The sequence below is a fragment of the Apodemus sylvaticus genome, chromosome 3, assembly GCF_947179515.1.
Source record: "Apodemus sylvaticus chromosome 3, mApoSyl1.1, whole genome shotgun sequence".
Classification (NCBI taxonomy): domain Eukaryota; kingdom Metazoa; phylum Chordata; class Mammalia; order Rodentia; family Muridae; genus Apodemus; species Apodemus sylvaticus.
In genome coordinates this window covers 45,612,147-45,756,325 of record NC_067474.1, presented here as the reverse complement: position 1 = coordinate 45,756,325, position 144,179 = coordinate 45,612,147, and the positions used below count along the sequence as shown (strand labels likewise).

The 144,179-nt window shown below is 42.1% G+C and overlaps 1 protein-coding gene and 1 pseudogene across 2 annotated transcripts; one reads left to right on the top strand and one right to left on the bottom strand.

The window, feature by feature from the left end:
• Positions 1 to 33,691: 33,691 nt before the first annotated feature.
• Positions 33,692 to 85,186, bottom strand: Map3k7 (mitogen-activated protein kinase kinase kinase 7). Of its 2 annotated transcripts, XM_052176175.1 has the most exons (17): positions 84,908 to 85,186; positions 74,465 to 74,575; positions 72,468 to 72,533; positions 71,392 to 71,437; positions 69,965 to 70,103; positions 68,321 to 68,445; positions 65,045 to 65,173; positions 63,009 to 63,139; positions 61,715 to 61,796; positions 59,912 to 60,042; positions 59,250 to 59,379; positions 56,855 to 56,935; positions 52,920 to 52,984; positions 44,351 to 44,456; positions 38,702 to 38,763; positions 37,558 to 37,673; positions 33,692 to 34,990 (listed from the first exon to the last, which is right to left on the bottom strand). In XM_052176175.1, exons 1-17 carry the CDS (start codon positions 85,025 to 85,027, stop codon positions 34,810 to 34,812), a joined length of 1,821 nt encoding a protein of 606 aa, XP_052032135.1. In that variant the 5' UTR covers positions 85,028 to 85,186; the 3' UTR covers positions 33,692 to 34,809. The 2 variants fall into 2 exon arrangements, with proteins under 2 accessions (XP_052032135.1, XP_052032136.1); XM_052176176.1 differs by lacking the exon at positions 56,855 to 56,935 and having other exon boundaries at positions 84,908 to 85,185.
• LOC127682011 (uncharacterized) lies at positions 56,277 to 56,405 on the top strand (annotated as a pseudogene).
• Positions 85,187 to 144,179: the final 58,993 nt, after the last annotated feature.

The following is a 144,179-nucleotide window of genomic DNA, read 5'->3' as shown; positions in this document are numbered from 1 at the left end:
GCTTCCCAGCTCCTATTTATCACTTGTTCCGTGAGCCTCCCTTTGGCACAGTAGTCTGCAGACAGTTGGAGTTTGGCTGTTGTGTGTGCTTCCTGTGCTGGAAGCTTGTTTTCCAGTGAGGTAGTGGGAGCTGTGGGACCTTTAAGTGGCAGGATCTAGAGGGAAAAAAATCCTAAAATCCCAGATCCACGCCCTCGGATCAGGTTAAAGCAGTTCATCGGGGGCCTGATTCAAGTTCTCTAGAGTTTTGTTATCCAGGACCATGGTGTTGCTCAGTGGTAGAGTCCTCGCCTGGCATGTAGCTAGGCCTTGCCTTCAACCCCAAGGACCGCAAAAATAACATTTAGGCAAAGTTGGGAGTGTTGGATTTAAAACCTGGAGGTGGACCACACTCAGCTCTTGAGCCTCAGGTGTGAGATCTGTTCTCTGAGGCGGGTGAAGGAGAAAGGCACTTTTTGCTCTGCACGTAGTCTGTGCCACACAGTTTGCATTCCAGCTTCAATGTGACGATATAATGGGCCTCTGGTCCATAGCTGTCTGTCTCAGGTGTTTCATTATAGCCCCCAAAGCCCCAAAAGTGACATGGGACCCGTTGTTTAGTCTGCCCAAATTACCAGCCTTGGAAACACCCTCTGCTGAAGGACTGAGGCTGATACCACTCTCTCTCCCTTGTAACCTTTCTCTTGGCAGTAATTCACACAGTGGACACACAGTGAGCTGGGAAAAGAGGTGCATCAGTGTGTTATGGGAGCCACACAGGAGCCAGGCCAGTGGAGAGGTGCTCACCTCAGAGCAAATCCCTGCCTTTATAAAGCAGTTGGGAACACTTGGGTCAGCCGTAAGTATAACAACGCCCATATGGCATCGCTCAGCAATTCATACTGGTGAGTCCAGAGCCCTGTGCACTTACAGAGGAACCTGAAAGGAATCTTTTCAAGGCACTTCAGGCTTAGAGACCAAGGGATTCCAAAGAGCCATCTCCAGGGCCTCTTTCTTCTAAGTGCCGAGCTGAGGAGGGACAAACAGAAAAGACACAGCTGGGGCGGATGGCACCCACTCTAGCTCTCCAGGGGCAGACGCGGGAAGACCACTACCAGTTTGGGCCATCCTGGTCTACATAGTGGTTCCAGGCTAGCCAGGGATACACAGAGAGACAAAAAGCCATAGTGTTCCCTGATACAGCAAGAAGGTGTTGGTTGCTTGTGTTAACATGCTTCTCAGGACTACGCAGCGGTTCACACAAATGCAGCACCAGGCCACGGAAAGCACGCTAACAAACTCCCAAGCCCACGAGGCACACAGCAGCTCCACATCCTAGCTGCTTCTGCCTACAATAGAGAATATTCCCAGTGTGGGCAACCATGGTGTTGCTTTAAGACATCCTGAAGGTTGGAGGTGGGAAAGCAACCGAAGTATCTGCACCCCCCTACTCATACACCCAGCTCGTGTTCCACCTGGTTCAGGGGTGGGGTTGGGGGTGGGGGTAGCACAAATTTGGAGGTGAGTAGTCTCTTTGGCCTGTATTTAGTTCTGCAGTGAGTTTATGGAATTTTTTTGGTTTTGGTTGGTTGTTGTGGGTTTGTAGACTTGGAGTTAAGTTTTGATTTTTTGGATTAAACTAGTTTTTTGTTTTGTTTTGTTTTTAGTTATTTTAGTTTTTTTCAAGACAGGGTTTCTCTGTATAGCCCTGGCCGTCCTGGAACTCACTCTGTAGACCAGGCTGGCCTCGAACTCAGAAATCCGCTTGCCTCTGCCTCCCAAGTGCTGGGATTAAAGGCGTGTGCCACCACGGCCTGGCTAGCATGTTTCAAAATAAAACTCATCCAGGTATTAAAATCTTGCCCATGTTTTAATTTTGGAAGGTGGGGGTAGCTCTCTGATCCCACAGGCTTTAACAAGTTTTCAGGACAGAATCCTGGAAGCTACTGAGTGGACTGTTGCCAGGAGACTGTGGCCTTGAGCAGGTAGGGGAGCTAGGAAACCATTCTGTGGATGTGCTGGTCTCACCCTTCCTTGTTCCTGTACAGAACCCCCGGTGTCTGTAGACATATGCCAAACAGTCAGGAAACCACAGCTCCGGGAATACTGGGTTCATTTCCTATTGCTGCTCTAAGGAGTTCTAACTCTGTGGCTCCAGGCACAACACAGTCCATTATGTAACTTCTAGAAGTTACAAGTCCGAGATAGCCATACTGGACAACACTAGTCTGTAAGGAGGGTGTACTCCTCCTAGGAGCTCTAGGGAGGCTGCTGCTTGCTGCTCTGGCATCCACAGCCCACCCGCATGCCCAGGCTTTGGCCTGGCTTTACTTTACCCACAGTCCTGCCTCCCTTTGGGATCACCGGGGCCCATTAGACAACACACAGAGTCTCCTGTTCTCGGAATCCAACTTAATTGCATTGGCAAAATCTCATTCTTTTTTAAAGGGTTTATTTGTTGTTTGTTTGTTTGTTTAATATGAGTACACTGTAGCTGTCTTCGGACACACCAGAAGAGGTCATTGGATCTCATTACAGATGGTTGTGAGCCACCATTTGGTTGCTGGGAATTGAACTCAGGATCTCTGGAAGAGCAGTCGGTACTCTTAACCGCTGACCCATCTCTCCAGCCTCGAAACCTGAATCCTTTAATGATAATACATGTCTGTGTTGGCAGCTGAGTACACACACGCATACCTTAAAATGTGCACGCACATGTGTGCACATACACACATACACTGGGACCTGCAGCTCCCCACACACACACCTTCACTTGTGTACACACACATACATTCCTCTACATGCACTTATAACACTTACACCGCCCCACCCCCACACAGTCACACACAGTCCAACAATTTGTAGTCTCAAAAAGTCAGTGACCATGAGCTATGATGACCACTAGATGGCAGTCTACAAGCCACTTGCAAAACTGCTTACCTGGTCAGAGACAATTTGGGAGTGACTTCTTAAATTAGAAAAGGGGGTGGGGGGAACTAAAAGTGGAGGAATGAATGGAAAAAAAGAAAAAAGGCAAGAAAGGAGACGGGAAATGTAGTACAGTTGGTCCAGTACTTGCCTAGCAGGCTCCCCGCCCTGGTTTGATGCCTAGGACCATAGGACCAGGTCATTGCTGCAATCCCAGCACTAAGGGGGTGGAGGCAAGAGATCAGGAGCCGGGAAGAGACTAGAAGGGAAGAGAAGAAAGGATCAAGCTACACTTGCCAAACGTATGCGTTTCCAGGGAATAACATTAACCATAAAATAAGCTCGCAAGAACCCCAGACCAGTATTTAACCCAGGAAAGGAAGAGTCTCAAAGGGAAGGGTTTCCTTCTAAACCCCACAGTGCTCTCTTCTCATTCTGATACAGACAGGTAAAAGCAAGTCGTGAACACGCACAGGGGAACCAACCCCAGAGGAAGATTTGCAGTTCTGGGATACGCTACCACGAGTGGAATTAACATCAGCAGGCTTGTGCTATCTGAGCTCCCAAAAGATTCTAGGGTCTAAGCAAGCAGGGCTCAACCCAGAGGCACTGAGGAGGAGGGCCACTCCCCTGATGAGAACCAGAGTCGTCAGAACTGAGTCCAGAGATCAGATTTCCCCAGCCTCCTCTGGTCATCTGGGACACAGCATCCCCACCTGCTCTCCACCCCACCCCACCCCACCCCAGCACACAGACACCTTCAGTTGGGATCAGAGCCCAACCATTACTGAATCCTTGGTCTTGAGGATCTGACCAAGTTTCCCCTGGGCCAGGCCACTGGAACGTCTAGAAGGCTCCAGTCTGATGGATGTGGCTAAAACTTACTTGCATTCTGAACTAGAACCCATGATAGGCAGGCACAAGGGACAGGACTCCGTCACAGGGTCCTGTGTTTTCAGTACATATGTGTTGAGACAAACAGCAGTTTTCAATCAGGCAGACCCGGAACAAGCTCTCGTTCTTATCGAATGAATGAGGTAATCTTCACGGCGAGTTCAGCACAGCACTTACTGTTTATCTAGTGTGTACTAATACTTACAATACTAACAATTATAACTCTGCTTGGGGCTTGAGACCGGCAGGCTCAGTTACCCTCAGAGATGTTCTCCTCTGGAACGAGACTCTTAGGATCCATTTGGGGGAAATTTTTGCTCAGAGAGAGGGGTGGGGAGAGAGATGGCTCGTGGCTGAGGAATGCTTGCTACTCCTCGGGAGAATCCCATTTCCCCAAGGGATTCTAATTTAGTTTCCAGCACCCGTGCCTTGCTGCTCAAAACCTCCTGTATCTTCAGTTTCGGAGGCGCTAACGTCCTTCTTGTATATCCACGGGCGCGCACACACATGGAACAAACACAAACATTTTAAAAATTGCTTCCAGCAAATTCCCTGATTCTGAATCTGGACTTTCCTTTGAACAGCTGGTCCCAATCGGGAAGTGATTTAGGATGCTGGTGACTGGATGGAGCTTGTCGACTGAACCCACTGATCCAGGGGACCGGAAGTCAAGCTTTTCTCTCAAGTCACTATATTATTCAGTTTACCAGAAGGCTCCATGGTGGTATCTCCCCAGCAAAACTATGAGGCCTCTGGAGAGGCTGGAAGTGCAGCGGAAAGTCCAAAAGGCCAGAAACATCGAATCAGACACCAGTAGTCTGAAGTTATGGAAGAGAAAAAAGAAACAAAAACAAAGCCAGCTAGCTTCCTTAGCAAAGCTGCCTGTCGCCACCCTGTCAATAAAAGGCCTTTGGAAGTCTGTGCGTGTACTGCCATCTAGTGGCTAGAGAAGGCATGGCTGGAGCCGGTACCGTCCCGGGCCGTACTGTGCAAATGGTTCATCTTCCTCTTCAAGAATTTATGGATAGGCATATTGTTGAAAGCTTTTAATGACTATTCTCTAATTTTGTTTCATAATATCCGCAAATCACTGATAAGTCTGTGATAATCATATAACAGTGACAACTTACGCATCTGGCGGCTCTTGTTGACAGTGTCTTTGGGGAAGAGTAAAAGTCCGGTTTTTCTTGGAGCAGAAGCAATGTGGTACCTCAGTAGCTCTGCTCTGGCTTACCGTGAAGGAGGCCACTCACTATCCCCAGGTAGCATCCTGTGTCCTCAGCCCTCTGGTCTCTGACTTCTAAATGCATGTCTCTTGCTTCCCTTTTAACTTTCGCTATCACGTTTAAAAGCCTTCATTTGATTTCTGAATTTCAGGAAAATATTCCGTATTTGCAGAGGCTCTCTGGGTTTTAGATGTGGACTCGTTCCCTTGAGTCACTGGCCCTAAGACTATCAAATAGCATTTTCCTTCTCCTCAACGGTCACACTCACAACGAGGGTTAGGCACCAGTGTCACAGAATTTGGGAGCTGTACCGAAGCAACAGGTTCAAAATCTCTTCCAAGTGTTAATAGCCTGAAACCTTTTTGGGCAATTTAAAACTTACTTATATTTACCGACTTAATGCTGAGACAGCTGAATGGCTCATTGGGTAAGCCTGACTCCTGAGCTTGATCCCTGGAAGGAGAGAACAAACTCAGAGTTGTCCCCTGACATGGTCACACACCACACCATACCACACACACACACACACACACACACACACACACACACACACACACACCTGATACATTATTTTTAAAAAGCGAAGTGTAGCACTATCGTGATCACTGTAGCCCCGGCGTTAGGGAGGCAGAGCTGTGAGGATCCTGAAGGCTTGCTGCCAGCCAGCCGGAGCTGGCACTCACCAGGTTTCACTGAGAGACCGAGTTTCAAAATGCAAGGTGGAGCTGGCGAGATGACTCATTGGGTAAAGGGCTTGCTGCAAAACCGTGAAGACCTGAGTTCAGATCCTCAGAACCCATATAAAGCCCGACTTCAGAGCTGCCTGGCCTGTCTAGCTGAAATGACAAGGGCCAAGTTCAAAAAATAAAATAAAAATAAAAAATAAAATAAAGTAGAGTGTGGTGTAAAGCGCTGGAGGACACCTGGCACTGGCTGTCGGGCTCCACACACAGCAGAGAACAAACCTACTCACAACCCACACCCTCACGCAAAAACGTGGGTGACTGTCTCTGAGGAATGCCTGAGGTGCACCTCTGGTCTTAAAAGGCACGTGCACACTTGCACACACGTGTGCATACAAACACAGTGCATACACAAAGTGAGGGTTTATAGTGAATTTAGTCTCCTGGAGTCTGGGGTCTTTCATATGATTGTACATGGGAACCATCACATTTTTTTAGAGGAATTTGTTTGTTTTGTGTAGCTGTAATAAATGCCATATAACCAAAAGCAACTTGGGAAGGAAAGATTCATCTTCCACCTCCAGATAACAGTCAATCACTGAGGAAAGTCTGAGTAGGAACTCAGGGGGGACAGGAACTCAAACACTGCAGAATTTCAAAAGCAAGAAAGAGCTTGGTGCCTCACCTAGTATCTGAGATAGAACTACAAAGGAAGCCCAGCCTCCTAAACATGAAGTCTGTTCCCCGTTTCCCCGCCAGCCCACCTCTCCTCCCCCACCCCTTACTGCGCTGGAAGACATGGAAGGCCCAGGCCCGGGCTTCCCAGTGACGTGCTAGCACGCGGTGTCACATGGAACCAGGCCACACAGTGCAGACAGCCAGGAGAAGGAGTTACAGAGGACAGGGCCCACCGCTCCAGAATCCAGACCAGTGAGCCCGGGAGAGTTGTGCACTCCACATTCTTATCCTTGTTCCCGGAGTCTGGACCAGACAGAGCTCAAACTCTGATCAGGGGAAACGCATGGAGCAGCAATCACACACGTTTCTGGGTGCCAAAAAATGAGCCACTGCACCTACTACAAAACCTTCAGTAGGGTGTCTGTCTCTTTATGCTCTACACTGGAAGGCTTGGCACCCTTCTGGAGGTGTCAAAACTCTACCTTAGTTTATTCGTTTGTTTTGGTCAATTTGACACAAGCTACAATCATCTGGAAAGAGGAAATCTGTTGACCTGTATGCAAGGCTGTGGGGTATTTTTCTGATTGATAATCCATGTGGGAGGGAGATCCAGGTCTTCGTGGAGGGTGCTGTCCCTGGGCAGGTGACCCAAAGCAGGCCTGAGCAAGCCATAGGAAGGAAGCCAATAAGCCCCGTTCCTGCATGGAACTTGGGTTCCTGCCTTAATCCTATCCTGACTTGGCTTCAATGGGTGATTGTTACCTGCAAGATGAAATAAAGTGTTTCTTTCTCCAGTTGCTTTTGGTCATGGGGTTTATCACAGCAACAGAAACCTAACTAGGACCGTTCCCATAGTAGCGGAATTGACTGTGAGCTTCAAACTAATGTGCAACATGGACTAAAACTCCATTTTGTTTCAGTTAGCTCTGGAGCTGTAGATGGAGTAGAACATAGAAAAGCAGCTCTGGGCCTTGGTAACCACCAGGGCCTTAGATCCTGGGTGCCCTGCTTGCCATCAGCACCGTCACTGTTATTGTGTGAGAAACAGGATTACCAGCATCAAGGGTTTACCAGGAAAGGATGCACCTTGCCCCAGGTTCATGGTGTTTAAACAGGTGATGGATCCAGCTAATATCCCTGTTTGAAGATGATATAGTCGCAGCCTCTGTGGTTTTGTAAGCCAGAAAAAAAAAAGTTTAATGGTTCAATTAGCTCCTTGAGGAGAGATGTGGTGCCTGAGATCTGCCAAATAAGCAGCATGTAGCCTCTGTGGGAGAAAAGGAGTCAGCGACTTCTGTAGAAGATGCTGCTTCCTGCACAGCCAGATGCAGTACGCATTTTCTTATTGCTTTTTCCCAATAGCGGTGCTCAGGGGGGATAAACTTTACTTAACCTAATTAATTTTAATCACAGCTTTCAAATCTCATACTGTGAAAAGAATTACAAATTGGAATACATTAATAGAAGCCATAGTTTATGCTGCAAGCTAATCATGAAATGTGCATTTACATTTTCTGCATGAGTTTGCAATTATCATTGAAATAAAAAAAATCTGTTATGTCCTTTTAAATTACCAAAATGTGAACAGCAGATTGAGCAGGCTTATTCTCTCTCTCTCTCTCTCTCTCTCTCTCTCTCTCTGTGTGTGTGTGTGTGTATCTATGTGTGTGCAAAATTACTAGAAGAATGTCTAAATTTCCAAGAAATCGATGACTACCTCCATTTGAGTTACCGTGAGACACGTTTGATAGTGCTCCAGTATGTCTTTGTTTTTGAAATAACCTTTAAAACTGATGCTGCAAAAGTCTCACCTGCTATAACAAGCAGTCCTCTGAATTCCATCCAGAGATATATATTCATATCTCTTCACTCTTCCCTCCCCTTCCCCAAAACATCATACACACATAACTTTGTCTTTGGGTTCTGTGTAGTTTTCTTTTTTCTTTTTCTTTTTTTCTTTTCTTTTCTTTTTTTTCTTCAAGACAGGGTTTCTCTGGGTAGCCCTGGCTGTCCTGGAACTCACTCTGTAGGCCAGGCTGGCCTTGAACTCAGAAATCCACCTGCGTCTGCTGGGATTAAAGGTGTGTGCCACCACTGCTCAGCCTGTGTAGATTTCCGCACTGTGAATATAAGAACATTCTAACTGGTTCCTCAAAGGATTAGAGATAGTTTAAAGAAAACACAGGAGGTATACTAATAAAATTTTAATAAAAAATAGTTTTGGGGCTGGGTGGTAGTGCCTGTCTTTAATCCCAGCACGTGGGAGGCAGAGGCAGGCCAATCTCTGTGAATTAGAGGCCAGCCTGGTCTACATAGCTAGTTACAAGACAGCCAGGGCTATACAGAGAAACCCTGTCTTGGAAAACAAAACAAAACAAAACAAAAAAGGCATTGGGCTGGAAGGACAGTTGCATTGGTAGGAGCTTGCCTAACACACACAAAGGGTTCAGTTTCCCACATCACATAAAACTGGTTGTGATGGCACACCTGTAATCTCAGCAGTAGGGTGGTAAGGGCAGGAGGTTCAGAGGTTCAAGATCATCCATATCTATATCTACCTATACCTATATACCTTTACCTTTACCTTTACCTTTACCTTTACCTTTACCTTTACCTTTACCTATACCTATACCTATACCTATACCTATACCTATACCTATACCTATACCTATACCTATACCTTTACCTTTACCTTTACCTTTACCGTTACCTTTACCTTTACCTATACCTATACCTAGCTATACATGATGTATGCACACACATGATATATGCACACACATATACATACATACATACATACATACATACATACATACATACATATTGTGAGTTGAAGGTCAGCCTGGGCTATAAGACACAAGCTTGGTGGAATGTTCTGGGATTACAGTGCAGGTGTGACTGTCCCCACCTCACAGACAGGAGACCTAGAGAATGACCACAGAGCTTGGGTCTAGAAATCTCACTGGGATGGTGAGGAAATACAGAAAGAACAGAACAGCTGGGTCAGGTAGGCTATGTGTGCTCTGATGGAGTGTCATAAACTATGACAGCAACTAGAAACCCAGCCTCTTGATTTCTGTACAGCCTAGGGGGAGGGGCTTGCTCCTCTCAGTAAGAGGTTTCTGTAGGGGAGCAGTTCGTACTGGGAAGGGAAAAGCTGTGGTTGCTGGCTTTTGCACACATTGATCAATCATAAACATTTGTGCTTGCACACACTGCTGACATTTGTGCTCAGGCCAGGGGAAGGCTTTGCCTGTTTCCCATGGGTCTGAGGCCTTGATCTTTGACATGGGTGCCCATATCAGACAGTTCATTCACTCAGGGCTTCCCCAGTGCCCATAGAGAGAATGGCTTTAAAGCAGTAGGATTTTCACCTACAGTTTTAGGTTTAGAGAGACCTGGATGGGGTTTTGTTTGTTTGTTTGCTTTGCTTTTTGTTTTTGTCAACTTGACTCAAGCAAAGATCATCTGAGAAGAGGAACTTCAATTGAGAAAATGCCTCCTCCATCTGATTGCCTGTAGATAAATCTGTGAAGCACTTTCTTGATTGGCGATTGATGTGGAAGAGAGGGCCCAGATCACTGTGGAGGATGCTACTCCTGGACGGGTGGTCCTATAAGAAAGCAGGCTGAGCAAACCATGGAGAACAAGTCAGTAAGCAGCATTTCTCCATAGCTTCATCTTTAGTTCCTGCCTCCCTCAACCCTGACTTCCTTCAAGGATGGACTGTGATATGGAAGTGTAAGAAAAACCTCTTTCCTCCCCGAGTTACTCTTGGTTGTAGTGTTTTATTATATGGCAACAGAAACCTCTGTAGCAAGGCTCCTGACACTTAGAAACACAATTTTAGAATTTGCTGAACAATATGGGCACTTTTTCTTCTTGGCGGGCAACGATTCTAACAAAATTTTTATCCAAGATGGCTTCAAGGTGCCCACTAGTCAGTTTATTTACCTCTGTACATACCAACTAATATTGTGCGTCTGGGTGGTCCTACCCAGGGGTAGATCCCCAACTGAACCGGGATGGTCAGGCCAATTGTACTAGGGGAGTCTAACATCATGTACCCCACTTTCAATCAGACACTGCTGTTTGGATCTATCACTTCCTGTCTGAGATTCTTGGCTTATGGGTAAGGATTCTTTCTCATTAGTTTTTAGAAGGGACAGCAGACAACCGGACACGTCTGAAGGAGCATGTGGATGTGTGGGTTAAGTGTGGCTCTACCCTGTGCCTGCTGGGAAGTCAGGCTGCTATAGAAGGGCTCCACACCTTAAGCATTTCCTGTCAGCTAGATTAAAGTCTGTTTGTAGGGTCGTTGACCCTGATTGCGATACTCTGAGTTTAATGTTGACTGGACACAAGTCAGACTCACCTGAGTGGGGGGTCCTGATTGAAGCGCTGTCCTGATTGCCTTGATGGGTGCAGGAAGACCCAGCCCAACTGTGGGCAGCCTTCTCTTTTAGTGGTCTACACAAAACGGCTGTGGCACAAGAGAGGTGACGTGCCTTTGCTCACTTGCTGTTAAAGTATTTTCCATGTCCAATCATATTTGGTCCATGGAAGGCCTGTGATTGGACAGGGAAAAGGGGCCAGAGCTAGAGTTGTGCGAGAGGGCACACTTTCGTGAGAGAGTCGCAGGTCGGAGAATCAGAAATATTGCTTTTACTGTATTGGCATCTTGTTATTATGTTTATAATACACATAAATCTAATTGGCTAACTAAGAAGCATTAAAAGTCACACCTCTATCTGGGGGTCGGGTGGTGAAAGGTGGCAGAATGTGGGATGAGTGGGGGGGGGGCTTTGCGTGGAAGCAAGATGAACTCGCGGGGACTCCCACCCTGTTGTGAACGTCTTGGCTCTTGTGTCCTGCCCTTGTGATCATGCTTAACCTCTGCTGGAGAGATCTAGGCCTGTTTTCTGAGTGCTAGCTCATTCCAGTTTCTACCACCTTTCTTTCTACTCTTCCAATCAGGTATCCCCAATCCTCCATGCAGGCCCCTGAGGGTCTGCCTAGGCTCCATAGATGAGCATAGGAGGAGATAGTGAGGGGGTAAGACCTGGCTCTTCACAGTGTGGCCAGCAGTGCTAGAAATACAGACAGTGGAGCTGGGGACTCGGTGTGCATCTCCACAAATCTACAGGTGAGCCCCGTGCACATGGGAGACAGGAAAGCATGGCTGGGGCTCCCAGGATGCAAGGGGTTCCCAGCCATTGCCTAGAACTTCAGAAGATCTGGCTTCCTCCCTCTCTAGGTGCCCACATACCATGCTGTTTTTCCCTAGCCCCAGCCTTAAGGGGTCTCTTCTGAGAGCTTCATGAGTTCTTGCCATGCTCCTTAAATGTCGCTAATCTACATAAACTGTCAGTCCAGCCTGAGCCTCCATCTTATTCCCACAAGCTTGAGGGAAATGGCATTATGACAACATTTCTACTCCTGCATGACATCACAAAGTTGTTGTGTGTATCATTTGCACTCTCAGTAACACTGCAGGCACACGGGAGTCAGGGGCTGGGTAGGCATAGTTATTCATCTTTTGGTTTCTGACACATCATAGATACCCTAAAAATGCGTATTGCATAAGACAGAACAAGCTGAGCCTGGTGTGAGGGGTTTCCCTTTGTCCATTGAAGTTTAATTAGGATGAAGTAAAATTACTGAAGATTCAAAGCATTTGGGGAATTTCTGTAAAACCTTACAACCAAAGTGGAAAAAGCAGATCAAAGGGAAATTAGATGGCAATTTGTGTGTGTGTGTGTGTTACTGACATTTTAATTAGAGAGTGTTTTCTCATAGAAATGAACTCCTAGGGAAATACTTGAGACCTTAGAGTGTCCTTCTTCACGGTTTCCCTCCAGCTAACACAGGACCTGCTGAGAAGCCTTTGTCAACACAGCCAAGGAGGCCCACAGCAGAGCATTTAGCTCTGTGCCTGCTAAAGCACACCTTTCTCCCCTCCTGGCCCTGCAGGAGTGAAAAGCTCATGTGGTGGTCAAGATTTGCTGCTGAGAGGTCAGAGGTGCTGGAAATAAACTTGCTGGGCTCCATCTGTGTGAACCTTCACATGGGAAAAATAATCTGTTTATCTCACATAACAGCAATGCTAAGAAGATTGAAAATTTATGACCAGAACTATGCCACAGCAAACAAATCTCTTGCACCAAAAATTAGGAATTGTCTCCGTTTAGGATTTGTTTGTTGTTTGGTTGCTATTGGTTTTTCTTTTTTTGAGATGAGTTCTCACCACACAGCCCTGGCTGCTGGGGCTAGAGGTTATCAGCCAGCACTCATGACCAAAACCTAGGCATTTCCAAACTTAAAAAAAAAATACTTTATGTGTATATTTTGTCTGCATGTATGTATGTACACCATGTGTGCCTGGTGCCCCCAAAGGTCAAAGAGTGCATTGGACACTGGAACTGGAGTTAGGGGTGATTGTGAATCACACATGGGTGTTAGGAGCTAAACCCTTGTCCTAGGAACTGAACCTTGGTCTTCAGTAAGAGAAACAAGTGATCCTTCCTACAAAGCCTGCTTTCTGTCTCTGAGATGTAGATTCTAAAAATAGAATACACTTCACTTTGTGGGATTCGAACTCTAATTTTGCTCATTTCTATATAGATTGATAAAAACCAGTTTGGATTTGTGTTTGGGAATGTCTCACTTTAATGACCCTTAATCCACTGGTAGATGTACTTAAGATGGTTGAGGAGTTAAACTAGCTTGCTTTGCTTCTTTTTCTTTGTTTCTTTGTCTCTCTTTTTTGTCTCTTCCTTTCCTTTCTTTTCTTTTTTCTTTGTTTCTGAGACAGGCTCTTGGCTGGCCTTGAAATCACAGAAATCCACCTCCCTCTTTTTCCCTGTGCTGGGTTTAGAGATGTGCCTGGCTTAGTTAACTAGACCCATGTATTCTGCTAAAACCTCAAAGCTTGGCTTGTAGAAAAGAGAGTTAACCTGTGTGTAGTGACCCTTGCAGGGTAATCTTGGCCCCTCCTTCCTAGCATACACAGCCACTTACTGTGGTGTAGGACTTGCTGAGACTCAGCCTTACAGCCCAGCCAGGCCAAGTTCTAAATACCAATCAAAATCAAAATCTGATCTGAGAAATCAGGAGAGAGAGAGAGAGAGACAGAGTAAACGTGGAAAGGAGGGAGAGAAGGGATAGAGATGGTGGTTTGTGGCTGGGGGAGAGAGAAAGAAAAGGATGTAGGGATAAGAGAAATAAGGGATACAGAGAGAAAGAGAGAAAGGATGCAGGGATGAGAGAAATGGGAGAGAAAGAGAGAAGTGTTAGCCACTGCTGTTTAGTCACCTCTAGTCTGAGTGTTCCAGAGGTATCCCTCAGGACCTGACCTGGGCCCCTCTTCCTTTATACTCAGATCAGTCTTCAGCCACAGGATCTAATTCTTACACCAAAATGGTGACAAAGGTTTGTGATTAGTTGTACCAGGATCTGTGGTCACTGGATGTCTCTTTTAGTAAAAGCAAGGAAGCAAATAAGAAGCAAGACCCAACGGTCCTGGGTTCATCTATGCTTACTTTACCTTTTTATTGTGTTAAAATACAGGCTTTGGCCAAGAGTGGTTGTACATACCTTTAAGCCTAGCACCAGGGAGACAGAGACAGGTGGATCTCTGTGATTTTTAGGCCAACCTGGCCAATATGCTAAGACCCTGTCTTTAAACTACCTAAATAAACAAATATAAAAATCATAAAGTTTAACTCTTCAACCACCTTAAGAGTATCCATCTAGAGATTAAGGAAGTCCTGTTCAGACATCTCCAGAATCTTTTCCCTCTCCAAATTGCAGCATGGAGACCATCAACTCCAGTTCCTTACCACGTATGGTGGGTTGAATATGCTTGGTCCATGGGGAGTGGCACTATTAGGAGGTAGCCTTGCTGGAATAGGAGTGGCCTTGTTAGAGGAAGTGTGTCACTGTGTGGACGGGTTTTGCGGTCTCCTAGTGCTCAAGCTCTGCCCAGTGCTGAAGTGACCCTCCTCTGGCTGCCTTCAGGAGACAGTCTCTATTTTCCTGGCTGCCTTCTGATCGAGATGTAGAACTCTTAAGCTCCTTCTCCAGCACCATGTCTTCCTGGACTCTGCCATGCTTTCCACCATGTTAATAATGGAATGAACCTCTGAAACTGTAAGCCATTCCCAATTAAATGTTTGTTTTTCTAAGAGTTGCCTTGGTCATGGTGTCTCTTCACAGCAATAAGCCTCTAACTAAGACCCCTAACTGATACACCTCCTCCAGCCTCTGATCTCTATAGTTCCCTCCTCTGAGGGGAGTCACACCATCTTCTCGTGACTGGCATGCCTTAGTACATGACTTCTTAGTGCTTTGTGGGGTTACCTACACAGCATGGGCCAGAGCGTCCTTCTTCTTAAAGGCTGGATAATATAATATGTCATGGTGTGCACCGACCATCTATTTTCATCCAGGGCTGCTGATACCTTCCAGCTAGCAGGAATGTGGGTATACAAATTGTTATTTGAGTCTGTTTTCATTCTTGTGTCTATATATCCGGAAGTAAAATTCTGAATTATACATTTATTGCCTTTAATTCTTTGAAGCAACTCTGGCTGTAGTTAAGGAACTTCATAGATATTTGTAGGAATTTTATCTGAACTTTGTCATTGGATTTGCGGTTTCTCTTTTCTTGTTTCTCACCTGCCTCCTCTCCCCCCCCCCCCTTTTCTTTTCCCACAGGATCTAATGTAGCCTGTGATGGCTTTGAACTCCTTATGAGTCGGAGGGCAACTCTGAACACATCTTCCTGCCTCCATCTCACCGTGCTCGGATTAGAGGCATGCACCAGTACCACACCCAGTAAGGTCTGTTTGTTTGTTGTTTGTTTGACTAACAAGGTAGAAATACAGAAGAGGCCATTTGTAAGCTCATCAGGTGAGTGTAGAGGTCAAAGACCAGGAACTGAGATTCTTTTTTGCCTCTGTGTCAGTAAACTAGGCAGTCTGACATGTCACTAATTAGATTTTAAAAATCAATAAAGTAGCATTTTTATCATATGGCAAAATAGCTACCTTGACATTTTATAACAAAACCAAGTGGCCTCCGCAAGTGGCCTCCGTCTGAGGCGAGCACAGACTTCTCTGGTGAGGTTTGAATGTTGGTGAGAAAATGTCATTGTTCACAGAGCTTGGCTTCCTTTGCCTGCATCACCCTCTGCCCTTCTGGAAAGAACTCAGACTATGGGAGGGGCCTGCCTCCCATTAAAAGACTGTTTCCATGGCAACTGGCCTTCATCTTTAGAGTAAACCAGGAAATTCTATTAAAGGATCAGCCAGGCAGTCAGCTGCTTCTGGAATAGGGTTTGATATCAGCTGTTGGCTTCACTCACCCATGCTGCCCAGTAAACTTTTGGATTTGGCAATCTTGCTTTTGTCCAATGTAGGAAATTAAATAAAAGTATGTGAAGCCGAGTATGCAGGCTGGGTCCTGTAGTGTGCCTTCGCTGTGACCGCAGGAGCTGTGCTCAAAGCTGGAGAGGAACTGTGAGGTCAGCTGGAGAGGACAGAAACCGACTGCTCTCAGGGGGACTCCATTGGAGATGGATTTCATCTTGGCTGTGAAAAAAACCGGCTCCAAACATGAGCAAATAAAAGGCAAATAATGGAATTACCTCACACGGAGGGCTTGCATTTTTCTAGAAGCAACTTTTAAAGCTTCCCCACTATTAGTCACTGGGCAGGAGGTTTGGGCAGCTTCAATGGACCAATGTGATAAGAATGTACGAAATCAATGTAATTTTCAGATTCTTCAGATCTTCAAATAACACATCTCAATTCCAGTGTACATCACAGGGAGTTTCTCAGAAGTTCAGAGAATTCAGCTAACCTTTTCCCCTTTGAGAGCAACAGCACCTGATCATATTGTAAATGGAACTTCCTATTGGCTTTCCTCTTTCTTTGTAAAAGCTAATCAATCACAAATCACTATATTCCCTTGACTTTCCAATACAGTTCCTAGGTAAAATACCAATATTCAATAACAGCTTGAGATGCAGTGACTGACATTCTGGAGGTGTGACTGGTAAGTTTCCGTAATGCTTTTGGACAGCGGACTTCAAAATGCTGTGAAGGGCGGAGAGTTGGTGCGGCAGTTAAGAGCACCAGCCGTTCTTCCAGAGGAACCAGGTCTAATTCCCTGCACCAACATGGCAACCCACAGGTATCTGTTACTCCAGTTCCAAGGGATGTGATGGCCTTTTCTGGCTTCTGCAGGTACTGAGTACACAGGCACAGACATGCAGGGAAAACACCCTTTAAGAAAGATTATCAGTCTTTCTTAAAATAGAAAAAGACCTCAGAGGAGGCCAGTTTCATAGTATGCAATTCATTTTACTGCAGTAGAAGAAAGCACAAAAGAATCTGCAGCTCACTGGTGGCCAGAGTCAGGGTCAGGGTCAGGGTCTGACGAAGTTGGATGTTTCCAGATTCTTGGGCCTTTATTCAAGGAACTGAAATGAAGATTCCCCCAGAATCACAAGAATAGCAAGATTTTTTTTTTTAAAACTAAAAACAAAGCAATGGTACAAATTAGCAAGAAATGCACAATCAAGACTGACAGCAAGACATTGGTGAGAAAGGGTAACCATAGGCTGTGACTGTTGTTTACAGCTTCCTTTTATGGGGTTCAATAGGAGGAGGGCAGTTACTGATGGTGTAATTTGGGTGGGTATCTGTTTTGACTGACAGGCATGGATTATATAAGTCCTCGTTCCCTGTACATGTCCCTTCCCTTAATACAGGAATTTCAATAATCTGCATGCCTGCTTATGCAGCCTTACTGGTCTCTGTCCCATCTGATCCTCAACTCTGTAAATCTATCTAGAATGTCCTGTACAAAATGTAAACTCCAGCCACGATCACTCATTTCTTCAATTATTGAATGTTTTTCTTTCTTGTTTTTTCTTTCTTTTCTTTTTTTTGTTTCTTTCTCCCTTCCTTTCTTGTTTGTTTTCTTCCTTTCTCTTTTCTTTCTTTTTTCTGTGACAGGGTCTTGCTAGGAAGCTGTGGCTAGTCTGGAACTAGACCTTGAACTCCCAGAGATACACACACCTATTATCTCTGCTTCCTGAGAGTACTGGGTTAAAGGCATGTGCTGCCACGCCCAGTTGGATAACTAGTTTTGAGTACCTGCTTTGGGGGGATACGGTGCAGAAAGAAGTCAGACAAAATTTCTGCATGGTTTACAAACTAAGGAAGAAACAGGGAGCGGAGAGGATTGGAGGAATAAGTGCATGCACTTACTATGGAGAAGGAAGGACACAATTACCTAATGAGTGAGCACCAAGCCACCAGCATAGCAGCTGCTTGCCCTTCACTCCTCTTTCAGGGAGTGAACGAAAAGGTAAATAAATGCTTTACATTTTTCAACAGGGTGGTCCTGAGGCAGTAAGGAAGTAGTATGTGTCAGGAGATCTGAAAATACTGTGCTGAGTGAAAGTGAGAGGCCAAACCTACTCCATCTTGGAACCAGCCTCCATCTTAAAAGAAAAAAAAGAAAGAAAGAAAAAAGACCTGAGAACTTGGCCCACAGCTGAACCCAAGCTGCACCCAAATACCAAGGAAGGACCCCACGGCTTGTCCTCGGCCAGAGTCATCCCTAGCTACTTTCTAGCAAGAGCTAATCAAAGATTAGTTTGATTGTTTCAGATTTACTTTCAGACTGTTCGTGATTGTGGTCTTGCTTCAGAGCACCCACCTGTAGGCTTAAATAGTCATTCAGTTAGATGCTTGACAGGCAAGACCTCACGTCACGTATTTCCATTTCCTATAAAACCTTGTTCCCATGAAAGTTCGGGGCTGCCTCACCAAAAACTGTCCTGTGTGCCGGTGGCGAGTAAGCCCAAGATAAGTTTGTAATAAAGAGACCCTAATGTGATCACATTGGAAATGATTCCTTGGTGGACCTTTGGGAGTTCATGAATGCTTCCTGGCACAACAGAAGGAGCTAGACATAAAAGAAGCTTCCTTTAATAAGAAATATCCTGAGTAGGTAACCTATAGACCCAGAAAGAGTAGTGTGTGCTCCACAGGCTGCAGAGGAGAGATGAGAGTTTAAATGGGGGAGAATGTTCTGTTGAGGGGTGTAAAATGTTTTGGAATTAGAAAGTGCTAGTGGTTGCCCGAGCCCATGAAGACAGGAAATGCTACTCAAAGGTGCATATTAAGATAGTTATGTTAAAAAATAGCATAGCAGGGAGGACTTATTTAGATAAGACAGTAGGGAAGATTCCTCTGAGAAAGTGACATTTAAGTTTAGACTTAAAGACCAAGTACAGGTTAGCTGGGAAGGACGGTCATGGCCACTGGCAAGAAGGGAGTGATCCTCTGTGGCCATTCAGTAGTGTCTCCATCTCACCCCGGATATCAAAGCTAGTGAAGAGATGGAGGCAGGGGACAGTCACAGTGCAATCTACTTGCCAGCAAGGTCCCATAGTAAGGAGGGCTGAGTTCACCTTCTCCCTCCCTTCACCCTAGAATCACATTCCTGTATAGAAGGTGTCTAAAAGAAAAGGAAGAATGTGACCGCAAGGCAGTGAGGACTTTCATTACAAACACAGATACAATTGTTGCCTTGTGTGGGTTGTTCTAGGCCTCTGTGTGCTGGGTGGCGGGGAGTGGAAACCAGCTTCTCACAGCCTGGGCAGCCTTCTGGTTCTGAGATATAGCCTTTGACACAGCTGCTATGTAGGCAGCACAGGGGTGAGGCAGCTCTCCGGGGTCTCCGTATAAAACCACTAATCACATTGATGAAGGCTCCAAGCTCTCCATCCACAAGACCTGGAAAGAGACTTAAACATTGTCATGCTTGCTGAGGACTTCAGCAGAGACACGGAAGATGGCATATTCATACCACAGCAGTCACAGTGACACATTCGTACTTGGATGAACAGTGGGTACTATACAGTTATGCCAGTGTGCAGTGTTACGATTTAGTCAGAATTGCTATCTATTAGGACAAAATGGTCAAGGAAACGGGGTCTCCTCCACTGTGACAGTAAAAAGCTTACCTATACAAAACTGATAGAGCAAGAAACAGAATAGGCACAATATTTACAAATATGAGGTAGAACAACCCAGTTGAGAGTTAGAGCGCAGCAGTCGCAAATCATTTTCTAAAGAGTCATTTTGACTTAAAAGTGTACGAATAACCCTAAAAGCCAAAACTTATCATTAAAATGTTCTAAAAAGCAAATGGATCGACTTGCTGAGGTAAATGAAGAGCGCTTTGTGGCAGTGCTGGCCAGGGCACACTGGACGCAAGCAAGAAGATGTGCAGGTGTGAGCTGGTCTATCAGGCTGAAGCGTAGGAGTGAGTCAGCATCTGCCCTCTTGTTAAACACAGAGCTTTGAGGAGGTTTCATTACTGTCAGGCTGAGAAGAATGGGGGTGAGGTGAGGACGTGATGAGAGCCCCTCCCCTATTACAACACTCATACTTCGCTTAAAGGGTGGTGGTCAGCCCTACCATGCAGCCAAGGAGAAATTGCCATATGCAAATATGAGAATTACCATATGCAAATATGAGGTGACCATATGTAAATATGAAACAGGTTCACAGAAAGACCTTGGGCTGCCTGATTGGTGTTCGTCTGAATGCTGGGGACGAGGACTCACAAAGAGGACGTTTTGAAACGCAGTGTAGAGATAGGGCTTTGCACAGTTCACCGCTGGAATTGGACGTGACTGGAGCATGCCACTCAGCTCTCACTGGGCTGGGGAGCTTGACCCTCAGGCTTGGTGGAGGCTGTGTGCAGGGGGACTGCTGCTCTGTGCTTTGCCACTGTGCTGGTCATCCTGGCCCAGAGAAGCAGTAATATAGCTTTGCAGCGCTAGCTTCTCCATGCTTTGACTTTTGGTTGCGTGAAAGGCTCTTAGTCACGACAGGATTTTTCAAAAGGACCATGGAGCACTTACACTGACATAATTGTGTCTGTGGGAGGTTTTAGCTTTTTTGAAAAGGAGGAATCAACAAATTCACTCTGAATCTACTCCCCACTTCAATGAGTTTTATCACCAAGACTTGACAGCAGAGTACGAAACTAATACAAGCAATATCAGGGAACTAAACGCTTTATAACTGGTGAGGTTTGTTTGCTGTTGTCTAGGGATTGTTTGTTTTTGAGCTCTTATACAACCCAGGCTGGAACTCATTTTGTGGATGAAGATGATGCTGAACTTTGTGTTCTCCAGGCCCCTTCCCTCTGAATGCTGGGATTAGAGCCGGAGCACCACAATGCCTGGTTTATACATGATGGGGATTGAAACCCAGGGACTCAAAGCGTATCCACGTACAACTGGGTTCCATCCCCACCCCCCAGACATCAGCACTGGATCTAAGCCAGTCCTGAGCTTACTTTCTGCGTATGGGCTGGGCTTATGACGAGATCAGACTGTGAGGTGACTGCAGCTTACTAGGACGAGGGCAAGTCTGCTTCCACCTGTGCGTCTTCTCAGTCACCTGCTGCCCTTTCGACTTCAAAGCAAGCTTCATCTGGGACCAGATATTACCAAGCACCCTGGAGTGATTTTACGACAGCAGACATAAGGCAAACCTGCAGGACTGTGGCAAACCTTTCTGGTACCAATTGTGAACCCCGAGGTTGTGACTGTGACATTGTGACCCCCTGTCTCGGTTTCTTTCCCTTTTCAATGTTTTTTTTTTTTTTTCTGAACACATACTCACAAATCACTAACAAGACAATTATTATTTAGTAAGGAAAAACAGCAACAACAGACACTTATGTGCTCGAAAGGCCTGCTCAAGCAGGACATCCCTGAGAGGAAAGATACCACGCTTCAATGGCTGACCTTTCTAACCACCATAAAAATAAGGCAATTTGGAACAAAGGTGATACAAGAAATCTTTTAAGTAACAAATCTTTCTAGATTCCATTGGGCTTTTAAAATATGAAAAGAAGACAACCCTCACACGTGCAAGTAAGCAGTGTTGTGTTTAAGCTGTGGCAGCTTCATGTTGATGAATCCGCCTCTTGCTCACACATGAAGTCAGGAAAATACAGCCTGCCTGAAAATTCTTCGCACCTCGGACCAGCTTCCTCTGCACTTGTCACTGTGACAGGTTGCTATTTATAGCACGGCACCCTGCTCAGTGCCTCAAGTAAGCTCTAAGGAAGAATGGCGGCCACAATACATCATAGGGAGCCACGCTGACTCAGGTGTTGGTTGACTTAGGCAAGAAAAAGAAATGTGTGCCTTGCTTTATAGGCCTCCCCAAAGTGCTTGTGATTTATTGGTCGGAAGTCACAAAGGCAGCACACAGCTTGAACTGCAAGCTGACCAGGCTAGTCCTGGAAAAATGAGACTCACCCGATATCCTGTTATTGTGGATATTGTGGGATGAGTGAAGCCAGCTTCCAAACTAACCCATCCTTCTGTCCTGTTCTCAGTGTTCTGACGCCAGCCCCTAGCTGCTCGCTCATAATCTACACCCTGGCCAGCATCTCATAACCTACTTGAGTGAGCAGCGAGCAAAGCAGAAGGCAGAGCAAGGTGAGCTTGAAGGAGGCTCCCTGCGGCATCTAGTCCTGGTGTCCGTTCTACACGGAGGTGCATTTCCCTGCGGCATCTAGTCCTGGTGTCCGTTCTCTGAGGAGGTGCATTTCCCTGTGGCATCTAGTTCTGGTCCATTCTACGCGGAGGTGTATTTGGTGACAAGTCTTGCTAGCATTCTGTTGCTGAGTCTGTGCACACATTTATAAGTTTTGTGTCTTCAGAGAAGAAACTAGGATTCGTTGCTCAGAGACGGATGACTATCCCTCCATTTGTTTCCCTCAGAAGACAATACAGTTCCTGACGACTTTCCTCTAATGCTTACAGTGATCAAAACTTTTCCGGGGATCCAGAGAGTTTATAACTCATCTTTGCAGAAGCTCTTTGCTCATGTGTGAGTCTACAACAGATTTGACATTTCCCTCTAAAACCATAAAATCCACCCAGTCCAGTTTAAGGGAAAACATAGAATCCATTGTAGACTCACACACGAGCATTCAATGTCTGCGAAGGGGATCAGGTATATGTCATCTATAGCATCCCTGGAACACAACTTCACAGCTGTTGAGTGAAAAGCCCAAAAAATCAAAACCGAAAAACTATTGATTGTTGCTTCACCACAAATACGACAATAACTCCGAGTACATCTAAATTTAAAAGCTAAACCAGATAATTTCTAAAAAATAAGGGTAGGGAAATCTTTGGTATCTTGGGTTAGGTAAATCTTTTTTTTTTTTTTTTTTGGTTGTGAGCCTAGCATATAACAGGGGAGCCATCTCTCAATCTCTATGCAGCACATCAAAGCATATACATCATATACATTTAAAAGTGGATAAACCATATATACATATATACATATACATCATATACATTTAAAAGTGGATAAACCAGCTCCACCTTTTTCATATCCAGACCTGTGCATTGCCCCAGCCCCCCCCCCCCCCCCAGGTAAAAGACTATGCCTCTGGTCCCAGGTATGGGGCACCTCTGCAGAAGTTGATCACGGAGGCCCCAGAGGATCTTCCCCTCCTCCAACAATATGGGCTCGTGCCAGTCCTTTTGGTTGACCAGAGCCAGAGAAGAACCCCTAACACACACACCTTGTTGCAAAATAGAGAGAAACCAAACTGATACTGAGTGATAAAATTCCTCCATGTTGGCTAGCTTTCAAAGTGCTGGAAATTATATATGCTTTCTGCTGGTCACCAGTGGTCTTACTCAGCCGTGAACCCTATGAACCAAACTGATTCAACAGTGTGTTCCCACCTATACTATAACAACTGGTGTGTGTGTGTGTGTGACTGCCCTTTGATTTGACTGGAGACCTCCGTGAGAGGTAGTACATGCCTGGCATCATAAGCTTGGCTAACCACCAGTACCTGGAAGTCCAGACCCAAATATGGAACTACAAATGTTGTTTAACCAAATTGACACACCATCTGTGAGAGTTTGTATATGCTTGGCCCAGGGAGTGGCACTACTAAAAGGTGTAGCCCTGTTGGAGTAGGTGTGTCCCTGTGGGTGTGTGCTTTAAGACCCTCATCCTAGCTCTCTGAAAGCAATATTCTGCTAGCAACCTTCAAATGAAGATGTAGAACTCTCAACTCCTCCTGCACCATGCCTGCCTGTATGCTGCCATATTCCTACCTTGATGATAATAGGCTGAACCTCTGAACCTGTAAGCCAGCCCCAATGAAATGTTGTCCTTATAAGAGTTGTCTTGGTCATGATGTCCCTTCACAGCAGTAAAACCCTAAGACAGCATCTAACTGCCTTTTTGTCGTGACCACCCTCGCCAGCAAGGAATGACGCAACACAGGAAGATCTTCTCCAAGCAGTTTACTCAGGATCCCTGTACAAGCTTCTTCTGACCCCGGAGAGAATCAGCCCAGCCCTTAAATACTAATAGCCAGCCAATCAGGCTTAGCCACGTGGGCATTGCTGATAGGCTGTATCCACGTGGAAGGCGCAAGACTCAACAGGCTCCACCCAAATAAGGACTTGTTTACGACAGGGAGCAATTGAAAGTACTATCAAAAGGATGGCAAGGGCATACTTTTCATTTATGCTTCCCTCCTCTTTATCTAAAGGTGAATAAGGTATATCAAGAGACTTGTTAGAACTAAAAAGACAAGGAAACAACTTAGCATCATGGCATATCAGCATGGGTCTCGGGAACACCAACAAGATCGCCCATCTTGGCTCCATCTACACCAGCATCAATGTCTCACCGAGAATAGGTAACAGCAGGAAGATCTTCATTTTTATTGCAGCGTCTGGTCAGCCGCTCAGGCACCCACAGTGAATCTTGTTGAGTCTGAGGAAACACACAGAATCTCTCGCCCACGCTAACACTGGATCAGGGCCATGCCATAATCCAGTAAGCACATCCTTCCATTTAACATAACCCTTCAAGGTATTATTAGGGCATTGGTGCCGATCAGCTGCAGCACCAGATTTTGAATCATTATCCAGATTCAAAAAATGTAAAGTAAATAATGCCAATGAAAGTCATTCTTTGGGTGTTCTACCATACCCAATTCCCTCTTTTTTGTTAAACATTCCTTAAGGGTACTATGATTATGTTCAACAATGCCTTGGCCCTGAGGATTATAGGGTAGACCATAATTCAAGATTATATTCATTTGCTTGCAAAAGGATTGAAAAGACTGAGCTGTATAGGCAGGGCCATTGTCTGTCTTAAGCTGTTGAGGTTGCCCCCAAGCCGCCCATGCTTCAAGGCAATGTGTAATAACGTTACGTGTCTTCTCTCCACTCAAGGCTGTAGCATGAATGATGCCAGAACAAGTATCCACAGAAACATGAACATATTTTAAAGTTCCAAATTCAGAAATATGAGTAACATCCATTCGCCAAATTTTTAAAGGTAGCAAACCTCTTGGATTAATTCCTAAACTAGGGGGATGATTATAAACAGCACATTGTTGACATTCGAGCACAATTTGCCTGGCATCTGCTCAGGATAATCCAAACCTTCGTTGCAAGGTCTTTGAAGGAACATGAAATTGCTTATAAAAAATTCAGGCATTTTCCAAAACAGAACTCAAAAAGGCATATTCCATTCTAGTGCAACGATCAACCAGATCATTTCCTTCACTTAATGGGCCAGGCAAGCCTGTATAAGCTCGAATATGTTGTATAAAAAATTTTGACTCTCTCAGCCAAATGATCTTTTGTAACTCTCTCAGTAATTGACAAACAGTACTGCTTTGTTTTATAGGTCCGGTCACCTCTAGAATTTTTACAGCATTTACCACATATGCCTAATTGGAAAGCAAATTGAAGGGAAAAAGGCACTTTTTAAAGACTTCTAAGACAATTTGCAGCTCAACCACCTGTGGAGAATTTGGCTGGAATTGATACAGGACTGGTTTCTGATGTTCTACCATATACACCCCACATCCAGTTTTTGATCCATCTGTAAATATATTGGGAGCATCTGGCAAAGGATTTTGTGCAGTTACTTTTGGAAACACAACAGGATGTTCTTTAAAAAAGAAAAGCAAAGGATGCTTGGGATAATGATTATCTATAATACCATGGAAACTACAGCGCAATATGGCCCAGTCATCAATTGCTCCACATAATATTTGCACTTGAAAAGTAGTATATGGAATAATCAGGGAGGTTGGATATCTCCCAAAAACCTGCACGCACTGTTGTATTCCATTAAGGGCCAATTTTGCAACAGCTCTATGTAATGCTCTATGGATTTTGCTGGCGAGGCTTTAGGATGAATCCATAATAAGGGTCCTGCCTGCCATAACAGCCCTGTAGGCTGCAAAAAGGTAGGCAGAATGCACAGGATGATATCCAAGTCCTCTGTGCAACGATATAGTACTGCATCCTGTAGTCCTTGTTCTACCTTCCTCAAGGCCACTCGAGCCTCCTTAGTTAATTGTCTAGGAGAATCCAGGGCTGAATCACCGGCCAAAAGATTGAAAAATGGCCTTAATTCATAATTAGGTATTTTCAAATAGCTTCGGATCCAGTTTATATCACCCAACAACTTCTGAAAGTCATTAAGTGTCTTGAGATTATCCTTTCTAATTTCAATATTTTGTGGAACTACTGTAAGAGGATCCAATCTTGCTCCCAAATAAGAGACTACACTGGTTTTTTGAACCTTATCAGGGGCAACAAACAATTGCTTTCTTCTCAATAATCTTGTTAGCTCTTCATAACCCTGATCCAAAACCTTCTCATCTTTATTACTCAGAAGGATATCATCCATGTAGTGGATGCATCTTACTCTGGAATATTGCTCCCTTAGCGGAGTGATGACAGCACTCACAAATACTTGACACATAGTGGGGCTATTAGCCATGCCCTGAGGTAACACTTTCCATTCATACCTCTTATCAGGTTCCTCGTGATTACAGGAAGGGATGGTAAATGCAAACCGCTCCCTGTCTTTAATGCAGAGGGGGATTGAAAAGAAACAGTCTTTTATATCAATTACTATGACTGGCCAATGGCTAGGTAAGGCAGGCAACAGGGGAAGGCCTCGCTGCACTGGGCCCATCACTTGCATTTGTTGATTAATAGCACGGAGGTCATGAAGCAGCCTCCATTTTCCTGTTTTCTTTTTTATAACGAAAATGGGTGTGTTCCAAGGAGATACTGAGGTTTGAATGTGCCCAAGGGAGAGCTGTTCACTTACTAAGGAATGAGCTGCTGCAAGCTTTTCAGAGGGAAGGGGCCATTGAGGAACCCACACCGGTTCCTCTGTCTTCCATGTGATGGGAATACCCTCCTCAATGGCCCCTAGGAAAAACCCAGACCTTGCCAATCGGGTCTTTGTTGAGCAACAACTGGGCTAGTCCTTCCTTGTAAAAATTTCCCAATGCCCCTTTTTCTTTTAACACTCTCTGCCTTTTCTGATCTTTTCTCTTGTAAGATTTCTAAAGCAGTTTGTCCATCCTCTACAGCCTTACAGCATTTTTGATCTACTAAACAGCCCCTAACAAGCTTCCAAATAGGTCTTACTCCTCCTTTGAGTGTGCCCCAATCCCAGGCAAAGTCCAGATCCTTCCCTAACCTATCCCAGCAGGCGACCGTTAGGCTGCCATAAACAGTGAACCAGGGTGCCACGGGATCACATTCATTAAGAAATCTCTCTAAGGTCGATTTCTTGATCTTTAAATTCTTTGATAAAAGCAGCTCCTGAAGAGCCAGAAAAATTGGATGAGACTGTGAGGTCCCCATTTTAAAAATTAAGGCTCTAAGTCCTTTTACTTGTGATCACCGGGGGTGCACATCGGTCAGCAAAACCAGAACACGACTCCCCAAAAAAGAATGCAGGCAAAAATGTAGGACACTGCTATCAGAGTTTATTAACCTTTTAATTTTCCCCTTAAAGGTAAATTAACCCTTTAATTTTCACTAGGTCGCTAATCCGTGAACTTAAACCTCGGTCCGCAAGACCGCTGACTTTACTTTTGGATTGCTTTCCTCAAACTTTTCACTCCCTCTTTGTCTACAGAGAGGAGCAGGCTACTCGCTTTTCACGGTCCCTTATGTCCCAACTTACCTTGGGAACTTACCAGTGCACTACCCTGACTTCGAGAAGTTCTGATCGTTGAACCGCCCCCCCTCCCCCCCAACGAGGAGAGTTCCTGGGTTTCGGCACCACCAGTTGTCGCGACCACCCTCGCCAGCAAGGAATGATGCAACACAGGAAGATCTTCTCCAAGCAGTTTACTCAGGATCCCTGTACAAGCTTCTTCTGACCCCCGAGGGAATCAGCCCAGCCCTTAAATACTAATAGCCAGCCAATCAGGCTTAGCCACGTGGGCATTGCTGATAGGCTGTATCCACGTGGAAGGCGCAAGACTCAACAGGCTCCACCCAAATAAGGACTTGTTTATGACAGGGAGCCCGCCAGTGGGAAGGCGGAAAGCTGAAACCCGCGCCATTTTAAGGGCGCGGGAGCAAGCAGCTCCCTACACCTTTTAAATAACAAGTTTATACTCACAGACTAAAGATTCATCTAGCCCTAAAGAAATGCAAGCCAAAAACCACAGTAAATGAGGAGTTAGGGATCGGGAAGAAGTTGGGAAGATAGTTGATCAAAATATATTGCATGAAATTCTCAAAAGGCAAAAACATAATCCAAGCCACAATAAGACACAATAACACCCATTTGAATGGCTATGGTTAAAAAGACGGGGGCTGGAGTGATGACTAAGAGCACTGGTTGCCTACTCAGAGGATCTAGGGTCAACACCCACACCGCATCTCACAAAGGTCTGTACCTCCATTTCTGGGGGATCCCACACCCTCTTTTGGCCTCTGTGGACACCAGGAACACACATGATGCATAGACATACATATAGGCTATGTACCAATACACATAAAATAAAATGAAAGATCCCACCATATGTTGGCAAGGTGATGGAGGAACCAACTAGGATTACCATTTTCTGTTAAATTATGAAATTGTACAAGTACTTTGGGAAGACTTGTGAATTTTCTGAGCACTTAAAGACATACTTATATGCCTATAAAGTGATTTGAAGTCTAGAGAAAACATGTCTATGTGAAGACAAATGTGTCATAAATGTGTGATCTGGTCCAGCAGGTTGTTCTTTGGTGACAGGGTCCTCCTGATGGGGAGGTGCCAGGAAATGAGATAGAGTCCTACAGTAGAGGAATCATTACCAACTCATGTGGCATAACTTTGATTTAAATTATGTGTATATATGTGTACACACACACATACACACACGTATTTCAAACTTAAGTTTCCCTATAGCTTTTTCAAACATCCTTAGTATTAGCTTTCCTTCTTCTGCTTCTAACCTCTCCCCAAGATTTCCAATTTCTTCCTTCATAGCACCTGTTCTATCATGCCCTCTTGAGCTCCTTTTTCCACGTGGTCCTTTTTACCTTTTTGGCTCCTGAGGGTTACTTTTGGTTATCTGGATCTACAAACAAGAGGGAACACCTGGCATTTGTCTCTCTGGGTTGCCTCACTCAGTTCATTTACCTGCAAACCTTATTTCATTTTGTTACAGCTAAATAGTACTACATAGTATGTGTATTTCATTATACACATTCGTCAGTTGAATACCATTTAGGATGTTTCCATTTTTTAGCTTTGTGAATAGAGAGGCAATGAAGCCAGCCAAGCAACTATCTCTGTGGTAAGAAACTGAAAGGTAGGATATACCTTTGAGTATATCCTAAGGAGTAGTATATGTCTCCCAAATCTTTTATTGATCTATTGGCTTGAGGCAAGGCCTCACTTATAGCTTAAGATAACCCCCAAACTCACAGTAATTGTCCTGTTTCCAGAGTGCTCAAACTATTGGCACGTGTCTACACTTACCACTGATTATTATGATTTTCCTTGCTGTTGCCGTGATAAAACGCCCCAACAAAAGCTACTTAGGGAAGAAAACATTTACTTTGGTTTCATAGCTCCAGGTGGCAGTTCAGCACAGCAGGGAATTCACAGCGGCTGGAGTGGGAGGCAACTGGTTAAACTGGACCCATACAGAAAGGCAGAGTTCTCCATTCTGGTGACTGCAGACTCACCTTTAGTCCTGTTGCAGTGTGCCCACAGGAGCCCCTCTTCTCAGTGCACCACTATTCCCAAGGGAGTGTCTTGGTGCACAACTAGGCTCCCCTTCTTTGCCACTATTACCCCTTTGAGCTTTTCCTTAAAGGCCATCTCAAGTCCTTTGTGACACCTGCCCACCCACAGGTGGGAAGATTCTTTTTCTATTCCTATGAAGAATGTTTGAACTGAAAATAAGGCATATACATACAATTTTAAAAATGAACACATCCTGTCAATTCCTTTGCTTTCCAGAAGATAGATACTCAGCACTTAGTAATGTATGATGCTTCTAAAGCAACCGTGTGACTACTTTCTGGCGTATGGAGGTTATCATTAATCACTGAATTAGGACAAAAGAATGAAGTTCCTCACTTGAAAATTTAAAATCACCAGGAATCATTTACTCATTTCTCGGAGAAGCTTCCTAGAAAGTGGCCTTTGGAATCTTAGAAGACTCAGATTATTCCATGGAAGCTGATTTCAAAGACTGCCACAAATGATTGATAAGGCCAGTTCCCTTAAACAGAAACTTGGTGCTGGCAGGGCTGCATGGCCCGGTCATGGCAGAAACAGCAGAGCTGGGCATGAATGCAGACTAGGGCCAGCCCTACATGCGCTAAGAACTCTGTACTTTTGTGTATGACTATGTCATGAATCACAGATGGCACTTGTATGAGATATGTCAAATACCCTAAGGCTCTCTGCATAGCCACTGAACAGTTCTAAACATTGTTTTATAATACAGTAAGTCTTTCCTAGGTAAAGTTTTTTTTAATTATAGTTTCTTTGTATGAATGCTTTTGTTTGCCTGTATATATATGTACCATGTGCATGCTTGGTACCCATGGAGGTCAGGAGAGGGTGCCGTATCTCCTTGGAACTAGAATTATGGAGTTGTGAGCCACCATGTAGGTGCTGGGAATTGAACCTGGGTCCTCGGTAAAAGCAACAAGTGCTCTTAACTGCTGAGCTCTCTCTCTAGCCCTTTTTCTTAGGAATTTTAGCAATCAGGGGGTATTTAAAATTCAACCAAACATTCTTAAACGTTACACCATCTAACAGTAATATACTAGAGGGTAACGTGGACCTACCTACATGCTGCTTCCTATGACTGAATACAGTTAAAAAATACATACTCCATACAATAGAGTGACATTTTGTAAGCAAAGGCTTGAGATTATATAAAAAAAATATAAAATGATCTAAAGTGTTTCCAGACTATGACCCTGTGCAGTGAAACAGGACACACCCATCACATTCACATTCTCGAAAATTAAAAGTTTCTTTTAAAATTTAACACTGACTTTAAAGTATTACCAGAAATTAATTAGAAAATACTCTCAAAGGAATTAAAAAGAAGCCATTGAGATCAAGGGTTAGAGCTTAAAAGAGGAAATCCACAGGACAGGACTTCATTTAAGACTAGACACTGTATGTTCTCTCTACAGCGAGCAGAGACCAGGGGTTGTCTACAGATGGAGTCTTAAAGGGGGGCAACTGACCTTGAAACGGCCATGGCGGAGATTATGTGGTAGACATATTTAGGATGTCGACTGCTAGAATGGTTTCATAAGTGTATGTATATGCCAAAACTGAGGAAAACTATACTTTGAAACAGATGTAGTTTATTGTACATAAATTATGCCTTAATTAAATTATAAGACTTCCTAATAGAAAAATAGCATCACTACAAAGATGACAAGGCTCAGACCACAGCTCACTCGCTTCCTGCGTGCTGAGTGGATCTTCTTTCAGTTGGCCCAGTAGGCTTTCCTTATCCTTCCATTTTGGGCATTTTGTCTCTCAGGTGGGAGAGGGAGTGAGTCAGCGCTGACACCGAAGCACCCTCCCAGTCCCAGGTGCTTCAAAGCATGGCAGTCATCCAGAACAGATATCTGGGTTGAGGAGGTGTGGACATGTTTCCTCTGCTGATCGGTGGCCAGTCCACACCAGTGACTCCACCTACACAGATGGAGCTGGTAGAGGAGCAAATCCAGGGACAAATGCTCACCTCAGGAACACCAGCCCTCAGCTTCTTACAGGGGCTGCTTCTACAGTGGGCACAGTCTTGACATTAGGATCTGGGCATTAATAATAGTAGCTTAGCTTATCAATACTGAAGAAACAAGGCAACTAATGGATAGATATCATTAAAAATGTGTGTCCTTATCTATAAGCTGGAGGGTTACTTGATATAAATGCTTATTGTAGCTTAGAAAAAACATTAAGAAGTTAGCAATGAGAAGTCAATTGCTTTTATGCTGTACTCCATAAAAATGAAGAACTATGAAAAAATGAAGAGGATTTTTTTCTCACTTAAATAATGTGTGTGTACATGAGTATATACACACCATGTGTGTGCAGGAACCCTCGGGAACCTAAGGAGTCAGCTCCCCTGGAATAGGAGCTGCAGAGTTGTGAGCCTCCGTGTGGGCGCTAGGAACAGAACCCTAGTCTGAGTTAAGAGTAGTGAGTGCTCGTAACTGCTGAGCCTCCGACTCTCTAGCCCAATGACTCAGCCTCTGGCCCGATTATGGTACATCATGCTGAGTATGCTAGGAAACGGTGATTCAGCTCTTTGTCTGCATGAGGAAAACAGCACTGGACAAACACACAGCTCAGTCACGCAGAGAAGCCAGCTACCAATCCTACATACCAGCCTGACATAACAATCTGAATTTTATTAAAAACAAAAATAAATCAAACAAGCCTCCTTCAGTTACACAGTATGCACAAGAATTTCTGCATTATATCTTACAGAAAATACTTGAACAGGAGTAAAAGTAGAGAGAACTTACTAACTTGTTAAGAGGAGTGTTAAACACATGTGGTAGCTCGTGCACACACACACACACACACACACAAGGGAGGGGGAACAAAACCACCTGTAACCTCTGACTGCAGGAGGAGGCTTGGGAGACTTGGGAGCATGACAGAAATCTGAAGGAAAAAGACATTCCCTACTTAAAAAATACTTCAGCAAAAAATTACCAACCATTTTGCAAAGAATTTTAAGCAGCTGTTTTCAGTATGGCAGTATGGTGTTCTTAACTGACTTTTACTCAACCCAGTTTTACTGCTGAGGACTCCACATTATACAACCTTGCTTCCTTTCCTGGAAATGAGAACAAACGGCCACTAGTGTCTGTGCAGGACTGTCTGGTTCTTGGACATCAATTTATAAACCTGTCAGGCTGCCTGTTTTGAGGACTGAATAAACTGTAGAACAAGAATTCGTGACGTCTGGCTCCTTGGTATGTTGGTTATTTGAAGGTTTTATAGGAAGAGACACTGAGGAAACTGGTACGGATTTCAAGTACGGACGCATGCTCACTGTCAGGGACAGCTGGCGCTGTGACAATGCATGTGAGTGTGGCAGTGCACTTAAGGCTGTAAGGAGCACAGCAGGAAACCCAAAGGAACTGAGCATACATACACAGGCAACCAACTGGGCAACACTCTTTCAGCGTTGGTACCATGAGTAAATCCAACATTTTTTTCCATTTGCTTGTTTGAATACTTTTGAGTGACTACAGATGACGATGACAAGATTTCCTTTTAGCTGTAGAACATACATCTTGCACAACAACTGGCTAGAACTGAGCTTGCATCCATGTAATATGGAATCTACTGGGAAGTCCGGATGCTTTCACCATGTGGTGTAACAGACCATGGCCCTCCTGCGGAGCGCCACACGGACGCACAGGCAGCAGCAGCAGCAGGCGGTGTTGGACCTGGTCTCAGTCTACAGCTCTCTGTGTCAGTTTTATTTCACTACTAACACTGAGCTGGACATTGAGTTTGGGAATATAATCTTTTATTTCAGTGAAAGAAGACACTTAGCTCACAGGCGCTTTCTACTAACAGGTTTTGAGGAAGGCACATGCTGCTGTAAACTGTCCTTTACCTTTACTGTATACAGAAGGGATTCACTATAAAACTCAGAGGAAAAAAGGTGATCTGTTTTAGCCTTAAAGAACACCATCGCTAGCTTCCCGTGCTCATGGGGAACCGAGCAGGAGCTAGATGTATGTCTAAGGACCACAGCGACCATCCTTCCATTCCAAATGTTCTCTTTACAAGTATGGCATCTGATTTAAAAGACATCCATTTAAAAGACTGGTATCAAAATGCGTTAACATGGACTGAAAAAATAGATCTTAGGGAATTTATTTTTAATGGCATTTTATTATTACCTTTAAGTTATTTTGAAGGTTGGCGGTAAACTTATTGTTAACAATATAAATATTCTCTTTCTAAGTGTTCAAATTCTCTTAAAGGCATGGGAAGGCAACAGGCATTCCAGAAATGACCTCAGAGGAATCAAATCCTCCAAATATCTATGAAAAGTGGGTTTAGTTTTACTTCTTTCTCTTCCTTATTCAGGTCTCCTGATCTGCCTGCTTCATCCCTTATTTGGTATAACAGATATCTAAGCTCAAGCCTTTTTTAGCTGGGCCAATTATTTGTGTTTCCATTATTTTTCAATTTTCTTCAAATATATCATAAAACAATTCAGTAATGGTTACAAGAAGGATCATTTAAGCTACATCATGATCTTTCAATTTCATCTGCTACTAATATTAAAAGTCAGAAAAGCTTCTGTCTTCACACAGATGTGAAAACCCTTAGGGAGTAAAAGAGCATGTTCTTCAGCCTCTCATGGACCATGCTCACCTTATAAAAATCCGGAAATGGGCGTTCCTACGCACAGCTGCCACCACTTACCTTTAATAAACAGTGGGACTACACTTAGTAGTGATCCAGGATGTGTCGGCACAAAACCCTGTCTTTGAACTCAGCCTCCACATTCTGTCCCTCTGTAATGTACCACCAGTTACTTTAGTACCCTGTCTTTACATTGGAGCATACCATGTATTGGGAAAAAAATACCAGATTTTTGAGATGAGCGCTATGAAGAAACTTCTTGAGGTCCCACCTTTACTACAGAGAAAGGACAATGCTTGCACACAGTAGCCAGTGCGATACCCCACCTGTTGGGTAGCTCACACCAGGAGCATGCATATACGGCCAAGTTCACTTCATGTGCTCTGAAGCTGAGAACGCTTTCCTTCCCAAGCCACAGGTGCTATCATCTGATGCAACAGGACAGTAGATTTTGTATCCACCATAAGAAGAAAAGTAACTGACATAACAAATGCAGCAAATAGAGGCATTTGGCATTCAGAACACGCCAAAAAGCTCACACTCACGAACTGCTATAATGGTTTGTCTTCTCTTAAAAAAAGGTCTTTGCATATTTTAAAGTTTAAAGGTCCCAGAGAATCATGAAGTGCCTTGTCGTTTCTGCTGCTGGCTTCTGATGACCTCTAGTTGTTTTTTGCACTGCTGGTAATAGGTAGAAAGGCTTTTGTTTTCATCTAAGAGCTTCTTATGTTCCTGTACCAGACGAGATGTATTTTGCTGGTCCTTTTCATCCTGGTCCAATTCAGCAACTAGTTCTTGCCTATAAACAAATTACACGATAAACGTTACATATGATGGGAAGATGGGAAGACCCACATTTGAGCTGATGAAGGAAGCTAGATAATTCTGCAGCTTAAGTATATTACTCCAATATGATCCCAGGACCGAAAGGAACCCATCTCCTACTCATCTACTTTAGACAGAGAAGAACCATAGCCCTTTCAGCAAGTACTTAAGCAACCAGCGATCAGAGAAGTACTGCTCTAAGGTTCAGAAGATTTTATTAGGTAGGCTTCTTTTTTGGTAGGAAGGAAGCAACAGGGGCTCAGTTCCAGACGACAGCACTGTGTCACAGTTCATGCTTCACTTCTACAGGCCAATACCCTCCAATCCAGACTCTGACGACAGTCCTACTTAACTATAGCTCTAGTGGCACAGCAGAAACCGCATCTGCAAACATTTTTGGAAGATCCTCATTCTTAAAGGCAAGTAAGCTTCAAGTCCCTTTACTCTGAGGACATTAAATATTAGCCCTAAAGTGAGAGTACTGGGTGCAAATGAATAATAACATCTTCTAATCAAAAGTAATTTCTTAATAGTTACCATTTCAAGTATGTATTCGGACTAGTGAGATGATTAGTGGGTAAAGGCTTTGTCACCATGCCTGGTGATTAGTTCAGTCTTAGGAACTCACACAGTGGAAGGAGAGAACAGATTCCCACCAGTAGCTGTTTTTGTTTTACACACACACACACACACACACACACACACACACACACACACACACACACACACTGTCCACAGCCACTGCCCACACAATAACTACTAAAAAAATTAAAGCAAGTACTCTGAACAAGTGTTATGTCCACCTGTATCTAACATTTCTATTTTGTTAGCAGAGTTCTCTTCGCTCACGCAATTAAAGTATGACAAGGAAAATTAAATACGGAAATATCATAGCAGGCCTCCTCTCCAAATACAAAGTGCCAGGAAGTCCGCAGCTGCTTCTCCAGCTCTGAGACCATAATATTCAACTTCCTCTGCATGGTATCTTTAAGATACAGTCATTTAAATTACTATACTATTTTCCTCTTTTCCAAACTTATTCTTTCATCATTACATTTCTATTATTTATTTATTGACCGTGCATGCACGTGTGCATGTGTGCTCATGCATGCTACGGTATGTGGAGGGAAGCGGACAAATGGGGTGAGGGGAGGAGAGGGTCCTCTTCTCCCATCAGTGAGTTCTAGAGATGTCAGCTTGGTTGCAAGTGCCTCCACCCACTGAACCACCTCACTATCCTAGTCTCCTTTTCTAAAGCACAGTACAAGTTACTCTGGAAAACAAGAAATTTTACTTCAGTGCCAGTTACTGTAAGAATTCTACTTCCATATATACATTTATTTATCATATTTTCCCCTACAACATTTTAGTTGTCATTCTTCACAAGTCTAAAATTTTACAAGGGTCATGCTTAAGAAAAGTGAATGCCAACCTCTTACACAAAACAAAACAAACCACCTATTTAAAAACAAGACAGGAGCTTTTAAAAACAGAAGGCAGGCAGTTTCGATGGTTCTCTGAAAAACAAACACAGGTGACTATAACATTATCCCCAAAACAGTCACAGAGACAAAACAAGAGCCCTGTCACAAGTAACCTTGCTTTATTCAACATACAAGACCATGGCAGACAAAATGTCTCCAAGAGCAAACTCAACTGAGTGCTAAAAAAACACATTACCTTACCTTTAGTGGAGAACCAATAAACCTTTGTAGTCGTAACTCTAAATAGCCTCTGACAGCATAAATGTGGGTAAGCGACCAGCTTATTTTCCTTAGCACTGTATGATGTTGCTATCAAAAGGATGAGTTCTAGATGAAACCAGCTAAAGGGTGCTTATAGTTTAACATAAACCTACATGGAAATACTTTTCTCTTTTTTTTTGTTTTTTTGTTTTTTGGATTTGTTTTTTTTGAGACAGGGTTTCTCTGTATAGCCCTGGCTGTCCTGGAACTCACTCTGTAGACAAGGCTGGCCTCGAACTCAGAAATCTGCCTGCCTCTGCCTCCCAAGTGCTGGGATTACAGGCGTGTGCCACCACCGCCCGGCTATGAAAATACTTTTAAAGTTTTGGACTTATTCATTAACTTTATTTTTGTGAAAAGGGTCTTACTGTGTAGCTCAGGAGGGCCTCAAACTTACAAAGTTCTGCCAGCCTCTACCTCCCAAGTGTTAAAACTAAAGGCATGTGCCACCACAATAGCCTAATTTTGTGCATATGTGTGTGAGTGTGTGTGTGTGCATAATGAGCTCAGTGCCCTAGAGGCTGGAAGAAGGATGGATGCCCAGGAGCAGTAGTTACAGGTGACTGCGAGCTCGGTCAGGGTGGGTGTGGTCCTCTGGAAGAGCAACATGTATGCTTAGTTTGCTGAGACATCCTCCAGCCCCTAGAATTATGTTTAATAACTAATTTTAGGACTTTTAAGACAAAAATTTCTAAAAGTCTTTAAAAATAATGCTCCTATCTCAATACATTTTAAATCCAAAATACCAGTACTTTAATTTCTTCTTCCTTTATTTGTTTAAAAAAGGGGGACTTACTTTCTCTGTAGCAATAAGGCGATTTCGGTCTGAACTTTCATATACTCCTGTGCCATTTTACAATGCTGTTCGAACACTGCCATGGATTCTTTGGAGTTTGGGCATGGTGCTAGAGGCTGGAAAGGAAGCAGAAGTGTTAAGGTTAAACCTTAGTGTCTGCCTAAGGTGCCGGCCAAGGCAGAGACTATGAAGCATTCTTTTAGTTCTAAAGCAAAGTGAGCGAAATAAGGGAGCTGGGGAGCCCACCAGGCCAGTGAACGGTGCCAAACCCTCAGTCACATAGTGAGCCAGGTTAGACCGTGTGACACAATGAAATAAGACATGTGGGTGTCAGAAAGGGACTGATGGGGGAGTGGTAGCAGGGTGACGAGGTAGGCGTGTGACCAGAGGTGAGCGGGTTAGGGTAATCAGAATGCGCTTCATCCATTCACAAACTGCCCTAGAACAAATGCACTGAAAGTTGTTCTCTGTGTTGCTCGGTACCCTGGTGACCCCTGTGCTCCTGCCAGCCAGCTCCAAATGGCCGAGGGGGCAGAAGGACGCTCTGGCATGGTGTTCCCTGCACAGAGTAGAACATACTAAAGGGCGTTCTCTTAAGGGACTGGGCTGGGCTGTCTGGGACAGCTCTGCGATTGTCTCTCTTTCCATGTGGCCTGGCTCCCAAGATGCTTACAATTCTCTACTCAAAAAAATTGTTAAAACACATTACTTACTTATACTTTCAGTCATCATGAACCTAAGGATGTCTTAAATAGAAAGGAGCTCGTGAACTTTACATCGTAATACACTGAAAATCAGGGAGTGCAAATGCTGTATGTGGCAGTCTGACAACAGAGAGGGAACGATTTTAAAAGGACTGTTAGGATAACAACATAAAATTATATCAGTCCTAAGCCAGTAAACTTTAAAATAAAGAAAAAGAAAGATTCTCAGATCAGCGTTCTTGTGGTTCAGGGTGATCTTGTTTTGTAGCTGAAGTTGACTTTGAAACCCTGAAGCTCTTGATTCTCCTTCCCAAGTACTAGGATTAGAGATGTGAGCACCTTGTCGGGCAAGATTTTAAAGCTGAAGGTGGGCAACTAAAAGTAGAACTAGTGAATGCCATTAACTCCTTCTGGAGGAAAAGCAGAGAGTGCTTCTTTACCTGTAGCTGGTGATCCAGTGTAAGATACGCCATTGGGATGGAGTTATCAGAGCCATTGGTATCTGGAATGAAAGCACTCCTTTCATTTACTAATTCATGAGGATTATTCATTCACTTGCTGATACCAAGTAGGAAAAAAGGATGAGATGTTATCCCTCTCCCTGAGTATTATTAAATAAAAGTTACTGTTATTGGTAATGAACAGAGTCTGGTTCTGAATTCTGAAGGACAGAAGGGGAACACGTGATCTTGTATATTAAAACACAAGCATGGGCTACAATTAACTTGGGTATAAACTGAGTAGGACACTCTATATTAAAGATCACAGGCCCGAGTTTAGTTAAAAACAAAAAGACACGACAGGACACACAGCCTGTCTTAAATTCAGTCCCAGCTGATCCTATGCCACTCAGGCCCACATTCCTTCCTGGTGTTCAGTTTCCCAGGAGGCTGGCTCAACTGTCGGCATGTGTACACAAGAAAGGCAAGAGTGAGGGTTCTAGACTGCTCAGAGGTTCTCTACAGTTGATGCTGATGTAGATGCAGACCACCCCCCTCCCCCAGCCTGAGGGCTACACAAACAACAGAGCACAAAGGGCATTTAGAACTCTGGATTATCACCACATTCCAAACAGTTATACTAGAGAATTACACCAGCCAATCTTTTTTTTTTTTTTTTTTTGAGACAGGGTTTCTCTGTATAGCCCTGGCTGTCCTGGAACTCACTCTGTAGACCAGGCTGGCCTCGAACTCAGAAATCCGCCTGCCTCTGCCTCCCAGAGTGCTGGGATTACAGGCCTGCAGAGGACAGACAAGTGCCCTCTCACTGACAGCCTGGGGTGGATTACAGCAAGGTCACGTGTGCTGACCATGGAGAAGCTGCACTGGGTCCACTGAAGACCCACTCCAACCTTGCTTTCCACTAGACAAGACAAATGATTAGACCTCTAACTACAGGGTGACTGAGCAGTCTTGAAGTTTCCTCAAACTCAAACACTCCCCTCCCTTGCTCTTCCTCTCAAGCCCTCAAGCACTACCCCCCACTGTGCCAGCACATAGTCTCTCACAAGCACCTCAGAAGAAAGTAGAACTTGCTCATATTTCAATAGCACTGAGCTGGCTCATTAATTAAGGTTCTTCGTTGGATTTCATCATTTTTCTAAAAATCAACAAGTGGCATTTCACTTTCTCTTTTCTGCCAAAGTTGGAATACAGCTTCTAGTTTCAACTGGTCACAAGACAGCATAGTTACTGCATAAAAGTTTATTTTTATACTTACTAGTTAAACATGACCTCTTCGTGAAACACTAAAACTCACACTTGTTTTGGTTAATTTAAGTGAGGCAAAATTTCTGTGTTTTCCAAACCCAACAGAGGTTAGCATCAACATTTCTTTATAGGTGTAATCCCTTAGTGGTGGTTTGAATGTGGCTCATACTTTTGACTACTTGGTACAGTGAACTGTTTGGGAAGAATTAGGAGATGCGGCCTGGTTAGAGGAGGTATGTCACTGGGGGGGGGGGGGGGGGGGTGGACTCTGAGGTTTCAAAAGACTTGTGCTATTTCCAGGGTCTGTCTCTCTCTGGCTATTTGTGGATCAGATTATGAGCTGTCAACTGCTGTTTTAGCGCCTGCCACCGTGTGTTCTCCACCATGATGGTGATGGTCTCTAATATTCTGAAACTGTAAGCTCCCAATAAGATGCTTTGGTTATGCAAGGATCTCCTATTGTTTATTACGGCAGCAGGAAAGTAACTATGACATACTTCTTGAGGATGTTTTCTTTTCCCTGATGTGTGACTGAAGAGTATGGAAAGCCACAGAGATCCTCAGGTCTTATTTAACTAATCTGTGTCTTAACTACTAAACATTTAGCATATACTATAAAGTTAGCAGCTCACCACGCCACATGACAAGCTCAGGTACTGTGCATCACAACTCTAAGCCTGCTCACCAGGAATGGGCTATGTCTATATGTATCACTGCAAAGTTCTAGGCACAGAAGAAAGTGAGACTGTCTCTGTAAATTCTAAGTTGTGTCTAGATATTGCAGTTTCTAGGCCCTGGGGGAATATATCTCACTTTACAGCCATAAGAGTGTAAACTGAAACAGAAGAGTACTCATCTGATAAGATTTTAAATTGTTATGTCCTTTAGTTTTTCTCTGGAAGCATACAGAACAATTTAAAAATGAAAAGTCTTAATATTTATGCTATTTTATCTTATGTTTACACTATGGTTACTTCCTGGATCTAGGAAAGGGAAAAGGCTTTACTCATCTGTTCTTTATAACCTATCCTATGTAGAAGCACAGCTGCAACTATTTCAAAGCAAAGAAAATATTCAGTGGGTACTGCAGCCTGGGCCCAGGCAAAACATCTAGTGATTAGTAGGCTGCAGTATAACTTGTACCACATGGGTTGTGGAGAAGGATATCTGTATTTACATGTGTAGACAACAGCAGATAGCAACATTTAAAGAGATCTGATTTCCTCCTATGAACAGATGATGTGCCAAATTTTTGATTCACATGTACAAGTCTAGGCTGAAATTAGGAAATCTTGCCAAGACAATGCTAGGGAGAATAGTCTCTTAGTTTAGGGGGATCACCACCACCACCACTACCACCACCACCACCACCACCACCACCACCACCACCACCACCACTGTCATTATCATCAACAGTTCAATAATAGCCCAACAACAACAACAACAACAGTCCAACAACAGCAGCTGGTGTCACCCCAATGACCAGAGTACTTCATTATGTACCACTACACAGGAATCTTGGGGAGTTTTTGTTTAACTTACCCAAAGGAGAGAACCCCCCCCCCCTTGCTAAACATAGTTCTATACTATATGATATGGGGGGGGGGGAAGCTGCTCCTTTAACTTTTAAAATGAAACTATAAACTTGACTAAGCCACACAAGGTATCTATAAATACTGAAACCATATTTTAGTTTGTGAAGACAGAAAACTAATTTCAAAATTCAGTTTAATTGGTACTTTTTTTTTTCTTTTGGTTTTTGAGACCGGTTTCTGTGTAGCCTTGGCTACCTTGGAACTCTCTCTGTAGACCAGTCTGGCCCTGACCTCACAGAGATCTGCCTGACTCTGCCTCCTGAGTGCTGAGATTAACAGTGTGTGCCATCACCACCTGCCTAACTTCCAGTGACTTCTTCTTCCATGGTTTAAGAGAGCACCTTCCCGTCTGATGTACTGATACGCAGAACAAGCTCTTCCTTCGATGCAGTGCTAGGTGTGTGCTAAGGCATTACTGTACTTCTGTGAACTTATAATGAAACTCTATCCCTCCCTCTGGACAGGTACTTTTAATTTGCCATCATGACAAATTCAGCTATTCACTCTGGAGTTTTAATAAATTAAAAGGCTTTCAAATGTCTATGCATTTGAAATGAAGTTTCTCATGAGCTACGAAAAGTTGCCAAATAGATTTTTTTCTTCACTTAGGCATATATTTTGTGTTCTTAAAAACCAGAGGCTGACCCTTGGGAAATAACACAAACAGTGGACAAGAGAGGTCTATTCCAAAGCTTCTTCACAGCAAAAGAAATAGTTAAGCTGGATGTGGTGGCCTTTAATCCCATCACTTGTGAGGCAGAGACAGGCAAATCTGTGAGTTTGAAGCCCACAGCATCTACCATAGACCCTGTTTGGAGGGCAGACAGTAACATAAACACTGTGAGATCCTGCTCCTCCTTCCAACCAACCAACTAACCAACCAACTAACCAACCAACCAACCAACCAACCAACCAAGCAACCAGCACTAACAAGTTAAATACAGTCTACGGAGTGTGTGTGTGTGTGTGAATCTTTCATGCCTGTATATCTGTATACTTAGAATGAAAATAATAAAACAAAAAATAAAAAACTCTGAGGAATCCAAGCAGCCAATCAAATCAGTACACAGACTAATGATTAGACAGTTCTCAAGAGAAGTAATACAAATGGTATGTATTTGTATAATGAGAAATGACCTGGTCAAAATCAGCATTGATTAGGTCAGGTCCTGGAGGGGAGCCTAATTTTATCCTGCTAAATTAACATATTGTCATTCTGCTTCTAAATAGTGATATTTATTCCTATAGATGGGGGGGGGAGGGGGAAGCGAGCACGTGCTGGTTAAAGTGTTAAAAATCAGTAAGTGTGAGCGCTCAGTCCTAAGTGGGACAGCTGTGCTGACAACCTGTGAGGCTCAGGAAGTATCACGGAAGAGGAAAGAATGCAAGAACCAGAGGGTCTCCAGGAGGCTGTACAATGCTGTCTGACGGACAGGGTCTAGGCATTACACTCATGAGTCCATTGCAGCTGTGGCTACCCACACAGGTTCAAGCCAGTCTACAAACCAGCACAGATGTGGAGTCTCATGAGGGCCCACCCTAGCTGAACAACCGACAGCTGGAGGACGGGGACTTACAAGCATTCTCCTTGGAGGGTCTGGCTGTTGTTAGCTTGGCCATGCTTGGTGACTGACCCAAACCCTTGGGTATTTGGGAAACAGTAACTGGATTCAGTGGGTCATAAAAAAGAAGACAAAAGGAGGAAGGGACATTGGGGAGTGGATCCAAAAGGAATAGGATAATGTGCTGGGGATGTTCAAGATACACTGTATACATGCACGAAACTGTGAAGATACTCTTATGGGGAAACATGAAGTGCTCAGCCTCACTAGTCAATGGGGTCTCGGCCACCAGAAAAGCACCCTGACGGGCACTGCTGGCAGAAATGTGAACTCGTCCACCAGCACCAAATCAACACAGAAGTTCCTCAAAACATTACAAACACTAAAAAGCACTCCTGGGTATCTACCCGAAGCTCACTGCATCACAGCAATACTTACACGTCCATGTTTACTGCAGCACTATTCATAACAGCTGAGCTACAGAATTCACCAGCATAGCCAGCAAGAGAGGGTAAAGAAGAGGAGGCATGCATACACAATAGTTTCCAGTGTGTCCTTTGTAGGAAAATGGATGCAACTGGAAACAAGTTAAACTAGTCTTAGAAAAGTATTGTTTTCTCTCCTTTGTGGTTCCTTAACTTTACACAGATACATAGAATCAATTCTGTATAAAAGACATCAAAGTAGAAGTGAAATTGTCTAAGAGGAACAACTAGGGCTAAAGGAAGGAGGGTGGGTGAAAAGAAAGGTGCAAGGTATGTTCATTATCATGAGATACTTTTGTGAAAATGTCCTCACACAACAGTCACAAACAGGAATACACACAATGGAAAGTAAACAAAGCTGAGAAGGTATTTGGTAGGAGTTGGAATAGGGTTGGATATGGTCTAAATATACCATATTCATGTATAAAACATTAAGTAATAATAAAAAGTAGAAAGTGAAATAAAGATGATGATGGCTATTGTTACCGATATGGGAACTGTAGTCACTGTAAAGGTCCAACAGGAACAGGAACGATCATGATACAAAAATCACAGAGAACACGTATCTGAACTGGAAAAAAATCTGACTACTTTTAATATATACTTTTAATATACGTGCTTATTTCATATTGATTTTATAGACACGAAAATTGAAACAATGACATCATGCTTGTCTTTGTAAAGATTAATGCCTCTCAAGTCACTTAATTTTGTATTACAAGGAACTAGACTGGTCACCTGTGGAATCATCAGGGGTCCAAGGATGACTGCGAGCTGGCTTCTCTGAGGTTGGTCCTGAGGTAGTGATCATTCTGACACTGGGACTGGATGACCTACTGCTCACCTGTGAAGAAATGGCAGGAGAAAAGGGTGTCACTTTTCTCTCTCTTTTTTTTAAAGAATTACAAGGCACATCTTCACATACAATAAGGCAAAAAATGTCCACTTTTCCTAGTAGATGCCCAAGACTCCTGAAAACAGCACTCTAAGTACATACAATCAATGTATATCAAATTCACTATTCATGTGTACACCGCATCGCTTCAAAACTTATAGCTTGGCTGAGAGTAAGGAGAGAAACAAAGCCCACAGAGCAAAAGCGGACGCGAGTCCTTAAGCTGCCAGCGCCAAGACGTCACAACCCTGGACTGTCTGTTCTGCTGAGAGGAAGTAATAATAGAGCCCCCGATGCTTTGTACGATGAGAAGGACTGCTTACATCCCTGCCTAAAGCCAAGGCTTAGGAAAGAGAAAACGAGCAAAAAATGTAAAACCTTCCAACAAAAGCAGTTGGCAAGCCCAGCACAGTGGCAGCCGGCTGTAACCAGCGCTTGGAGGCAGAAGCAGGAGGATCATGAAAGTCCCTTGTACAGGGACACTAAATGAAGGGGAGACAGAACTGAGCATACACGGAGAGTATGAGAAATGAGACAAAGCCACGTCCCATGTTCCACATGGTCAGATACGGCCAAATTCCAGAAAATAGACAAGCAAAAAATAGAAGTGGCCTCCAGAGGGAAATGGCAGCTACAGGTGAAGTGTCCCTAAGTCAACAGATCTGAAATTAGAAATGCTTTGAAACCTGAAACTTAGTGCTCACAAGATGCCCCAAGTAGAAACTGTGTACCTCATGTGACAGGCCATAGTCAAAACACAAGCACACTGAAGCCATCAGTGACCTGCAGGGGATGCCCACTGTACAGGAAAACAAATGCTTGTCAAGTGCAGGTCTGGGCCTCGGGACCCAGGTGACCCATCACATATATGCATATATTTCAAAATCTGGAAGAAAACCCCTCAAATTCAGAAACACACACACTCACAAACCATGAACTACAGCCACCACGGAAGCTAGAAAATGCTGGCAGAGAGCTGCCAGCCAGCCTTCGCATAAGTGAAGCGTGGGTTCAGAACGCACCTGCAATGATAACGCCCACCTTACACCCAAACTCCATGACAGCAATGTCTACACAGGAACTTTACTTAACAAGAATTTTTCTTGGACCAAAGGGTCAAAATACAATTATCTTAAGGAAAATCCTGTTAAAAATGGGTGCTAGTCATCTACATACTGAAAACTGTAGGTAAGAAAACAGTAATGAACTTACGAAACTACCAAACAACACAGAAATTTAATCTATGGCATAACAAAACCAGAATAAGCAAGAACATTGTTTTTAAAATGCATGTGCTCTTCGGGGAAAGCAGGCTGGGCACAAACATTAAAATCTCAAAGGTATTCGGTAGCCTGACCTAACTCTTAACCTAGAAAGACAACCATGATGAGAAATGTATCCCACTTCAAAGATGGTAAGAAGATAGAGACTAAAATAAGTCCAGTTTTACTAGGAAAAGGAACAAATACAAACTACAAATTAAAACACAAAACGAAACAAAGCAAAATCCCCAACCATAGGGGGTGGAGATGGCATGGTGGTTAAAAGTGATTCCTGTCTCCTAAGGACTTACTTTCCAGAGGGCTGAGGAGGTTCACAGCCCCAGGGGATCTGATGTACTATTCTGGCCTTTTTTGGGGACCCACACACACGTAGCATGCATAATGCACATACACAGAGACAAACACATAAGTGAAAAAAAAATTAAAGCCCCAATCAATCAGTAAGGATGAATTAAATGTGATCATGAGACAAATCTAATTTACAGAAGTTAAAAACCAGAGGCTGGAAAGATGACTCAGTTGCTAAGAGCACGCTCTCCCTGCTCTTCTGCAGAGCCCAGGTCAGGATCTCAGAACCTACATCAGGTGATTCACATGTGCCTGAAACTCCAGCCTCAGATCTAAAACGCCTTGCCTCCTCAAGCACCTGCACGTTCCTCACACCCACACCTCCCATTTAAAACAACAATGAAAATGTGAAAAGTTAGAAAACACTGACGTTAAATGGAAAAGATAAAGCATGTAACAAAGCACTCTAAGTATATTAACAGGTTATTAATAATAGAGAATATATTTTCAAAGCAGACAAATTAAGAAGCAGCACTGGTGTGAGGTGTTCTGTGGCAGGGAACATCTTGGGGATGGAAGAAGGAAGGGGAGTTCTAACCCTCAAGTCCAGCAGGAAGGAGCCTCTCCACAGCAGAGATGCAGCAATGGACACCCTTCTCCCTTCCCTGCCGTAAGGTTCCTAGGCATTTTGCCTGAAACTTCACTTACAGAAAAAGATATATACCAATCTCCTTTTATACATCAGGAGCTTGGGGTTCATCTAAGGCGCCTCTAATTCTATCCTATAATCTTGCTTATCCAAAGAGAAACAAAGAAACAGAAAGGATTGTTACTAACCTTGAGCTCTAACTTGAGAGTAACCATATGTCCATATGGCTAGTGCTAAGACAACTGTAACTGCCCCTGCAGGAGCCCCATCCACACTTGGGGATGTCTTACTCTGCAGCATTCTTAAAAGAATGTGAGCTTTTTTCCTGAGAGCTAGGCCTACAATTTTTCCAGCATCAAAACTACAATTCCTGGTTTGGCCCAAGCTGATGTCCCTAAAGTCTAGAGGAGCTAATTCTTCAGGCTGTGGAGGGTGGCAGTAAGGCCTGGGTCTCTGCCCACTCAGAGTCTCAGCTTCTGCTCCACCATTTATTAGTACCACAGTTTTAAGTAAGTTCCAAGACATAACAGTCAAATGAGGGCACATTAAAGGCCTTGAGAAAGAACACTGTTCTTTAAGCTGTGGCTAGAAGCGAAATGACTAGTAAACAAGCTGAGAGCATGCAGGGCTGCACAGCACTAACCTGTCCCTCCCCAGTTCAAAACCAGGCCTATAAGGTATCACAAGGATGTTTCCCAAGGAAAATTCCTTGGAATATTAGTTATACTCAGTTCCTACAAAACCTTGGGCCTGATATGCTCTGTATTATTATCAAAGATTCCTCTACAAATTAACTTCTCAAAGGCAGAGAAAAAAAAAACTAGTATGAAAATTTAAAGTTCTCGAAAACAACATTAACTGTAATTCTTAAAAGTATCTGAAAAAATCTAAGGCATAACTAAGAAATTTGAGTAACATTTGACATTAAAAATTAGTTTGTGGCTCACTTACATCACAGCTCCCAAACAATCATGGACAAACTTTATAGAACCGCTCTTCACATTTTGCTGGAAGAGTTCTCATGGCCCTAAATGCTCTCCAACTGTGACAGCTTTTCAAGTGGCTTCTTCCTGAAGACATTCCCAGTCTACCCTCGTCTTACATAAACTAGAGTTCATAGATACAGAGCAACAACTGACAGAAATGCCACATGGGAACTTGGGGCAGCAAAAGAATGTAAGTCAAATATAAACTCCTGGGGTGGCCTGCCAGCAGGACACAGACCGTGACTGGCCTTTGGCTGGAATCTTATCTCTGTGTTTATGAACCGAGGTGGAAAGTGATTTTATAGACAAAAATAAAGCTTATGCTTTTATGTCTCATCTGGAAGACCAGAAAATAATTCCATTAAATCAAGAACTTCCATGCTCGACGCTATCACACACATCTGAGAGCCTTTCATTCATACCTTTTAGAATCTTAATCACTGAAGTCACAGAAGCACAAAACAGGGACTAGGGCTGCTGTTTGTCTTACAATCTTTACAGCCCAGACACAGTGGATGTAAATGGGTACTTCCTCTAGGGCAGTCCCAGGCACACACAGCGGTTCCTGAAATGCTCTTAAATCCAAACATAGACAATTTCAGTCTGAGATTTGCACCATTCTAGCTAGCTTTGTGTTTTATGAGTCTAGACCTCTCTATATAGCACACACTAGCCTTGAGCTCACAAGGGCATCAGGAGCTCTTATCCACAGAGCTCGACCCTCCCATCCGACCTCACCCGACAGAACAGAATGTAAGATTTAACTGCTTCCCCAGTGCAATTTTCATTTCATATCTGGGCGGCAAGGATACTATCACGAAGACGAAGGAGTATCACCCAGAGCTCTGGCAGGCATGTTCACCTTTGTGGTGGAAGGCCTGTAACACATCAGCACCTACGGTGTGCCTGTGCTCTTATATTCTAGTGCCTAGCTGCATAAAGGTTGCTGAAGCTCAGGTGATTACGGAGCATGCTGGGTTCATACCGTGAGTGGGAGTCTCTAGGTAACAGGAACTGCGTCACTGTGGAATGTAGATGTATATCGGATGGAATCCCAAAAGGGATATGAGGCCTACTTTACAGGGCATCATTTCAGTGAAACAGGACGGTTCACCTCCAGGTTTAACAAGTAAATGCATCTAGTCAACCGTCTAGATTCACTATTATGGTATTTATTACAGGTTAGTCTGGCTCAGTGATGTAATAGTTAATCATCACTGGGAAACTATTTAAATAATGAAATTAGACAGTTAGAAACCATAGCACTCAGCATTCACTAGGATCACTTCAGTACAAAGAACATGTAGTTTTGATTATTTTGTTTGTTTTTTGAGATGTTGGTCTCAAATTCATCATGCAGAACAAAGGATGAGCTTGAACATATAATCCTCCTGCCACCTCCACCTCCCAAGCACTGGATTATCCCCACATCTAGTTCTCCAGGTGCTGAGGACAGAGCCCAGGCAAGCACTCTACCATCTAAGCTAATCGGCACTCCTGTGACATAAGACAGAACGATAGTTTATAGTGTGCCACTGAAGCTGACTTGCATTCAAACTCCCTTAACAGGAACTGAAAGCATAGTGGAAGACAGAAACTCAAGTGACCCATCTGCAAAACAGGTGTTCAATGTCTAGGGTAGAGACACGAAGTGTCCATTAAGGGTCTGCCCGGAACCAAAGCAAGTGCTTAACAAACAGCAGTACTATTAGTTGTGGTTCTCCAACTGTAAGAAAAATTATCAATTAAGTATGGTCTGATTGAAAAAGACTTGGTACTGGGTGGGGGTTGGTGTTTGCCTAGCACAAAGAAAGGCCTGGCTCTGGTCCCACCACACGTAGACAGGATGTGGTGGTAAACACCTATAAGCCCTTGGGGGATAGGGGCAGGAGAATCAGGAGGTCAAGATCATCTTTTGCTACATGGTTTGAGGGCAGTCAGAGATACATTAGAACTTGCCTGCAGTCTGGGTGCAGAAAAAGCTCTACCAAGACGGGGCATTTCTGGTACTGTCAGTCTCCAGCCAATGGCTGCCAGCAAAACACTGGTAGAAGAAAGCTGGGTTTACTATTGTTATGGTGCTAAAGGCTCTCTACAGAGCACCACAGAACATCTCTATAAGAGTGCTGTACTGGCCGGTTGTGTGTGTCAACTTGACACAGGCTGGAGTTATCACAGAGAAAAGAGCTTCAGTTGGGGAAGGGCCTCCATGAGATCCAGCTGTGGTGCATTTTCTCAATTAGTGATCAAGGCGGGAGGGCCCTTTGTGGGTGGTACCATCTCTGGGCTGTAGCAAGCCAGAGGAAGCAAGCCAGTAAGGAACATCCCTCCATGGCCTCTGCATCAGCTCCTGCTTCCTGACCTGCTTGAGTTCCAGTCCTGACTTCCTTTTGTGATGAACAGCAATGCAGATCTGTAAGCTGAATAAACCCTTTCCTCCCCAACTTGCTTCTTGGTCATGATGTTTGTACAGGAATAGAAACCTTGACTAAAAGTGCTTTAGAAAGAAATTCACAGACTTTGGATGGATGATTTGGGGGAGGACAGAGGTTCACTCTCATTTGTTTGCTGCCAACAGGGGCAATTCTACTGAGAGGCAGGCAGGCAGAGAGAGCCGTGTTTGGTAAGGCTGCCCTTCTCATTTGTAGGGAAGGACAATGATTTTTATATTTGGGGTGGCAGTGACCCTCATACATTAAGTGGACTTGGTTTGTCTTATTTTTCCAGGGTCTGAGCACAATCATTTTTGATACAGCTAGTAAATAGGGTTGTTTCCCCCCCCCCAAAGATTCTAAAAGGCCAGATAGATTTTGAGTGCTTCCTAAATGTCCCAGATTAACTGTAAACCATGTAAACTGTAATGGTGAAGAAAGTCTTTCACGTATTTACATTGTTATGTGTAATTAAGTTTGCTTTGCTTTCAACAGAAAGGGAAGTACCAAAAAAGGTCTACATTTTTAATTTATAGGTAAAAGTAATTTTATTGAGATTATTTTTCAAGTCACAAGCCCAAGTGCACACAAATGGTCAGTTCATTTTTTCCTTTGAAATTTAATGCTAAGCTTCATTAATAACCTTGTCCTTTTCATGACAACTGTACTACTACCTGGGTTTGATTTTTTTGGTCAGGCTCTTTCCCAATCTCAATGCTGGGGGATGGGGTGTTGGGAAGGTGTTGAGCAGGGGAGACTCAAAATAAAATTAAAACCAGAAGCAATCTCCCCTGAGCATCTGCTAATCACTTCAGCCATTTTGGAAAGAAGTGCAGTATAAAGCTATGGAAACTCATGCTGTGGGCATGCTCCCTCCCACAGAATGAAAGCTATCTTCATGAGTAATCACCTGGATCCAACCCAATGGTCACCCAGGCACTTTCCTGGTGAAATGCTTTCATAGTATACTATGATTATTCTCTGTCACCCTTATCCTAAAGCAGACACATGGTACTTTGAGGTTATAATACTTCAATAATCTTGAAATAGGATGCAATTTAAACACTGGTTATTTCATCTATTTTACAGCATTGTTACTGCCAAATTAAACCTTCTCTTTCCCCCCTTATCTTCTAGAATGCTGAATGGCAGAAAGTTCATGCCAATAACTGTCCCAAAGCCACAGTCTGCTTCAATCCCCAGGTTTTCCTACTTTCTAGGCATTGTACATTAAAGTTAATAGCCACATCTAAGCTGAATATGTTCAGTGGGGAAAAGCAAGGCCTGGTATGTGAGTATTCAGAGGGAAGCTCTTACACTAGCTGCTACTCGTGTCCTAGAGGAAAGGCTCAGTGTCGGAGAGCACAGGCTTAGAGCTCAAATAACTGGAAATAAAGATGGCAATAGCAAACAGCTGAAAAGCTTGTGTTCTTATCTGACTATAGACTCAAAGCAAATACCAAATGTTAATTAAATAAACTGACTAAAAGCCTTTAAATATTAGTCAAATAGAAAGTTCTGGGGTATACCAATACACTGGAAAAAACATTACTGAATAAGTCTGAAAAGGTTTAAATTTATTCATGACTATAAAACACACTCACACACACACACACACACACACACACACACACACACACACACACACACAGTATAGATGTATAAGGTATGACCTGTCATAAAATATTACCAGATGTAAATAAAGTCAAAGCATTATTTTTCATTTCTTCACACAGGGTGTCTCTACGTAATACTAACTGTCCTGGAATTTGCTATGCAGATCAGGCTGGCCTCGAACTCACAGATATCTATCTGCCTCTCAGGTGCTGGGATTAAAGGCGTGCAACATCATGCCCAGCCTATAAAGATATTTTTATGTTTATATGTTATAGAGAACTATAATACATTCCTTTATTAGAAACTACAAAGATTTTCATAAATTCTTATAAAGATGAAATAATAAAACGTTGATGAAAATATATATTTTCTCCAAGTAATTACACTGATGTTTTATATGTATACGTGAACCATTTATTACATATGAATACCGTACTTATGAAAACAAAAGTGCTCAGTCCTAATTCATGTTAGAAAACATAATAAAAATGTATGTCACATGCATTCATTTGAACTAGATAACAAAAAAAATAAAACAACCCTTAATGACTCAGCTACTTTTACATCCTGATTGATCAGAACTCTACTATAGAGTTCTATGGCTTATATTACAGCATTATCTGGACTATTTACAAAGAAGCTATAATAAATTAGAGAAGGGGGAATTTACAAGAGCATTGAAAATCTATAATAACCAGAAGTTTTCTTGAGTTTAGCCATCAGCTTAGTACATATTTTCAAAGGATATTTAAGAAATATATAATGCCAATTGGATATATCATATTAAAAGATGTTAACATTCTCCAGGTGGCCCCAGGAGAGCATCTTATTAGGGAGGTATTCTTTCATTAGTAAGAGGTATTCATACTAATTATTCACTTTAGAAGACAATGATGCTTTATTAAGCTACAGAACAGAATATTTTCTTAGAGCATGAGAAATATATGATGTACTGGTGACCATGCTTTTCCAGGCAGATCAAACTGAATTAGGAACATCAGTGCTTTTCCATCTTCCTTATGGACTGATGGTCTCAGCAGCAATAAACTCTTGACCACATTTTCAGGTTTACCACTTTTGCAGAGAACATTACGGTTCATTCTTGATTTCTGTCTGTCCTAGTTATCCAGACAGACTATTTGAATGTTACGTCTTACCTGACCAGGTTCTGTCCCAGTAACAGTCAAGTCTTGGATGGATCTACGCCTTGGTTGCCCGTTACCTTAAAACAAAACAATAACAACAAACAGTAAAACTTCCGATCTAGCCAAACAAGCAAGAAGGTGTAACTGCTGCAGTGGAAGTGCAATCTGATGCTCCTGAGATCTATGCAACTCACTGCAGAAAAAAGAATGAGTAAATTTCATATGTAAACCCACCAACCCCAAAACAGAGAAAGAAAGAGAACTCTAATGCATTAACTCAAAAGCTGCTGATCCACAACAGAGTCCAACCTATACAACGACACTCCTACTGCACAAACAGCAGCTCAACTGTCTTCCACCATCTTCTGCCATGTGTTTAAACAGGTGCCTGCCTGGGGCTGGGGCTGATGACGGCATCTATTTCAAGGCCCTTGTGTTACAGCTGCTAGCAGGTTGTAAGACACATCTGACTTTAGCTCGCAGCAGTGCCTAAGAGGATGCTTAGGTTTAAATTATTGCACAGAGTCACATTTAATCCCATTAGTGTCTGTCAGAATGCAGTAATTCATCATTAGTAACAGCTCAGTTTCCCCTTGGAGACAATGTTCATTCTATACTCAAATATATACAGCTTGTTGAGATAGGCTATTTACGAACAACTTTGTTAGCAACAATTTTTAACTCAAAAAAAAAAAAAATTCTATAAGCAAGTTTTTAGCAGAACAGAATGACCTAAACAACAGCTTCCTGCAGCGCCTTTCCTTGGGAGTAGGTTTGTTTATGCAGTATCTTTTACACGAGACTTCAGCTGTTAAAAAGGAAACACTATGAGAAACAGCTGGTACAACAGTCACAACCCCTTTGACCTCGAGAGTGGTACCATGCAATTCTGCAATGGCAGGCAGCACTTAGTCCCCACACCCGAGCAGCTGTATTCAGATGAGCTATAAATCATTTACATTTTTCACACTTCATGATCTTGGATATAAAAAATTGTATCTTAAACCAATTAGTCTTATTTAATATCTTAATTCATGAGAGCTTGTTATTGTTTTACATATAAACTATAAGAACTTTAATTCTATTTAGATAGAATTAAGAATGTTTCATGAAATAATTCATGCAGTGAATATTAAACTCAAATTTAAAGTCACTCTTGAAAGTATAGCTCTTAACTTTGCCTGTTTTAAACTGCCTTAAAATTCTTTGCATACTTTGAATTCAAATCTACTTCAAATTTCAATTTATTCTATAATGTCCCAAATTTTCATTACAAAGTAAAACAACAAACTGCATTTACTGAATCAGATAGTTTCATGAGTACTTTAACTATTTCCATTTCCCCCAAACAAAAAGGATACTACTATGACTAATGAGCAATTTTAGGCACATTTCATTCAATACCCTCATTATAAAATTAGCACAGATGGGTCAGACTATAAAAGTGTCTGGAACTCTCTTTTCAGATCAGCAACACCTGTGAATCTGAGGAACAACCCAGCATGTGCCTATATGCCATCAGTTTCCCCAAATATGAGTTTAAGTCTCGCTGGGGGACAGAGAGAAGGGGGAGGGAAACTGAGGAGACAGGATAAGGAAGAGCTGACAGTTAACAAATGCCACAGCATGAGTGGAGGCGAGCAGTATTAGGCAATACGTTTTAATGAGCACGACCACGGCAGAAACCACCTGGCAAACAGCTCAGACAAAAGCAAAAGAGGATTGCAATCAACAAATACTTGTTGCTCCAATATTAAGTTTAAAAGCCATAATTTAGAAATGTGAATATGAAATAACTCAAGCTCCTAGTGGTGCAGATGAAAATTACTGGGTGTATACTTAGAAAACTGAATTCTCAATTTTTGCACTGAATACTAATTTAGAAATGTACTCATTTTATATTTCAAATATGTTGTTCGTGTGTGTGTGTGTGTGTGTGTGTGTGTGTGTGTGAGTGAGTGTGTGTTTTCCTGCTCCAGCACAGGTGTGGAGGTCAGAGGACACCTTGTGAGAGGCAGTCCTCTTCCTCCACCCTGACCCTGTCAGTTTTCGAGATCGGGCTCACACCTAGGCATCTGTCAGGCATGGCAGCAAGTCCCCATCTGTATCTGCTGGGCCATCTCAGTGTTCCTCATTTGTAAAGTTATTTGATATGTGCACACCTGCATTACATGTTCTCTAGTAAACACAAAGGCAGAAAACCCTCAGGCAGCATGATAGAAGCAGTAACCAGCATCTGCACATGACACCCAGGACACTGCCACTGTAAAAATCCTCAATTTCTGTTGGACTTGGTGGCATATGCCTTTAATCCCAGCACTTGGTTGGCAGAGGCAGGCAGAGGCATATCTGTGAGTTCATGTCCAGCCTGGTTTACATAGGGAGTTTCAGGATAGCGATGGCTCTGTAGAGAGACCCTGTCTTAAAAAAGGAACAACAACAAAAAAGTGCTAAACATCTATGATTTGTAAGAGAAAAACGACAATTTTAAGAATGTTTTTTAAAGATCTCATTGCCAGCTCATGCTATGCACCCTCCTCCAGGCGTAAGGTGAAAAGGAAGGCAGAAAACCAGAGAGCTGCTGTCAGCTCAGTTCTTCAAGGCTGTCAGAGATACAATCCAACTCTTTAAAGGCTGCTCTTCTAACTATGGTGAGTTCCTAAGCAAGTGTTCCAGTCATTTCGGAACAGGGTCAGAGATTCCTGCCTGAGGTCTCACACAGCCCACCCTTCGGTTTCTTATGGCCTACATCGGCCCACAGCTTTCACTACTGATACACTAGCTTTCAAAGCTCATGCAGACTCTTGTAGACTCTTCACTTCAAAGCAAACTATTAGCTAGGAGATTTCTCTTGCCCAACTTATTGGAAAATGTGACATTTTTAAGTTCAAAATAATAAAAACTACTCATACATAAAACAGGATTGAAAACATTGTATAACATTATACACATAAGTATTCAATTACTGCTTAGTGGTAAACTGATGGCATAATTAAAAAATGTGTGTTCATTAGGTTGCCACGAATCTGTCACTAATTTCTACAAATTATGCCCATTTCCTTAGAAGAACACGAGATAGGTTTTTTTAAAGCCAAAGCAATTACTAGAGACTGTTGATTTCTGCTTTGGAATTATAAGTTTTATTAGATTAAAATTTGAAGCTCAACCCATTTTTCTTTTTCTTAAAAAAGAATTAAATCTTATTTCTTTTAGACATGGTTTCACTTTGCACTCCCATGTCTGGCTTTGAACTCAGAGATCCACCAGCTTCTGTCTTCTGAGTGCTGGGACTGAGGACATGTGCGACTAGACCTCAATATTAGTTTCTAGATTATAAAATGTAACCCTGGACATTTAAAATATGATGGAAGCTTTGTGCAGTGGCAGTGTAGTAGCCAACGAGGCTTATCCCAGGTGCGATTATTGCTAATTGAAAACTTAAACTATGATGCAGGGAACCCCTGAGTATTTATAGTTATATTAACTCTATTTAATTAGTCACAGATACAAAATTCTACTGGACGGGAACAGGAATATCTGTTCCCCTCCCCATTATTCATCAAAGGCTTAAGATTGTTAACAGGATTATCTGTGCCAGGTAGGGGCCTTTTAACTGTAGAAAAACTCAAATCCTATTACTCTGTTTTTTCACATGGGAAATATTTAATAATTTATATAATTCTATCTCTCCTGGCCAACAGTGTGGGGGCGGTGTTCTCTCTTCTGTTATTTTCCTTTCACCTGACTCTTATTGCTGAAGGTGTGAAGTTATGTTTGCAAATTGGTTTTAGTGTGGCAATATACAGTTTCTATCCATCTCCCTGGGTACTGCACGAGAGGTATCTATGTCCATACCCTATGAAAATTGGAGCAAGAAGCATTTACAAGTACCAGGATCATTAATCCAGTTCCACAGCTGTTACACCAACACAGGTGGTCTATGATACCTGATATGACGATCTCAGGGACATCCAGAATGTTGCCAAATGAAGCGGTTTTACGGTGGCCCCGTTTAGGCTTGGAATAGGCTGAAAAAACACACATGTACAGTATACATGCAAACAACCACACACAGTAACACAGGAAATGACTGCACAACAGAACAGTTCTGAAACAGTCGTGTGAATTACATCTCATGCAGAATGGCATGCACAACTATCTAACTCTTCATCCATGCTTAGGGAGGCAACGTTAAACAGCAAAAACAGTTTCAGAAGTTTTACACACTGGTTTTAATTAGTAGGAAAAAAACAAGAACAAATAAAGATAGACAAAGCAGCAGGACAATGAAGAAGCTAAATTCCCAGTGTGTTCTTAGAAATAGTCTACCTAAGTACAATCAATGGTATGAGGTGAAGGGAGGGAGGGCAGGAAAGGAGGTGCAGGAGTTAGTGAGACAAGCTGCCGTGTTTGTGCTTATGACACAAACAGGAGCAGGAAGATCCTAAGTTAGGTGCTTCCTAAAGTGTGCTATAAATCAAATTGCGTGATTATCAACAGTTATCATATCAAAGCATAAAACGTATTTCCCTAAGTACGTCTATAGTGTTTCTATTAATCTGAATATTTATTACAGTTTTAAAAGTTTAGAGTATAACATGAAGGCTGTTTAAAGCTGGGATAGGAGCCTTTCAAAGTAAGACAATTTGTTAAAAACTCAAATTATTTAGAATTCAAAGGATGTATTGTCCTGCATTTAGATAGAGAGGACTAAGTAATTTATTTATGTATGATTATCCTTAAACTGGAAAAATGTCATTCCTATAATATGTGATTACAAATCTGTATCTGATTAGAAAACCAGACTTAGCAAAATAATAAGCTATTATCATAACATTACTTTCCCCTTTGGGGCAGAATCAATCTTGTGTCTGTTCTGAATGATATCTGTGAACTGAGGTGGAACCCCAACAATGTTGGGAGTATGGTTCTGTCTACAAAGACATCGTGCTTCACAGAGACCAGAAGACCACATGGCCCCTGACCTCTCCTAACCCTGGCATTTTCTGAGGCTCTGCCTGAGGCGGACAGCTATTTCCCTGCGGTTGTCTAGTCTTCTCTGCTCCTAGCATGGCCTCTGGCTTTACTAATGCAGCACCGGCAGTTGCGGCTCAGCCCTGGTGGCTAACTTAACGGCACAAGGTGAGAGCAGCAGAAGCTGGCCCCAAAGGCTTCCTTCTGCCCTTCTGCTCCCTCTGCTTTCCTGCTACCCGAGCAGTGAAGTGACTGGCTTGAGCCCGCACAAGGTAACCTTGAGGACAAAAGTTAAACAATAGATTGTGACACAGACACAGAAAACCAGCACCTAAAGACCACGAGGCGTATCTAGACCTGTCAGTGTGGGATCAATAGCTTATGTGTTTAGACACTGTTATCTTCAGATATTCCTTCCTATCTAAAGGCTTTTAGTGCAGGTTGATAAAAATCAGTGATTATGATTAGTTTAGACAAATACAGTACAGTTCATCTGGATGCCACTTTCTACAAAGAGAACACACATAATCAGAATATTTTACTTAGAAGACAACTAAGTTTAATTCTTTTTAAAGTCTGTATATATAATTAAAAGATATGCAGATAGATCAAAATTTATAAACTTTAAATTGTTATTTGTTTACACTTTCACATGCTCTGATACAATGTTCATTTTTACAATTCATTCTTGTCTAACCTTGGAAGATCAGAAATAACAAAACAGGACCCAAATTAATTTGGCACTACTAAAATGAAACCCAATTTAGAAAAGGTATTGGGGTTTACCAGGTAACAAAACGCCATTCTTGTTTATTCTGGCTACTTTGTCTGTTGTACATTTGAAGAGCTGACAAAATGAAATTTAAACACTATCAAAACCAATGTCTGATGAAACTACTACTGTTTTATTTTATCATCAAATAAGCAAACACCTAGCTGGGTTATTCTTGCTGCTGGCAGGAGAGAAGAAGGAAACACAGCTCCTGGAGCACAAGTTTCTGCCAATGATTTTCTGTTTCTCAGGCTCAGCATAAAACACTGGAATTACTCAGTTATAGAAAATACTTTGATATTAGTGGAATTTTCATTTCTGAAGAGAGTTTATACTTGAGGAGAATATATTTGTTATATTTGATAAATTCTATAACTAGAAAGGTATATTTTATAATCCAAATAAAATTTAAGCCATACTTCTCTTATTTAAAAATGGAACCAAACAAATTACTGCTGGAAGCTTAGAAAACACTGAAAACTCACCATCTGTTTAAGAAAGCAGATATAAGACACAACCCCAAGCCCTATTGAAAACAACCTCGAATACCATGTAAAACCATAGGCATTTTCTCGTTGGGCATACAGCCCCTTTACCTGCAGTCGCCACGATCCTGGCTTCTATCTCAGACATGTCAGCACTCATCCTCTTGCCCTCAGAAGTGGGGGGCAAGCTCTCCACACTGCTGCCACGAGAGGCTCCCAAGCTCAGGCGTCCAGATTCACTCTGTTAGGATTACAGGTCAATCTCAATTACTGAGGATTTTTTCATGTAGAGACCCTGGGCAGTCCAGGAAGAAGATGGCAAGTGGCTTTTTAAGACGATGGTACTGTTCTGAAAGAGGGAAACCTTGTAACGGAGGAAGCTATATGCCGCTCAGAGTAACCAATCATAACCAACAGCAGCCATAATATAACCAACCTGAACAGGATGAGACGGCAGCCCTGAGAGAGGGAACTGTTTAACTGCTCCACAGAACCAAATGTATGCCACAGTGTTTAGGCCCCTTAGATAGGGATGGATGGATCACAGGAGGAAGGGGCAGGGTTGACAACAGCAACAGACGGGAGAAAGGAAAACAACTAGCTTGGTAAGAAAGGACAGCAAAATCTAATGTCTCTCATCATAAGCTTATTTGTATAGTATGGAAAGAAAACTCAGGATTGTTACATGAGAAGATGGCAAATAATCTATACCTTTAGTATAATATTATCACTACTAGTAAAGAAAGCATGCAATTTTACTTTTAATAACAAACCTGTTGCTTTGCCTGGTTTTTCAACAGCTTTGACTCCAAGCGTTTAATAGTGTCATTTGTGGCAGGAACTTGTTCCATGTTTGTGTCACTTTTATTACTGGTATTTGTAGAAGCAATGTCCATGAATGAGCCTAGAAAAGCAGATATGTTTATGACTACAGGTTAAGAATAATATGAATGCCTTATTCAATAACTGACAAGATATAAGTAAAAATAAGACTTCCAGACCAGTGAAAACATCCTGAACAAACCCATTTTAAATCAAAGTTACAGACAGCACATTAAAGAATCAACCAGTCTTCTACTTAGCCGTGAATAACAATAACGCAAAGGGTTCAACCCTGAAGCAGGACCATTAGCTGAGATTGCAAGACCGGGCGATGAGTGAGTTCGAAAGTACCCGGAACTCAGTTTGGAAAGCATTGTGTCAGTCCCTACCAGACAGCAGGCTCTGGAGCTCTGAGGATGGAATTCAGGTATAAGATGAAAACAGATACTTTCTCTTCCAGTCCCAGTCACTCAGGTGCTGCGGGTTACCATGCAGACACAGCCAAGTCCAAGAACCACACCACACATAACCAATCCCCAAAATGGCACAAGAATAGCATCAAGAAACCCAGTTACAAAGATACAAATCTCTTAAGGAGTTGGCCCAAGTTCCTGAGGAACACACTCTTTGCCAAGAAGCACAACAGCAAGGCCTGAGGGAGATGCAGACGAACACTGCAAGCACGACGAGTGGACGAGCAGAGGCCGTCAAGGCCTGTGAAGCCTAAGGCGGTTAAGCCCGGTGTACCAAAGGGCCCGGACCACAGCCTTAGCTGTCCCGCTTTCTCTGCTCCTTCGGAACTAGATTTGAAGCCGGCTACATAGCCAAGGACCATAGGCGCTGCCAACAAAAACCCAATGTTCAAACCAAGGCAGAGGCCCAGCTTCAGCTCCAGCTCAGGCTCCCCAAGGTGCCCAGGCCCCTGCGAAGGTCCCATAGAATAGGCTTCTATCCCCAATGTGAAGTCAGATGGGTTGCTGGGACACACCTAACTACACACGATCTGCAGATGACCAGTGACCTGTGCTGTGTTTACAGATGAACTTGAGGCCAGATCTGTTTAAAACAATAGAGATGAAAACAAATGGAGCCCTGGTATTTGAAGAGGTAACCAAGAACCTGGAAATTAATGGCTCTGCAAAGAAGCCCATGGCCAAAGCCTTGGCATTCCAGTACTTATAGCTGAGAAACAACAGCAAAAACAAAAACAAGAATAAACCAAGAACAAGTGGGGGATAGTCTCGAGACACATCAGCTTCTTGCATAAGTCTCTTTAGAAAAAAAACCAAACCAAACCAAACACCAAAAAGCAGAATAGCGCTAGTAAAGAAATCCAGTGTTCACATTAATCTGCAGTAGTCTGAGCCAACAGAGTCCACAGAGAAACAGGCAGGTATGGCGGCATGTATCTTTAGTGAAAGCACTCGAGGTTCCTGAGGCAGGACTATGAATTTGAAGCTAGCATGAATCAGAAGTGAGACCTTATCATAAAAAGATGAAATTGAGAAACAATGTAAGACTAGCATTCCCAGCAATATAATATTCAATCCTTTAGATTTAACCAAGCTGTAACCCCAGCCACGGAAACTTAATCTCAAGACCTTCATAGAGAGCAAGCCTCCTGGAAACTTAAACTGCATTGAGCCCTGAGAAATGAGGAACTAAAATGCAAACACAGACATCACCCCTTTCTTCATGACGAACGTCACGGGATGGAGGGGAATCCCGAGGCTTCTCTGCCTCCGTCTGCTTACCGGTGCTGGTGGCTGAGTTGCTCTGCCCTTCATCAGAGTACTGACAAGGATACTGTAACGGCTCGTCCGCTCCTGGGAAGTACTGTATAAAAGCAATGCACAATTTAAAATGCCTTTAGTACAGAGTAGAGCCTGTACATGACATGAATTCAAGAGCATCGTTGTCACTGCTACAGCTGAGGGTGCACCTGAGGTGGATGCAGCTCAGTCCCCCTCAGGCGTGGACTGATGTTTCCTGATCAGATGAAGAAGATGATCTGTGCTCCTTTGGGAAATTTAGCTGTAGACAATGCCTTGTGCCCACACAAGCACTAAGCTAACAGAAAAGAGAGGCTCTCTAGGGGAATAGTGGCATCACTGTGCATAGTGCCCTGGACTTAGAAGAGTGACACATACTGTTGAATTGTTGCAAAGACTATTAGTCTGACAACTGGGAATGAACACTTCTGAGTCAGCTTTAGAACCGAAATTTTAACCATTAAGAACATAGCTTATGGAAGCCCTCTTAGGAACTGGGGACATAATGCTAAAATATTTACTGAACAATCAAAGTAAAATTTAAGGGAGGATTTTTTTCAAAGATGGAACAGTTATAATTTTACTTATATAGCTTAAAGTTTTAAGTGTATGAACTTAAGTCAAAGCTATGAAAAATGCTGGGAAAAAATCTATTTTCAATAAAAGAAAAAAGAAATCTAAAATATTTGAAATAATTCTAAGTGTTCAGATTTGTAGAGTAGGAAATTTGAGTATCTTTCTAAAAGGGTTTTTTCCCCTAAATTAGGATTCTATAAGGCCTAGAAAAAAAAGTGTAGTTTTTATTGGCACCTGAAAACACGCAACAAAAAAGCCTAGTAAACATAACACTATTCAGATACATGTCTCTTAAGATAATCCCCAGCACACTGTAGAAATGAATGTATTCTGATGAAATCTGACAACTGACTTTAGTTCAGCATGTTATCAATCACATATATTTGTAGGCACTGCAAAGCTTTAGACACCCTCTGCCAGCATCTCTCATAGACTCTGATCCCTGGAACAAAATATTTACCTATAAACATTAGCATAGGACAGCAGGCCCAGAAACTTAGTCTAATTATCTTGCCATTATCTTGCTAAATATTTTTCTATAGTAATGTTTTCTCTTCTAATTATATGAGTAATAATTGCCTATTCTAACTTGAGTAATACAGGAAATGCAGAAAACAGTTACCATTCTTTTAAATGCCCATTAAAAGTTGGCATATATTAAAGTCCCCCTACCCAAAACCCCTCAAAAGAAGGATTATACCCGCATCAAGTGAGTCATTATTTTCACAATTTCCTCCATCGAAGGGCGCTGAGAAGGGTCTTTGGACCAACAGCGGGTCATTAAGCTCTCAATGGGCTTAGGAAGATTTTTGATCAGTGGTGGTCGAGTGCCTATAATTGAAAATCAGAGAGAAAAAATTAGCTACCCCAAGGGCAGTGTAAGAATTTTTAAAGTTTATTTCTAACAATATTGGGATTAGCATTTTTATCTTTTAGTTTACCATTTGCTGTTTGTTGTAATGCATGCATCTCTCTCCCTTTCTCTCTCTCAACATTATATATATATATATATATATATATATATATAGTATCTATAATTTTTTCCACAAAGGGCAAACTACAGGAAAACTTACATTGAAGTCTGTAACACGTGGTGATAACAACAGAGAGAACTAAGACTTGTTTTTCTTGGGCTAGCTGCACACCTTTAATCCCAGAACTTATGAAGCAGAGGCTGGTGAACCCATAGGTCTTGTCCAGCCAGGACTGACAGTGAGACTGCTCAAACATTCTTCCAACAAGCAGCAAATGTTAAATGCATTGAGAAAAATGAGTAGCTAACTTGAGGAAAGATGAATTTTTAGAGTACAAAATTTTCAAATGTGTTTGGAAAAAAACCCTTACATTTACACAAAGTGGCCAACTGACTTCCCCAGCTGTGGTGTCACACTGACTTCCCCAGCTGTGGTGTCACACTCACTGACTTCCCCCAGCTGTGGTGTCACACTCACTGACTTCCCCCAGCTGTGGTGTCACACTCACTGACTTCCCCCAGCTGTGGTGTCACACTCACTGACTTCCCCAGCTGTGGTGTCACACTCACTGACTTCCCCCAGCTGTGGTGTCACACTCACTGACTTCCCCCAGCTGTGGTGTCACACTCACTGACTTCCCCAGCTGTGGTGTCACACTCACTAGTTGCAGTTAACCTTACAGGCTGTGAGCTGCCAACTGTCTTATAGTTTTAAAGCCTGTGATGATATTCTTAGTAAGCCTCCTCACTCCAGGGTAGCTTCAGACACATTAGGATCTTGGTAGTTTACTCAATCAACACGTTAGCTCCTTTACTCTGTGCTTCCCTGACAACCCTTTACTGAAAGGTGAGAGAGGAAGTACACTGTCTTGGTCAAGGCTCCTATAGTTTCCACACCAACATTACAGGTTGTTAACATTACAGTTGGTAGAGGAAACTGACAAGGTAGCTAAGATTACTTTGAAGATGGTTTGGTTTGGTCAGTCTACAAATGCTCTGAAGAGTTAGTGTTTGTTCTCTGATCACTTGAGGACTAATATACAAACACATTCTCATCGGAGTGATTAGAGGCCCGTGAAATAACAGTGGCGCTCAGTTCCTTCACTGAGACTTCCTCAGAGAAACTGTGAAGTGCCTGTTAGTGAAGAAGACCTCCAAAGACTTGAGGTATGTGACCAGAGAGTAAGAACTGGGCCCATGAAGTCACTGTGATGACGTAAGAGCACTGACTTGAGTCAGAAGGACCTGGGTTTGGGCCCAGCTCCGTCACTGTCTACGGTGCTATGAACTATGTGCTTACGGCTGCGAAGGCTGAGAACATACAATACCACACGTGGAGCACTGGGTGTGCACCTTTGGGAGCGTAAGGAGCAGCCCTCAGCGCAGCTTTGCTTTCTCTGATGAGGCTGGTTTCCGAGGAGAGACACTCCTGACTACAGACAGCTGGGAAGCAGTATGGGCCGCTTTCTTCCTGTACTTTTCCCCAGTGTTTCTCTATCTCTGAGAGAGACTGTGACACTGGCCAAGCACTGCTGTGTCTCTCTCATCAGTGCAGCTGGCAGTCTCGCCCTGTGTGGAGGAGTCTAACTTCCCCCATAGGAGCCAGAGACAAAGGTGCAGAGAGTGGTAAAGGAAGGAGGTCTGGTAACAAATAACTCTATATTTCAATGTCAGACACACACGGTCTCTGAGCAAGAGGACGGGGATAGTTTCCCAAAGATGAAATACACAAAATATGTTAAAGAAAAATTTCCTTGACAAACCATTATGAACAGCCCACATGATTCTGAAAGCTGGGCCACCGATCTCATCAAAGGGCTTCCGGCGTGTAATCACTTCCCAAAGGATAATACCCCAGCTGAAGACATCACACTTTTCACTGTAATTGCTACCTACAAAAAAGGCAGGGTAAAATTGAGACCGGTTCCACAGGAATTACAGAACAAGCAGTTTTATAAAGTTTAAAAGAATGGGAATTTTGGACAAGAGACTGCCACACACACAGTTAAACAATTACTTCCTTAAATATTGTCAACAAATATTCTTTACTAAACTAAGTAAACATAAATAATATACTCAAAATCTACGTGAGAAAGCCAGTTATTGCCTACTTTTTCAACAAGATGCACTGGCGGTTCTGCTACTAATTCCTTTCATGGGTACAGTTTGAAACACCCATACATTTCTTTCTGTAATTTTTCACCTTGTTTTTTAGAAGAAGGCTTATTTTCTTTTTCTTTTTGCGTATAAATGATGTTTTTTTCCTACGTATGTCTCTGTGCCATGTGTAGCAATGTCCATGGAGGTCAGAAGAAGTTATCAGGCACCAGGGATCTGGAGTTACAGACCTTTGTGAGCCTCCAGGTGGGTGCTGGGCTTTGAACCTGGATCCTCTCTAAGAGAAGCAAGTACTCTTTACACCCCCCCACCCTCACCCCGAGCCACTGCTCCTGTCGCTCAATTTCTATTAAGATTGCTCACTTGGGGATGGAATTCAGGGACTTTTTCATACAAAGCATATGTTCTATAACTGAGCTAAATCCTCAGCTCCTGTAATTTGTTACTTTAACAGGTTTCCTGCTCTGTGGCAGAAAGCGTTCTTTGCTATCAGAATAAAGCACTGTTTTAATTTAGTGGCTTAATATATAGTTAAAATTCTTAATTTAGCTGGGCAGTGGTGGAGCACGCCTGTAATCCCAGCACTTGGGAGGCAGAGGCAGGTGAATTTCTGAGTTTGAGGCCAGCCTGGTCTACAAAGTGAGTTCCAGGACAGCCAGGGCTACACAGAGAAACCCTGTCTTGAAACAAACAAACAAACAAACAAACAAACAAACAAAATCTTAATTTAAAAACTATAAAGAAAATTTAAGTGATTAAAATTATGAGAAACAAATAAAAACAAAGCAGATTATGAATAAAATTGCATTAGTAAGACAAAGAACACACCAACATAATATATATTGTATACCACCAATACTGTATACCAAAGTACTACCACCAATAAAAAAGAAGGCTTATTTTCTTTTTCTTTTTATGTACGAATGACTTTTTTTCCTGTGTGTCTCTGTACCATGTGTAGCGTCCCTGAGTTCCATCCCAAGTGAGCACTCTTAATAGAGACCGAGCAACAGCAGCAGTGGCTCGGACGGAGGGAAAGAGCACTTGCTGCTCTTACAGAGGATCCAGGTCCAAGACAGTGCCACAGTCTATCTCAGATAGAGAAGCACTGGGGGGAACGATGGAAAGAAAGCAGCCCTAATTATTGTAATGATAGATTCCTAAGCAAGACAACACACAATATAGAACTGCATCACATAGCAATCTGATTTAGGCTGCCTGACAATACTTTTCAGAAATTTAGAAATTTATATAACCTAATAGTCTGGGTTTTATTGCCCTCAAAACAGAAATGATTGATTACTCTTTCTAACAAACAAACCCCTTTGATTTATTTAAGTACAACAATATTGCACCACTGTAATGTACAAACAGTGACATAAAATAAGTGACTGAATTATTAGAATTATTAGAAAAGGCACCTCTATTATCCAGATGAAGAGAAGACATTATTTAACTTTATGTAAAATAGCTTTAGTCTAACATTTTGTTTTCATATTTTTTTCTTTTCTTTTTTTTCTTTTTTTCTGCATAGCCCTGGCTGTCCTAGAACTTATTATGATATAGATGAGGCTGGCCTCGAACTCAAAGGAATCTGCCTGTCTCTAGCCCAACACTTTGTCATTAGACTTCAGGGAACAATATTCTTTAACTCAAGTGACAAGCTGCAGAGCATTTCCCCTTTCTCTGGGATGTCTAAACGCAAAACAATAAAAATGTTTAAAATTCACCAAAAACTGGGCTGGTTAACAGCACTGACTGCTCTTCCAGTGGTCCTGAGTTCAATTCCTGGCAACCTCAATGGTAACTCACAACCATCTGTAATGAGATCTGATGCCCTCTTCTGGTGTGTCCAAAGACAGCTACAGTGTACTTACATATATTAAGAAAAAGAAAAGAAAAGAAACAAAGAAAAGAAAAGAAAAGGAAAGAAAAAACCCACAAAGCTTGATTGCTGAATGCATTCTGATACTATGGCCTCTCACACAGGGCATTCATACAAAGCCCATTTCTTTAGCTCAGTGTCTCTTACTTAAAAAAGAATCTGACATTTTCATATTGAAACTTAAATATATAGTGGATCCTATCACAGATCCTATTACAGATGGCTGTAAGCCACCATGCAGTAAAAGAAAGCAGTTAGCTTACCCTTTACTGGTAGAATTCAGCACCTTATCTGTACCCAGTGATATGTAGTCTTTAAAGATGTGCTGATTTAAGCCTTAGCGTGCTTTTTAACTGATAGCAAATCGGAGCAAAGGCACAGCTTTCTCCTGATTTTGGGCGCACAGTTTAAGAAGTCTCCATAATCTCTGAAGCAGTGCTCCATGGGGAGATGCAGGGCTGGCTCCCTTTGTGCCTTTGTTCAGGGTCATGTGTCAGCTGTCAGCATCTTCACCTGGTTCTCTGTGGGTTTAAGGACTCTTCGCCTCACACTTACTGGTTAATTAGATCCCCCTCACGGCAGTCTAAAGTGAGCTGAGAGAAGACTCTAACACTTCTCCCATGTTCAAAGCCTTCTTGTACTTAGGCAGCTCTACTAAAGCAGCAAAACCACCATGGCCACCAATAAAAAGGGAAAGTATGGCTCTGAGTAAGTTGTTTACCTTACAAAATGTGTATTGCTGTGCATGAGTTCCTTGTTTCTGAACAGTTCTGAAAGCATCTCGACCAAAGCCATCAGGTGGAGACAGGTTCTCAATTATGCAACCTGTGAATAGTGAGGATCGGCTAGACTTGTGTGTGAATCTGCACAGAGGATGCCAATTTAAATTCTGCCATAAAATTTGGGATCTTAGGCTATACTTGCTGAGACTCTGCTGTGCTCTTCAGAGTGGCACTGTGTGCAGTGTTATGAGCACATCCTGGATTTACAAGCACTAGGGCACATTACCGACCATACCATGCTTCTGTGATTGTACCTTCAAACACTTCGGGCGCCATCCAAGCAGCACTCCCTTTATTATTGGTCATGTGTGTCTGGATGTCACAAGCTGTACCAAAATCGCAGATTTTTAGAACTGTCCCTCCTGCAACCAGCAGCAAGCTATTATAAAAAGTTCAAAATTCAGTCAGTATTTGATTTTATAAGAAAATAAAAAATAATTATGGAACTGGAAAAAAGCTAAATTAAAGAAACACTATTATTAAAATTTTATAAAACATTACTTGGTCACTGTAATAGACTAACATCTGGAGGAATATAAGCAAAAATTAAAAGGCCATAAGCTAGAGAACTTGGGGAGAACATCATATTCCTATTTTTATGTCTTCATCTCTAGTTCCTTGACAGAACCTGACCAAACATCCTTTGGCTGAGCTCTGTGGTTTCTGCAGTGTGCTACAGGGTACTGAAGTGAGAGCCTGATCACAAACATTTATCACTAAAAGAACAGCACCATTCAATGGGACAAATAATCTAACTGATGACAAAGTAAAATACATCAATACAAAAGGAAACCAATAGTACTGGTTTGTTTTTGCAGTATAGGAAATTGAATCATGGGTCTTGTGTGTGCCAGACAAATGGTCCATCACTGAGTTATAGCTACGGACCAATGCTTCTTATTTTATGTCTTTATTTTGAAGATATAAATGTTTAATCTCAAAACTGTTTCTGAATTTAGAATGTGTGTGTATGTGGGGAGGGTATGAATCTCCTATAGTTAATTCAGTCTAATAAATGCTAAGAATGTTTCAGAACTTCAGCTGTCTAGGTGCTATGACTCAAATACAAAAGTTAAATAGCAACCTTTTACTTACAAAGTTTTACTTTTGATAATAAACAGAAATGGAGATGGGTTATAAAATGTGCATAACCACACTGTAGTAACACTCAAAAGTAAATAAAATCACATCATAATTAGATATCTTATTAACTTCTTGTATGTAAGGTTCTAGTTAAACTCTAACTAGAGCTCTAGGAAATTAAATTCTCTTTTAATTCAATGTAATTACAATAAGCAGATAAGCTCCTGTTCATAATGCTACACCAACAAACACTCCTGTCATATTCCAACTCTTGCATGTATGTAATTCAACAACAAAATTCCCATCATCTCACTGTTCCTGTTCAGACTCTTATTACTCAACCTTTTTAAAGATTCTTTTGAAAGTCAGGATTCTTAGTGACTATGGAGAAATCTGGGCTGTTTACACCTGTACTCAGATTCAGAAATGCCCATATTCCCTCTCTAAGAACAAGCACCCACTGGCACAGTTCTCCACCATGTCTACCACATGCAGACCCTGTTCCTGTTAGGAATGCCGCAGGAACAGTCGTCAGACTTGCCTCTGCTCTCAGGAAACTATAAAGAAACAATTTTACGTACTGAAGGTACAAAATGGGCTAACAGAGTCTAATTATTACAATGTAAAATTGGCATTAATAAAAACATCTCCCACAGACAATATTCTAAAATAGTTAGTTAGATAAACAGCTAGATGATAAAAGTAAAAATTAATAACGTAAGCAAGAAGGGAAGAGAACAGGGAAAGTCAAGAGCGACAATCACCTTGGACCAGCAAGAGAGGGAGAGAGGCCAGGGTCACCCTGCTGGACTTACTTTGGAGGCTTGAGGTCCCTGTGAATTAGTGCTTTGGGCTGCATGCTGTGCAGGTAAGCCACTCCTTGGGAACACTGTAAACACCAGCTCATGGCATGAGCAGCAGTGTAGTAAGGCAATGGTTCAGCACCATGCAGCACTGCAAGAGAAAGGCACGACAAACTAAAAAAACTTTATTGCTCATCATATGAAACAATATAAATGCAAGCACCATCAAAACACCCAAATGAGTATTTTACAAATATTCCAGTCCCACTTTTAAACCTTTTCAAGATTAAAAAAATATATATAATATTTAAGAAATTTTAGTAGATAACTCCATATGGTCATTCAAATAAAATTAGTACATTTATCACACTTTTTAAAATTATTATTACCTTTCACACAATCACATAAATTATAAGCAATCCTGTTCATTATGAGGGTGGAACAGAGAACAGTATTGAGACAAGATGGCCAGATCAGATGCTTACCACTGCCCTGTCTATTGTAGCTAAGAAAGTAGTGGATCTCTCAAATAAAATGAGAGTACTAGACACAAATCAACAAAAAAAAGAATATATAGCAGTGCGTATAAATAAATCTGTATGTAAAATAATGATAACTTAAAAGTAAATGCTATTGATTTTATAAAGCTTTAAGGGACAACTCACACATACATGAAGTTGGTATTTTTAAGGTGAGAGCTTTGTTCCACAAGGGTAAGCCAGTACTAAAGTTTTTTTTGTGTTAACACTGGTAGTTTGAAAATTTGGCCTCCATGTGATGGAACTGTTTGGGAAGGATTGGGCGGTGTGGCCTTGCTAGAGAGAGCATGTCAGTGGAGGTGGGCCCTGAGATTTCAAGACTCAGCCATGCCAGTGTGCTCTCTGCCTCCTGCTTTTGGATAGAGAAGTAAGCTGTCAATTGCTGCAGCTAACATGCTTGCTGCTACAAAGCCCCTCTGAAACTGTAAACCTAATTCAAGCCTTTCTTATTAACTTGCCTTGGTCATGGTCACAACAGGAAAGTACCTAAGATAGTAAAAATCTAAAATGTTCTGTGGAGTTTGTTTCCACCATTTTATGTTTTGAAAAGGAAGCACCATAAAGCATAGTGATAAGAAGTATAGTCAGAGTTCTAAAATGAAGGCTTGAAACGAAAAAGACAGGCGGGGAAAAAGCCTATATACAAGTATATAAAAATCTATTTTAAAAAGAACTGTTACTTCACAAACTTTGAACATAATATATTGTTAACTCAAAAATTTATATAAATGTCATACGTCTTTCTTGCCCTAAGTCCTTAGCAGTGAAACAAACAAACAACCCCAAAAAAACAAAATGACTGAAGGCAAATTGTGACTCACAATAGGTAATTTAGCTCTTCTTAAAAGCTTTCCAATTGCTTCAATCTACTAGGTAAAAGCAGGTTTAGCTGATACTCACCATTATACAACGAGCCCCCCTCAGCATATTCCATCACAAGACATACCTAAAGAAAATATATGCCAGAATTTACTGGAGCAGCAAAATTGTTGGGCCCTCCCTGATGATAACTTAGTTCAACTGCCTTATTGTTCTGAAAATTATTCTTTTGGCTTCTACTCTGTGAATGATACTAACAGAAGGAAGAGGTAGGTATCTGTGACCAAAGAACTTGCCTTCTAGGTGCCTGCTAAGACTAGCATAATATTACTATACATTACATAGTATCACTAAATTAATATCGATTATAATATATAATATGTAGTAAAATACAAAAATGTTATATATTATTATAATTACATAAAATCATTATAATGTAATAATATATAATTATATATGAAATAGCAATATTATAATGTATATTAATATATAAAATAGATCACAAAATTTTGGGGAAAAATTTTATTATAAGACCTTTTGAGGACCAGTGCTAATATAATAAAGCCATGTTCTAGGATATCAAGTCTTATAACAAGGTGAGTTATGGGTTTACCTAGGTTAGTGATGAGGATGGACTACTCCAGGACAGCACAGGCTTTTACTCAGATGGGCTCTAGTAAAAGAAGCAGAACCCACTGACTGCTTACAGGTGAGTAGTGACAGGGCAGAAAGGAGGAAAGGGAAAGGACTGAGAAGTTCCCCTTTGCTGGCCTCTCACTGGCCACTGCCTTAGGTTAGCTAAGGCAGTCAGATGAGTGCAGCACAGGAATGTCAGGTAGTCTGTCCTGGCCAGCAATTACACAGTGCATTGATGGGGAAGGTAAAAACAAATTATGTTTTTTCTGGAAATTAAATTAATTTTGAGAATTGTTGTTTACTCAAGATGAAGGAGCATTAAAAATTGGTATGGCCAAGGCTAACAGGTACCTCAGGTGACACCTCCAACATACTGTTTTGTTAGGACTAAAAACAAACAAAATGCAAGAAATATTTTCAGAAATAAAACTACAATGGAACAGATCAAAACAGCTTCATAAATTATATAACCTGATACACTTGCCACTGTTTCCTATAGGGAGATGGAGTGGGACACTTACTGGATTCAAGCAGGCTCCATACAACTTTACAATATTAGGATGGTTCACACGTGACAACTGCCGGAGCTGTAACAAATTATAGATCCTTAAAAAGTGCTAGTTTTTGAGGCATTTATGTTACCATGCTGTTCAAATCTTATTGTCATATAGAACACTTGTTTAAATCAGTCAGTAACTTCTGTTACCAGGTAGCAAGCACTATGGCCACAGGCACTGGCACTCCCCAGTGCCTGTCAGGGATCCCTTTCCTACAGTTCAAGTGGGGACAACCAAATAGATGAAGACAGAGATCATTAAACCATCACAAAGCGCTGCCAGGAGGAAAAGAGGAAACTAGCTGCCAAGCGTCAAGGCACCATCTCAGCTGGTGCTGCCTGAGTCCCCCACACCAGAAGCTGTGGTACTTTCCCACAGGTATCAATTTACCTATTCTGTATGTATTCCTGATGTGTTCAGACTCTGAAAGATAGGTTCTATTACTTTCATTATAAATGTGAGACCTTGAAGTTAAGTTTTAGAGAGGATAAAGCAGCTGTTAAAGATTCTACAGGAACTTCTGTTTATCTGACGAGAGTAGCTGCCTCTAACTCCTCAGCATTTTCTGTCTTGCAGCTACTGCAGAGAGCTTGGTGTGGTTGTGGAGGGGTTCGGGGGGCGGGGGGAATCATACAGTTGTAGAATATTTGACTAGTATGCCTTAGGCTCTAGCTTCAGTCCACTGTTTATCCCAAGTCAATCCCTAGTACAAAAAAGTAGAGAGGAGCTTTCCGGGGCAGAAGAGACAGACTGATACCCCAACTCCCTGAGCTGGTAATTACACTGAGGAGGCCCCAGCTCCTCGGTCAATCTTCTGCACTGTGTCTTCCCATAAAACTTCATGTTGCTTTTTGCTCTGCCTTGTACTGTCTTTCCCCTGCTTTCTCCTTCCTTTCTCCACAGTCACATGCTACTGGCTCATGTAAAGTTCACTAGGGCCTCTTAACCTTTTTTATCATATGCCACTTGACAGTTTTCTTTACAGTTGATATTCATGATTTTTTTTTGTCCTTAATAGAAAATTAACTGACTCTTTTTTAAAAAATGTTATTTCATGTAACTTTTTACTCTTATATATTATATATAAACATTCCATCTTGGTAAAACTCAGCATTAACTTCTCATATCACAGTATTCAAGCATGTATTTCTGTTTTCGCTGAGTCTCATAAATAGGTGAGGTTTTTGTTGTTTGTAAGGCATAAACTCAGAAAGACGAAGAGACTTCTGCAATGAGATAACAGTATACCATATAGAAGTTGCAAAGCTAGTAATTAGTAATAACTAATCCAGCAGACCTAGAACCAAGCAGTAAAACAAGAGAAGGAATATGATTAGCTTCATAAAACTCATTATGTAGAAGAAACTCAAGAGTAATAAAGCTGATGTTATAAAGGGTTTACTAACAGATTTTCCTTGGAGACAGTAATCATCAGGAAAATGTAAACTAAGGCATTCCTGCCTCTGAAGTACCCCAGAGCTAAGTAGTATGCTAACTAGACAGTAAGTGATAAGCTAAGTTACTTTGCTGTCATGTAAATGTTTGCTCACCAGGACTCACTGGCCATTAGGCCCATCCCCACAGAAAAGTCTCTACCTGGTCAGAGGCCACTCAAGGGGCAGTGCAAGGTCACAACTAATGTTATATTAGGTCCTGGGCTGCCATAAAGCCCCCAGTTCTCTTCTTGAGAAAAACATAATTCTGCCAGATGGGCAAGAAGACCCTAGATAACAACCATTTGAAAAGAAAAACACTGTTATAATAATTCTGGTGCTATGAAAAACTCTCGTCTGTGTAAGTGGCCAGACTTGCGATCTCCTGTCTCTGGTATATTTTTCAAAGTGTAACCTGGGGCCAGGACCAAGAAGAGATTTAAGGCTGACAGAATATGTGTTTTATCATCTTAAGCTCAGAGTATCTCTGGTGAAGAAGTGCTGGAAGGAAGTGGCACCTCGGCTTACCTCCACAATGAACGCCTTCCTCTCAGACTCACTCTCTATCTGTTTAATGGCAACGTCTTTCGCTCTCCACTTAGCTTTGCAAACGACTCCAAAAGCTCCTCTTCCGACAACCTGAGTTAACAAACAATCAGAAACCCAAAAATATCAGAAGCAGACCAAGTTCAATATGACATAGGCAGTTTTTAAGTCTCATCAAAGGTTTAGAAATCACCATTATCTGAATTTGCTAAGAATGAGTTTTTCATTAAACTGAGGATAAAATGCAGTTTGAATCTCTGAAATGAACCTCTTAATTCTAAAGCAAAACCACAAAATATACACGAAAACATAAGGCAATTTTTAATTACAGTTGAAACTTAAAGGCAAGATGATTGAGAAGCGGTTCAAAAAAATGAAAAAGAAATATAATATTTTAAGAAATTTTAAAATCAGTTTTCAAATAACCAATTAGGGATAGAAAATGGAGGTAAAAGGACTAAAGATATATATGCTAAAAGGCCCACTATGAAGGACACCAAAATGTGTTACTATCTGTACAATGACCCCTGATACCTCATATGACCATTTATAAAATGCCTAGGAGAAAATCTAGGGACAGCAAGCAGGTCAGTGGTTGCCTTGGGATAAGGATAAAAATTGAATTAATGTAAATGGAATCCTGCCAAGGTTTGAAAGTTGACTGTGATGGTTGACAACTGGGTAAATTCACAAAAATAATAAGTCATACTTCACATGAGTAAGTTTTATGGTAGGTAATTAGCTTATTACTTTTGAAAAGTTATAAAAATACGGACCAACCACATGCCACATTATTGCTAAAACTAATGGCTATCACATGGGTACACTGGTCTGTCAAGTTCCTCTATTTTTAAATTTGGAAAAATCCAAGTATTTTTAAAAGCAATAAAAAACAAAAATGAAAATTAGCTTGGTATTTGTCAGATCAAAACCACGACACTGTTACTGTGAAGGGCACTAGGTAAGCACCTTTGTCTCCAATCTCCCACATTCTAAGTGCTACGGCAAGGCCGGCAAGGCCCTTTTCTTAAGCAAAAGTCCACCGCCCACTCATTACATTTTTATATACTAGTGGACATTGAGAGTGCTCTGCCCAATCCCTCATAGCACAGTCTAAGGAGGAGATGCTAATGTTCTCCTCATGTTCCACATAGAGCACATGGTTTTAAACAAGCAAGCTCAGTCTCTCAGCTCTACAGGTAACAAACAGTACAGTACAGTTATGGGAGGCAGCCCAGCACTAGAATGCCAGTGGTTCTAACATGGACGGCACACTTCATATACCAGGAATCAGTCATGTGCTCCCTTGGTGTGAGTCCACTGAAGACAAACTTATATAAAACTCAACAACAAAGTTGGGCATAGCTAGAATGTTCAAATAGTTGTTCTTCAAAATCTACACTGGATCAGTTCACAAAGGGAAAAGGAGAATACACTAGGGCAGGAGCTGTAACCTGGGTACGGGAACTAGCTAGCCATGGCTCCAATTCTACTTCTTAAGTTGTATAAAGCAGTATGACTACTTCTCATATTCAATGGTCACCATAAGATAGGCACAGTTTGGTGTGTTTTTCACAGATTTGCACAAGTAATCCTTTTCCATTTTAAAGGTAAGCAGTCATAAAGGTTGCGATTTACTCACATTACAAGTCAGAAAGTATTTGGAGGCAGGATCCAAAGCCACAGCTTAGACTTATCAACACATGCTATGCTCTATACTCAGCTAAAGGTAACAAAGTATATGCAAAGACCCAAGTAAGCTGGCTCTTTTAGAGACTTTTCCCATTTCCTGGTCTTGGCCATTCAGAGACCATCTTCTTCTTCAAGCCTCAACAAGAAACCAACACTGGTGATTCACACTCAGCATCCAGTTACCTTAAGAAGACTGAGGAACTGGCTTTAGTTTGAATGTGTCTGTCTTTATATCATGCTTCCTGCTGGCGCCCTGCTCACTGTTAGGCAGACTGACACCTGAGCCTTTTTCCTGACAGTAAAGCAGACATGCTTACATTTCCCTTAGTGAGTGTCTATAGAGCTCCTAAGCAATATTCCTTCATATTTATGGAGATAAGTGGATCTATAGGGGTTACAGAATCAGGCCCTTCCATAAACATTATAAAACAATGCTCAGAGTTGGGTTTGAATAATAAGGAGACAGAGCACTCATTTTTCTCACAGGAAATTTGCAGCAAACAGGTCCTACAAGGTTTCAATGTCATGGTCATAATAAACCTAGATGATACACGCATCTAGATCAGTCTACCTATAGACATTATCATTAACTATGAATCAATGATTATAAAGCAGATCAATACACTTCAATCACGTGCCCACAGATTAATCAGGATGACTAGGACTTAGCATTCTAAAGAATGTCTGATCGCAGTGTTATTTCTATTTGTGGATTCTGTACTTGTCATAACTGTGTTGAGTAAGCATGACCGTCTGTGATCCACAGGTGCCACCTAGTGATGAAATGACGACTCACTCTGAGCTTTCATCTTAAAACCAGGGGAACTAAATGTGAGCAAGTAAATACATGATAAACTCTCTTTTGCTGTAAGAAATCAATTTCACAAAAGAATCTCAAATAAAAATGGCCACATTCCCATCTGAGAACCCACGGCCTCAAGAATTCTCCATTCTCATTCGAGTCATGAATTACTTCATAAACACAGTGAAGTTGACAGATCCTAAGTGAGCACACAGGGAGGCAGGCTGTCAGAGCTGCTGAAATGGCTGAGACAACTGTCATAGTTTACAGGAGTCAGTTTAAGGGCATGGAGCCAGTGCTTAAAGAACCCTATTTCTTCAGATCATAAAGATCTTTTTTTCCATATGGCATTATTAGGAGTAAAATATTAGCTACTAGAAGTAAAAAGCAAAAAAAAAAAAAAAAAGTAAGAACTGACATTTTTTGTGAGATGAAAATGAGGCAGGGAAGGAATCCAAAGCTATACAACACGACTACTTAGATTTCTTTTTTCTAACATTCTTTTTAACACTTAAGAATGCCAAAGGCAAGCACTCACAATATGTTAAAGACCCCAGTAGCCTCTCCTTCCTCAACAGGCTTGGAGAGTCAATGGTAGAAAGGAGCTCCAACTCTCCCCACCCGCACTCGTTCCTTAGGTTAGCGGGGCAGGCAGCCTCACAGAATGTGCTCTATAAACACGGGCAGCTCCAGAGGCTGAGAACACAGAGGAGGCTTTACCCCAGGCTACTTTGGACCCAGCTGAACATAATGATGATTCAGAAAAAAATCTTGCAAAAGGAGCAAGATAAGTGAAATTAAAGTCTGACCACAGGGAGAAGGCTACCGTGGGGAGGGTTGAGACCTGAAATGGAGTCATAGCTGCTTAAACCCAGTACTTAATGCAAAGTGCAGCTGACTCTCTGAGGATCGATGACAGCCAAGGGGACGCCAAGCCAGGACGCATGAAGACAGGTTGGAACCTTGGAGTACCTAGCGTCTCAGCTGCTGTCTTGGTGGAACTGAATGTTCTTTAGCTGAATTGACAGTATCAAACCGGAGGAAGCCTAGGAAGTAGAAAACAAGCTACGACTCACAACCATCTATTTTTCAAAGCATCACATTCAACAGGTTAGCTGCTGGAGAAGGGACTTATAAAAGGCTTCCACCCTTTCAGAAACAGGAGTGACTGGGATGAGAGAAGCTTGCACACAAAGGGGCGGAGTCTCCAAACACAGCTGCCCTCAATCTTTTCCATCCTTGTGTCTTTACCATTGCTCTACTGAGCAATTCATAGTTTCTTTCCTTGAGTCAAGTTGGCCAAGAACTGCTTTTATCAGTAGTATAGTGGACTTTCTGGAACGTCAAAACCAGGGCTCAAAGAAACTTTAGCAATTTCCATTTCCTTCCTCTTAGAACTCAACATCATGAGATAAAGGCCCACATGCCTTTGATACAGAAAGGGCACATGGAGGATGGTTGGCCATTGGCTGAGAGTATAACTGATGACCAAGCAGACAGAGACACTACTCTGGCAGGCATGAAGAAGCAACATTGGATACCTCTGTTCTACAGGACAGTAATATGTCTCAAGGCCCTAGTTGGTTTCTACCCAGGGGCAAGGGACTGAAGTGCATACTTTACATATCAAAGCAGATCTGGCCTCCAGGTTCTCCCAGCTTCCCCCAGTCCCTACTTAGCATACTCTGCCCTCAACCCTGAAGGGCAGGACTGCCCTCCTCCTTGAGGCTCTTCCTGCTACCCTCCTTCTCTCTTCCCAGGGTGATTTCCCTGGTCTAGGCAGTGAACTTGTCAGAGAGCAGCTTCCCAATAAACCTGCCTATATATAATCTAATCTGGCTTGAGTTGGCTCATTTCACCAGTGGAGAAATACTCTATCACTACATGAAAACAAGTGTGACATTTTGACACAACAATTGGACTTCTGGGATGAATTCAAAGAAACAATCAGACAGGTATGAAAAGAAATGTTTCTCTATAGTAATCAAGAATTAGAAACCAGTGTTAATCATTAGAAGACAAATTAATAATTCCATCTTGGTCTTCTTCACCAACTAATAAATGTTAAACACCAACTTGAGGCTTACATGGCTAGCGCTTTTACCCAACAGGCCATCTCTCTGGCCAGCCCAAGTCCAATCCTGGAACCCATGCAGTGGCATGTACGTACTGTAACCCAGCACTACCCTTTCAGTGAAGTGGGAAGCAGAAAGAAGATAACTGCCTACAAGTGTGCAATAGAGCAACAGAGGAAGAAATAGAGACAGTCTCAAATAAAATGAAAAGCAAAAACTGATTCCTGAAAGTTGTTTCCTAATCTCTACATGCGTTTGTGGTAAAAATGTGTATACTTGTAAATAAAATTTAAATAAAAATTTAAACACTAACTCTATTTCCCTTACTTTAAGCGGATCACATTTCCCTTGATCGTATTAAGATTTGCAAATTATGTTATTTTTCTAATTAATCCAATCCCCACATTCTGGAGAAACTGTATTTGGAGAAAGCCTATTCCAACCTGAACCATAATCATATGCTAGTAAAGAACTGTAAGTCAACCTCAGGTGTTACTGTATCTTTCACTGTATTAACACACTGTATCTTCACATGTTCTCTGGTGGACCACACATCCCACAGTATATGCACAACAGAATGAGTTTTATTTCATTCCTATGAGATGACCAAATCATGTAGACTACTGCCATTACAGTACTCATTGGTTAAGAAAGTCTATTTCCAGGGATGGAGAGTGGTTCAGCAGTTAACAGTACTGGCTGCTTTTTCAAAGAACTTAGCTTTGTTCCCTGTACCTCCACAGAGGCTCACAACCATCTGATAACTCCAGTCTCAGGAACTGATGTCCTCATCTCACCTCTGTGGGCAACAGACACCTATGTGGTGCAGAGACATACATGCAGGCAAAACACTCATACTCATAAAATGGTATAAAAGTAACAACAAAAAGTACGTCTTGTCTCTCAGGCACATAATGTAGAACACTTTCCTGATGGAAGTAAGCATTTATGAACTGGCAGAGACAATTACAAAATAATAAAGTCATACTTTATTTGCCACCTCATTTCTAGTTCAAGTTGGTAATGTGTTAGCTCCACAAGCAAGAGGACTCAAGTTCAAACCCAGAAGCTAAATATCGAACATTTGGTGTAGTGGAGCACATTTATAATTCCAGCACTGGGGAGGCAGAGATGGGCAGATCCCTGGGGTTCACTCATCAGCTAGGCTAGCCCACTTGGGGTGTTTCAAGTCAGCAAGAGGGCTGATGGCACTCGAGGAAGAACACAGTAGGTTATCTGACTTCTGGATTCCACAAACGTATGGACAGGTGCACTTACACAGATGGTAACATGCACACCGGCAGTCTAATTCCTTAAGTATTAAATATTATTCCTTTCCTTCATGCAAATAAGAATTTAAAAAAAACAGCAACTAACATATGGAAACATCTGTATTGAGAGTTTTCTTAATTTACTATTAAATGATTCATGTTAATTGTCTCCAATTCATTTATTTAGTTCAGTGACTCTGGCTGTCGACTTGGTGTAGCTGTTCTATGCACTGTTTGAATGAACCAACTATACTGCCATCATAGACATCTGGAGCATGACAGAAAAGCGTAGACCCTAAAGTCCTTAGTTAGGATGTGGTGTCTCCAACTATTCAGAGCTTCAATATCTATTAATAAACTGTCAGAGTAGAACTGCTGACACGACAGACTTGATAACACACAAGAGAAGTTCTGGGTTTTTGCTTTAGTACAGTCTTTTAAGTCTTCCACAAAATGTCTTTCACCACTGACAGCTAACTCTCTAGAACTGTAAGACACAATAAATTCCTCCTTCAGTTGTTTTTGGTTATATTTTATCAGTTGTAAAAACATCTAATACCACACCTGACCCACTTAACTAGCCTTTCCTTTAAATGATATGTCAGATTATGTGTTAACTTACATGTATATGACGCACAAATATTCTGTAGCCATATCTTTTCTGTAACCATTCCAGATGTTTATTGAGATTAGTGGCCCTCTAGGTCGCATAGAAGAACTTACTGCTTATTTTTGTATATCCCAACTAACAAATCCACAGATTCATTAATAAGATAATAAATAAGATTCATTTATTCAGGCTCTATAATTTCAGGCCCTCTTCTAGTATCATCTAACTAACAGTTTATAGTCACTGTTAAACGTCTTTCTACCAAGTCCCATCCTAGTGTATTTTAGTTTTAAAAACACAATCTTTTCCATGCCTCTTCAATAAAACATAAGTGAATGTGTAGAGAGTAGCTGTACATGCCAATATGCTTAGCTGTGGTGGATTCTGGGACTCTTTTACAATTCACAATTTACTATGAAGACTATGCACTTAAGTGGCAGTCCACCAATGACCGACTTACTGGCTCTTTATAGTATCTTTTACTCCTGCTAAACATAAAATATTTGTTAAATATAGTGGAATAGAAGGAATCAAGACTGGGAAGAGTCAGATCTCATTTCCAGTGTAAATTTCAGCTTAGCCAAATTATGTAAAATAACCCTACATATTAGAAAATCAGACATGAATCCAATTCTCATAATTATGCTGTGATAATCTTATTTGCAGTTCAACAAATTCTTAGAGAACTTTTAGGTGCTATGCACTTTGGTTAGAAATGTAAATAAAATACTTTACATCTGTCTGAGATGGGTACACAATTCAGAGCTAGGTGCCAGGAAGGACAGTAGAAATACAATGTTTCAAGTTGTCCTTGGGGAAAGCCTTAGGAAGGGACATCCGTGAAGGGACTTGCAAGGTGAGAGAAGGAACCAGTCACGTGATATGTTAGAGGAAGAGCACAAAGGCAGACGAACAAGTGCAAAGACAATTATTCACTGGAGATATTTTGAGCCAATGAGAATGAATTTCTTCAGTATGTAGAATACTGAATTTCTTCAGTATGTAGCTTCAAGCCTGTCTCCACTTCCTGGAGCTGATGAGGCCGATATGGCTTATGTGCTTGGTTTATACCAGATCCACATGTTTAACACTGACTCGGAGAAAGTCACTAATCTTAGGATTCTTCCATCGAGCCTCAGCTGTACTGTACAGAGACGAAAATGTTAGTGTGAAGGACCAACTTCTATGAAGGGAAGCAGTATTTTGAGTCTTCATTCCTTCAATTAGGTCCCACTATGGACTACTACAGTAACACTGCAAATCTACTAAAAGGGACAAAGGGCTCAATGAGTGTGATCAAATCCCAGCTCTACCACTGACGAAGACAAGAGGCTTTTGGCAAACCAAACTCCATGACCAGTTGTCAGTATTGTAAAATGGGGATATCATTTGTCTGTCTACCCAGCTACACTTCCCAGGAGATTATGACTACTGTCTAAGAGTGTCTAAACTTACTGTGGAGAACAAAATGGTACATGTTGGAAACAAGGTATTTTATTTTTACAACTGGAATAGATTTTAATAATTTTGTCTATCAATTCAAGACAGAAATCACAGGTCTCCAAAACGAATGACCTGCCTACATATATTCTGGCATAACCAATACAGTGTCTGATTTTCTAAATCCGAGTACATTTTCCACCAAACCATCTCATCCTCAAGGCATCTAGCCTATGTTCTGACTCTTTTCACTCAAGTACAGGAAAATTAAAAACTGAATGACTTCAAAAAATTAAGTACCCATGTAGATTTTTTAGGCAGAAAACTGATAGAATTTGACATGAAAGTGAAGCGCCACAGGACTCTAATATTGCAATGACGAAAACCATCTGCTGTCTTAGAAGTGTGTATCTACTAAATGATTTTACATTTGTCCGTAGCTAGATGTCCCCCGCCCCCAGCTTCTAATTATCTTTGCATAATGCTGATTCCATTATATTATTGTGTGAGAAATAAGTAATGTGGTTCTCTTACTGTTTTACTTTCTGTGGTGCTAGGATTGAAGACAGAGCCTCAAGCACAGAGGGCAAGAACTCCAATACCGAGTTACACACCAAGCCATTATTTTCTTAATTTACGAGGTGATATACTTGTCCATATAAAACACTGAAGGCATGTAAGATAGTTTTCATGTTGGGTCATCTTTCTGTTTTCCCATTTGTGATTTCAACTAGAGCTGGAATGTAAGCTGAAATAGCTCGAGTGCCCATGATGCACCACTGTCTGTATAATCTGTTTAATGTGCTCACATGAAGACTATAATGGACATTATGTAATGGTTTTGACATCAGAAAGGCCTGAAGTAAATTGAGACTATAAAAATAAACTAGGTTGTAAGATGAAACAAATTTCAAAAATGCAGCAGCTTTGGATTGAGTGCATCAAGTTGATTACTGTCTCCCTTAACAACCTGAGGACCCAAAGAGGTACGAATGTCAACACTTTAAAAAGCAGTGTGTAAAAATCTAAGGTTGCAAAAATCAAACAAAGTAAGTTCGTGGAAACATGTGGTAAACCATGAAGTACAAGTTATTATTATATAACGATTTGTAGTCTACAAGGACAGCAATTCACAAGAGTACACGTAAATGCTTATTTAAAAACTGTGATTCTTGTATACTGACTCACTGGAGTTTTAGTCTTAAAAAAGAATGTTATCCATGAAAGCTGGATCAACTATCTGCTTCTGAAAAAAGGAATTTGTCTTAGCTTCAATGAGCATGGGGGGTATATAAAATATTTTCCTCTTCAAAACCAGGCCTTCTTTTAGCATGTGACCTTAAAGCAGGTCACCCTTCCCGTCTGGAACTTTGTTTGCTTCCTAACAAGATGTCAGGCACTAAGTTGGGTTTTCTACACACACTGCTTAACTGGATTTGTCACACTGATAAAGTAGCAATTACTCCTGTCTTACAGTTAAATGAGGAAACCAAGTCACACACTGCTCTATCTCATGCTGAACCTTCCTCTGCCTCAAGCCTTCCTCTTCCTGGCACACTTCTTAGAAAACAATCTTGTTCTCAATGAACACACCGATCTGATTAGTTTTTGTGATTCAAAGATGACTTAGCAGTCCTTGAAGGTAAAGATGTATTTACTGACTCTTAATTGACTTGCAACTTTTTAACACCTTACTATATAATACTTTAAAAATGAAGAAAAGACAACTCAGTCTAGATATCAAAAAACAAACAAACAAACAAAAAAAACCCAAAAAACAGCAAGTTCTGGTACAGGAAATGCAAAGTGCTCTTAAAAAAGGGTTAAACTCATAGTGAGTTCATGAAAGCATTTCTAACCAAAGCTTTAATGAGTTCTAAACTGCATTTTGAATATATGTACACAGTTGTTTTTTCCTTTGTATTAAGACTCTTAGAAGTCACTGACCCCACTGTTAATCTGAAAATAGGTGATGAACTGGAGACACTCTTCCAACAGAAGATTTAATTTATTCGGTTTTTCTAACAGCGATTTCTGGTGTAGTGTTATATTCTGATGTTACCATAATCACTACTTGCCTCTTCAGAATACACTACTTGAAACATGTTTTCATAACAGACTTATGTTAGTAAAGAGTGAAATCCATCTACATTAGCCAATAGAAGGCAGAACTACCTACAGTATCAGAGAAAGAAGAATCAGGGACCAGGGAAAGCACCGGGAGACATTCGACATTCTCTTTACCAGCCTGTCCCGAGCATCCTTTCCTGTCACACACCACTTTCGATGTCACACACACACACACACACACACACACACACACACAAAATCTTGGACTCTAGCACCACTACCAGCGAGCTAAATTCCCATGGCCACCAAACTCTGCTTAATCTGTTTACGGATAAATGAACCGCTGACCACTTATGAATCAGGTAGAGAATCACAGATTCAAACTCCACCATGAAGCCCATCGGGAAGCCGCCTCCAGCCCGGGATCCGAGGCGGCGCGGGGCAGCAGGGCTCGGCCTCGCTCACCTCTTCCACCTCGATCTCCTTGTAGTCGATCTCTTCGAAGTTAAGGACCTGCGATGGCGCTTCGATCATCTCACTGGCAGAAGACGAGGAGGAGGACGAGGCTGCGGATGCTGTCGACATGATACCCCGCGGCGTCCGGGGGGCCGCGCCCGCCCTCCGGCCCGCGCACCGCCCTTCAGCCCGGAGCCCCGCAGCCCCGCCGCCCGGCGCTCCGTGGCGCGGGACCGACCCGGGCCACCGCCGAGTCCCGGCTTCGGCTCCTCAGCGCTTTCCGTCGCCGGGCCCCGCCCACTACACTTCCAGTTCCGGTTTGAACTCGGAACTGGGAGGGAGGAGGCGCACTTGAGGGACCGAAGGGGGTAATTCTGTGACTTGGGAAGAGAGAGGGAAGCCAGGTTAGGAGTGGAGTGGAAGAGGGCGAGTGGAGCCGTGGGCCTGAGGGACAGGCTTCGCGAGACTTTTGTGAAAGAGCCTCAGCTGAGGGACGATACCGCGATACCTGGCGCCGTGACGTCATGAGAGTGCGCGATCGGAACTGGCGCGGAACAAGACCGAGGCTGTTCGGTTGGTCCCGCAAGATCCAGCGGGAAAGATAAAATCTGTAGCTTTTTGCCTCTTTCTCTTGAGCCGCGTCTTGCCTTTCCCTCCTCTGTTCTGGGCGATCTGCGAACAGTCAGGGCAGAGTTTGGGTTGTGCTCTTTGGGCGCATCTTCGTGTTCAGTCTCACCCGTGAGGTGTTGACGTTGTAAGCTTGGCAACACGTTTTCGCTCCTTGAGTCTGTTACTCGAAGCGAATTCTTGAGCTTGTGAGGGATTCGAAACTAGTGAGTGCTCACCGATATAAGTTAACACATTGTGGTGGAACACCAATAGTGTTTACACAATTAATCAGGCAATTCAGATCGCCTCGCTGATCAAGTTCCCGAGGTTGTCCACATCAGCCCCAAGAGTTTGTTTTGAGAATCCTTGGACACACCAAGGAAACACATTTTAAGAGGAGCCAGTATGGAGCAAAGCTGGAAGAAGAGTCACACTTCATTGTCCTTACAATGTTTATGAACAGCATTTTGGTGACCTTTGGAGGCATTCATTGCTTTTGAAGGATTGCTGAGGAGTTTAAGTGAGGTCATAGGGTGGTGGTTCCTGAAAACTACCCAACAAGATTACGATTGGTTTGGCAAAACTTCACATTCCAAGGTTACTTGAGTTAAGACATCTTAATTGGAAACAAAGTTAATAGTTTAATATCTGGGAAAAGAGGAAGGGCATAGAGGCTTGAACCAAAAGCAAAGATTGACTGCTAATTCAACCTAAGATATCTGTATATGAAGGAATGTCGTCTTTGTGTTGGCTATATTCATAGCAAGTGTTCGTTGTACTGGGATTATGTATTTTAACCTAATAAGGAGTTTCAACTTCTGAACAAGGAGCTCCTTTCCCCTTTTTGTGTTCCCATAATTTTTCCTTTCCTGCCTGTAATGCTAGTGCTGTATGTTTATAAAGTACTCAGCAATACACGGCAATTCGAGTTTGAGTGTGGAAAGTTAGGTCAGAGAACCTAAGATCGAGAGTATTATCCATATTGTATGACCAACACATTTTAAATTTAAGCTGGATGTTGAGTTTTAGTTGATTTGACTCAAAACCAATGGAACCATTGGAGTTACATTTAGTGACCAAGGATGTGCTCTTGAGAATGTCAAGTCCTAAAATTACTAACAGAGACTTAAAGTAGAGGAAAGTGTAGGGAATCCCAATTTTACTACATGGGAGCTTTTTAATAGAAGAACAACCTAAGATAATATATTAAAAAGAAGTTACTTAAACAAGCTTGGAGTTTCAAGTAGATCGTTGTATTTGACAGGAAGCCACTGTGAGTTACCAGTCTCATAAGTCATAGTAACAACGACAATTTGTCAAATGGAGGATAAAGGGTAGTTTCTTCCTGCTGCACACATTTTCTAGGCAATTTTATCCAGGGTCTTGGCCTTCAGTATCACTGTTATGACAATTTCTGATGTATTCTGAATACTAAATTTTACTGAGTTTTGGACCTGTTAGGCACCTGTATCTACCAAAAGATGTAATATAAATGCCTAAGCTTGATTATCAGAGTGGTAATTTACCATGAGGCTGATGAATGCTTGGGATGAAGCTTTCTGGGTTGGCTGAGTGGATATAGGTTGGGATTCCGGATTAACATATTTGAATCTGCTATTTCACAGGTGATAAAGTTTCTGGTGAAATTCTGATCTGGTTTATGATTTTGAGACAAAGAAAGATAGGTCTTTGGAACTGAGAATCTCGGAATTAAGGCATATTGATAGGTCGTTATTCATTTATTCTGTTTCTTTTATCTAGTTATAAATACTGCTGAGATGAACATCATGTACTTAAATCTAAAGTTAGGATATTGTTGGGCAAAAGCTATTCTGGTTTTCTAATAATTTTACTTTTTCTGGGACATTTTTAGTTTGCCTATGTTTTGAAAAAAAATGTTATGTCTTTTAAAAGCACAGGTTTTAGAGTTCTGTTATAATTTCCTATTTCAGTTCTGCCACAATCTCTTGAATAAATTAAACTCTCAACTTTAATGTCTCCCTAATACTAACCTCAATAGATTATGAGAAAATTTAGATGAATGACTGATATATAAAATTAATTAACCCTAGTTTACTGTTTTCCTTCCTGGGTGTGAGACTAGAGGAGACAGTGATCCACGGTGGGGTTGGGGAGCTGTAGGGAGCAGGTCAGGAACATGAGTGGGCCAAGGCGGGTCCAGACTCCACAAATATCATCCTGCGATTGGTGGGAATGGGGTTGTTTCCCATCTGCCCCAGGCCTCCGTACCTCTGTGCACATAGCCCTGTGCCCCCACCTTTCCCCCCACCAGAGAAGATCATGGAACTCTGTAGCTAGGTTAAATTTCCTCTTTTCTTATAAGGTCATGTCCAGCAGCACCTGGAATAATTCCTTATGCAAATGAGGTACTTCCTGCACCCTGGCCCTGGCCAAGTATGTACACTCACCCCAAAGGTTTAAATAGCCTTTGTTCCTCCCATTAAAAGACCTTTCTCCCTAAAGCCAGTCTCCAGAGAGTCTATTCTCTTCATGCTGGTTGTGACCACAGGGGCCAGGTCCTTATGAGTAAGGCAATGGTGGGTATCGAAGTGTTGTCACAATAACTTACCTGCTGACTGGCTTACACTTGAAAGGCTTAGGTTGATAAGTGGTTGAAGAAGAATGTGTATGAATGAACTCGAATGAACAGTTTGGGGTACTTGCATACGAGGATGTCCCTTGTGGTGTAGTTTAAACCCAGAGGAGGAGGACAAGGGTTAGACGCTAGCTTAGCTCAGACCATCACATTCTGTTGAAGACAATGTTATTAAGATAGGATGGAATACATGTAATACATTTCTTTAACACTTTGTTATCTTGATTTGGAATGTATGTTTAGACATTTAGTGTATTGGGCTCTGCTTGTACTTTGGGCCCCTCAAATGTTAGGTCTGGTTTTTGTTTAGTGTGAGTTTGTGTATGTGTGTGTGTGTGGGGGGAGGGATCGAGGAGGGAAGGAGAGAGAGAGGGGGGGGAGATTTCTGTTCCTATGTGCTGGCAGGTTTAAGTCATTCATAACTTGGATTTCCTGTTTTGTGAATTCCCAGGAATGTCTGTCTTATTCCTCGGAGCTCTGCCCAATCACTGCTTCAGTATTCAGTGTAATGATGCTGTATTTCCTCACTTCCCTACCCTTTCACTTTCCATCCATTACTGTTTTATTTCTACATATTTAGCTATCTGCCATCTTTAATTATTTCGTTCCTGGTTTATTTTCTCAACCTTACTGTCCTAGTTAGAATTAACTGTCAACTGGACATTCTATAATCACGTGGGAAATGTCTCCATTGAGTAAATGCCTTCACCAAATTGTCTTGATTGACATGAGCGCCCAGCCTGCTGTGGGTAGTGCCTCTGCCTAGGCAGGTGGGCCTGAGCTGCCAAGGAGGAAAGCTAAATCTGAGCCAGATCCCAAAGCTAACCAGAAGCAGTATCTCTGTTTCCTATCTGGATTCCTGCCCTGACTTCCCTCAGTGGTGCATTGTGACCTGGAAGTAAAGGCTAAATAAAAACTCTTTCCTCCCCTAAATTGCTTTTGATCCAAGTGTCCTATCACAGCAACCAACACTAGAACCAAGACCAGAACACCTGCTGGTCAGGATTTAGAGCAGCACCTGAAGTGCAGTAAACAGTTTGTAGAAACTGAATGAGTATAATTCCTAAAAATACTGTGTTAATTTATTTCACATATAAAAGCTGACCATCATTTCCTAAAACGTCATTGGGAGAAGACTTATTAAGCACATAAAATTGCTTTTAATCTGTTTGAGAGTTTAAAATGCTTCCTCTACTAGCATCCAGTAGCCAGGTTAGGGGATTCTCTCTGGAGCTTCCAAAGTTAAACTAGATCTTCTTTCCAAACACTAATACTCTTTAGTCTGATTTGATAGATTATTGTGACATTACTGATTGTTTTCAGAAATAACTGGTATTTTAACTAACATTTTAAGTTTCTGACTCTCAGACAAGTTTCCCATCATCCTGTTGCTCAACATCTTTTTTTGTTGTTGTTGTTGTTTTTGTTGTTTTTTTTTTTAACGGTAGAAAGCTATACAGATAAGAACTTGATTTTTAAAAGGAAAATAATCTTCATGGAAATAGTATTCTTGTTAAAAAAAAAACACCCCATATTCGTTAAATGTCTTATCTCACAGGCTAATATACCAGGTAAAATGTTTTAGATATCTTTCTCGGAAGAGATTCCAGAAGCAAGTTGGCTGTTTCCAGGGATAAATAAGGGAGTTTCATCTCCCACAGCCTCGGGCAGTCACAAATTAAAACTCTCCACTTTAACCTTGCCATTTATTATGAAAAATTTATTATGCATTGTTTCAACAAACAACACCTCCCCCCATCCAGCCCAAGTCCCAGTCTGGGTAAGGCATTGGAGAGCTTGAGACCCCACTTTTCATTCCTGTTCAGAAGCCGCCCATTTCCCACCTCTGCTTCCCAGCCCCTCAAAGAGCTGCTCTCCGTTGTGAGAGGCTCCACTGAATGAGACATTGCCATTTGAAAGTCATCTCTGGGAGCCCAATGTGCTCTAAGAAGGAAAGGAACTGCTAATTTAACACATGTCACACACAATATAGGCAAAGTAAGAGAGTCTTTTAATTATGCCCAGAGGTATTCAAGTAGTTAAAGGAAATACCCTAATGGGAGAATCAGTCCTAAACAGTGTCTTATTTCCATCTCAGTACTCCTTATTTTATACCTGATGAGTCCAGGGGAGAAATACTAGTATCCAGATGCTTACAGAAGAATTAGAAGTGGAAGAAGAAATTCAGGAAATGGAATTATGGTATATATTCCTTAGTGGCATTACTAACCTAAAGAAAGTGCAGAAGACAATCTCAGTGTGGATTATTAAAGCCATGCAGCTTTAAATTGAACCTATAATTGAAAAAAGAAAATCACTTAAACTTTTGATATATGAAACCAGAGTAACTATGCTAACTGTATCAATACTACATGAGCCCTACTTATTCCTATCAGTATTAAAATGTTTTCTTAGTGGGACTTACAGGAATTAATAGGTGCAGTAGCAATTATGCTAAATATTAACTGTCTCTAAGTCTTTTAATGTATAAGAAGTGGTATGTGAAATTAGTACATTGATTCAAAAAAACTTATGGACCATTTGAAAATCTTAACATGATGTTCTCTACAGAGAAGCAGAAACAGGTGACAGAATTCAACACAAAAGCTGGCCACATCCTATCAACGAGTTAGGATTCTTACAGATTCTCGTCCACTAAATCTCACAGCTTTTGTTCACATGTTATAGTCCAGTCCATACTAACTCTTGAGGTCACATAATAGCAGTATAGCATAATATTTATCTTATTAAGTAATTTGACTATCATTTTGAAGAACAAAAATTTGCTGATTACATTTTAATTTTGGGTCCATTTTCCTTTTCCCTGAAAGAAGAAGAAATCTGCCATTAGCAACTTTGTCTTGATTAGTAATATGTTTCTTTGTATTAACGTTTAAGACCTGTTTCCAGTTGGCTCCATGGGACTTTAATATGGACACTCTGTTTTGGCTGCAGTCTTCTGTTTTGTAATGTTAGCAACTTAGTTTTTTTTTTTTATTTGTTTAAAGAATGATTTGGCTTTTAATTCCTTCTTGCCCAGACAACTACTGAGCAGGTGAAGTAAAGAGTCAGTACCAGTCTTTTCTTGAACATTTTAAATTATATCTGTCTGCCTGTCTGCCTGCCTGTCTCCTTGTATATACACAATGTGCATGAACTGTGGCTAAAGAACAATGAGCAAGTTGATTCCTTCCATCCGCCATGTGGGGCTAAGCATCAAACCCAAGCCTTTAAGCTCTGTGGCAAGCTCCTCTAGTCTTTGAGCCATCTTTCTAGACCGTGTCATTTATTGGTCTTGGAAGAGAAGCTGGAGAAAGGAATTCCAGTAATCTAGAGAGAGTTATAAATAACTAGACTGCTGAAGAAAGGATGGCTTAACGTAAGATGTGCATATCAAGACCCCAGTAACGGTATGGATGAACTCACTGTCCTAGAAAAGCGTTGAATCAGATTGGCAGGATCCATGAAAGACATCAATTACCTTAATATACATAGGAAGATAGTTCATTTAATCCTCTTTTAGGTTTTTCTAAGTCTCCAGCCTGGCTTTCTAAAGTGTCAGAGAGCTAGACTGGCAGTAGAAGAGTTGTAGTCTTCAACTGAGCTATCGATGGCATGTATCTCTTTGGAGGTATTTTGGCTTCCCCTTAAGGCAAATGATTGATTGTAAACTTTTTGTTGTTGTTTGAAGAATGCTATTTTGAGTATGATTCTTCCCTTGGAAAAAGCATTGACTTATTTTAGGGGATAATATACTTTGAGTTACTTTTAGTATTCTTATATAATCATTCACTAATTTGTCAACCAAGTGTACTTGAACCTTGTAGAATAAAGTGGAGAGAAGCTTTGGTTTGGGGGGAAGGGATCAAAGTTGAAACGGAAGCAAAGTGAAATATGTTAGAGAGTGCAATCTCACTAATATCTGGTGATGACCCAGGAAGGCTTAGGAAGATGATGCTTGCTGCAATGAGCAGATCGAATACATTGCTAATGGCAGGCCTAGGGAGCCTGGGAAGAGGAGTCTATAAATGCTATCACTCATTTTTACCTTCGAAGTTTGAATCTCTCCATTTCGGGACTATTCTAACAAATGTACCTTTTTGGCTTCTTGGTAAATGACAGCTGCTTAAGGTAGTAAGTTATTGTCTTAATCAAAGTTGGATGGCGACAGCATTCACAGCCTAAAGGCAAATTTAAATTTGAGATTAAATTAAGCAATGATTAATCAATTTCAGTAAGTTCTACGAGTACATTAAGAATCCAAAAGTTTATCAGTCAATATAAGCCATCTCTATTAAAGAAAAACAGCAGCATATTTTAATTGACATATGATCTTTATTAAACTAACAAAAATAGAGTTGCCTTTGATCTTAATGAGGTTGCTTAACTAAATCTGCTGAATAGAATTGATTTCTTCTTTTTTCTAAAGGACTCATTATCAACTTTAATAAGCCAGGAATTGATCCATTTTGGAAAACGAAGAATATGTTATATCCTGGGTCTCCAACTTAATTTCTAGAGAAATAGATACTATCAGAATTGAAAATTCTTCTCCACTGAAACATATTGAACTGGCCCAAGAAATATTTGTGAAACCAGCACAATTTAGCTGCAGAACCGTAATAGGATATGGAATCAGTAGACACCTTAGCCTTGAGATGCCTTTCAGTTTAAGAATGTGAAAGATTTAGCGGGCAAACAAGAAAGATGCCTCTGTTTGTAACTTTAAGATGTTTTTCTGCTTTACATTTTAATTGGCTGTATAACTTTGTATTAAACAAAATTATGGTTAAGAATTATTTTTATTCTGGTCCTTTAGAGCTAAAACATGAAGTTTGTGACTGTCTGCCTCTTACAGAGAAAAGTCCTGTATCAAAGCCTCTTCATCAAAAGGAACTTTAAGAAATACAGTTCTATGCAGAGCTGTATAGAGCAGAGGGGGCTGCTGTGGCTGTTCTGATGTGTCTGTTCCTGGATAGCTCAGTCTAAGTCATTTATTTATTCCTTCAACAGGCATCATTTGCTGTATATACACAGTAAAAGATAGCATATAGTAGTCTTCTTAAGTATGAGTTGTTCAGCCTAGGGCTAAGAAGAAGTTGACAGTTGTGTATTTTTTCAGGTTTTCCTGTTTTACTTTAAGACATCTTTCCCTGATATAAAGACATGATAATTGTCATTACTTGTCTGCTCTAGGAAACAACCAAGTATTTAACATATATGATTGCAGTTTCTGTTTCTGTTTTTATTTTTGCATATTGTTTTGACTTTCTAGGCCAGTATGCTGGCCACATTTATATCAACTTGACACAAACTATAGTCATCTGAGAGGAGGAAACCTCCGCTGAGAAAATGCCTCCATAAAATCAGTCTATGTGACAGAGCTTTTTCTTACTTAGTGATTGATGGGAATGCCCTAGCCTGTTGGTGGGGGGAGCATCCTATGCTGGTGATTCTGAGTTCTCTAACAAAGCAGGCTGAGCAAGCCATGGGAGCAAGCCAGTAAGCAGCACCCCTCTGTGGTCTCTGACTGTATCAGCTCCTACCTGTATCAGCCTGCAGGTTCCTGCTCTGAGTCCCTGCCTTGACCTCCCTCGGTGGTGGACAGTCATCCTGAAGCTAAGCTGAAATAAACCCTTTCCTCACAAGTTGTCTTGGTCATGCTTTTTCATCACAGCATTGGAAGCCCTAACACAGACATCAACTATATATATTTTTGGGGTGCTACCTTTGTGTTACCAAAACCCACTTTCTCCACATCAACGTAGGCAGGCCATCCCCAGAGGATGGGCCTTAAGCCAGTGGCCTGTGGTATAAAAGTTCAAAGAGTCCCCAAATCTTTGCTCCCTTTGCCAGAATAATTTTACAGATTTGTTACATGCCCTGGGGCGGGGGTAGTTGGCTTAACCATTCCTCCTGTACTGTGTGTCTATATTTCTCTCCAATCCGTGCCTTGGGGATTGTTTCTAGGAAAAACACCTAGGAATTTTGTGTTGTACAGAGAATTCAGGTAGAAGTTTTGTTGTATCCGCACAGCTCTACCAACTCTAGACAGTGGGTAGGAATGCTGTTTCACTTTCAGGCCCAGAGATATACATGCCTTAGTCCACGGCTGGAATACTAGGTTTCAGATGGATGGTAAGTAAATGTTGGTATATTAGCGTCAGATGCACACAGTTCACATCTATGTGAATTTTGTGTTTGATCGGTTGATTTTACTTTGCAATCACTAAACATCCCCCAGACTGTCATGGGATGTGGTGGTGCCCTGATCTGTTCCTGTCAGGAGACTGAAGCAGAAGTGCTGAGAGCTAAAGGCCCAGCAGAGCAGCAGAACAGCCTGCAGCCCAGCCTGGGTCACAAAGCAAAACTGGCTCAGAAAGAACCAAGTGAACCGACTGTGTTAGCCTTTAGATACCCAACAGCGACAAGGAGTAATGGTCGCTTACAGTCTTTGCCTTTGAGGAAGTTTACATCTGAGCTGATTTTGCTGTGACCAGATATATTTATCTACATGATATTCTTGCAAAAATATGTAGTTCTTGCAACATCTTGCAAATCTTACTAGTTGCCTTGGTTAGGTTTCTATTGCTGTGATAAAACACCATAACCAGAAAGCAACTTGAGGAAGAAGGGATTTATTTCCATTTACAGCTTATAAGTCAGTCTATCATGCTGGCAAGTCAAGGCAGGAACTGATGCAGAGCCCATGGAGGAGTTCTGTTCACTGGCTCTCTGCTCAATGGCTTGCTTAGCTTGCTTTTTTTTATTTCTCCAGAGTCAACTGCCTGGGGTGAAACCACCCATCGTGGGTCAGACCCTCCCACATTAATCATTAATAAAATGCCCAGCAGACTTGTCTACAAACCAGTCTGAGGAAGCACTTTCTCAGCTGAAGTGACCTCCTCCCAGATGACCCAAGCATGAGTCAAACTTCAAAACACTAAGTGGCCCAGGTGCTGGGAAGTGGCTGTGGAGTCTGCTTACTGCCTTTGCTTCCCTGGGTTTTGTGCTGTAAGCTCAGAGTGGAAAGGCTCTCTCTCTCTCTCTCTCTCTCTCTCTCTCTCTCTCTCTCTCTCTCTCTCTCTCTGTTATTCTTCTCTGCAAAAACCGTAACCTGATGGCCTGCCTGCTATGTCACCTTAAATGGCTTTCCCCCCTCTTCATCATTGTTCAAGAAGGACTTTGCCTTGTAGAATTCTGTTTCAAGTTCAATATTAATGCTTTGCTAATGTCTCACCAGGAATAGTATTTCTTAACGTTTCATATTTGAGTTAGGGGAGTTTCTTAGTATAAAATTAAGTTTTGATTAAGTACAAAATGTCTCCAAAACTGAATATATTTTTTATTAAGAAAATAAGTGGGAGTAGGTGAGATGGCCTAGTGGGTAGACTCACTTGTCATCTAGCCTGACCTGAGCTTGATCTTCCTATCCAAATAGTGGAAAGACTAGCTTCTATAAGTTGTACTACGACCTCCACCTTTGTACCATGACACATACCTGGGCAGACAGGTGCACACACGTGCACACACACACAAAATGAGTAACAATGTAAATTATTTTTATTAAGAAAAAGAAAATAGCCAGTCTGGAACACAACTAATTATTTTTTAGGGTAAGTTATTACTATTTTTACTAAGTAAATAGTAATAATATTACTACGATTACTATTTTTATTAAGCACTTTAGTGGTTAGGCGTCAGGGGAGGTTAATGCCCTTCTGTAGCACTGTCTTCTGACAGCCATCAAGGCAGGAAGTAGCATGTGTCTGGCACCATTTCTTTGCTAGTTGTTCAGAAGTACACATGTAAACCAGTGTGTTGACATGTTCTTAAACTGTGCCATGGCCCCAGCATTTTATAGTTGAATGTGGTGGGGGCAATAAAGCATTTAGAAAGAGTGAATGATTTCTCAATGGCACAGTAATCATGATTTAGTTGAAATTCAGAAGAATAAATGAATCTAAGATGATGGTGACAGCACTGTCCCCTTGTTGCATGTGCAATCACTCTGGCTGGGTTCTGAACATACAACATGCACCTTTCACTGTACATGTAATAGGCATGTTTCTCTGCACATGCCATCATGCCAGGAAACAACACAACCTGAAAGACTTGTGGTGTTTAGACTGTCCATTTTGTGTTTTGACAGAAACCTAATGACATAATTCTAGGAAACAAACACTTAATATTTTCCTACAAGTCTCCTTCCTATAGGCACCAAATTGATGTACCTTTGGATTGTATTGGAATGCTTGATTTTAAAAGTTGGTATATCATTGTTGGCTTGAACTTCATAAACAGTGACTAAAAGAATGTTGGCTTGAGCTTAGAACAGAATTTTTAACAACTATTGAATTGGCCCAGAGATACTTCTGCTACTTGCACTGTGTATTGATGCAAAGCAGTGTTCTTAGCATTGAGCAAGCAGTTGTGGTAACTATTGAAATGTTGGATTCCTTTGGAAAAAAATTCTTTGGGATTTGGAGGGATGGCTCAGTGATATCAAATATTCAGACAAAATTTAATTCTTCATGTAAAAATAAGCAACTGCTTTCACTTAAATAGTAAACCCGGGCAGTGGTAGCACACGCCTTTTAATCCCAGCACTTGGGAGGCAGAGGCAGGCGGAAAAACCAAAACCAACCAACCAACCAAATAAATAAATAAATAAATAAATAAATAAATAAATAAATAATAGTAAAATTCTGTGGATATTAAAGAATTGTCTATGGATAAACTTCTTTATAGTTTGCTATCAGCAAAATTTGAAACCTAGATTCCTAATTTTATATAACTATAACTGGGGTCACATAAAAATTTCTTGGGTAAAAAGAGGTTGTGAGAAGAAAAAGTTGTTCTTTTCGAGACAGGGTTTCCCTGTGTAGCCCTGGCTGTCCTGGAACTCACTCTGTAGACCAGGCTGGCCTTGAACTCAGAAATCCACCTGCCTCTGCCTCCCAAGTGCTGGGGTTAAAAGCATATGCCACCACCGCCCGGCTGAGAAGAAAAAGTTTTAAGAAGCCCTGGTGGAAACCAAGAAAAGCTCATTAGAGCAGACAGACTGTGGTTAGAACTCTGGGGAAAGGCATTTTATTCCTGCTAGGATCACTAGGAAATCTGTATAGTAGGGATAAAATAATTATCTTCATGACTACGTGGAAAGAGCTTGCTTGAGAACAAAGCACATAAAGGGAGTTTGTACGTGGATAGAGACAGAGTCCTAGCACCAAACCCTGAACACATGGGTCCAGCACTGCTAGGCAGCCATTCTACACCCTTCTATGAGATTTACGTTGTTTTAGCTTATTTATTTAATTTAATTTCATGTGCCTGAGCGTTTTGACCGTCTCTATATATGTGTACTATGTTCGGGCCTGATGCCCAGTAACTTTATAAGAGGGTATCAAACCTCCTAGAACTAGCGTTACAGGTGTTTGTAAGCTCCTATGTGGGTATTGGGAACTTGACCCTAACTCTCTGCGAAAGTGGCAACTGATCTTAACCAATGGGCTTCCCCCTTTCATTTGAGACTTTTAAGTTCTAGCTGCTCTACCAATGTTCTCCTGTTATGTGTGATTCGAAAATCTTTACCACCCCCAAACTCATGCTTTGAACACATGTTCCTTTCAGCTGGTGGCACTATTGTGGGGGGACTGTGGAACTTTTAGGAGGTGGGGCCTAGCTGCTGAAAGTCCTTAAAGGGTTTAGCTTGACCCCTTCCCCCTCCCCCACTTCTATTCTACTCTTTTTGGACACACACACACACACACACACACACACACACACACACACACACACACACTAGAACTCTGAGGACTAATATCCTTGTATATGTATTCTGTAGAAGGCCTGATACCTGAAATCTGGGCCAGGTGGCACTCAGAAGACTTAAAATCTAAAATCCATAACAGTTAACCAGGACTGCAGCAGATCTGACTCATGTCTACCTGTCCCAAATCTCACTTTGGGATTTGCATCCCTGGTTTATACTAGTCACGCCAGCTTGTTTCCCTTCCTTTAACACCACTCAGAAGTGTTCTCATCTTGTGTCTCATCTGGCTCTCTTCTCCTGCTCCTTACCCTGTGTGTCCCTTAGCATGGTCACAGCTCCAATGGTGCTTCTTCAAAGTGGTGTTACCTATCCATCCCATCCAAAGTGGGGCTCCTTCATATTCTCTTCAGGATCCCTGCTTTCCATCATGTTACTAATAGATTGCTATATGTTCCTGAGCTGGTTTTTAGTGTGAATTTACCATTTTTCTCATCATCATAAGCCCATGAGATCAGAGACTACTATTTGTTCTTTTCATCACCAATTTATCAGTATCTGGCATAATGCCTAGGATGTTGTGGGGACAGATATATTTGTCAGATGAGTATTTGGCTTGACCTCAAAGCCTTGTCAACTCTCTCCATTCATTGGCCTCAGGCCTTCTAAGTCAAAGACCCTTTCTAGCCTCTTCTTTGGATGCCAATCCTAGGGTTGTGTGGTACATCAGAGCCACATCAACTCTGGTGGAGTCTATGTGACGTGGCAAAAGTTGTGCTTTCAGACCTGAGGTGTGTGTTCCTCAGAACTTAGCCTCCCGGAGGCCCCTGGCATCCTGCTTCTGCAAGCTGTTCCAGTGCATTGACCAAATTCTGTGGATTTGGGTTCTGTGCCTTGTCTTTCTTGATTTTTATGATAATAGTTAACATAATGCAACCTGGACAGATCTTGATAGATCAAGGGCCCAAGGGATGTTCCAGGAAACATTCCTGATAGCGTGATCACTCCAGGGCCTACAAAGACTGATGCCAATGAACCCGATGATCAGCACCAGGTAATACCAGACTTGGGTCAAAGAAGATTCATGAACTATTCAACATAAGATCCCCCGTTTTTTCCTAGCTTTACTCAGAGTTATGTGGCAGGAAAATGAGATATTTGGAGATGTAATGAATCAGTTACAACAGGAAGAATTGTTTGTTAGAAATCCAGATATAGTAGATAGTGAAAGAATAAAAATTCAACAGCTGGTAGGGAAAGACGAGAAAGGTTTGTCAGAAGTTAAGGAGAATAGTCTGGGAATTCCAACAACTCTATGGTAGGAAGCATTATTTACTCAGAGGGTGTTGGTGGACTGCTCCAGTAAATAGGGAAACTCCACAAAGGCTCAGGACAATTCCAAATTGACCTGACTGGTCATTAGAATATTAATAAAATTTACTAGCTACAACAAATTTGCTCAGATTACAGCTTGGCAGAATTCTAAGTATAGAGTGACCTCAAGTCTGGGTTGATTAACCACTGTCTGGGTACTAAAAGGTTCCCCAAAAATATTTCCTTCTCTGTGCTTTTTAGTTTCAAGTTAAGTTGTAATATGTAACCCCCCCATCTGATCATCACCTGATATAACCTGGCATGAAATCAAAAAGTAGCTCCTAAAATCAAGTGTATGTATCTGAGATGCTTACAGAAGCAAAATTGCAGCAGATTCAAACTGCTTTTTGGTGTGTTGTGTCTGTCACTTGACTCCTTACCGACCTGAGCACCGGGACCCTGCTTCTCCCATGGAGGAGACCTGACTGGGTCTCTCCGTGGCACATCAGTCATCATCTATTTATGTAGGAGGTTGTGCTTCAAGCACCAAAGTTGGAAAGTGACTGCAGGGACCTGATGAGATAACAGGAACCAAAACAGAAACACTGCCCTTAAAACTGGAGCTTCCTAGAGAAAGAATGGAAAGAAGCCGTTCCCTGTTGGTCCTCACTGGTAAACTGAATCCCAGACCCGAGTGTGGACCGAAGAGGCTCGAGCCAACAATGTAAGAGTGAACGCTGAGACTAAGAACACAGGCCTGTCTGACATGGGACACGTGTGGATTGGTGGCAGGTATATGGTGACTAGCTATATCTGCTGACCCGGAATGAACTGTATAGTGTGTGGGAGTCAGCTGTCGTGACATTCACTGACATTCTGACCCCTAGTTCTGGTTCTCAGTTCAGTTTTGAATGGAGTATAAATCATTCTCTTGATACAGCATATTCTTCTAATCCTTTTAGATTTCAAATCTAAATTAAGAACATAATTTCCCTCCCTCAAAATATCTTATTTTGGAGATTTGTAAACATAACTAAACTTTCTTCTTTTACTTTGTGCACCCAGACCTCTCCTGTCCAGTTCCTCTCAACATTTTACTGAGCCTGTCTTATTCCATCTCTACCTGTTCCTTATAGCCTTTATCCACCCATGATTTATAATTCGATTTTAAAACTGGGATTTTAAGATGTTCCTCAGATGTAGCTCCAAGTCCCTTGGCTCATCAATCCTCCTGTCCCAGCCTTCTTGTTGGTATCTGCCCTTACATGTAGGTATTCCTGTAATTATTGTGCAATTGTTGTCTAATTTCCTAAATTGGTAGCTTTTCCTTAATTCTTCAGAATTCATATCATTACCAAAGGTTCAGTGTTTTACACATACTTTGCATGTAATAAATGTTCAGATATTTAGTATACGCACCAAATGCTTTCACAGTATAAATGTCCCCATCCCAGTGCATCTGCCAGGCTCTTTCTTAGTGACTCCTTCTGCCGGTCTCTAGAGCCCGGGTGGTCCTGGTTTTCCTTCTGTTCGTTTCTTCCGACTAGCATCAAGCTGCTGATTTATTCCAGTTGATGAACTTCGAAATCATCTTCCTTCAGCACTCACCTGTCCTTCTCATCATTCACGCAGACACAAAAAACCCGCTTCAGAAATTGAGACTCAAAACTTAATTTGGCATGAGAAAGCTAGTCTCAGCTCAGCCAGTCATTCTCAGTTAGAATGTTACGTTATCTAACTCAGTTTCTCTGGTTATACCAGGTACAGAATGAAAATAGGAGGGTACTTAGGGGCTGCTAATAGAAACAGGACAGGATTTCCCTGGTTATCACCTCTTCTGATTCCTCCAAGGTCATTCTAAAAAATTCTCAGCAGTGCTTTGAGAACTCTTTGTATTCTTAGATGACCTTATTTATTTATTTATTTATTTTTATTTATTTATTTATTTATCTATTTATGATTCTTTCAATGTTCTTTCTGTTTGTATTTCATTGTAAGCTGTTTTCTCTCTCACACACACATACATGTCCTGACTACAGTTCCCCTCCTCCACTCCTTCCAATTCCTCTCTAACTCCTCCCACTCCACATCCAGATCCACTCCCCGCTTTCTTTCTCTCATTAGAAAAAAAAAAAAACAAGTTTCTAAGGGCTAATAATAAAATAATAACAAAAAACCCAACACATCAGAATAGGACAAAACAAACTGAAAGAAAAGAATGTAAGAGAAGGCACAAGAAACCGTTACAGATGCAGAGATGACTCATTCGCATACTCAGGAATCCTATAAGGGAACTGAAAGTCACAATGTATACGCAAAGGGTAAAGAGTATATAAGTATATATAAATAAAATATAAGTAAAAGTAAGAAACTAAATAGAATTTAAAGAGAAATAGGAGAAACCCATTATGATACAAAGAACTTCTAAAGATGCTATCAAGTTGATTTTCTATTGGCTGTCTGTTCCTGGGCGTGTAGCCTACCCTGTTTCTCCAGGGAGACTCCTTAGAGAAAACTACATTTTCACTTGCAAGTGGTTATCAATTGGAGATTGATTTGGGGTTAGGAATAGAGATATATGTCCACTTCTCTTTTCAGCTCTAGGAACCATTCTGGTACAGAGCGGTGCAGACCCTGTGCATGCTGCCACAGTCTCTGTGAGTTCGAATGTGCACCAGTGCAGTTGATTTAGAAAGCCTTACCTTCCTGGTATTCTCCATTCCCTCTGGCTCTTATAGCCTTTCTGCCTTCTTTCCTGTAGGATTCCCTGATCCCTGAGGGGAGGATTTGATGGAGACATCCCATCAGGACCCAGTGTTCCAAGCTCCCTCACTCTCTGCACATTGTCTGGCTGGGGGGTGGGAGAGGGGGCGGTCTCTGTGTTTGTTCCCATCTACTGCAGGAGGAAACTTCTTTGATGATGGGTGAGCAAGGCGCTGCTCTTATTAACTGACCTTATTAACACAGCCCAAATCCCCCCCTCTGCACTGGCACTGGCTTATTACAGTTCACTGCGTTTAACTGTTGCTTTCAAAGTCTCTGTCTGAAGATGAGTAATTTTCCTGGAGTATCTTTGGTCTCTTTTATAAATAGAACTTTGGTGGCTGAGTTTCCCTTGTGTTCTAGACATGCTCAGACATGTCTGGGTCTCCTGTGTCCTTGGCTTGTTCTTATGACAACTTACTCTCCACTACTAACCCATGGATAGGAGTCATCTGTTTCATCTAGCCCTGACTCCTCCAAGGAGGAAATTATAAGATATTTAATTGGGTGAAACTTTAACTGGGAATGTCATGTAAGCATTTTCAGTATGGACTTCAATGTATTAAACATAGATATATAAAATGCCTTTGTATACCGAATTTGAAATCTTCTAAACCATGTTATTAGGTATGATTTTTAGAATAATGCTGACTTGGAATTCATGGCCAATCAAAAGTTTAGCTTCACTCATGTTTGTGGTTTTATCTGAGGAGTATCATATTTGTATATATTTGCATAACTGATTATATTTTATCCTTATTTGAAAAAAAAACCCCTCATAATAGAAAAGTAAAAAGAACCAATAAAATAAAAATACTTAAATGCCTTAATAATATCCTAACAATAGAATTTGGGCAAGACTAAAATAAGCTGAGAATATTGTCACTTTCAAAGGTTCTTCTGACTTAGGCAGCTTGTCTGTTGAAGTATACTGAAAGAAAGAAAAAAAGTATGTGCTTGTATGTAAGATGTTTCAGAAATATTCCACTCAAGACTCTGAAGTATGATGAAAGATATAATGACATTTTGTAGCTCTTTGAAGAGAAAACCTAGTGTTTAAAAGACTTATAATTTTCTTATTTCTATTTATTATAATTTGCAATGACATGTGAATATTAACCCTGTGTAGGTTGCTGCAGCGCTTGGAGGCCCCTCTAGGTTTCTTCTGACCACTCTTGTATAAGAAGCTTCACAAATGACTGGATCATAAGAGTCGTCAGTAAATGCATTGAATGAAGCAAAAACAATGAAGTCAGGTGAGTGTTCCCAAAGAAAAGCTGTCCAGGGCCAGGTGAGGTGAGGCAGGTATATTTTAAATATTGATAGATGTAGCCAAACAGTTCTTCAAAACAATAGCGGCAAATTTTTTCTTGTTGAACTAGAATACCTAAAACTGTATGTAGATTTACTTTATTTCTTGTGAAGGAGTTCATTTAGGGATATTGTAAAGACATCTGATTATTTACATTTTAAACAGTTGAGAGGAATATGTATTGTGTTGAGAAATGTTGCGTTAAGGTTTTGTAAAACAAAGAAGCAACTAAACAAAACCTCATAAAAGTTGATGGTTTGTTTTCCTTGGGAAGTAACAAAAATGGTAAAACATTTGTTTAACCATTGACTGAACAAAAAATTTAGGGAATATGTTTTAGATAAAGGAAAGAACAAATATATAAATAATAGAAAAAACTAAATATTGAATAATACAAATGAGATTAAATGAAGAGTGTACACTTGTGCTTGGAGTATATGGAATCTTACAAGGAATTACATAAGAACATGTTCTCATGTAATTAAGGAAAACACATATGTATATAATCCTGTTTGCCTGAAGTCTCGGTGTTTGTATATGAGTGCGTGTTTTTGAAAACACAGAGAAAACATGGGAGATACAAATCTAAATGCAACTGTGCACCCTCCAGAAGTAAATAGAGTGGGGTTCTCAGACAGGGAGTCTTTATTTAATACACTTTTTTTTTAAGGAAGAAAAGGCACATTATATGGAAGCACAGGGGGCCGCTTGACAAGCACATACTTAAGTTTGCAGGACGCTTGCAGAATTTTTTTTTTTTTTGAGTAATCCTTTGTTAGACTATAAACTAGGTTAGGCTAAGTCGGTGGTTTCTGATCTTGCGGTAGCCATGGACTCTGCAGTTTGCATACGGGCTTAGGTAGAATTCCTGTACAGGGGATGATGAAAGCAGAGAGCTTGCTGAGAGGGGAGTGGGGTGGGGGGCTCTCTCTGCCTTCCCTTTTCCCTCATAATCTTTTCACAGCTCCTAGGGCTGTGAGCAACACAGTTTGAAATACACTGGTCTCTTCCTGGGATGCCTTTGATTTAGTCCTTCCTGAAGGTCAGAGAGATATACCAGTCCTGTGATTCTAAAATACAGAGAATAAAGAATGCCTAGAGGTAACCCCTGAATTCCATCTTGTCTTGCAGAAGACATTTGGATAGGAATCACTCACACTGTGCTAGATGCTTCCGGCTGCACAACAGAGGAAGGGTGGCTTTTGGTTTGCATTTCTTAGCTTTGGAGTCCTATCCTCTCTGAAAGTTCAGGCACACAGTCTCCGTATTTCTAGACAACTAGAACTCTTGTTAAGGCAATGTCAGTAAGTCCTATAAATTGTTTCTCCACCTTTCTTTCTTATAACTAGACAAGCAGCTTTTAAGAGTAAAGTTGCCTTGTATTTATCTAAGAATATGCCTTTTCCAGATGCAAACAACTGAACAAAGAAACTGCATTTTCTTTAAAAGACTTAAATATTTAATAGTGGAACTGTTAAGAATCATTCTTTTAGGACACGGACACGATCTTACAGTCACCATTGTAGGCAAACACTCGAATTTTCAGATTATATACTCCATTAGGACATTTCTCACTGCTAGTGTTATGTTTGGCTTGTTATGATTTTAAAGTTTTGATATAAACATACTAGTGTGTTTAAAATAACAAAAATACCACTATCCACATAAAACAAAATGTCTTCTTGTCCTTTAGGTGGCTAAACTGCTCTTTCCCCTCTTCTTTCTCTTCTTTTTCTCTCTTCTCTATTTTCTCGCCTCTCTTCTCTCCAGAAGAAGAAGAAGAAGAAGAAGAAGAAGAAGAAGAAGAAGAAGAAGAAGAAGAAGAAGAAGAAGAAGAAGAAGAGAAGATGCATACTGTCGAGAAAGAAAAATAAATCTTTTTTCCCCATAAGGTGGCACTGTGGCTCTTTTAGTCTTTCCAACAATCCATGGACCAGACTGATATTTCTCTCCTCCTTTCTGTCTTCCTTCCCCCACCCTTTCCAGGTGATCCTCAATTAGATTCTCATAAAAATGAGAATAATTTCAAAGGAAACTTGATACTTACAAGTTTGAGGTAACGTGCAAGCAGCTTCAATCTCTCTGTTTATCTTTCTTTACAGGAGTCCCCCATTCCCTGCTTTGCTTTTAAATAAAGTTTTTAGACCAACTTTTGTTATGGTTTAAGGTGTTTTATTTATATTCTTTGTGCTCTATATACTATGATAGTGTATCTAGCAGTCTCTTATGAAGAAGTAGCGTATATAAGGAATCCTTGCAATGTTTCGGGAAATAAGCACGAATATAAGCTAATCGTCTTTAGATAATCCAGTTTTGTGGTGTTTAAAGTTTCTCTTTTCTAGCCAACTTTTATATTTAAGTTGATCCTTTGTCTCCTTTTTATCTTTCTATAGGTAAAAATTAAAGAGCATACCTTCATTTATTTTTGAGTAGCATTTATGACATATACATGTGTGTGCATTTATATATATTTATATAAAAAGTATTCATTGGCTTATTGTAGGGTTTTTTTTTTTTAATATGCTCGTATTCCAAAGTAATATATGCCTATATAAATTTGCTGTTTTCCATATCAGGGTCCAGAGCCAGCTGAGTTCCAGTCCGCCAGCAAACCACCAGCCTACATGGATCTCTTAATGGTGGCACCAGGTGCTGGGGACAAAGCGACAAGGCCTGTCTGGTGGCTCCTGCTGTGGTGCAGAGGTAGTCTCCAGACCGAGGGGCCAGAACCTTTAGCCAGCTTGGCACAGTAAGCCGTCTATTCTGGCTGCTGCTTGCTGGGTGGCCTGCGGAGTGAGGCCATGGGGGGGGACCGAGGAGGGGTCTCCGGGTAGGAAGAGGCCTGACGAGGCTTTTGGCCTTTATACCCATCGGGGGGGAGGAAAAGGAGGAAGAAAGGGGGAGCTTGGGGAGACAAAACCAGAGAGTAAAAACCAGGTAATAGACTGGGCGGCGGCTAGCGTTGGAAAGAACGGAGGGTGCGGAGGGGAAACCAGGCGCTGGAAGCCGCTGGGTCACTGGCCGCCCGCGGCGTGCGGGACTCCTGCCGCTTGGCCCCAGCGTTGGCGGGGCTGCAGGGACAGGAGCATTTTCTGGCTGTGGAGCTCCCGGGTCACAGAGCACTGGCGGAGGAGGTGGCCTGAAGATTGGCGCCGGTGGGTGGGCTGGAGCCGGGAGTCCGGGATCGTACCTCTAGCCCAGTGGGTTGAGGCTGGGGGCTGCCTGCTGGTACCCAGCTAGCCCGGGATTCCGGGGAGCAGGCATCCTGCAACAAAGTCTCCAGCTCGGACACTGCCAGGGATCAACCCTGCCAGCATGCCGGCTGAGACCCAAGCCCAGAGGGATTTACAAACCTCGCGCTAACTTCCATGAATATGCACAAGTGCACCAGAGAAGTGTGTGCTTCTCTGGAGGTAAACGCAAAGCAATCCCGAGAAAGAACAGTGCCCAGTCTCTACTGTAAGTCGGTGCTTTTTTAGTGATAAGCACCCAGTTCAGTGAATAGCTTCTGCCAATCTTCACTGAGTATTTAATGATTATTAATTGTCGAGACACCTTTCACCCGAAAACGGCCTGTCTGAATTGTCTTTCTTCGCAGAGAAGTGCGAATTAAAGTTTCTTTGTTAGGGAGAACAAAGAGAAATCCCAACTATTTTAAGGAGGCTTTAGCGTTCGACTTGGCAAACCGGGTTTTTCCCCCCTAGAGATCAAAGCTCTTTGACTCGCCCCCTCTCTGTCACAGCCTCGACAGAGTTGTCTGTGGGTCTAGGCTGGTGTTCGTGGGCTGGATCCCTTCTTCTACAGATTAGCAATTTAGAGTTAAGAAGTTTAGAAGCCCTTGAATTCAGCCTTGTACTTTGACATGGGAGGTAATTGAGATCTGGAGAAGTTACGGCCATCTTGCGAATTTGTGCCCAAGTCAGGGAGGGTCACCAGGTCTGGGCTCCTTGGGGGAAGGGACTCGCTCTTCCTCAGTGGCCTAAATTTAAGCTCATCTACTCTTGGGAGCCCAGTATAACTTCCCTTCTTCAAAGTTTGTCAAGAAGGGAATAGATTCCTCCTTTTCATTAGGGAAAAAATGATTTTCTCTTGCTGTCAGCTTCATTCTGACATAGATCAGGAGTGGAAAAGTGTGTGCTATGGAATAGAGTCATTAGTAAATCCATCTCGTTTTTTGTTTCATTTGACAGCAACACATTAAATTAATCCCTGTCCAAAAGAATCACATTAAGGGAGCTGTCAATGCTAATCCCCAGCTCATTGTTGGGACCTAGCTCGGGTTGACTTTAATAGGTCGCGCTGACATTTGTTTCTTCCAAAAGACAAGAGACATGTCGGTGACTTCATCCAGACCGGAGAACATTCCCTTCAGAAAGCAGAGGCAGCTCAAGTTTTGCAGACCGGGGATTCTTTGGGATTCTAGCTTTAGGGTTCCAGCTGTTGTGGGAAACATTGATTCTCATTTAGCCTTTTGAGTGAAGGTGCTTATCACAAAGAAAAGAAGTGTAGAATCTTCTATGAGGAAAAACAAAACAAAACAGCAGCCCATTGAATAAAAAATAAAAATAGGATGTTATTATTTGTGTCCTTCCTATCTTAGCAGCCGTCGAAAGTCGCTCTCTAGAAATAGACTTGGTTGTGCATGAGCTGGAGTTACGATAAATCAGGAAAAAATGGTTGAGAAAGAATTGATTACACAACCAGGGAAAGACAAAGGACCAGAAGCAGGGCTGAGAAAACTTGAAAAAAATATATTAGTGAAGGCTCTGTAGAGGGTGCCTAGAAAGGGAAACATCTTGGCCAGTCTTGGCAGGAATTCAGATAGTGGGAATATAGGCAGTGCAGACATTAGAAAAAATACATTACGCCAATATGAAAACACCCCTTTAGACGACATTCATAAACTATGACTATAAAATGCCCATGTTCTCTCTCCTCTTACCCCAGCCCCACACAGTGATGTGGATTACCCCAGTGTGTGCTCATGACATTTATGGATTCCAGATCTCAGGGTTATATATTAGCCTTTGTTTGGGCAACTAAGAAAAAGCAGGGGGCTGATTCAACCTTAAATCATTTAACCTGTTTTTTTTTTTTTTTAAATAGGCTTCCCATTTTTATTTTCATAGATATTTGGAAAGATTTTGAGAACAGAATGGGAACTAAAAATTGAGAAATGACCATGCATTATTTAACAGGCTCATAGTCAATAATTAGTGTATGGGTGTTAGAAAAAGTGGCTGCATGTGTATTATTTTTCTTTTCTCTAGTTAAACCGTGCTTATTTATATCACAAGGTGACATTACATTTTAAATCTTTTTATCATGTACAAACTCGCCTTTGCCTGATCCGTCATCCCTGGTGTGTGTGGGGGATCTGTATTTTCAAGTTATCGTGGTTGTGCCTCTTTTTATGGTTTTAGGCATTTTAGTTTTGTTATATTATTGTATATTATTGCCTTATTATTTTATTATATTATAGTTTCAGTTTTCATTTGTTCTTTTTCAGGGGTCGGGGGTGGGGGGTGGGGGGGCAACAGTATCTTTCATTTTATATGTATTAGGTTCAAACTTGAATACATTATAATGCAGGACAGATTGACCAGAGAAAAAGCATGTGTATTTATTTGATATAATTATAAGTGACATAGGAAATAAAGATCAGAAGAAAACCATCTAGTTTTATAGGTTTTGTTTTGTTTTGTTTCTGTTTTATTTTTGAGGATGGGCCTCACTTCACAGCCCAGACTGTCCTCCAGCTTACGATCTTTCTGCTTCTGTTTCAGTTCCCTGTGCGCGTCTACCATGCTCTGTTTAATTTGAATCTTTTAAAGATAGGAGACTGGGCTCGAGGACGAGTGTTCATTTTGGGGAAATATGATAGGACAAATGGCATGTGAAGCAGAGGCAATAAACTGAGAGCAGACCAAGATCTGTTTGTCTTTGGAGATGTGGATTTTTTTTCTCTGAGTACACCCCATGTGTGATCTGAGTCTTATGCCCCGTGTCAAGGAATGCTGGGATGTCCTTCCTAGACTTTATCACCTGTTCTGGGAAAGGAAGGTCGGGGAGGGTTAAAGAAAGTTTTCTGTTTGTAGGAAAGCTTAAGAAAAACAAAACCAAAACCACACTGTCAACTTAAAATATACCCAGGTTCTGTAGTTTGTGATAGCAAGTTCTGAACCCTATCTGGAAATTTCCACCTTTGAAGTAACATTCGTGTCTTTAAAAGACACGGTTTGACTATACAGCTTAGGCTGGTCTGAAACTCGCAGTCTTCCAGTCTCAGTGTTGAGAGTGCTAGTGTGACAGGCGTATACCACCATGCCCAGTTTAAAGTCAAGCTTTTGCAATCTCCACAAAACGCACTTTCACTGTTATACTTATTTTAATGATCAAACACATGGGTTTTTTTCAGAAAATGGGCTAAGGGTTTTGCATTCCTGACAAAAAGGCGTAATAGAATCAGTTTTTAAAAAAAAAAGAAAGAGAAAAAGAAAAAAGAAAAAGAACTGTGCATGTCCTCAGACTCTGATGAATGTCAGGGGTCTCTAACATAAGAATGTAGGTTGTACGGTGCCAGTGAACTAAGACCCAGCTGACATTTGGAACTTGATGAGTTTAGAGTCCAGGGACTTCAAACATAGCAGGTATGTATGTATGTATGTATGTATGTATGTATGTATGTATGTATACAAGTGAGTGTGTGTATGCGTGCACGTGCAGTAGTTTACATGCACATGTGAGTACCTGTATATAAAGGAAAAAGTTAATGTCTGGTATCTAACTTGCTTACTTCCTATTTGGGCTTTTGACTGAAGCTGGATCTAACCAGATTTAGCTAGTCTTGGCCTCCTGGCAAGCTCCAGGTATCCCGTGTCTGCCTTCCTGGCACATGCGATAGTGATGGCTTTTTACATGGGCATTGACAATTCAGACCCAAATCCTCATACATGATTCTCTACTATTTGAGCCATCTTCCCATCCCTACACTTTTCTCCCCTACTGATTTCAAGTCCATTGGAAAGACCGTAACTGACAACTGTGTCTCATTTTCAGAAATTACACCTGTGCAACTTTGGTAGGAAGGCCCCAGGCCAGTGCGCTTCCTGCGCTTGCCTGGATACCGAAGTTGCTGAAGGCGTTAATAAATGGTAAAATCCTTTCAGGGGATGTGAGCACTGGGTGTGTGGGAGATAAGAGACCAGAGCCACCAATAATAAATGGTGTCTCATGAGGTGCTCTACTGTTTCCGGATTTCAAATCTCCTTGTCCAATTTCTTGCTGGATTGAATTCCAGACAAAAAAGAACAATCTTTAATTTGATACTTAGTCACTTCAGTGTCCTGTGCTGAGCCAGTCAAGATTGCATATTCTTGTGAAAACACATGCATTCATAATCAGTCAGATAACAATGCTCTCCAGGGTTCCTGAGTGGGAAAGCTAGAGATCATGTATTCAGATATGTGGTCTCAAAGTCTCGGCATCATCTGAGAAGTTTCCATTCTTCGTTTTCACTCTTTATTCTTAGAATTGAAAGGAAAACAGCGCTGTGAACATTTCTAATTAAATACATAATAAAATTAAGGCCCGCATCTACAAGGTAAGAGGTTAGGAGGAAAGAGTGTTAGTGTTTCATGGAATGGGCTAAACTGACAGACATTTTTATACAGTGACAGCATACGTGGTGTAGGCTTTTGATGAAGGCTTAATTGCTAATTATTGAGTTGCCTCTTGTGCTTCTGTCCCAACTACCATTGTCTGCTTGGGCAAGAATATTCAGAGGCCATAGAGAAACTGGGGGGAAGTCACTGTATTGAGTGAGTCCTTCCTTCCTGGGCGTTCTTCCCACATCTGAAACACCCCTCCCCCACTGGCACATGCACCGGGTTCGTTTCCTTTGACCTTTGCATTTCTGAACACTCCCATTTCATGTCAGAGTTTGCTTTGCTAACACCGCTGAATGCAGGTACTTAGACCACTGGGCCATCCTTCCTCTCCTCTGAAGAGATGGCCTCTGCCTGGCAGTCTCATTTAGAGGCTGCAGCATCTTCTTCCTGACCTGCTGTGGTGCTTTTACAGTGGTGGATTCAGCCGGGCCTCTTTACCCTTGACGCTGCTGTTAGGGGTTTTCCTTCTAAAAACGCAGGTCTGCTTTCCTCTCTCTGCTGCTTAAACAGCTCCATCAGCTAAAGAGAAAAGGCGTGCCTCTGAGCAGATGGAGAATTTATGTTGTCCTTTCTCTGGGAACTCTCTAGCTTTATCAGTTGCTTTCTGGCCCTAGATCTTTATGCAGGGCTCTTTTTTATTATGTATGTAAGTGTGTGTGTGTATGTGTTTACACGGGGCATTTTGCTCCAACCATATCCGTGACTGTGCTTGGAGAGCTTCTTCGCCTATGTTTTCATTACTAAGAAATGACTGTACTGGATAGGAGATGCCTTCCTCCTTATCACCATACCATCTTTCAAAATGATCTTGCCTTTGGACTAGGGACGGATTCAGTCAGATTCTCTCACCCAGAGACTGACAGAGAGACCTACAGGATGAGCTAACTGGCCGTCGGTGTTCAGGGTCAAGGCTTTCAGCTTTGATCTGTAGGAAAGGTGGGAAAATGGAGCAGACTTCGGGAGAAAGCAAACTCCGAGAGATCCTGTTGGCAGGCACAGTGGCCTTCTCTCTGGTTTCTGTGACTTTATCAGTTCCTGTTTAAGTCTCTTATTAGACAGCAGTAGCTTGGTACAGAAAGTAATTTCTTTATGCTTATGTTTGAAAATCTTACTCCCCTGAATAAAGTTTTGTTCTTTGTTGTCAAAATCTTTTTTATTAAGAGTCACTTATTGGCTGTAATATAATTATTTGTATGTGTGTTTGTATATGTGTGTGTTGGTGTGTGTGTATGTGTGCTGTATGTATTTTGCTTGTGTGGCTTGTGGTATATTGTGTGTGTGTGTGTGTGTGTGTGATCAGAGGACAACTTGAGAGAATTAGTCCTTCTACCACATGGGTCCTGGGGATTGGACTCAGGAACAACAGGTTTAGAAGCAAGTCCGTCTTGCTTATTCATCTTGCCAGGTTCCAAATTATTTATATAGGTATTTATGTCTATTTTTCTCACTTAGACAGTAAACCCCTCGAGACTAGGGACATTTAAAAACTTTATGTCCAGATTCTGTACTATTGTGTCGATTGACATAGATATATGATCACAAACCCCATTTTCAATGTACCGCTTTAAACAAAGGATGTAAGTTCTGGGCTGGGTTGCTTTAATAGCAGACAGCAAAGGATGAGGTTTTTCTCCCTGTAATTCTTATTTTTTATTTAAGAATTTTCAAAGAACCTACCTTTGAGGTTCAAGAAAAGCTATTTTAAAACAGTTTTCCAGTCCTGGATCTCGGGAGGGGGTGGTGGTGGGGGGAACTTTCAGAATCCTCTAACATCTCTGAAATTTATAGCATGCTTTTGTTTAGAGCCCAGGAGGCATGACTGGGAGATTGCTGCTTGGAAAACATCCTTGCACATATCTGTACGTAGGTGCGGATAGCCCAGGAATAACACCCGATCTTAGCAGACCAGTGAAACATCTGCTTTCCTGTGGTAGTATCCACAGTGGGACAGCTTGCTCTGAGAATAACTGTGTTATTCTTTAAATATTGTCTCTAATAATCCCCTGCCTTGGGTACTTTCTGTGCTGACATTTCTGACTGAATGACACTTAACAAACATCCAATAAAGACTTCTTTTCTACCATGGGTATTAGAGAGGATGCTGTCATATCATAGCTGAGGCCTCACTACAGGAAAATCAAAGGGAGAGATCACTGCTATCATTTCTCCTTTAATTAATTCTACCTTCTAAAACACGTAGGTCATTAGATTCTTGGCCTCTTTTAATCTTGAGCTGCACGCTCTCATTCTTTCTCCTCTCTCTGTGTACTACACTACTGAGCCTCCTCATACATAGCTATGATAAACCAGGGCAGAGAGACTGTTATTTTGAAATGGCCATCCTCTCTGCCTGGCATCTGTGTGGACAGTTACCTTAGAGAAGGTTAGTTTCCCCCAAACCAAAGCCTGTTTTAGGCAAAACTTCCAGAAGGATCATTAGATAGGGAATACTTCCTCACTATCTCTGGCAAATGGATCAGAGTTAGAGGCTATCTTTGTTTACGGCCTTAATATATTCCACTGTGGTTTGAGGTGATGCTCTTTTAATGTTAAATGTAATTGTAGCATGGTAGAGGAACAATCTATGCGCGCTGCTGGGGAGCCGAATGTGGGGTGCTTATCCGACTGCAGGCTTAGTGTGAAGTTCATTTCTCCCTTGTGAAAATGTTGTCGGTTCTAGTAAAACACACTCGTACGACCCTCTGGAGACATCATGAGCATAAGTACAGGTTAAATAGTCAGAATGCTGGTGCTTTAAACCATAAGTGGGTTCCGAGGCTTGGAAACAAAAAGATCTCCCAGTTTCAAAGGCAGCCAGTTGTGTGGCAAACACTGTGACAATAGTTCCTTTATTCAGAGGTGTGCTATAGAAAACAACACACTGTCTTGAAACAGAAGGGTTGCATACACCTGTCCCCATAATCCACAACTGAAAGAATCAGAAACAAAGCAATTATTTTCCTCTATGATTGCTTTCACAATTTCCTGTTCTCTGCAGGATCCTTTTAATTTTTTGTTTTATTTTGTTTCCTTTGGCTCATTGTAGAAAATCAGGCAATATGATTAATTTTTAAACTGAAAATTTGCATGGCTACTGAGAAGCACGAAAGTCTCTTATTTTTTAAAATTGTGAATGATGTTTGTGTAATCAATCTACTTTCAGTGTAATAGTATTGATCGCAACACGTGCTTCATAAATAATGTGTGCTTGACTCAATTTTGTAAGTGTTGCCAATTGATGACTTAACCAAGTGAAGATCGAAATGTAGCTCAGTAGTACAGCGCTTGTCCAGTATGACCAAGACCTTGGGTTTGCTGTCTACCATTGTTTATAAAAAGCATTGAGATTAATTTGAAGATGGTCGTACATATAGAAGTATGGCAGTCACATTAGAAAAACTTTTGTGTGGTGATAAAGAGATGAGAAATTAGAGTGATTCTCCTTTGATGTATTTAATCTTTAAACATTTCTGTCATCTTCCAGAAGCTATTTCTGGCTTTACATACTATAAAATATTTAGCAGTGAACTCGGTGAAGGTGTTATTACTTCTCAGATCCAATATTGTCACTCTGTAGCACCACGTTGTGACAGAGAACTAGCACAGATCTCTGTTCCTTCTTCTCCAACCCGAAGAGTTAATATTTGCTGAGAAGCAGCTGTTCACAAGGCTTGCGTGAGAACATACCTTGGCTTCTTTGAGAATCTTGACTTAATAGAGCAGGGGGCCTTAGGGAGAGCTAAGAAGCTTCTTCTCTCTCTACTTTTGCCCCTTTCTTTCCTGACCCTAAGACTAGGAGGCACAAGACTAGAAGCAAGTAGCATAGAGCAGGAGATGGTGAGCCCTGCAGAGAGATTCTCCGGCATCCCCAGCAGGAACAGACAGCATTGACGGCTGGCCACGTGCTTGTCAACGCGTGCTCTACATATGCTGAAAACAGATCAGATTGTGTTTGTTATTTTATCCTAAGCGGATGGCATTTTGTAAGATTTTAAGCTTTATTTATAAAGCACCCAAATATTTGTTCCCATATATTTTCCATGAGTTTTCACAAACCCTATGTTTCCTATGATCTCAGAGGCCGAATTCATTCTCCCAGTTTTACAGAGGAGAGCAACTAGAGTTAGAATGGCTGTACACTTCGTCGTCTAAAGCTAGATACATCTGAGAATATTTATAATCATCCACGACATGAGACATAAAATGAGAAACTAGAAGTTATGAGCACCGTGACTATAAAAAGTAGAAATTAAGATTACCAGATGGTTGAGGCATCAGCATTAGTGTACTTGCTTTGTTTGGCTTCTACCATTTTCACTCAGGAAATGTGAAATTGGCTATTCTATTGATAGCCACCTATTTAAAAGATTTATTTTAGTTTGAGTTATCCATGTGAATATATCCCCATGGGGCATGCACTTGTGAGTGCTCACGGGGCCAGAAGAAGATGTCAGATCTCCTGGCACTGTATCCCATTACAGTTGGACTGGGTCCTGGAAGATCAGTGTCTTAACTGTTGAATCATCTCTTCAGCCCCAGTAGCTAAATTCAGAGAGGGGAGAGATAGAGATAGAGATAGAGATAGAGATAGATAGATAGATAGATAGATAGATAGAGAGAAAGAGAGAAAGAGAGGGAGAGAGAGGGAGGGAGGAAGGGAGAGGAGATAGATATTTAATTTTATGTGTATGAGTGTTTGCCTGCATTCATATATGAATATGCATATACCACGTATATGCCTGGAGCCCGAAGAAGTCAGGTGCTCTGGAACTGGAGTTACAGGAGGTTGTGAGCCACCATACAGGTGCTGGGAATTGAACCCAGGTCCTCTAGAAGAGCAGTGAGTGATCTTAACCACCGAGGTACCGCTCCAGCTCCCACAGCTACCATTTTAAATTGACTCTGTGTCAGATACTCAGAGCACTGTGGTGTTTGGAACATGATTAACCCTTACGCTGCCCCTTTGTGATCATAGACTTACTATTTCGAAGATAGGGAAATGGGAACCGAAGAGGTACTATTTCTTGTCTATGGTCACAGAATTAGTACATACACGAACTGGGATTTGAACCTGAGTACTTTCGCCTTAGTGACTTACCCGCTTCCTTAGCCTGCCTTTTATGTCTCTAGCATTGATGGTGCCCTGGCTAGTTCTGTGTCCACAGGATGCCAGCCAGAGTCATCTCTGGGGAGGAAAGAAACTCAACTAAGATAGCACCTCCATAAGGCTGAGATGTTGGAAAGCCTGTGGTGCATTTCCATTGATGCTTTTCATTTCCACTGATGCTTTTCACGGGGAAGACCCAACTCACTGTGAATGGTGCCACCCCTGGGCAGGTGGTCCCTGGTCCAGTGGGAAAGCAGGGTGAGCAGGACATGGGGAACAAGCCAGAAAACAGTGTTCCTCCACGGCCTCTGCTTCAGTCCTCGCCTCCGGTGGTTCTTGCCTTGCTTGAGTTCCTGCCTGAACTGGCTTCCCTCAGTGACGAACTGCTGTTACCTGAGAGGATAAGCAAAAGCAAACCCCTTCCTCCTCACGTTGTTTTTGGCCATGATGCCTATGACAGCACTAGAAACCCTGGCTAAGACAGATGGTCCTTGAGTCAGCTCTCAAATGGTAGCGATATCTGAAGGACCGTGCAGATCTCAAAGGTTTGCAATGAGCTTGTGACGTGAACGACAAATCATTTGGAATCAGAGATCAGAAGCTAAGGACGCTACAGTTATGGACAAACCCCTGTTTCCTTTCCATCTGTGTGTCTTATACATGATGCTGCGTGAGCAGTGAGAAAGATTAAGTGGTGAGTGGAGGTGAGCACGTGGGTGTTCAACTCTGCCCGAGGAGAGGAGCAGGGCAGGAGACAGTGTTAGCCAAACACAGATCGGACCTGCATATGATCTACACATAATCGTGGCTCCAGTTATATTTTTTTAAGTAAAATAATCCATCATATGCAAAGAAAATGAAAGGCTGGAAGGAGCTCGGACTCCCAGGGAAGGAGGGAGAATTTATGATTAATGCCCCAAGGCTAGGCACGGTTTTTCAGTCCTGGCTACTGCTGAACTGCTGGAGGTCTCGGCAGAAGTCCACTAGGATAGTGCTCTGCTGAGAAATCCCAGAATGCCTCTTGATGTCCTGCTGTCTGCTATCTGGGGAATTATGAGACTAAAAGTCTCGTGAGACACTTTCAAATTCTGTCTAATGTGAATTGTGTTGATATTGTAGATAGTTTTTCACCCTTAGTGTGTGTGTGTGTGTGTGTGTGTGTGTGTGTGTTCGTGTGTGCCACAGGGCAACTGGCTGGAATTGGTTATCTCCTTTCACCACGTGGGTCTGGGAAGGTTGTCAGGATTGGCAGCAAGTGCCTCTACCCACGGAGCCATTTTGGTGGATCCTGCATAGACTTAAAAATCCTTCTGAGCATTACACCTAAGTTTTTCTTTAATAATAGGAGAGGACACTCTTTACTAATAATTTACTTATTGGATCCCAGCTGTACACTATTCATTAAACCTGTCCATCCTGACAATGATGGTAAACTTTATCTGGGACCCTTGTAACTAAATAACGGTACTACGAGGGGCTGATATGAAGGGATTAATTTCAGGCTTCAAATTATGAAGGTAGGAACATTCACCAAACCAAAGAAATGATAAGTAAATTAAGACAACTCAAATCATGTTCAGTAGCAGGAGAGACTTCTTACCTTAATTTGCAGTTGTAACTAAAAAGTACTTTTCAGTATATATTTTTAATCTCATCATGTTTTTTATTATAATGTATTTTGGGTTAAAATAATAGAATCCAAAAGAAAAATATAATGAATTTAGAGAACGGATATCCTGTAATTTTAGATTAAGTTCAAATACAAAAATGTGTATTTATTTTACATAAGTATTAATTTATTTTAAATTTTAAATTTCCTATGTCATTGCCTCTTTTCCTGGGTGATCCTTCATGCCTTTGCTTACTTGATTTTATTAATAGAATTGGAATTCAGCTTCCTTATCCTTCAGCCTGAATTCTGTTTTAATATTTTTGTATTTTCTTAAACATTAAGATGGCACAGGCACCAAGTATAAAACAAGCATAGCTCCTATAGCAGTGCTTAATGATAAAGGCACGGATTTAATAAAAAAGATGTTTTTTCTTAATAAAATAGCATGTGTGCTTGATGCATACAAGAAGCAGCAAGTTGCAAAACCAGTTCTGAATCCTGACCTTGTTTCACATTTGTGGAATCTCTGGTGGGTCATTTCCCCTCGTGAGAGCCCCTCCAATACATCACAGGAAAAAGGCTGTGTCTTCTGAAGCAGGGACCAGGCTGGACATTTCTGATTGTTTGTTTTTGTCAACAATTAGGACTTGAAGGTCCCGCTTGACTGGCATACTGTCTCATTTTGGTGAGAAGCAAATTACTTAAGTCCTCATGGTGGTGGCACAAAGCTTTAAGTATACATCTTTAAGTATAATATTTTCTCTTTATAGTTTTTGGTTTTAATTCTACTCTTCTAGATACACAGTGAATTGATTTTCTGTGTTTTCCAGTCATTGACAAAATTCCTATTGGAAATAAATTATATTATAAAAAGACAACATTCCCCAAAACCACTTAAACATTTACCTCAAATTCCTGCCTCATCTCAGTCGTCAATTGCTTTTAATTTTTTGACGCCTTTTATTTGCTGGCATTACAGTGAAGCTCAAATAAAAGGACAGGAACACAGAGGGTGAACTGTGCATGGAACTGCACAACTAGTCACTGTACTGTGTACTTATGTTTCTTCGACATGATGGAGACAGGTTAGAGAGACAAACATGAAGGAAGAACCAGAGCTGTCTATGTTTGGAATAATGTTTCCCCTAGGTTAAATGTTTAATGTACACTTCTAGAGTAGTTGCGCTTCGCCATCAGCATGTGCAAGATATAGCTATCGATACAAACAGTTGGTGCTTTTTAAAATTGTGAAGTTACACTTAAATCTGGCACAAGTCTGTTTGCTGTATTCCATTTGCACTTCCCGTCTTACGAAACAAACCCAGTGTCTGTCTTTTGTTAGTTATTAGTAGTTTTAATCTTACGAGTAAAGGGTCAAGCCACAGAAGCTACTTTTAAATGAAAATACTCCTTGCAATTAATATTGACACTTGTTTTGTGGTTCTCATTACATTTTCCTTTTAACCATTAGAGGGCACATTAGTTCAAGAGAAATTACACACGAAGCACAGTAATAAGGCAGGAATAAACTCAGAAGAGGTAGATTTCTTTCTTTCTCTCTCTTTTTTAATTTAGTGAAGCTTATTTTCGTTAATTTCATTGTCATTTGCGCTCTAAGTTATCAGAATTTCTGTAACCCGAACACAAATCCTAAGTGTCTATAGTCTCATGTAGAAAGTAGCTAGCTCTGCAGCGTTTAGTGGCAGCTGCTGCTCCTAGGTGGAGAGCCGGGCTGGCCTGGTTGGATTTGACCAGAGGTTGACAGTGATGTGACAAAGGAGACACAATAAATCGCAGCATTTGAAGAACATTTGAGTTCAAAGGTGAGCATGATTAGGTTATTATGAAGCAAGGGACTTGGGGGTCCTCAGGCTTATAGTCAGTAAAAACCCAGCATCTCAGCGTCCATGGACAAGCTCAGCAACCAGGCGGTGGCTGCAAGTATTTATAACCTTTAAAATTTGGTACAAATTACAGAGAGAACAATAGATGGCCCCAGAGTGAGCACAGCCTTTATTTCACTAGCAAGCCTTGACTGAGGTCATAAACCGAGAGAGGGCAGGCAGCTCAAGAGGCTTCAGAATGACTGCCCCGTTCTCAGAATGAGTTCATTTGTTTTCAATCTACAGCAAACTATTATTATTTCTCATGTTCAGTCCTTTGCTCTAAAGGCTGCAGCGTGTTAATCTGTAAAAGCTGAAATGGATACTAGCTAGTAGTATTCAACGATAATACTTTCACTATGTCAAGTTAAAGGAAACCTTCCAATGATTAATTCACCAATTTATGTAATAAAATTTATTGAGCACCCACTAAGTTTCACATTCTGAACTGGGTGCTAGGGAATCAAGACAAATATATTATTCTTGGCTTGAGAATACACTTTTTATTGCCTGTGATTTATAGAGGGATAAATCAGCAAATAACAGTAGTATACAATAACTTTATATATTAGTGGAGAACAGGAAAGGGATTTATCAAAACTATTAGAAAACTATCTCACATATTTTTAAGGGAACTGAGGGGCTAGAAAAAGGATTATTATATACTATCTTCTGCTTGCAACTGCAAAACTGCTCTCCTCTTTTTCTTTGGGAGTCAATTATATAATAAATCGTGGTAATTAGTAGCATAAAACAAGGTAATAATGTAATTAAAACCAAAATATTTACTTGCTATACCAGATACTTTTCTGCATCTTAATTCTGCCCCTTCCAGGCTAAGAATACTCTATAGGAATTTCCGTGTGGCTTTTACATCTGGAGGTAGTGAATTAGTGTGTGCAAAGAGAGCTCCGAATTATGCTTCAATTATGATTTGAATGATGATTTGAGTCTGAGCATAAGTTGTCAACAGAATGTGAGCTGAGGGAAAGAGATAAGGGCTGTGGTGGGATAAAAAGCCTGTCTGCGTCACTTACTTTTAAGTATCTTTTGTTTAAAAGGAACTCATTAACGGCAGGAATTAATTGGTTCAGATTCTTGATTTTAGACTTATCACTTGGTTGGAAAGATGAAGCCTTTTCAAAATGACTACATAATACACAATGGTCGCAACATTTCAGAAGGTGGAAAACGTAATTGAAAAGCCAGCGTTTGAGGGGTTGGCTTATCACCCTGATTGATAGCGCATGAGCCCGAACAAGGAAAGACAGTTAGAATGAAGAGATGTAGCGGCCAGATGTGACAGGAAGGTGTGTGCTCCCCGGGGGCCATGCTGTTAGGCTTTAGGGGAGCCTGGTCAGAATGCACTGTCACAAGTCAGTCATGAAGTCAATGCATATACATATACATCCAGTTCTAAAATTGTTTAAGATATCCATAAAACCAAAAAGAAAATATGTAGCCAGGGCATATTACAAGATAGAGGTCACAGAGTACAAGTCCAGGATTGGAAGAAAAATAATACGTATAAGGATGGCAAAAATCAGAAAGGTTGTCCACCACAGGTTGTCAGTGTTTTAGGCACTAGGAATAGGAAGATTTTTATTTTCTTCAATCTTAACTATATCTCCCTACAGCTACTATATTTAACTGTGCAACAAAGGATATATTAGTATCTAATTAGTATCTAATTGACATGATATTTATCAGAAAACCTTTCATATGACCTTAGAATATACAATATATTCTTGCTGATACTTAATTGGAATAAATAAATAAATAAATAAATATATATTTATTCTTATTTATTCATGTTTTCTGCTGTTATATTTCTACATTTCCTGAATGCACTGATGTTTAGCAATATATAACACAGTTTATCTCACCAAATGAGAGGAACTGGTGGGTTTAGAAACAGAAAGTAAAGATCTATTGGCCCATGGATCCGAACCTAACTTTACACTTACAGAAGGGAGTCTTTTAAGTTAAAGTTATGGGATTGTGTACAGGATGTGACCTGGCCATATAAAAAGAAGGGAAGAAATGCAGATTAGGGTTCATTTGGAGTGTGCAGCAGGCGTGGAGACTGAGGGACTGTTGGTACTGTCTGGTCAACCTGGCGGAACAGAAGGTGTGGCATTCGAAGATAGTAAGTCGCACAGTATCCTGACTCTCTCTCCTTAGGAGGCTGTGTTCCTTCTAGTGAGAGAAAGCTTGGCCCGTTGATCTGCTTAAGGGGGGGAGGGTCAGTTCCTTATTTTCATTAAGAGACTAGCCTTTGCCAGGAACATTCTAGGGGAGCTTAAATCTCAGACATCACATCAGTGACAGCAGTTCAACCACACTTACAAAAATCGAATGAGTTGGGTGGATTTCGGTGGCGATTAAGCATGGTTTCCCCATTGTTAGGAAGGACAAAAACGTCTCTCAACTGTTCGCTTGCAAAAATAACCCCCAAACCCCACACTCATATATAGATTACATGTACCATAAGCTCTCTGTGGCAACTCTATTCTGGGTCAGAGAGGGTCAAGCCATAAAAGAAAAAGATTGCCTCCCTGGTCAGGATTAGCAGTTAGACAAAGGCAAGCAGTCACTAGGTGTCACCAAGACAGGCCTTGAAATCAAAGTTAATGAGGAAGTTGTGCTCCTGGTAAGACAGTGAGTTTCTGTCTCCATTTTCTGATTAAATAAAATAAGTTAATAGGGGCTTTATTTTCTTATTTATTTGCCGTTTTATAGATGTTCTTCATTTGGACATGTGGAAAACAGCTTTAATTACTTGTGAATGATTAATTTTCCATTGCAATTTTACTAATGGTAAGTAATTAATCAGTCTTTCTATTTTACTTAGAGGGTTGGTTTTCATCTCTTGCTCTGATTTTTTTTTTTCCAAATCCAAATGAAAATTATTCCTCCACCTGACAAACGGAGCTTCTTGAGACAGAACGATTTCTGATCGACAGTGAAACCTGATTTCCTGTGGTTCACACTGTATGTATTCTACTTCTTTAAATTATGCCATAGAATTTGGTGCTTTTTATTGATCGTCTAGCATTGTTCCCACTTTAGAAGTTAACTGTGCAGCGATCTTTTGAGAGTGTGCTGGAGCCTCAAGTCAGCCCATAGTCCTCTGTGCTGCTGGTGGGCGGAGATCTTTGCAGCCCGGGTCTCTGCAGAGCATGCACGGAAGAGTGGCTGGCGTGGCGCGCACCCACTCCAGCTGGCAGCTCCGTCCATTCCGCCTCCCTAAAGCTCTCCTGTTCTGGAGCCTGGAGCTCACATCATAAATGCCTCTTCCCTCGTAAAGGGCTGAGAAGGGAATTAGGCAGCATGCGCTTACCTGAGAAACTAAAGATCATTAATTAGGAAGGTGCTGCTGGGCAACAGGAAATGTTTCATTAGAAAGGTTTCAAATCTACGAAAGTAATTAATTTCTCTTTGGAAGGTGATCGCGTTCTCTCTTCTGGTGCCCTTCACTGCTGCAGTCGAATGGTTCCAGGCACCGCGGAGGGAATTCAACTCCTCTCTCATTAGCCCTCCTAATGTCTCCCTCTTTTCTGTTCCTTTTTTTTTTTTAATCTCTCATTTTGGCATGAGTGGTGCCTTCTAGGGATTTTGCGGAGGGATGTTGTATTTTTGTGAGAAGAGTTAAGGGATGTTTTAAAAACGTCCTTTCTTCCTTTCTTGGTCTGTATTTTTCTTTCACTGATCACCCATCTTTCCCCCCTTTTTCAACCCGGCCTCCTCTTTTTTTGAGAACAGTTAGGGCAATCCACTTAACTTTAATTAATTACAGTAACCTTCCAAGTGCTGCAGTTACAGATGTGAGTGGGCACTCCTGAAGTAAGCAATGCTGTTTTCGTAAAGTGCATCTACTATCCGGAGGTCTTAAACAAAAACGAAACAAAACAAAAGAAACAAACAACAACCCAAAGCCCCATTTATTAAAAGGAATGCATTTTAATCCTGTTAAAAGAACACATCAGGAAAATTAGACACAACGCATGTGACAAATATATCTACGCCTATATGTCTGTGTATCAACACTCGTGTGGATGAAAGAGAACACTCTTACAAAAATAGTTAAATTCCAAACAAAACAAGAGGAGGTGGCTGGAGAGATGGACGGCTCAACAGTTAAGAGCATTCTCAGCAGCACCCAGGGAATTTAGCGCCCTCTTCTGGCCTCTGCAGTACCAGGCACGCAGTGGTGCACATACATACACACATGCAGGCCAAGCATCCGTACATATGAAATAAAACAAATCTAAAAATTATTTAAAATGAGAAAGGATACATTTACACACTTTAGGAAGAGATTCCAGGTGGACATTAGGAATAAAATAGATCAGTACTTGATAGGATGTTCAGAGGCTGCGTCTGCCACCCACAGATCTCCCTATCAATCATCTCTTGTGTTCACTGACTGTGAGTACGGACTCATGAATCCATATTTTTGTCAGTGAGTTAAGGTTCAGATGGCATTTGCTTTCATGTCCAAATTGCTCCAGATCAGTCTCTTTTAAGCATGTGGGTTTTTAACCTTGTTTATTTTTGACACTTTCAAAGGTGTATACTGTCTCTCGGGATCAGAGCCACATCACCACCACCTCTCTTATCCGCTATCACCTCTTAGCCTCTGAGTATTTTCTCTTGTTCAGGTAGCCATGGATGTCGTGTCCATAATTTTCACAGTCGTGTCATACTCAGAAACTATCATGGCGGAGTCCTCTTCCCCATCCCCTGGCTCTTACGCTCTTTCTGCCGCTACTTCGGTGCTGTTTCTTGGGCCTTGGTGGGGGTGATGTTGTACTTAGGGCTGAGTTCACAAAAGCCACACATTCGCAGCATTTTGATTAATTGTGAGCCTCTTAAGCATCTCCTACTGCAAAAGAAGCTGCTCCTGGATCGGGACTGAGAGCAGCAGTTGTCTATGGGTATAAATATAAATATGTAGACAGAAGTTTGCATACACATCTATTTAGCAGAACGGTAGTAGATAGCACCCTGTGACCGTGGCTCCCACAGCCATAGGCTTCTGACCAGGTTTACATTACTTGGCATGTATTCCTCCCAGTGTGGGCTTCAGATCCAATCAGAATGCTGTTGACTGGTACCATGACGGTCATGCTACATCACACGAGTGGGCATATCTTGTCTGGCAGGTTGACACTGCAGCCTGTTCACAGGTCGGGTAAGTTTTGTCAGACCTTCTCTCCCAGCAGTGAGCTGGCACCGCTAAGTCTGTCTTATACTTGGAATAATCAGTATTGCTACAAAAACCACTGTCTCATTTAGTTAAGAATGGAATTTAGAAACGAAAACAGGCATTGCATTAGGTTGTTTCCTTTGCTGTGATTAAACACCAGGACCAAGATCACTTTTAGAAGGATGTGTTTGTGCTTACAGTCCCAGAGGGCTATGCGCAGCATCGCAGGAAGTCAGCGCAGCATAGCAGGAAGTCAGCGCAGCATAGCAGGAAGTCAGCGCAGCAAGCAGCAGACATGGCTGCTGGAGAAGAATCCTGAGAGCTCACATTTTCAAACCCAAGCATAAAACAAAAGTGAATTAAACTCTCAGAGCCCACCTCCAGTGACATACATCCTCCAACAGGGAAGCACTGCCCTATCTGCCTCTGACAGCAGCAGCAGCAGCTGGGATCAAGTGTACAAACATACGCATCTATGGGGACATCTCTGATTGTGTGTACTGAATGAGAGTCCTTTGAGAAAACCTGTGTACATGTGTGTGTGTGTGTGTGTGTATGTATATATACACACATATACACACACACATATATATACATATACATATATGTATATTAAAATCATGACCTCTTGGTGATACCTTAAGTTTTAATCACATTTACAAAGCTCTGTACAATTCTTCCTCCATTACTGATCTGCAGGTTTCTTTTCTGCAGTGAGCCCTCTGGTTGCTGTCAATGCCAACACATTCGTCCAATTTGCTCATCCCTTCAGAGTGCATAAAACAGTTTCACATGCCTTTATCACTATAAAAGCAAACCCACTATGACATGTCCAAGATTTATTTGCAATTCTGGAATTCCTTAGCTAGTACTTAAAAGTAGCTTTTGTTGGTTCTTTATTTCTTCCACAGAGTGCATGTACAGTTTACATAAAATATAGTTTGGCTTATTTCTTTCTGTTTGTTCTTAGTCATGGATCTTGTGTTTCCTTCAATTCTCTTGACATTGAACTTTTCAAATTAGAATATTATTGAAAATGTATATATACACATATATATCCATGTATATGTATTCACACACATATATACACACACACATATCTACACATGGATATATACACACACATATACACACATATACATGTATATATGCACACATATACACACAAATATATATACAAATGTATGCACACATATATTTATATATATGTATATACACATGCACACACATGTATACACACATATGTATATACACATACATATATACATACACTTATGTATATATACATATGTTCACACATATATACACGTATACACATATATCACACACACATATATACATGCACACATACACACATATATTTATATATGTATATGTGTATGTATATGGATGGATTTGCCTTTTGCTCTGTTCATTTCTTACCATTCCTGCTACTTTGTAGCTAACTGAGTTTTCCTTTTTAGTTTTCAAAAGAGCTGTTTCTTTTTTAATTAGCAAAGTAACAGGTCAATTATTGGCATTTCCATACAAAATTTACTTCTGTTCATATTTTTTCTCCACTTAGAATGAAATTGAAGTTTTTCATATGGTTACATAAATTTCAAGTCTTTTCCTTGGTGCATTGATGACTGTTCATGACCTCTGCTAACTTTTCTACAAGATATATTCTTGTTTAAAAGTTTTATTTTTATATCAGATACTATTTGTAATATATGTTGCAGATTTCCATCCCAATTTGTCATTTGTCCTTTGATTTTGCTTATGGTGTATATGCTATGAATAAATCAAATTTTCATGTTGAAATACAGGTCAAGCATCTCTAATCTGAAAAACGTGAAATCTGAAACATTTGAAACATTTTGATCAGTGTGATACCACAAGTATCCTACCTAGCCATACACAAGAATCAAGGAAGTAAACATGAAGTACTGAATAAAATTACATTCAGGATGCATTATCATTGCATGTCTATGAAGCATTTTGTATTTAGGGTCTGTCCTAGCTTCACTTCTGTTCCTGTGATAAAATATCCTTCAAAAAGCAGCTTATGGAAGAAAGGGAATTATTTGGCCTTCAGTTCCGGGTTATGGTCTACCGTGGCCGGGAGGTCGTGGTCTCAGGTACTTGAAGCAGTAACATTCACAGTAAAGGGCAGAGGGACGGAGTGCTCACTCACTTGTGCTCACTCGCTTGTGTGCTCACTCGCTTGTGCTCACTCGCTTGTGCTCACTCGCTTGTGCGCACTCTCTTGTGCTCACCACGGTTTTTCCATTTGTATGACTCAAGACCCAGGCCCTGGGAATGGTGCTGCCCACAGTAGGCTCACTCTTCCCACATCCATTAATTTACTTCAAATAATTTCACACACACATTCCCACAGGTCAACCCAATGTAGACAATCCCTTATTGACTGAGACTTTCTAGATTGTGTCAAGTTCATAATCCTAACCTTCACAGAGTCCTGACCTGAAAATATCTCATTATGAATGAGACTTTTACCAAAATAACACAACTTCTGTTTAATTTTTTTTTTTAACCTATTGGAAGACACAGTGGTCAAGTAAGGTATGTTCTCAATGGCCATGTGGTCTAGAAGTGGTTATGTCATTCAAGTATACTTAGACGGCATGCAAGCAAGAAGTTGATCAAGTGCTCTGGGTGAGTGCATATCAAGGTTATAGAGACTGTGTTTAGGCTCAGGATTGAAATCTAGGTCCACTGTCTAGCAGTGTCCATTGTGAGTTAGAAAGATGCGGGAGGGGGGGGGGGAAGAGTATTCCATTTTGAGTCACCAGTTAAACGGACAGACAGAAAACCAGATAAGCTGTTTGGACAATTCCTTAAGTTCCTATTGAATGGAAGTTCCCAGAAGGAAAATTGAATGGAAAGTCAACCGAGGCCGTGCTCTGTTGGATTACATCATAGTTCACACACTACATTGGACATGGGAAACTGAAGAGCGTAAATTTCTAAATAGAGAAGTGTCCTGAGCTTTGTCTGGAAAGTTTACACTCAGTTCACAATCTGGCCATTGTGGGTTCACATACATTATTTAGAAAGTGCATGTAGGAACTGAATTGTCCATGCTACCACAGACGGATTTTAGTTTTTAACTGAAGTGGAAATAGTCATTGCAACTTCAAATCAGGTCTAAGTTTGAAAACAGATGCCATGAATCTGTGAAGGAGGCAGCCACTCACATGCCCTAAAGTACTTGGCTAAGTCCCTAGGTAGGGGTTAGGTGAGTTTTGAAATCTGAATGCCTCTTCGGACTCCACAATTTAGTTCCATGAGGTTTCACAAGAGCAGAAACTCAGCTGCCATACACCATCTCTCCCAATACCTGTCAACAAGCACTTACCTGTTTTTGCAATTATTGTTCATATTTCATAATTTTCATGAAGCAGCTTGGAGCCTTTTAATTATTTTGACCAGAATCTTGCAGAACTACTTTATGATCCCATGAAACTTTCTGTTGGACTTTCTCCGTTTTTTGGACTATCTTACACGAGAACGTTTATTTTGCTGCCTTCAAAAGCTTAGTCTCAAACAGTCTAGCCTATAGTCAGAATTTAAATTTAACACTCTCATGGGTGTAAGACAGGATGCTGAGGAGAATCATGATTCAGATGCTGTGTTCTCTAAGGTCGAACGACTGTCTAGACTCCGGAGAGCTGGATGTCAGCAGGTTTTAGCACAGCTATTCTTGGTGTAGCTAACGTGGCGAAAAGCCACATCAAGGACTGAAAAAGAGGTGGGAAAGCTGTCCCCTAAGACACAAGAGACCCAGAGAATGTGAAGTGTGGCTGAGACCTCATGGTTGCCATCTGTTCACAAAAACCTTGGGTGAACGTTTTTTTTTTTTCTGTTGTTTTTTTTTTTTTTTTTTTTTTTTTTGTTGTTGTTGTTGTTGTTGGTTTCTGGTCTCCGCTCCGTCTCTGTGATATGCACTCACTCTTCCAGTCATCTGCTCCACGTGTCATAGCCGAGAGAGAGCACACTTGCTTCTCCAAGTTTTGGGTACAATTGTACAGCTCACATGTGGTGCTAATAATGTCATCGTGTGGCTAATGTTTTCCAGCTTATGAGATATTTTACACACGTTATTATATCTGATCCTGGCGAGAAAGCCTGCACTACAGCTAAGAAGATTTGAAGTTCCCAGCAGGTGACTGGGAAAATTTCCCCCCATGAGATCACGCAGCTTGTATGTTAGAAATGGAACCTGTTCTTTTCACCCAAAGTCTTTAATTTGTATTATCACTTGTTAACGATGACTTTTATGTGTGACTTTGGTGAAAGAATACATGGTGGCAATAAAGATGTAGAAAGATTGCATTTCATGGAAGATGAAAATGAGGCCCGAGAATCTCCTTCTGCTGTTCTGATTTAATTATAGTGGGGTAGGATTTGATAAGCAAAGTTATTTATTTATATACATAGCCAGAAAATCACCTCTCTCTCTCCCTCCCTCCCTCCCTCCCTCCCTCCCTCCCTCCCTCCCTCCCTCCCTCCCTCCCTCTCTCCCTTCCTTCCTAACCTTTTATCTTCCTCCCCTCCTTCTCTGTGCTGAGGATCACATCTAGATCCTCATGAACACTTTAATCTGAAGTCTTTATTTTTGAGATCCTGGAAAACCTTGTTTCTGTTTTCCAGTGATGTGTGTGTGTGTGTGTGTGTGTATGTATGTGTATGTGTTTTTGTTTGTGAATATTTTTTGTGCATGTGCATGTGTGTACTTGTGTTGGTGTATGTGTATATGCATATGTGCATATGTCCCTGCATGCACATATGTGTTGCTTTTTCTGTGCATAGTTTCTGTGTGTGTGAGTCTGTGTATTCATCCTAGTTTTTCTGGACACAATCTTTTCCAGTGCTCTGATTCTTTCCATTCTTTCGTTGCTCAGTGATGATGTTTGTTTGACCTAGATCTATTCGTTCTGTAGATGCTAGTGTATGGTTTTTATTGATAGCTTTGGAAGGGGATGGGGAATATTCTTGAATGATTTCTGACTGCTGGCTAGCCATAATCACTGATAGGCAAAACAGTCAGTTGTCAGGTAGACTGGGGAGAAAAGAACCCCAGAAATTGGCAAGAAGAACTGTATCTCCGCAGGTGTGATTCCGTGAGGGGATTTTATGACAGACGTGAACCGAGCGTCCTTTATGTTGTCTGCAATGCCATCAGCTAATGGCCGAGGTTTCCTTCTCATTGTTCATGTTTATTTGGCTCAAAGTAAATAAAAATCAGATGAAAATATTGGATTTAATGTTGATTTTGCAGTTGTAGCGGACTCCTGTGCTGCTGCCTAAAATCCCTGCCTTGATTAGTGTTGCTCAGGTCTCTGTAGCCCTGCTGCCTCAACGGCCCGTCTCTGTCAGCATTTCACATTAACCAGGGTACTTCTACACGCTGTCACTCTTTTTTCTAGCGTCAAAGGTTTTAAGAACAGGACTTTAGTCATTAGTAAACAGTTCCACCAAAGAAGAATCTAAAGTTCTCTGTGGTTGCTGCTGGCCTTGTGGGTTTTCCCATCTCATGCTACAGTGAATGTGGTGGGACTACAGTGAATGTGGTGGGACTACAGTGAATGCGGTGGGACTACAGTGAATGTGGTGGGACTACAGTGAATATGGTGGGACTACAGTGAATGCGGTGGGACTACAGTGAATGCGGTGGGACTACAGTGAATGTGGTGGGACTACAGTGAATGTGGTGGGACTACAGTGAATGTGGTGGGACTACAGTGAATGCGGTGGGACTACAGTGAATGTGGTGGGACTACAGTGAATGTGGTGGGACTACAGTGAATGCGGTGGGACTACAGTGAATGTGGTGGGACTACAGTGAATGTGGTGGGACTACAGTGAATGCGGTGGGACTACAGTGAATGCAGTGGGACTACAGTGAATGTGGTGGGACTACAGTGAATGTGGTGGGACTACAGTGAATGCGGTGGGACTACAGTGAATGTGGTGGGACTACAGTGAATGCGGTGGGACTACAGTGAATATGGTGGGACTACAGTGAATGTGGTGGGACTACAGTGAATGTGGTGGGATACAGTGAATGTGGTGGGACTACAGTGAATGCGGTGGGACTACAGTGAATGTGGTGGGACTACAGTGAATGTGGTGGGACTACAGTGAATGTGGTGGGACTACAGTGAATGCGGTGGGACTACAGTGAATGCGGTGGGACTACAGTGAATGTGGTGGGACTACAGTGAATACGGTGGGACTACAGTGAATGTGGTGGGACTACAGTGAATGTGGTGGGACTACAGTGAATGCGGTGGGACTACAGTGAATGTGGTGGGACTACAGTGAATGCGGTGGGACTACAGTGAATGTGGTGGGACTACAGTGAATGTGGTGGGACTACAGTGAATGCGGTGGGACTACAGTGAATGCGGTGGGACTACAGTGAATGTGGTGGGACTACAATGAATGTGGTGGGATACAGTGAATGCGGTGGGACTACAGTGAATGTGGTGGGACTACAGTGAATGCGGTGGGACTACAGTGAGTGTGGTGGGACTACAGTGAATGTGGTGGGACAGTATGAGGCGCAGAGGGAGAGGTACTCACTTGCACAGGGCACTCTGCTGTTCTCTAATCGATCATGATGTAAGTGACTCAGCTTCTGACTTTGTCACTGCCTGCTGTGATGGACTGTGACTCTGTATTAGTCACTTTCCAATCCCTGTGACAGACTTGTCTGGCAGAAAGAAACCTACAGGAGAAAGGATTTATTTTGGCGTATGGTTTCAGAGGGCTACAGCTTATCCTGGGAGATGTGGAAGCAAGGAAAGCTGCTGGAAACCAGGAGGCAGAAAGATCACATTTCATCTGTACAAAGGAAAGAAATAAAGGAGGGAAGGAGGCAGAGAGGGAGGGGGAGGCAGAGAAAGGGAAGGAGAGAGGGAGAGAGGGATGAAGGGAGAGGGGGAGGGAGGAAGGGAGAGGGGGAAGGGGAGAGGGAGGGGGAGGCAGAGAAAGGGAAGGAGAGAGGGAGAGAGGGATGAAGGCAGGAAGGCAGGAGGAAGGGGAAGGGGAGGGGGAGGGGAGAAGAAGAGGAGGTGGAGGGGGAAGCAGAGAGAGGGAAGGAGAGAGGGAGAGAGGGATGAAGGGAGGAAGGGTGAGGGAGGAAGGGGGAGGGAAAGAGGGAGGGGGAGGTAGAGAGAGGGAGGGAGAGAGGGAGAGAGGGATGAAGGGAGGAAGGGAGAGGGGGAAGGGGAGGGAGAGAGGGAGAGAGGGATGAAGGGAGGAAGGGAGAGGGGGAAGGGGAGGGAGAGAGGGAGGGGGAGGGAGAAAGAGGGAGGTAGAGAGGGAGAGGGATGAAGGGAGGAAGGATGAGGGATGAAGGGAGAGAGAAGGGGAAGGGGAGGGGGAGGGAGAGAGGAAGGGGGAGAGGGAGAGGGAGGAGAGGAAGGGGGAGAGGGAGAGGGAGGAGAGGAAGGGGGAGAGGGAGAGGGAGAGGAAGGGGGAGAGGGAGAGGGAGGAGAGGAAGGGGGAGAGGGAGAGGGAGAGGAAGGGGGAGAGGGAGAGGGAGAGGGAGAGGAAGGGGGAGGGGGAGGGAGAGGGAGAGGAAGGGGGAGGGGGAGAGGGAGGAGGAGAGAAAGGGGGAGGGGGGAGGGAGAGGAAGGGGGAGGGGGAGAGGGAGAGGAAGGGGGGAGAGAGAGGAAGGGGGAGAGGGAGGGGGAAGGCAAGAGGGAGAGAGGAAGGGGGAGAGGGAGGGGAAGGGAGAGGGAGAGGGAGAGGGAGAGGGGGAGGGGGAGGGGGAGGGAGAGGGAGAGGGAGAGGGAGAGGGAGAGGGAGAGGGAGAGGGAGAGGGAGAGGGAGAGGGAGAGGGAGAGGGAGAGGGAGAGGGAGAGGGAGAGGGAGAGGGAGAGGGAGAGGGAGAGGGAGAGGGAGAGGGAGAGGGAGAGGGAGAGGGAGAGGGAGAGGGAGAGGGAGAGGGAGAGGGAGAGGGAGAGGGAGAGGGAGAGGGAGAGGGAGAGGGAGAGGGAGGGAGAGCAGGAACCAGGACCAAGCTATAAAACTTGAAAGCCTGTTCCCAGTCATGCACTTCCTTCAGCCTTTGCATAAACTCCCCAGACAGGACTACCAGCTGACAGGAGACCCAAGCATTCACGTGCATGAGCCTCTTCAAACCTTGAAAATTGAACCAAGCAAACCTTTCTCTATTGTTTAGGGTTCTTTTGTCAGGGTATTTTATCACCATAACAGGGAAATGAAACAAGACATCCCCTTTATGGAAAAAGGTGTTGTGCCTTAGCCCTCTGCGAAACCCTGGCTCTCCTTATGTCATCCGGTTATAATTCCACGGCACCTTGCAGCACTCCGTGATAGCATTTGTTAAAGAGGAGGGAAATTGTAAAATTCAATGTGAATTCAGTGCCATTGGGAATGTCAGTTCTAACTGTAGAGAAGTTCACAGGCTTGTACTGTATTCGGGTCTGGTTAATTTAGGGAATATTTTATTTATTTGCACTTTAAAAAATAATAAAGCTTATAAAATTTAAAAAGCAAAAACAAATAAATGCGGCGGGGGGGGGGGGGGAGTTTCCTAGTAACTTTGAGATGTAATGGGTCTCATTAAAATAACACCTATGGGCAGAGCTACCCCAGTTACGCCCGACTCTGCTTGGGAAGCCCACACCTCTGCTCTCTGCTTTCTCCTACTTTCTGCCAAGTGCCTCTCTATTAATCTAAATATGAAAAATTTACGTTAAAATATTTTCTAATAAATCGAACTTTGCTTTATATTGTAGAGTCCTAAAACTTTTCAGGAGTGAGTCCAGGACCTGGTTTTTCCCTGACATAAAGTGCCTAGAAAAATTTTTTTTGTTTTGTTTTGAGACAGGGTTTCTTTGTGTAGCCCTGGCTGTCCTGGAACTCACTCTGTAGACCAGGCTGGCCTCAAACTCAGAAATCTGCCTGCCTCTCCCTCCCAAGTGCTGGGATTAAAGGCGTGCACCACCACCGTCCTGCTAAGTGCCTAGAAAATTAAGGGAACTTCTCATGACTCTGTAGGTGACAGCATGAAGCTATGCTTCACCACGGAAAACTTATCACTATTATTGTTATTATTTTATTTGAATCAATAATCTTAATAGTTTACATGGGAAGTACAGAACACATATTAAAAATCAGGTTAGTTTTTTTTAAAGGTTTAGTTTAAAAGATGAATTATAACTTTAATCTCTTGTATACTACACAAATCAGAAATTCAGACAGTGTAGGTTTAAACTGTTACTGTAGTCTTTGCTTGTGCCTGCGAGTCATGCATGCATACACACTCTATATGCACAGATACGGCCCCTAGAAAGGTACTCTGTAGCCACTGTGGTCAGGCAGGAAGCAGGGTAGTACTGATCATCAGGAGACACAAGAGTTCTTATAGGGATTATGTCTGCCGTGGGCGTAGGAGCAACAAGGACACAAGAGCTAAAACAGGAGTGGGAGGACGGGGAGGGGCGGGGGGGGGGAGCCACCACTCAGTGTTGCTGAAGTGACCGACATGCTGCACAAATCAGAGTGTGTAGCTGCCTTGCTCTGCCCCACCCAAGAAGCCAGGTGCTCCAGGCGTTGTCACAGTAGAAGGAGCTGCAGAAAGGTTTCTGTGAAGCTGATTCCGTTCTGTGCCCAGCTGAGCAGCGGAGTCTATGTGGGCTACTGTTGGTCAGCAGAGGCAACAGCTCTCCTCCACAGAGGAGAGGAGGATGAGGGGACCACTGGGGCTCTCCCAGGAACCTCCCAGTCTGACTCGTCTGCTTGTGACCATCTTCCAGGGTCAAGGACTGCTGCTTTAATTTTGACTTCCAGGCCGGGCGTGGTGGCACACGCCTGTAATCCCAGCACTTGGGAGGCAGAGGCAGGAGGATTTCTGAGTTCGAGGCCAGCCTGGTCTACAGAGTGAGGTCCAGGACAGCCAGGACCACACAGAGAAACCCTGTCTCGAAAAACAAAAAACAACAACAACAAAACTATTATTTAAAGAATTTTTTCTTTGACTTCCAAATCTTGTGCCAGTTTCTCTTCTGGTCAGCTTAATTCCAGACCTTAAAAGTTCTCAAGTAAACTCATAGAGCATAGGGCCAGATGGGGTTAGGAGACCCTGTGGGACTCTAGAGTCAGAGGAGGTCATTCCTCTGGTTATGAATGAAAGTAGCAGCATTTTAGGAGTGTCATGTGAGGGGTGTTAAGCCCATCCTCTGACAAATGTCCCCTCTATTTGCCCGCTAGCCCTCAGTGATGAAAAAGTCAATATGTTAAATCTGATTTGCTTGTTATTTTTTTAAACATATCATTTCGTTAATGGTCCAGCATCTGCCACGGGCGGGATATAGAAGATAACAGTTCAAGTGCTGTGTCGTAGGAGAAGGCTGAGGTGACTGTCCTATGGAAACCCAGACACATGCGAACGGTGTTTAAAGATCAGGGAAGTGTGCAGGAGTAAGAGGCACCAAGACCAGACTCCGGGATGTGAAGATCATATGACAGATGAAAGCAGGAAGGGGGAGGAAAGGGAAATATGTGGGAGATAGAGAAACAAAACAAGTTTGGTTAAAGGAACCATAGTGAAACTTAATTATTTGTAAGCTAACAAAACTGAGAATTTTATTCACAACAGTGATGAAGTTACAGTCTACGCGAGATGATGGTATTCATATTTACTTTTATGAAGGAAGCAGCGGGATAATTTTCCCTTTGAACAGGTGTATAGCAGCAATTATTTGTTCTTTAGTACAAGAAAAGCCAAGGGTGCCTTCACATTTCTCACATTTCATACATATTTAATCTAGTTTTGCTTGCCTCACTCAACAATAACACTTAGGATGACGCTTTAAGACCTGGTTGTTTAGTGTGTCCCTTCTTTGGCCTTTCCTTTTATTCCTTCCTTTCTGAGGCTTTTCATTAAACAAAATATAATGGTTATTTCTGTCTCCTCCCAAGGCATAGGACTACTGTGGTGGATTGAACAAGAATGGCCACCGTAGACTAAGATGGTGAATGCTTGGACCATAGGGAATGGCACTATTAGGAGGTGTGGCCTTGATGGAGAAAGTGTGTCACCGTGAGGGCGGGCTTTGAGGACTCATATATATGCTCAAGCTAGGCCTAGTCTGGTACACAGTCTGCTGCTGCCTGTGGATCAAAACTCTCGGCTCCCTCTCCAGTGCCACGCCTGCCTGCACGTTGCTGCCACCATGCTTCCCCATGCTGCATGCTGCATGCCTGCCTGCACGCTGCCACCATGCTTCCCCATGCTGCATGCTGCACGCCTGCCTGCACGCTGCCACCATGATGAGAATGGACTAAAGCCTGACCTTTAAGCCAGCCCCAGTGAAATGTTTTCCTTTATAAGAATCGCTGTGGTCATGGTGTCTCCTCACAGCAAGAGAACCCTAACTAAGACGTCTAAGTACTGGCAGACCCAGGCACCTGCACATTCTAGACAAATGGACAGCCACTCAGACTCATGCTGCTCTCAGATGTGACAGACCAGAGTGAAATAAGGTAAACATTGAGAGATTGACATTTGTGGCATGCAGATTCTCTTAGTTCAGACACCAGACAGCAAGATGAATTGATAAGGGAAACTGATGTTCCTTTATACCAGTGGATGTTAGCAATCATCTCTGCTAGGCTGTGGATGAACGGCCACGGCTCCCCCATCACAGTGATGGCCAGGAGTGAGCAGAGGTAAGAACAACTCCTTTCCAAATGTTGTCTACATACCGTCTACTCCACGGCAACAGGTGAGCGGCTCGATTCTTCTCCCCCAAGCCCTTCCCTCTCTGAATCTTCAGCTCACTCTGGAACATCACATGCTCTCTTCCTCAAAACACGCAGAAGCAATAAATCAGCCAGTTAAAGAAGACCCAGCCAGTCCGACACAGATCGATTTCACGGGGAGGTCGATGGGCTGCTAATAGAATTACAACTACCTGTCAAAACAGGGAAAATATATCTGTGACGGTGACAAAGGGCAGATCAATTTGAGAAGAGGCTTTTTACTTCTGGAAGCATAGATGTAGGGTCCATGGTGATTCTGTAAGTCTGTAATTGTGAGTGGAAGCCGCCTACCTAGATGGCTCAAGCTAAGGCTGCATTGGTGGTTCTGGGAGAACACACGATTCTCTCTTTTTCCTAATGGAGTTTGTCTGGTAACTGTAACAATTTGCTTTCTAATAGATTATAACACAGAACAATTGCCTGACTCCTTCCCCCTGCACCCCCACACTTTATTAACCCTGTTACCTAAATAAGTTGGTCTTGTCTATTAAGTAAATTACATTCCTACAGATTTAGCATTTCTACTCTCTTCAGGAGGGAGCGTACATAGCCAAGGACATCTGTCCGGCAAATCTTTGTCTTATAAGTCAGCTTGGTCATTTTCAGAGGCTTCATGGACAGTTGACAATGTTACATTTTCTAGAAGCCACGTCTGTGCTCAGGCTAAGGCTCCTGCAAAGAACGCAAGGAAGAGTACAACTCCCAGTCTGGATCCACCGTGAGTTAGCACTGGGTTCCTTTAGGTCAAAGATTATTTCCTCTCTTCCTTCTTTCCTTCCATCCTTCCTTCCTTCCTTTCTAAAAAAATCTTTAATTATTAATTAAAATTAATATGCATTAATTTTAGAGCAGCACCAATAATTTTTCAGAAAAGCAGACACAAATAAAACTAACCATCTGTTACATATGTTACACAACAGTAATAACACAGAAATGAAAAGTTTGTGCCAATGTAATTACTTAGTGAACAAGAGCAGTTTATTTATGTTAACACAGGAAAATACACTTTTAGGCTATCAGTCCCTGTTATAAGAGAGTTTTTCCTTTTACCATAATTAGCAAATATAACAAGCGCCAGGTTGCCAAAGTTCAATTATCCAAGATATGTCTGTGTGGCAGTGCAGACAGACATGAAGACACATGGCTTTGGAAGCAGGTACATCTACAATTCTGCTCTGTCCTGAGCCACTTGACTGGGTAATCTGCTTGATTCAGCTCTCCACGCCCAACTCTTCCTTTCTACACTATGGGAATATTAATAGTGCTGACCTCATCTGTTTATGAGGAAAGGAGCTGGCATGCTAACCCCATTGCATCCTGATGCAGAAGAGAGGCCTACTTAACTCTGGGGATCCAGGAGAATATTTCCCCATGTCTGAGTAAGTCCATCTCCATCCCCCATCCCTCCTTCCCCATCCTATGTTTCTGGAGCCTCTTACTGCCTGGGAAGTAGGTAAAACAGTGTTTACTTGAGCTGCACTTGTTGCCTGGCCTTGAGGGCCAGTGACCCAGCCTTGTGGTCCAACCCAGTCTCGCTGATTAGGGATCTCTTGCACGGGCACACTTTCACTTCCTCTGCCACAGTGAGTGGGAAGGGAAGGAAGACTCAAACACGAGGGTCGTTAGGCTTCAGAATGTTAGTCAGTGGTACGTTAAAAAGTAGTACTTTCTGAAAGTCGGAAGGAGCTTTCAGACTGATCTCCGATCAGAGATGAATTCAAAGGCTGTACTGGATTGTGAAAAGGACCAGGGGCTTTGTAGGTGGTCCCATTATCAACTTATATCCACGTGTGTCTCTTGGGTCCAAACCTCATTCCTGGTTGGGTAGCATTTTCATGAACTGTCACCCTGATGTGGTTCCAACATCAGAGCTATTGCATCACCACTGTTGCTTAGCACAAGCAAGTATTGACAGTAGACTTAATTTTTATTTTATTTAGTACCTCCCCACAAAGAACTGTATAGATGTTACGTATAGATAGATGTCTGTATGGATGTTATGTAATGATTCCATACTTGGATGCTTTTGCACTGTTACCCTGGGAACCTGTCTTCAACATCACAGTGCAATGTCAAACCTCATTTTGAGATGAGAGGACCAGCATGGTCTATGGGATCCATGCCAGGTGATTCAAGCATGCCAGAGCACAGGAAGAGTGTGAGCGACTTAGACTCCGAGTTCGCCCTTGCACTCGTGTTCTTTGTGTTAGTCTATGCTCTCTCCCTCCAGTCCCCTTTGTTCTCAGGAGGTGAGAATGTTGAAAGTAGTCCTTGAAGGGGTTGCCAAGGTCTTAGCTTTGTGGGAGAGCAATCACCTGCTGTTCTGTGCTTGGAACTAGAATCAGAGACCGTGTCCCCCAAAAGAACAATCATACTCTACCTAGTATCTGGGTAGAATGTGGGCTTCTCTCTTTCCTTGGAAAGAAGACAGGCATGAAGAAGGTTAGGGTTGGGAGGGAGCTTCTGACACCCACCTCCTGCTCTGTCTTAATTTGGGTGAAGTTTGGTCTGTGCTCTGCCTTGTTCTGACTTAGGTCTGCAGGGCAGTAAGTGGGGTGAACTGCTACGCCATAAACACTGAGATGAAAACAAGCAAACAAACAACAACAACAGTCCACTCCTAGGTCTAAGAAGCATATGGTGTGGATATTGAGTGTCCTGGGAGGCCCTGGGAGGTGCTGTTGCTCTGCAACCACTGGAGTCATTTCCTTCGCTGTGGGTTCTTTGCCGCCGCCTCCATCCTGGAGACCTGTTGAGGCTATCTCCTCTCCTGAAGTCTTCAGACTGGAGAGGGAATACTGGTTAATTTGTGAGCAGCTGATCAGAATTGTAAAGGTCAGCGATAACAGGCAGCCCCATACTCATGTTTAAAAGCAGCAGGATGTGACAAAAGCAATTTATCCTCATAAACGTGCTTTAGAAATCTGTGGAGCTCCTTTCGCCCCCCTCAGGCTCTCTGTCCGTCTTCACCCACTCCTCTCCTTCTCTCTCGGCTCCCTTTGGTTGAATGCTCTTCATTTTGCACCATCTGGTCTCCTGTGCATCTCTCTCTCTCTCTCTCTCACTGAAACAATGCTCCTGTCTTATTGGTTCCCCTTTATGCTCCCAACCCCGTCTTCTTATCTGATGTCATTTTTTATCTTCTTCTATTCCTTATCTCAAACATTTATTTTTTTTCCATTAATAAAACTAAAGTATTCTTGGTATTGTTACCATGGTTTCAGGGATAGCATTTTACCTGCTTCTGTATAACCTCTAGCTCTTCTTCAAGGACCTAGCCAATTATTTCTGTAAAAACATAAATCAGAGAGTGCACAGGTGACATCTCATGTGAGCTCACAAGCAACACCTCTGGTCCTCGTGCCATGCTTTCCAGCGTCACCTCTGGAGGCCCTGAGTGCCCACAGTGCTTGAGTGGTGTATGATCGCATGTTTCCTGCCATGCCCCGTTCCCCTCAGAGTCAGGGATATTGCCCTGTGCCTCTCCTTGAATCACATGCCAAGACCAGAAGAATACCTGAATGCTGGCACGAGACAGGTGCTGGTGCACAATGAGGTGGTGATGGGGTTTTCAGAGGTGGTAGCACTGGTTCACTGATCAGTTGTGATCACACAGTGGTCAGGAAATAGAGCCTCCCAAGGCTGTTTTCCTTATGTGCAATAATTACTTACCAGTAAAACACACCTTTAAATATTGTATATACACCTTTAAATATTGTACGTACAGATCACTGAAGAAAATTGATTTCCTTTGTAGTGCAGAGTCAAATCCCAAGCCTTTTATGTGTCTATTGGGCCCACCCCCCTTCTTTCACACAGCCATCTTCTATACCTTCCTTGGTTTTGCATTCCGGTCAGACTGTTCTTCTAGGAGAAGTCTTTGTTCATGATGCTCTGACCTCCTGGAACAAGCTCCCACCACCACCCCACCGCCTCTGCTTCTCTTTCCATGCTTAACCTATTTCTCATGGTACAGGATCATTTCCTTAGCACACACAGTCTTACAGCATCACTGACATTTTCTTCATAGAACCGAGGATAAAAGAAGATAGCACAGGAGCAGACGTGGACTGTGGTCACAGTGATTCATTTACCTCACGGCACTCAGTTTCTTTTCCTTGTTCCCAGTCTACATGATTCAGGGATCATGTTTGTTTTTTTATAGTCGATGCTTCCCAGGCCTAGCATATAATAAAGTAAGTATTCACTGTTGACTGGATACTTACTTATGTTGTATGACCCATTTCAAATTTTGCCATAATGCTATAAGGCAGGGGTTGGCGAAGCACTGTTCAGAGGCCAGATCCTTCCCATTGCTTGCTCTCAATGGTGTTTTCTTACAACTAAGCCATGAGGATGGATTTATGTATTGTTTATGGTAACTCCTGCCACAGTGACAGAAATAAATAGCTATAAAAGGCCATTTTTCTTGAAAATACCCAGGCATTGCTATAGGGCCCTTTATATAAAAAGGCTGCCATACTAAGATAAGGCAGAGGTGTGAGGGTGACCTAGTCATTGCATCTGTCACCAGGCTCATTGCTGGGGCTGATTTGGCTAATGTGGTGTGAAGTGGAAGTTTCTGGATATGCTATGTGGTGCAGACTCATTGTGATGTTTTGCTGAGGCAAGACTCATGGGAGGAAACGTGATGTTTGGAGACAGTATAGGTAGGGCTTGATGGACAGTGACAGGGTACTTGGATAGCTAGCTGTGCAATGCTTTGTTGGTCTTGAGTCTTCTTCACTTCATTGAGTGAGGCACAGTAGAGAACTTCTCTTGATGTCTCAGCTGGTTCTGGTCATTCCTGCTGCTAATTCATGTTTGGTATCCTGACACTACTAACCTGGACTGCTGGTATTCTGACACTGGAGATTGGAACTGCCCCAAAAGAACTACTTCTTAACAGATCTACATCCTCTTGTCCTATTTACTATCTTTTCTCCCACTCCTTTGGATGGATGGTGGGCTAGAAGAGGGTCAAAGCATTTGAGAACCCTTATTAAAAGTAGATTTTAAAAAATCAAAACAAGGAATTTACGAAATTCTTAGGCAAATAGTTGGAACTGGAAAATATCATCCTAAGTGAGGTAACCCAATCACAAAAGAATACACATGGAATGCAATCACTGATAAGTGGATATTAATTAGCCCAGAAGCTCTGAATTCTCAAGACACAGTTAGCATATCAAATGATACCCAAGAAGAGGGAAAGAGAGGACCCTGGCTCTGAAAAGAGTTGATTCACCATTGTAGGGGAGTACCAGGACAGGAAAATGGGCAGTGGGGGAGGTGGTGATTAGGAAATAGGGGAAGGGAAGAGTGCTTATGAGACCGATGGGGAGGGGGGAACCGGGAAAGGGGAAAGCATTCAGAATGTAAACAAAGAATATATAAAATAAATAAAAAAATCAAAGCCTACAGTGGTGGTTTTAACTGGAATGGCCCTCATAGGCTCATGCGTTTGAATGTTTGAATGGCTGGTTCCCAGTTAGTGAGACTGTTTGTAAAGGATTGGAAGGTTTAGTCTTCTTGGAGAAGGTGTGTCAGTGAGGTAGGGCTTGGGGGCTTTAAAAGTCCAGACCAGGCCTTTACTCTTTCTCTCCAGTCTTACTCTCTTTCTCTGCCCAGTACTTGTGGGTCAGGATGTAAGCTACTGCTTCAACTCCATTGCCTGCCTGTTTCCTGCCATGAACACAGGCTTTCCTCTGAAACTGTAAGCAAGCCCCCCAGTTTAAATGCCTTTTAAAAATGTAGTCATGGTGTTTCTCCACAGCTGTAGAGTAATGCTCAAGATAATCTGGTTGGTTGGTTGTGTTTCCCTTTGCTCCATTATTGGTGACTCCATGTTTCTTGAAGCTGTAAACCAGACTGAAGAGAACAATCTTACCTTTCAAAGTAGGATTGGTCTTCAGTCAAAAGTATGCAAACAGTCAGGCTTTCCTATTAAAACCTCTCAGTGGCCAAGGTAACACAGGATCTCCATGGGAGAGGACACAGAAAAACTAAGATTTTAACAACTTCCTCTTGCCTGATGCTTTACAGCTACTTCTTCTGAGCTGAAAGACTCCCTCCATGCAGGATGAAGAAAGACCATAAGGCTGAGGAGGCTTAGGTACTTAGTCCTGAGCAAATGTAGCAGCTAGGGAGACTCACCAACTGGCTGAGCTGCCTGCAGGTTGTTCAGGGAGCCCAGGGATCAGCTCACCAAGAAGGCTGCCTCCTTGGTGATGCCTTTGAGTCATCTATTCACCCGTCAGACTCCTGGAAGCAACCTCAAACTCCCTGGTTTTCTGAGATAGCTTGGGTGGGATTACTTCTTTGGTCTTTTCCCAGTGCCTCATGTGGGGTAGATTCCTGCTTGCTCAGGCCTCACAGCGTAAGTTGCACAGCACTAGAGTTCAGAAGGGAGAACTGGCTGAGAAGATGGATCCATGATGGATCAGGGTTCTCTAGAGGAACAGAACCAATGGATGACTGTATATTGAAACATTGTTAAGTCAGTTCACGTTAAAATAGCAGCAACAACAGCTGAATCATACCTGGGAGCTGAGAACTGGGGAACTGCTTTGTCCTCAAGACTGGGTTCTGATCTAGTGCCCCAAACCTAGAAGGTGCCTGAAAACTGCTAGTCCTACAACCAGAATGGAAGCCCAGAAACAGTTCTCCTATCAACAAACGAATCAGCATCACTGCAACAACAGAGTGAATCAATTTGACAGCAATGGGAAAGGCTGAAGGCAAAAGGCCCTTTTACTTTGGCTGATATGAACGGTGCTGCCCATGCTTGGGGATGGGTCTTCCCCACATGAGTTAAGCAAATAAGACAGTTCTTCAGCTGAGGGGTTCTGTTCTGATGTTTTTAATTTGTGACAAGTTGACATTAAAACCAACCACAAGAGTGGGTGGAAGTACTTGTCGGCCAAAAGTGAGGACCTGAGTTCAAATCCCATATAGAAGTTGGACACACAGTGCAGGGTCTGTGAACCAGTTACCCTATTTGCAAATGGGGGCAGACATAGCAGAAGCACTGGAAGGTCACAGGGCAGCTTGCTTGGAGCATGTAGTGGGAAACAAGAAAGAAACCTTGTTGTAAACCAGGCAGAAAGTAAGGGCTACCGTGAAGATGTCCTCTGATTTCACATGTGTGTACTGTGGCATACAAGTGTCTGCTCTCACACACAGAAACACACACACACACACTCACACACACATGCACACAACACATATACACATCTCTCTCTCTCTCTCTCTCTCTCTCTCTCTCTCTCTCTCTCTCTCTCACACACACACACACACACACATACACATGCAGAACAAAGATTAAAAACCATTACACCCATTTTTCCTTCCTCCTACATGTTGAATCTCCTGGTTGACATAAATCTTGGAAGGTAGAATAAATTTACACAGGAGAGATGGCCCTTGGGTAGTGTCTTACAGAAGAATGGGAATTCTGTGTTGAGCAAGAGAAGATGGTGTAGTGCAAGCAGAGACATAGAGGCATAGAGAGTTTGCTGAGTTTAGAAGAAAGCTAGTCAGGGCGGGTGGTGGTAGCTGTGAGGAAAAACCGATTTAAAAAAGGCGGCCAGAGTGAAGGTAAAT

Excerpts from the sequence above, each read along its gene's own strand:
- Map3k7 (XM_052176175.1), bottom strand. The coding sequence starts at position 85,027 with ATGTCGACAGCATCCGCAGCCTCGTCCTCCTCCTCGTCTTCTGCCAGT. Across the intron at positions 70,104-71,391 it reads GGGGGGCTCGTTGTATAATG|TGCTGCATGGTGCTGAACCA; the intron begins GTGAGTATCAGC and ends TTTCTCTTGCAG. Across the intron at positions 61,797-63,008 it reads TAATGACTCACTTGATGCGG|TACTTCCCAGGAGCGGACGA; the intron begins GTATAATCCTTC and ends GCTTTTATACAG.